Here is a 144,179-nt window from a genome sequence, read left to right as displayed (position 1 = left end):
AGGACAAAGTTATTTGAAGGCAAATCAATAATTGTGGTTTGTCAATTAAAGCTGCTTTTACATTAATCCTCCCCTCACTGTGGAAAGACTCCAGTATAAAGGGGATAAAAGTGAATCGCTTTAATGCCACCTAATGACGTTACCTCCAAAATAGCCCCATACTGCTGGGAACAAGCTAATCCATGCCTGCTCCTTTTCTAGTGGTGGTTTTCAAACTAGCCGCCTCTCCTCCCACTCCTAAACCTCTCCTGGAGAGCCAACACAAAAGACACCTGCAGGAGCCGCCGTCATCCCAGGTTCCCAAAACAAGTCCCTCATTACGAGCGGCAGGACCGGAGCTCGCTGTATTATCAGCAGTGATTAACGCAGCACTCACCATCGCTTCCTAGCCTTCTGGCGACTGCGTGACCTTTCATCTGGTCATCGCTTTCATTGCATGGGGTGTGATATGAAAACATGCCTGCCCTGAAAGACCAGTTAAAGGTGCACTTCATATATGTATTTTGAATCGGATGCATCAGCCTCATTTTAACATGCAAATAAATGAATGGTACTTTCTAAAACCATTTTAAAATAATTTACACTCACATGAGATCAACAATCTTGGCTTTGTGGCAAAATAAAAACTTACAGAAGATCATTGTTCTGATAGAAGACTTCAGCATTAATATAGAATACTATTAAAGTTTTTTTCATATTTTGAATAAATTTTTTTTTAATATTTGTATTTTACTTTTTTGCTAAATTTTTGTGCCTTTTTAGGTTTATTTTTTTTAATTATATATATATATATTTTTTCTATGTTTTTTAATTTTTATTTTTGTTTAAATTAAAATTAGAAATGTTGCCGTAAACTTGCTGAAATAAAATTTTTTATATACTATATTTTTATTTCAGATAAAGTTTATTTTATTTTAAGTAATAAAAGTGTTTTATGGTTTTAATTGTAGTTTCCAATTAAGGTAATTATATTAACTCTGCTCACCTCATGACAACCTTAATCGACTTAAAATATTAAAAATAAAATATAGATATTAGATGAAACAAAATGTTTCCTGGCCAAATAACTGAAATAAAGTAAACTGTAAAATGTTACTAAATTAGTATTTTTTAAAAACTAATAGAAAAGGCAAAAGCATGTTAAATTAAAATCACAAACTTCAAAATTCAAAAAATTGAAAATTCAAAATACTTTTAAAATAAAATCTAGTTCAAAATATTCATAAATACTATATAAACAACACTAAAACAACACTTTTAATGTTGAGATCATATGGCCAGACAAATACTACTCGCTTAATTCATCTTTCTGTTATGGACACTATTGCTCACTGAATAAATTAATCATGGCTGAATGCTAATAGCTCATTACTTTTTCTAATTTTAAAAATGTCTAATTACTCAAAGAAACGGGTCCGTTTTTGACCGTCCAATCCAGTCTCATTCATGCATCCTTTTGCCACAGGCCTCTTTAGCTCTCAACCATTCAGGACCTGAAAAGACGTCAGATTAAAGCTTTCCTTTAGCTGTCCCTACATAAGCCTGTCTTCCTCTGAAAGCCCCGGGGCTTTAGTGATTCACTTTTGTGACAGGTGGAACGGACATAAAGGATACAGGAAATTAAGATATTTAAGGATATTCTTAGATTTTTCTCTCTCTTTCTTTTTTTGTTGCATCAAAAGCTGAAACAGATTGGGAGATAATTGGTCACATGAATTTATGCCTGAGAAAATATTTACTACAAGTCATATGTTGGCAGTTCACTTTGTGTGAGATTTAGTGTGAGATCAATGCTTCTCCAAATACTTTCAGCGGATTCACACACACAGATCGTCCAATCACAGCCCATATCCCAGCACTTTGGGGAGTTGTCTGGAGAGAGTTATTTCAGAGTGTCGGCGGTGGAGGTAGAGCATCCCTGAGTGCCAAGAAAAGCCCTCGCAAGGGAAGAGCGGAGGACAGATGGCCCTTCCATGTGAAAACAGTGTTTAGTGTGCTGCAAGAGAGACTCTGGAGATAGTTTGGACTTTTCAGCAAGTTAAAAGTCACAGAAAGCAGATGCTTCTGCATATGGTTTCATTCAAATTATTAATTTCATTAGTGGGATTAATGGCTTAAAAGTTATCAGGATTTACTTATTTACTTGATTAGTTCTTCATGCCCTTCTCTCAGGGTGCCTATGTTTATTGACCATAGCAAGCTATTTTTGTTACTCTGTTTTTACCATTCTGTAGAGGTCCTTTTGTGTTTAAGATCAGATCACTATAGCTTTGCTCTGTTTTAATCCTTCTGTCAGGGCCATTATGTTTTTATCAGGAATAAGGAACAATTAATTAGTTAGCCAGATAGTTAGTTATTTAGTTCGAATTTTAATTTTTTGTGAGGTTATGAATGTGTTTACAGAACATAGACATCATCTCACTAATTAGTTCTTTAGTTTCCCTTAGATTTTTTTTTATTTAGTTAGTTTGTCTTTCCTGTTTCCAGCCTTCTGTCAGGGTCAATATGTTTGCCTGAACAGATTAACTAGTTAAGTTACTAGTAAGTTATTTTAGTAAACTGTGCTCTGTTTTGAACCTTCTACAGAGTCCATATTTTTTTAATTAAGAATAAGGATAAGCTTACTATGTATTTAATTACACTGAAATTAATTTGTGTAGAATTTACTTTGAAGAAATTTTCACTCAGAAATTACTCGTACACTTCACAAATAATTATAAAGAAACAGCAACACATTGAATTTTTAGTTAGTTAGTACCCAGCTAACAAAAATGAGTTGTCCGAACGTTTTTCTAACATTTCCCTTAAGTTATGAAAACGTTATTTCGGAATGTTTTGTACACGTTGAGAACGGCAAGTTTTTTTAATGTATTGAGAATTTTTTTTTTGGGATTCTGCGAACGTTACAGTTACATTCCATCCTACCATTTTAAAAACGTTACGAAAACGTCATTACTGAATGTTCTTTAAACGTTTAAAATTAGCATGTTTTTTATGTTTTAGGAAAGTTTTTTCTAGGTTTATGTGAACGTTATAGAAACATTCCATTCTATCATCTTGAAAACGTTATGAAAATGTTTTCCCGCAACTTTACGACAATGTATTTTAACTAAGAAAACATTATAAGACTGTTCCAGAAACATTATGTCAGGAAAGTTTTTTTCTAACATTTATATAACTTTTACATAATGTTAGTGAAAGTTATGGGAACGTTCCTTGTTAGCCGGGTATTTCCCCTGTTTCTACAAGGATCCTTGTGCATTTAGAGAGCATTAAGATCAAGGGGCCTGATTCACACAAATCTTCTTAAGAAATAAGTAAAAAGTTCATAAGATGTGCAATTATTGAATAAATTCTCAAATATGTTCTTAAGAATATCTTTTTTTTTCTTAAGAAGTTATCTGAGCGAATACATGACACATTGATAAACTCACACTTCTTTCTTCATAATAATCACGCATTATTTCGTCACGAGTTTGACTGGCACTCAGTTTCATGTTTTCATGTGCCGTGTTTTTGAACAGTTACTTTTTAAAAAGACTGTCTGAAGCTGTAGCAATATGTTTTTGTGCTCTCAACTGAGTGAACGTTTCCAGTGTGTGTCCGTACTTCTACACCAAACACGTCCTGCACATTCATAAGTCCTGAATACTCCCAAAGATTGTTGTAGTATTTATAAGATAATATAAAAAGTGTTCCATTAAAGCTCCCTATCTGACTCGTTTTAGAGTTGCTACTGAGTTTTGAAATCAGCAAAAAGTAGCGTCACACACAGGCTAATCATGACCGATCATGCTAACATTATCAGTCATTGCTGTCATTTCAGAAAACTCATGCACATCACTATTAATAGCCATATTATGTTTTATATGTAGCTAGTGTTGTTGAAATGATTAAATATGACAATTAATTTGAAATAACCAAATAATTAATTAAATAATTCTAACTGTTCAGACAAGACTGGGGCTGTCCTAAATTTAAGAAGTTATTTACAATGATTTTTAAGAAGATTCTTTTCAAGATTAGAATGAGAACAATTAGAATTTTTAGAACAATCTTAAGAAAAAAGATAAGAATATTCTTAAGATGATTTTTTTAGGAATACAAAATATTCGTTACTTTTTTTCTTAATTTAAAAAATAAGAAGAAAATGGCAGGTGAGAAGAAATTTCTTCTTAAGAATGTTTTGTGAATCCGGACCCCGGATCACTTTGATCTGGAGTGGCAGATTATAAAGAACACAACAAGTCAGAGACAAAGAGCACAATATCAGAGACAAGCAGGTAATGAATATGGCATTTACCGCAGAGGAAGTGGGCGTCCCTCATCAAGTGGGCAAACTCTCATTAGAGGCAAATCCTTGACAGATTTCACAAAGACCCCTTTTGAAGTCTTGGCTCACTCAGATGCTGCCATTCAGAAGCTTCAGCTCTAAAGCTCCTCGGAGAGAGCGAAAACCCCCACATGGAACCATTGCAGAGTAAATATAAATCTGTGACAAGAAAATTAAATGAGTTTAATATAGAGCCATCCTTACACACTCTTCAAAAGATCTTTTGTGTGTGCGCTTACAGTTTGTTAACACCGAGAGAGACCGAAAAAACATGCACATCTACAAAATACACAGTCATTAGGCAAAATATTATCATTCGGAGTTAACATGGCTGCTCTGGGCAAGGAGTGCGGAAAGTTGCATGCTGGGTAAAAATACCTTCCTCTCCCCGGCAGAGGTGCCAAGCCCCGAGGCGGAGGGGGGCGTGGAGTTTGGTGGAGCTCGCCGGCACCTCGGAAAGCCCAGAGCAAACAATCTGTCGTGAAAACAAGATGGTACCTTCATTATCGGCTTCACCGCCCCACACCTTCTCCTCATCAGCAGGGCAGGCTGACAGCTGAGGTGCCAAAGCTAAGCGGGCACTGCTGCACGGCACTCTGGGAAAGAGACCGTTCCTGGTGTGCCTGATGTCCCAGGTGCTGCAGATCACACTTGTGTACGCAAAAAAACTTGCATGCAAAGTTACTGCATGTACACACACACAAACAGACCAGCACAGCAGCTACAGAAACTGTTATTCCAAAAACAGCGATTAATCCCGTATAACCATCAAGCTCATTTGATACACACCAACGCATTCATTTGGATTGTAGACTAAACATCATACCCTTATTTTAAGTGCGGCTCCGTAATTTAATTTTTTGTTGATAATTGGCTGGAGATGACAGGTTTGGTTGGTGTTTAGGTGGAGCAGCGGAACTGCAGCGGCAGTGTTTTGTTACGATTCGGCCGGGTAATAACTCCACACTCTGTGATCACTTATATGTTCCTCACATCTAAGTGTGCCTTGTTTCCTCGAAGTTAAAGAGTGTCAGGGGTGTGGGGTCTGAGCCGCGCTCTTCCCCTGGGGCGCTGCAGGTGTGTAAGTCGGGCCGACAGCGCTAGCAGATTCCCCACATAAAGGATGAGGAAAATAAACAAAATACACGCTATGAAAGCTGAAGCTGTCAGGCCTCTTTGAGAAGCGACCGAAGGCCCTTTAAATCTGCATAGTGCTGATTTAGTGACTTCAGACGGAGTGAGAGATGCTTGGGGGAATATGTGTGAACCAGAAAGCATTCCCTAAAGCGTGGCATCTGGTGAGAGAGGACTGGGCCTCTTTGACTAATGTGCCCAGTTTCACACAGCCCATATAACACCTTCACCACCGACACCTGAACTGGCAGCTGAACCTGCGCGAGTGTGAACTCACTGTGTGAATATTAAAGGGGTCATATGATGCTGCTAAAAAGAACTTTATTTTGTGTATATGTTGTAAAGCTCATCGTTCTGCAAAAGCGAGGTGTGCTCTGATTGGCCAGCTGTCCAGTGTGCTGTGATTGGCCGAATACCTCAAGCGTGTGATGGAAATGTTACGCCCCTTAACATACAGTACTCTGCGTCTCCCAAGCCAGCAGCACAAGACTCAGTCAAGATGCTCTCCTCGTGCACATCCCGTCATCGATTCACTTTTAGCAGTTCAATCAATGTACTGTTAGTTGTAACTGAATAACTCGGGATATTGGTTTATTTCATGTCAGAGGGAGTGTAAAGCACATTTATAAACCAAATAACTTAAGTAGTTTGTGGATTAGTGCGTACTGGAGACATGGACCGTTTCAAATGATTCAGTTCGATTTGGTGAAATGGTTCAACCGGTTCACTAAGAAGATCCAAGAAGATCTTGTGTTGCGTATTGCGTTACTTAAACATAAAACCATGTCTGCATTTGTGATCGGAGAAACAACAAACAACAAGCCTACTCTACTGCTCAAAACTTGCATTTGATTCATCATTTACAAATTATTTAAATATAAAATATGCACTTACAGACTGTGAGTCAGAAGCGCCAGACTGCCTTTGCAAAGTTTGAACTGCCCAAATTTATAGAAACAACCTTTGTGCCACAGACACATTGGAGGCTACTGGTTCAGGAAACAGTCCACATCCTCTATAAAATGCGCAGCACACATCTGAATATTTGGGTTGGACTGTTCTGGAACAGTGTTGAAATTCAGCTCAACTGATTTCTAGTCTTGTCCTCTTTTGGAAGGCCAAATAAAGTAGTTTCACTTTCAAAAGGAAACACACAGTGAAGAATAAAAGGTAAGCCTTCCTTCTATTGCGTGAACATTTGGCCGGTGTTATGCCAATCTTCCCACATAGTGATGTGGAGATGTGGGGGCGTGTTAGAACGAGACGTTTTAGGGGCGTGTGGACGAGGCTTAACTTTTATAAAGAATATCTCTTTGGATTTGAGACTTCAGTCTTTGCAACTTTACAGGTCTTCTTCATGCACCAAGATCTTGTAACACTCCAAAGAGAAAGGAAAACTTGAAATCGCATCATATGACTCCTTTAAGATCGAAGTAAAAAAAAAAAAAAAAAATAGTTCTGATACAAACAGGAGTCTCCTGACAGTCCCAGTATTTGTTGTTCACGTATGTGCGAGTGTGCATGTGTGTGTTGTATCGTCACTGCCATAAAAACAGCTTGTGAAAGCAGCACGTGCATGAATGTTAATGCACGCTGTGATGCATAAACAGGGCACATCACATTGTGTTTGTCATCCAAGTCACATTCTCACACTGTAAGTTACCCATAAACCTCTGAGATATGTTGATAGGCCTGTCATCATCTTCGCACAATTTTCTTCGCAACTCCATGCAACCTAATTAGAGACCCAAATGTGCCACTGGAAAATGCAGAACGTCTCGCAATATTTGAGTACATGAACAATAAATTACCATAAACAATACACTAATAAAACACATTAAATTATGCCTTAATCTCAAGATAATTATTTACAGTCAAAACTAAATAATCACATCAGCCTTTATGAATTTGGAAAAAATACATAAATTACTTTTATTTGCACTAACAAGGCAGACATGCTACTTGCCGAACACTGGCTGTACAAGTATTTTTTGTTGTGAAAAAAGACATTCAAATGTTAGTGTTTTCAAACAAAAATGCCTTTAATGAGAAAATATTTATATTTTTGTACACATTCCTAGATTCTGGCAATACTTTTATGTGGGTTATAAAGCAAAATAAATAAACAAATAAATTAAACAAACCAAAAAAAATAATTGTATAAAAAATGTAAAACATATAATACATATTTGCCATACTTTTTTTTCTTTTCTTTTTTTTGTTTTTTTGGCCAGAAAAAAAAACACATTGTTTTGCAAAATGTGCTCTCTAAATGCATCTATAAAAATACAATCAATTATAGACTATTAAATTGTATTTAATTTTTTTGTAATATACTATTATTTTTATGCATAAGATATATAAAGATGTAAATACAATTTTTAGTCAGTAGAGGTTTACAAGGGTGTATTATCATTTTTCTAAATCAGACTGAAGAAAATTACTTAAGCATGACATTTTATTTATTTTTATTTTAATAAACTATAATTTCATGTTGGTCTGGAAAATTTTATAGATTAAACTTTCTGTTTTTATATAAAAAAAAAAGAATAATATTATTCAGATTAATAAGAAGTACAGTATTGAAGGTAATCCTCCTTTTAGCTCCTCGAAGTAAACTGTTTTGTAATTAGTGTATCAAAAGTATCACGAGCCGGAATCAAAGCTGCGTGTCTTGACATCCCTCATAGGAGAAGGACAATAAGTCTGAAGGAAAAGACTTGTCTTTGCATGCCATCTGTCCTCAGCTCTGACGCTTGCTCTAATTACTGCTTCTCCCTTGGCTAATGCTCCCTCATTAGGCATCGGGAGCATGTGCAATCCACACAAGCACTGAGAAATTTGCACTAAAAACGCTAGCTGGAGCCATAATGGGATCAGAAAATCTGTCTGGTGCGAAAGGCAATTCACACTCGCGGCTAAACGCTCATTTTGCTTTTCTGTCTCTTTTAAATTTGTGCATCATCCACTACAACAACGCTGTTCCAGTCTCAGATTTTTGCTCCAGCATTGAAGTTTCACTCATGTCCTCCTGGACAGCACATTGCTTCCGAATATATAAAAATTGCAATGAAAAAACAGTAAAGTGTTGGCTTTTCAGCAAGCAAATCCTGTTTCAAAAGCTATTTGTTTTGCTTATTCACCATGCAACAGTGTTAATTGATAACTGTTTAAAACATCTGAGAAGTTCTCAATGGTTTATAAGAGCAATTATAAGTTTTTATCTGGAAAGCAATCTGTTATTATCTCTAGTGGAGTAGGTTAGTTCTTGCACACCGCACAGCACTTTCTTGTCTTGTTTTTCTAATCACGTTAGATTTTTGTGGCTAATTTCTCTTGTTTTGGGTAACCAACAAAGAAGACATGAAAAAAAAAAACAATGTGTTGAAGTAATTAAAATCTGCTATCATTCAACATCTCAAATCATTCTGCAAAGCTCACATTTGTAATTGCTGCACAGCGTGAATCTCAGTACTGTTTGCTGTTATCTGTACAGCAATCAAAGCGATGGGAACCGTAATCGCACACAGCTTCAGAACAATGATATTAACTTTCATCATTAAATCACTGCAACATCATCGCTGTAACTTTGAGCATGGCTCAAGGGTTTTCACTGCATTCCTCACAAAATACTGTTGGCAACAGGTGACAGGAAAAACATGATTTATTTTCTATCCAAAAAGGCATACTAACCACAGATATGAAATATCTGTACATAGTATTTCTTTATTGTGATGGATGATGTATAGCATACAACACAGGTTGCATTAGTGAGGTTAAACATCTTTATCTTATTCACTTCCTAAAGTCATGAGGCCTCACTTGACCGAAACATTCAAACAGATGTTTTTTACCCGCATTTCATTATGCTAACACATATTAGCGTAGTGAAGCTCAATGTTTCAGCTATGTTTGCAAACTATTCTATCTACTTTGAACCTATAGATTTGAAGAATGAACTGAGTCATCAGAAGCCAGTTATGCTGAAGTCATGTGATCATTGTATAGGTGGGGATTATTTTAATTGACAGTTTTTAGCCCTTTATTTAAGTTAAACTATTTTATTTCAATATTATTGAATATACACGTTGAAGTCTTCCTATACAGCACCCATGCAAGTTTACTGATGCTCCTTGCTGAGAACTACTGCCAAATTTTACCATTTCTGACAATAAAATTCACATGAAATTTCAAACATATCGTGACAGGGCTGACTGAAGCATTTTTATTGTTAGTAAATTAAATATTTTTACTCTGCAAGGCTGTAACTACACATTTAGTGTTGGGAGTTGGTGGTAAATGATTTTACAACATTAACCCTGTTCTTTCCATTATGTGAAACAGATTTGATTTTATTGCATAAAAGTACAAATGTAAATAAATGCAACTTTATTGGAAACCCATTTTGGTTTACCACTAATGGTATATTGGAACAGCCTTGTCTTGTTAGGTTGGTCGCTCAATGTTTATGTTGGTTAGCGCTCTAGTACTTTGTATCTGAGGTGGGAAAATACGATTATCTGAAAGCTGAACGTAATCTTTGGTATGATTTGGGCCTGTTATTTTTCCAACACAGTGGTTTGCACGGAGAAATCTTGAGAGGTGATGGAGGAGGGAAGCTCGTCTCCAGTTCTGTCCTGTTCCCAGCTCTCCTCTCTCCCACACAGAGACCCAAACCCAGCCCCTGTCCATCTGCACCGGCAGGCACCTCAGCTGCGAGAGTCGCACGCACCAGCCTCCCTCTTCTGTTCAGGTCAGAGTCCTTCACACGCGATGACATCATCATTGTCTGTCAGTCACAGAAAGCTGTGGGCCTCCTGTCTCAACACAGACTTCAGCCGTGCCAAGAAAGTGCCTGCAGCACTTAAAGTCGAAGCAGTACAGATGAACGTGGATCCGCTGTAGTGACACCATGCATCGAGAGATCTGCTTTACGTGGGCTCCGTTTGTTTGCTGTGCTGTGATGTGCTGAGTAGCTGGCTGTCTTTAACGTGTGCAGACGGTGATGGAGAGATGTGAGCCAATCCAGCCATCTTGTACTGAGGATTCAGGGCTGGACAAGCGTTTGCCATCTGTAGCTGCGGCAAAGCGTGAGTCTGCAGCCAGCCCACATTGTGTCAGCAGCAGCCCTTTTTAAAACGGCGTTTGAGAAGTCTCACCCCTTTTCTGTTGTAAACTATCCCCCACTAATGGAGCATAAACTTTTAGGCGGTGACATCAATTACTTCAAAAGATTTAATGAGTGTAAATGATTTATCTTAAGTGCAAAAGAGGAACTGGGAAAGAGCTCATTATGTAGTCAGTGATTATCACCAGCATATTAAGTGTTGGTAATAGTTATGGAAATCCTTGTGTTACACTGCACCGGAAGTGTGATAAATGGAGATTTAAAATACTTAAATATTGAAGGCATTTAAAATAGGGATGCATCTATTCACTCAAGATGGGATGCAATTCATTATACTGATTTCACAATACAAAGATTTGTTTTTTGGACGAGATGAGATTTAAGACGCTTTCTAAATGAGAGTGTCCTTTTATTATTTCTCAGACAAAATGCTGGCCTTTTCTTTGTGAAATATATCAAATAGCAAAGCTAAATATGCAATGATAAACTAAATTCCAAATCAAATAAATAAATAAAACTAAATAAATCTCTTCGTATAAACAAGCTTTGCCAGTGCTCTTTCTATTTAAAATTAGAGGCAAGCACTGCATATTATTCACAATTTAAAGATTCTGCATATTTGCAGCATTAGCAGCTTTTGATTAAAATTAGATTGCATAATTGTGAAATCTCAAGCAAAAATAGAATGAGCTGACTTTAGCTTTGTAAAACTTTACTACATAAAACATCTGCACTAAAAAACAAAAACAAAGATTGGCTGAATGAGACACAGATTCACTATCTGACAGCAGGTGGCGCTTATTGAACGGCAGCGATACAGGGTTTCCTTTGTTACCGTGTGTAAACAAAGCAACGAAGTGCTTACAAACAGTACATTTATATGCATTGTACAGAGAAGAGTTGAAAATAAAATATCATATAAACTTCTCTGAAGACTGTCAGTTTCTCTCAGATATACATAAACCACCATTTCAAACTGTATCGCGATTCTTTTAAACGGGGGGGGGGGGGTGAAATGCTCGTTTTCACTCAATATCCTGTTAATCTTGAGTACCTATAGAGTAGTACTGCATCCTTCATAACTCCAAAAAGTCTTTAGTTTTATTATATTCATAAGAGAAAGATAGTCTGTACAGTTTTTTCCCGGAAAAACACAAGTGCCTGGAGGTGTGACGTGTGGGCGGAGCTAAAGAATCACGAGCGCGAGTAGGCTTTTGCGTTGAGAGCGTTTGGAAGTTGTGACATTACCATGAGGAAAAAAACATCCTAAACAAACCATGGCTAACAGTCAGATTCAGCCGTTTATTTATGATCCAGAATCAGATCCAGAGGCTGAAATTTAACAAGAGCAGCATCAGCAAAGACGTCTCTATGTGGTATGTACTGAAACTGTATATATTTGCTTAGCGGTTTTGGAAAATGACTAAGTTCCACTTTATGTCATCTTTTTTTTTTTTTTTTTTTTTTTTTTTTTAGCTGTACATGTGGAAAGTGCAGTTTGATGACAACATCGCATGTTGTTTACTTGATGTGCTTACGCGCCGATAGCTAAGTTAACCACACAGAGATATTTGAAGCAGTTTTACTCACTGCCTACGGTTCCAACACACGATCGTGACCCTTTTTCGTTGGGACTGCATTATCCTTAAGAAATAAACAATGTGCAAATCCAGCGTCAAACTGGGCCTTGTTTGTAAAACAAGCATCTTCGAAATGCAGGGAACAAACAAAAACACTTGCACAACTCCGTTGATGCTCTGTAAAAATAAACTCCATCCACTGGTCCCTTAATGCTGTTTCTCTTTTGGTAATCTGTTCAGGGTTGTCTTGCCCTGGCAACCAAAAACACACGTCTTTTGTGACATTTTGCGACGCTCTCGCTCTGATCAGTGAATGTCTGTTGTGCTCTCAGTGCTCTGCTATACGGGAGAGCGTGCTCTTCCGGCAGACGTGCCTTAGGACCCATATAAGGAAATTCCGCTCCATCTAACGTCACACAGAGCCATACTCGAAAAAAACTTTCAGAAACTTGTGACAAACCGGAAGAGGTATTTTTGGAACTAAAATACTCCTTCAAACGTACAACTTAATTTTGGAAACTTTGTCCATGTTTAGCATGGGAATCCAACTCTTTAACAGTGTAAAAAACTCAGTATGCATGAAATAGCATTTCACCCCCCCCCCCCTCCCTTTAACATCTCAATCGACTTGAATCGTCACATATATTTATTGATTTTCAATCATCACATCCCTAATTTACAAATAACATTGTAAAATTATATGTTTTAACATTGAAACTGAAGAGCACACTTTAGGACAAAATATGTAGAAATATTTAAGTATTAATATTAATACTAAGTCTACAAACCATTCATTTATTTTCCTAAGATGTGTAACACTTAATTTTAGCATTCTGTACAGCCTAACACAAAACTAGCTAATGGTGTAAATTAAGGGGCAGGGCTATCTGTTCATCCAACCAATGGCAGATAAGGGAATGTTTGGGAAAACATGTTTGAGAACAAGCATTAAAGCCCAAAGTATGATTCGGCTGTCCATGTTCCATGATGTTCCAAGCGACTTAATTTCCATGATTATGAGTGTCTGACTTCCATGCCTGTGCTGTTGTATGGACATTGTTTGCAAGGACAGAAAACTTGTGCTGCACACAGATGGAGCACATACAACAGCACAGGCGCAATTACTGTGCATGTGTCAAACTCGTTTATCCTCATTTAAGTCTTTGAAAGCTGCATGTGAGACGAAGCAGAACACAAATAAAGAAGTATATCCAAGACTTTAAGCTGCATCCAAAATTGCATACTTCCCTACTATACAGGAGGCGAAAAACATGTGAAAAGAGTAGTATGTCAAAAATTCACAGTATTCATAAAACAGTAGTCAAGAAAATATTATTTATTGCTTCTGTTGAGATACTGAAGCATGCATCTGATTAACACTTTACTATCCTATGGTGCCACTGGAGAGAACTTGTGAATGGTGATTAAGCCACACAACTGATGCTGTAAGTCACATGAAAATGACAGCATGATGGATGTAATATTGTCTGGATTAAATTCATACTACACACATTTATACTATATGAGTAGTACCCAGTAACTGCTCAGAGATAACATATGCGAAGTTCTTTCGTTATCTGACTCGGTTTGAGTAAATGAATTACTCCGGGATATTGGTTTGTCTGAACTCAGATGGAGTGTCAGCCACATTAAAAAAGTTAACAGTTTAAGTCATTTGTGGATTAATGCGTATTGGAGACGCGAACCGTTTCAAACGATTCAGTTCGATTTGGTGAACTGGTTGAAGAAGATTCGGTTACATCGAATGATTCGTTTGCGAACCGGATATCACTACATTTTTGTGTTTTGAACTCTCTCTCACACAGACACGGAAGAGAAGACAGTGCTGAATAAAGTCATAGTTTTTGCTACTTTTGGACCAAAATGTATTTTCGATGCTTCAAAATATTCTAACTGACCCTCTGATGTCACATGGACTACTTTGATCATGTTTTTCTTACCTTTCTGGACATGGACAGTGTACCGTACACACAGCTTCAATGGAGGGACTGAGAGCTCTCGGACTAAATCTAAAATATCTTAAACTGTATTCTGAAGATAAATGGAGATCTCATGTTTTTGGAACGACATGAGGTTATGAGGTAGATTTTTGGGTGAACTAACCCTTTAAGATTACATGGAAAGCATTTTTCTATTGTTATAAAAACACAGACTGAGCATGTACTTAATGGGTCCACCAAAATAATTCTGGTGATCAGGATCAAGTCCGCAGGTGTGACCACAGGAACCCAGACCTCCGTTCCTTTCCCCTCCATCACCCTCAGGGTCTTCCAGCTGACAGTAAGGTGCTTTAAATCACAGCTCAGGTGAGAGAGACACATGCTAAAGCTTCTGAGTCATTCAGAGCTTTTCATTTCTGTTCCTCACCTAACAGTTCTGTCATGTCACATCATATCTCAGCGACTTCTGCATGTTAAGCCTTATTTAAGATTGGAATGAAGTCTTCATATGATGACTAACTGCTCATTATATGAGTCATATGTTGTCTTTTGAGAAAATAGCTTTGGCATATAAAAACAGTGTAACTTTTAGAATTCAAAACTATATTTCACATCAGAAAAAGTGTATTTATTGAAAATAACAGCAAAAATGACTTACTCAATGATGTGCTCAGTGCTATTTTATTAGTACATTTTAGTAATATTTATTAGCAGTATTTCTAAACTAGTATAGTTTTTATTGATATTTTGAATTAGCTTTCATTTTTATATTTTGTTTTCATTTTATTTATTTTTTACTTTTTATTTTACTTTTGTCACTTTATTATTTTTTTATGGGTTGAATTTATTTTCATTTCATTTCAGTTTTAGTTTTTATTAATTCCCAATTAGTCATTTTAGTGCTTCACCTTAAACTTATTTCAGTTAGCTGCCAAGGACACTTTCCTAATTTTATTTTAATTTATGTTTCTCATCTAATATTTGTATTCAATTTTAATTCAGTTCTATTTCAATGATCATCAATGTTTTAAAAATTTTTGATTTTATTTATTTATTAACTTTCTTTAGTAACATCTTAACTGAACACAATGATCATGTTAATGTGATTATCTTCAACATTAAAGTAACCAAACCTATTAAACAAGACAGAGCTCATGCAACAGCTTTAAATAGACATAGCTTTATGTTTTTCATTATTATTATTTATTCATGGAGGCACGTTCTACATACTGATCCACATTAATTTGTTACGCTTATTATTTATACCTTCATTCACAATGTCCAAGCATTATAGAACTGTAAGCTCCAACAAAACAAATCTTTCCATGTACCAAATAATCCAATGAACCATTTCATGTACACTGATGGGACTTGAACATGACTCTTACTGAAAAACTGAAAACTACAAACAGATTGAAGAGGTTCATATCATGAATCTTAATTAGCTGAATCCTTACTCTGGTTATTAACAATAGTCAGACTATAATAAGATGTACATATAAATGTAGCCAGTCATCATTTCAGTCTGATATTAACAGCTTGTGCAGCACATTTCAGCCTGGATTGTTTTATGAATCTGTCACAAGAAGACACTCAGTGCTGCTGCTCTTTACACATGCAAAGGGCCAGCAAAAACATGAACAACAAAAAAGTTTAGTCTGTTTAATGACAGAGGATTGAAAAAAATTAATGAACTATTTATGTTGTTTTGCCTCAAAGATGCATCTCAGTAAATCAGCAAGGTCCCAGTAAAAAGTTCTGTTCTTTGTCTCATCTTTGTTTTGAACCCAGTTTGTGATTGTAGGACACCTTACCGAAACGGAATAAACACACAAGAAACAAGGCCACATCAACACACGCATTTGCACACAAAAGAAAGCAACTTCTTTCCCACACCCGAGGTGGTGAAGCTCTCACCTCCCGATCGCATACATGTGTGAAAGCAATGCAGTGGATCTTTATTCAGGTTGAAGTCTCATCAAGCCTGACGCAGGTGTGCAACAGACTTTCAGATCATCAGACACTTTAGAAGGTGGATATTAGATCTAATCACTCCATCAAACGGCATGAGAAGGAAGAACCAAATCATTCACTTCCAGAGCATCAACAAGGGTACAAATGTTTAACTGGCCTTTGAATTCTAGTCATTTCATTAGGGAAATAAGCGTAGTGTTTAACCCCTCTCGGCGTGATGGGAAGGCAACAACACCAGCCGCTATATATACAAGCCACACAACCCTCATTTTATGCAGTGCTGCATCATAAGGGAAAACGAGGACAGAGTGATGTTTACCTATTCACACTTCCGATGAGTGCAGGAGAATTGAATTCATGCTGAGAGAGGAATAATTGATTTGGACGGCAGCCGCGGTCATCTGGGGTCGCTCTTACTCCGGCACACCTCCTGATGGCATAATGAAAGAAGGATGAACTGCGAAGAGCGCTCATTTACACCAATATTTCCCTGTAAATGCATAAAAATGTTCCCTGATGAAACGAATTAGCCTTTCTTTACAGTTGTGGTGTGACTCTGATAATCTTCAAATGTATTATTAAGTCATCTTTAATTATCCGATTACGCCAAACATCAGAGTCAACATCACATTTGGTAGGGTTATCACTTGGATGGAAGTGAATGCATTGCAAAATATTTAAATGGGGCACACCAGTCCTAACTTGGGGCTCTTTTTCTTCTGGCATCTGGTTGACTGAGTAAATTGGCTGTACAGACACCCTTCCTCGCTCTGCTCGGTTCTGCGGCGCTCCCGTTTAAAAAGTGAGAAATTATAATTATCAGAATTATGCTTTTAATGATGCGTTAATTAGACTCCTACAGTGAGATTAGCAAGTGCTTATGAATTATTAACTGTGAAGTCTTTCCAGAATTTGAACAGGCAGTATGCACTAAATTTGCTTTTTGGTGATTAGCGTGCTGGAAAATAACACAACAGACTGTGGTGCATATGCTTATGATTACAACTTTAAGTGCATTTATTTAACTCTATCACACACCGGCAGTTTCGTGCCAAGTTTCTGTGCAACCAACTTCTCGGGCAGAGAGCCTCGCGGATTCCTACTTTCTCATTAACAGAAGCATATGATGAATCATTCTCTGCCAAAAGTCTTTTTAAGCACGCGGCTGATATATACGGCGCGTGCTCTTTCTGTTTGGTGTTTTCGCTTTGATGCTTTGACAAGGTCACTGTAATGATGTATGTGCTTTCTTTGCTAATGCAGTCATCAGATCTTCTGCTCCACTCTGTCAACATAGTGAAAACATTGAGGGTTGGTAGTACACCTTACTGAACCCCCTGCGAGCGAGCGCGGAAGACGTTAAATAAACAAGCCTGCCCACAGCCAATCCCGGCCGGTGTTACATGAGTCAAACCTAACAGAGCATGGTAAAACTATTTGGGTAATCCCTAGTTGTAATAACTAAGTCAACTGTTTTGAATTGTGAGAGCAGCCTCTGGCCCAACCGCAGTGGTCATGGCCGCCCTCTTTAGGTCCGTGTGTAACGCTTGGTCTGAGCTGTTCAAACTTTTGGATGAAAATAAGCCAGCTAATTTGCAGGATGCGGGTACCACACCCCACTTGGCATGCATGAGTGCAGCGTGCACCCAGGAGACATTGCACAAAAGACAATTTAAGTGGGAAGGAAGAAGCCTGCTCTTTGCCCACAATCCATTTTAAACAAATAACCAATAAATAACCCATGTCCAAATGGCCAATTTAGACAGCGCCAGTACCAATTGGTCTGAGGACTATTACAGTGAACAAAGGAGAGGCCTGATAGACGCCTCAATCTGTGAAGCCATTGGGAATGATTGAGTTTTTGGACAGAGATGGACAAGGGCTCTTACTCTTGTTAGTAATACATAGGAGATAATCAGTCGGCTAATTATTATGGCAAATAAATCCAATACGAAGCAAGTAAGAGGTCATGTATCATCCTGAAAGGGTTTTTTACACTTAACAAATAAACAGACATGAAATACTGATTTGAGTGGACAGTGAAGAAGATTGGTTGCCGGAGACAGTCAACAAAAATATTTGATCACAGAATACCACAAATGACTAATAAAAATTCAAACATTCGAGAGAGTTGTGTTATATTTTCAAATAAAATCAATGGATAAATCAATAATAAATCAGTAATAAATCAATGACTGGGCTTCCCATATATTTTAGCAACACAGACCAGCAGTAAATGCATTATGTCTGTTGTTTTCTTTTAATTTAATTTACTTTAAATTTTGCTGTGTTAAACATAAAATAATTAACAATAAAATATAATAATTAATATTATAATATAAAATGAATATATATTATATTCTAAAGTGTGAATATATATATATATATATATATATATATATATATATATGTGGTATGTATTTTTTTATATTTCATTGTAAAAATATACATTTTTACAACGTTTTCATTCTATGTGAGTGTGTAAAATAAAAACTAAAAAAATTATTTAGATATATTTGTTATATTTAATTGTTTAAATTAGGAGAAACTTATTGCCAACATGCCCATAGCAAAAAAAAAAAAAAAAAAAAAAAAAAATCCCTGAAAAGCATGAAAAACATTAAAGCTTATTTTATTTAAATATAAATATATAAAAATTGTTTTATATATCCAGTTGTGAAGCCTGTTCCTTTTTATGTAATGGTTTTACATAAAACATGTTTTTAGATGATCCCTATTACAGGATTGAGTTCTTCAGACTGCTGTGATACAGAGTCACCGGTTATATGCCTGTGGCAATCATGAATTAACAGCTTGTTGTGTGGTTATTAAGTACCTCCATACATGTGGAAGTGCTCAAAAAAAAAGAGTGAGTATCATATCAATTTCCTCTCTGACAATGTGTGACTTATGAAGCGTATTTTAATGAACCATTGTATCTTTGATATTTCCTGCTATAGGTTTTTCTCCACAGGGCATCAGTAAACGCGTTAGTGGGCCGGAGGGTAGAAAATAACACAATGCAATATATTTTATGAAGAGACCTCTGACAATCACACCGAGCGAATACTCATCGGCAGGTTTTGTTTTTTTGCACAGGTTATGCAAATCAGTCCTCGTTGACTCACCGACTCGTTATAACATTAATTAACACAGTGCTACCTTGCACAATATTTGGTAACAGAGCCACTGTCTGCGGATGTAAAAATTGACAGGATTCCAATTTTAATGAGGGAGCAGAGCACAGGTGTGCTATTGAAAGGATCGGCTCATTTGAATAAAAGCATCCTGTTTGGGGGAAAATTAATTAGCAACACTGGAGTAAACGCTGACACCTTTGAACAGAGATGGTGAAATTATACCATAATGCAAATTTGCCTTTGATGACAAAGGTACTCCTGCCTTATTATATGTATTTAGTAAAGTTTGTTAATCAGCATTAATCACTGTGTTATCAACTACATTAGAGAGGTTAGTTACTAACTGAATTGCACTAATAGTTACAAGGTCGAGCTCAAAAAGCAGCATTTAACAAACAGCTTTCCCTCTTCATGTTTAGTCTCCATTTGAGGCTAAATTTACGTGATGCTCGACTCAATTTCCCTTCATGGATTACCATGTTTAAACCTTATTTTCAGCAGACAACACAAGCTAACAGCAGCTTATTAAAAGATATGAGGTGGAATTTTACAGCGGTATTCAAGACGGAGCAGATAATCGGGAAATACCATGTCTTTTCATGAAGTGTAGAGGAACGTAGTCTTAACCCGAGGCCTGATATTAAAACGTTCTTCTGCGCTTAAAGCAGCAATTAAGGAGCGTTGTGAAACAAGTGTTAGATACTCAAAAGTCTCTCACACGATACCTCTGAGTTTAACACTTTTAATACCCACTTGAGGCTAATGCTTTTCATAGCTGCTGTTTTATCCGCTCTGTCTTAGAGGAACCACACATTATCCACATCTACTGAAAACTATGGCTATAAATCTAAAGCTTTACATACAGTGGGCCTTTAGCCTACAGCTAAATAGCAAGATATCATCCTGCACAACCTGAAATAATTCAGCAACTGGGCTTTTCCATGCTTCTTAGCATCAAAGGCTAACAGTCAGTCATCTGATTTTTCAGGATAAATTAAATTATATTAAATAAAAATATTGCTTTGTTAAACATAAAATAGTCAATAATATAATTACAGATAAATATTATATTTTTTTAAATGTAAATATTATGAAATGTTTATTATTTAATATCAGAAGTATTAAATTAATTATTTTTTACATATGATAAAAATAAAATAAGTGTAATTAAATTATTTTCATCATGAGCATGCACAGAATTTGTTTAACTTACTTCTGAACTACTGATGAAGTGCATTTTATTCTACATTTGCCATGTGCTATGATTGACCGCATTGATATTTCTCATACTAAAATAAACTGCAAAACAACTTTTTCTGTCAATTATAATTTAACCTACAAGGAGCAATGTTCTTGGCACTTATAGCACTTACACTTGAAATAAAAATGCATTTGGCTTACAGGCCTCAGTCTTTTTAGCTTTAGCTTTAGCTTTCAGATCCTGTGGCAATGGGATTGGACAAAGATTAGACCTATAGCATGAATATTTGGACATAAAAATATAAAAACAACGACAGATATGATATCCCACTTACTTGCTCAGATGATGTCTTTTTTTTTATTTATAAGCTGTGTTGGAACATTTCAAAGATCAAAATCATGTTACAAAATGTTTTCAATAATCAATGTTTTCAGGTTAGGATCATGCACTTTCAAGTCTATGTTCAAAAATATGAGTGACAGTTAAAAGGTTAAATTATAATATAAGCTTATTATATATTGTTATATGTATTATTATTACTACTGCTACTACTATTAGAGTCTAAGTGTCAAAAGTAGCTTCTGAACTTGTACTTTCAGGGACTCACTGATACACATAACTCATAAGGAACTTTTTTATTTCAACCCACTAAAATTTTCAGTATAATGACCCTTAGATAGAAGTGTAAGCTGCTGATGCGGTGAAAATTTCTCAGCTCGCTCGGTCTGATGTGACTGTAAGTGGTCAGTCTCAATACTGTCATCCATAAATATAGGGCTTGATAAATATAGTCACAGCAACCAGATGCCCGTGATGCTGATGCATCGCTTTTCATCATAATCCTGCATCCAGAACCAGACTGGGTCCCTTAAATAGTAATGTGCTAGAACACAAATAGGGGCTGCGTGATCACATTGGAGAAAACCTGCTGTCGGGTGTTGATTCGCGCTGTCTGGTGAGTGCCAATGGGGACGCGCGTCAGTTTTATAGCTGAGCTGGGAAGAGAGGCGTTGGCAGGAAAGAAATATGCGCTCATCGATGTTTATTAATCATCCTTGTGATATGATACAGTAGAATTGCTGTATTTTTACAGACGTTGAGTATGCACAACCGTCTTTGGCTTAATTAGTCACAGGTCTGTGTGAAAGCCATGCAAAACTGTTTCTGGTATAAGCGTGTCATTCTATCAGCTGTCAGTCAAGATCATCTGCTGGGCATGCTTTTCTGTTTTTAACACAAACCAAGCAATCAAGCGTCAAATTTTCTACATGAACCATTTGAAAGGAGCAACAGCTCTCAAATCAGAAAACCCACTGTGTATATATGAAAATCACAAAACATGCAAGACCAGAGTGATGAGGCCAGGAAAGAGATCAGCAATGGATGCTCTGCAGTGAATGGGTGCCGTCAGAATGAGAGTCCAAACAGCTGATAAAAACATCACAATAATCCACACCACTCCAGTCCATCAGTTAACATCTTGTGAAGTGAAAGCTGCATGTTTAACAAATCCATCAAGATCACTTCTGGTCAAAATATTACTGTTTTCACTCGTAAATAGTGCTTGATCAGTGCTAAGATGACTAGGAAATTTTTTACTATTTCTCCAAACCTGATCTGATGAAGAAACAAACTCATCTACATCTTGGATGGCCTACTTTTTCAGCACATCCATTCCTGTTAACAATGTCATGATTCCAAGTTTGATATTACTGTTATACAATATTTTATATACAAAAGTTGATATTATGATATACAATAGTTAATATTAGTTTAATAACACAAACAAGAGCTTTGAGTGACATACATATTTCATCATCTCTAATGTGTGAAAGACAAGATTTCCATCTGCTAAGAGATTTTGCACATGTTGTGATTTTTTTAACTCTGTTCTTTTCTTTGTCCATTCAACAGGCTATTAAATACTGTTTCTGTGTAATTACTCTGTGTGTTTTACAAACACGCAGACGCTCACAAACGAGGCTGGTATGTTTTCAAAGAAGCAAAGCGGCATGTCTGCAATCATTTAAATATTTGTAATCCAAACAGAAAACTCTCACTGACTGTTTTGGGTACACAGAAGAGCCTCGCCAATCAAAATATTGTTGCGAAAGCACAAAGTCAGAAGCAATTTACTTTCGAATGATCGATGTAACCGCTGACGAGCATGTTCGGTTTAGTTCGTGGATTGCAACAGTCACTGTGCATTAATTTGAGCTCCTAACACTGATTCACAAAAACCAATCAATTACCCTTCTAGACTTGACTGGAGGTAACCTATAATTGGGTGGCTGCTTTCCTTTTCTCAAGTGCCCCGCAGCCAATCGGTGCAGACCAAACAGGTGGCAGCAGAGGAAACAAGCTCTTCCAGTCTATAAAACTGGCTAACTAGCTCCTGAAAGTTGCCAGCCTGCAATTATCATATCATTTGTGTTGTAAATCACACTGCTTCTTGTCATGGTATCATCAGATGCAGCAGTTTCATGCAGCACATCTTCCCCCCCCCGAAAAAAGAGAGTAAACACATTCCAAGGCCATTTCTGTGGATATCAGAAAATCTGTTTGATTTTTTTACGTTTCATCACAAATATTCTGAAGTCCGACTGAGTTTGCTGTGGTTCATAAATCATGTGACATTGTCCCATAGGCAGAAGCGAAGGCCCTCCCTACTGTGCATTGCACAATAGACTCAAACGTACTTCCTCCTTCTGAAGTCCAAACATCCACATACCAAATTACTATCCTGTCATCTAGACGAAGGATGACGGACGTACAACATTTTTACAATGCCTTTTCTCCATCATATTCCACATAATTCTGCTTTGGAAAAGTAATAAACCTCCCATTGGGTTTTTCTTTTCCTTATAATCATGACAGCATATAGACTAATAGCAGCATGATGTTTAGTTCAGTCATTTGCACCGTTCTCAGATAATCTTATGAATACTTGTAATTAAAACACATAGAGCGATGAACAGTGACGCTGTTTATAGCCTCGCTGAGGTACTGTATGTTCTCACCCTCTAAACACATGCTAATTGCTCAGCTGCAGTTGATACAGCCACAAATGAAGCAAATGAGTCACTGTTAGACACATAAACAATTAGATCGTTTTTTGTTGTTGTTGTTGTTGTTGTTGTTTTTTAACCCAGTGATCGTCGTTTACATAAAACACCAACTTATCAAGAAACCATATTTACATCAATAGTTTTAACAGGAACACTATTCATTTTTAATAGCTATATATTCACATGTTCCACACTGAAAAGTAATTGGTTTAGAATAAATTTTCACTCAAAAAATTGCTAGTAAATATCACAAACAATTACAAAGAAAGAGCGAGCATCACACCGAATTAAACTGTTGTTGTTGTAAAATCTAAAAGAATCTGTTTTATTTAGAATGTTTTTTACACATTATCAATAATAAAATGTTTAAAAATTAATGGACGTGATGCAAATGCATAAAATATACCTGCTGTATATTTATTTCTCAGTTGTATTGTTTTAACAATTGCATTTACTAATGAACTAATACTTGTTTTCAAAATGAACTAAACGCAGATACTTACACTGTACTTGTACTTGAATATTTTTTTTTTTTTTTGGAAAGTATAAAAACAAACTCAAAAGATACTGAGATTGAGATCATGTTTTACAAGTAATCACTATTTGAGTCTTTCCACTTCAAAATGTCATGTTTAATTCAATGCATTATGTGTCTAATTATTTGCTAACCATTTCTGAGTGAGAGTTCTCTCTTGAAGACAAAGACAGATATTGTGTGAAAGAATGGAGTTAGTCCTCATGGACTTCTGCAGGTTAAACAAGCAGCAGCATAGTCTTGATTAACTCGATGAAGCCAAATCAGTGGCCCACTCCACACTTGGCATCGGTCCAGATCAAATTATTGCAAGTTAGATTAATTATTTCACTTAACATAGTTGGGAAACATCACAGACTGCTCTCTACACCTACATGCGTTCAACCATCTGTTCTTTTGTTTACACCTCTTCATATCCATGGCAACAACATGGGGGCAGGTAGCCAGTCGGAAATATTTGTAAGTAACATCGCCATCATAAGATTAACGAGCATTGTTTGAAGCAGTGTGCTTTGGCACAGATGAATATTCTGTGACTAATATTCGTTTAAACTGTTTTACACATACTTCATCTCTTGTTCACTGTATATTAGGCCATACGTTGCATCATATCTGTGTGGAAATCACTCCTGCTTTCTTCAAAGTTATGTCCAGCTACTATTAATCATCATGCGTTTAAAAGTGATAACTTCCTGTCTATGCCATCATTAGTCATTTTGCATACGCAATCATTGTGACATCGCAGGTAACATTAAACTAGCGAAAGATTGGCTATACCAACAGAAAATGTATTACACAGTACACAGAACTAAATACCTGGCTGTCTGAAACATGATGGAAACAGTCTTTTACTCTTGAATGTTCAATCCAAATTCTTTTTTTTTTTTTTCACGTAGTGGGAGTTTGGGTTTAAATGAAGCTTGTTATATCTGAAGTGTTGCGGCGTATGTTTTTTTATCCTGTGTGTTTCAGAAGTGTTGTGTCCTGGGGACTTTCCATTTAATTAAAGAGAATATGAATAGATTTTTCTTATATTATCTTTCACAGTTTATAGGCATTGCGACCGATAATGAGGCTTGTATAAACATCTGTGTGCAATAAGGTGATGCAAAGATGCAAATTAAATACATTTTTGTCACCTTAAGGATTAGCAGGTTTAGATTACAGTACATAATGGTGACATAGATGCATTTCCAGCTGACTGAAATATAAATATATGTGTATATATATGTACATGGTTTAAATGAACAAGCACGTGATCAGATGCACATAGGTGAACAGTTAAATGCTACAAAATGCAAATGAAATCAAATAACTTTGTAAACATATTCATAAGTGAAGGTGATGGTGTTTAATACGGGACTGTCTTGCCTCAGTTTCGGCGTAACGCTGACTGTTTGCACACAGAAATCCAAAGGTGGAGATGGTTGTGTTCACTTTCAAGCACTTATATGTTTTGAGAGTATGTAAGTACACTATTATTAAAATAATTTCTGACTAATGGCACCTCTCTGCTTTTTGTGGTTGCTCAGGAATGCATAAGCATCTTCTGGTTAATAAATAAATGAATCACTGCTTAATAAGGCAAATGCATTAATAATATCCATTCAATATAACATTTAAGTAATAATGAAAATGGAAGAAATCATTTCCAAACAGTTTTTACGTTAAAGTTTTATTATCTAATAGTCTGCAGAAGAAAAGAAAAGTTAAAGAAACACATAACACAAAGAAAATGGCTGAACAATGAAGACAAACAGATGGGATAACAGTGCTTTTAACCTTAAAGAAATCTGCTGTGAAGTGCTACAAACCATTCTGGGTCTCAGAGGTTAGACTGAGAATTTGTATTTGTATTTTTATTCTTTTTTAATTGAGCGAAGAAAGAAATTCAAGCATTTTTAAGCTTGTCTAGTTTACTGATATTTGACATCAGATCAAGAGTTATTGTGGTAACAAGCAATAAAAAAATAAAAAAAGTAATTCTCGCACAACACATTTAAAATCTTCCGTATAAGCTTTAACCCAGATGTAAAACGCAAAATGATAATTTTGGGTTTGGAGCTCAAATGCATAGAAAAGGAATAAATAGAACCATTTCAAATGTGAAACTGCACTAGTGGTTTTCTAGAAAGACTGATTGAATTTGCCTAGTTTGTAAAATAACAACGCTTTGCCAAATACAAACATCCAGTTGTAAAATATCACATGATCTATTAGTGATATTTCATTCTCACACTGGATCCACCTTTTGTTGTTAGACTGTGGCCGTTGAATTCCTAAAGCAATTTAACACTACAAAACATTTCTCAATCTATTCATTAAGGTGGTTTTATTACCTGTGTGCATCCAATATACTACTTTAAGATGGAAATGTTCTGACTGATAATTAAAGAGCAAGAGAGAAGTGAAACCTTAAAAAAAAAAATCTTCATTGCTCTGAGATGGAGTGGGATCCAAAATGAAGAGGTCCGTGTGTATTGCATACAGAAGTCTTCCAGTCTTTGTGAGTATTTCGGCTGCTGCCATCGTCCTCTATTCTGTTGTGCATGATCAGAAATCAGCAGCAGCCGGCTGTGACTCAGTTCCTCAGTTTACAAGCCAAGTTCAATTCATGACCAAGTCTGAAGAAATGTCTTGCTTTTTTGCGGAAGGGATCCATCAGCATGACTGAAGTTAACACAGACGTATGATATCAGTCTTCTGAAATGACGTCAATGTCCTCAGGGCTGCCCTGCTGAGTGGCCACCCTCCAGCGGCTCACGTGTTGAGTACCTTTCCTCTTCTGCTGCGAGTCCGGTGACTCTTCCTCCAGCTTCTGTCTCTTGTGTTTGGTCCTTCTGTTCTGGAACCAGACTTTCACCTTAACAAAAATGAGAACGAGAGGCCATTTTAATATAGCCGCTTAAAATTTGTCAATTGATGTTTTTATGCATTTTTTTTAAAGTGGGAAGCAAATCTTCCCTGTACTGTGTTTGCTATTAAAAAACTTTCACAACACACTATTATGCCACATTTAAAAACATGCTTATGCCTGCTACTTATTTGGAATATGACTGACGTAATCTCTCAAACTGGTGAGGAAATCATATTTCATTTTACAATCTCTACTGCAAGATATGTGTAAACATATATACTTATGTGAGCTCGATACAGATACAATAGTATGTTAAAAAGTATTCAAAATAAAGACAGAAATGTAAACACAGAATTATTAATTTAAAAGATCCATAGCATTATAGTCTTAAAGCAATAGTGAAATGCTAAATTGTTCAATTTTAGAATTAAAAACAATTGATTATAAATTGTATTATCAGCTTAAAATAAAGGCGAATATCAGCACAAACAGTTTAATTAAGAATTTACATTTTTAATTTCAAAACACTTCAGAATACAGATTAAACACTGTGCTAAAGAACATCCAAAACAAAAGTGCATAAACAAAATGACGTCAAAGATTCACAGCAGGTGCCTAAAAGTCTGAAACCACTAGTGAAAAAGCTTTTCATTTTTATAATTGAATAAAAATAATTACAGATTATGAGCATGAAAATTTGAATGAAAAATTGTATTTATAAATGAACATTTTTAATAAAAAAAGAAATTATCAGAATACGGATAAAACAGTACATCCAAAAGTAGCTACAAATATAAAATAACTAATTTAAACTATTAAAAGTTTAGTGTAGATGTTTTTAAATTTTTAAACTAAAAATATTAAAATTTAATTAGCATGAAATTTAACATTTAATTTAATATTTACATTTTAAAATCATTTCAGAAAATAGAAAAAACTATATGTATCCAAAATAAATTTTCTATTTTCTATTCGATGTTTGTTGTTGTAAGATTTCTTTAAAGAAAGTTGTAGATTCTTTATTTATTCAAAATCCCACAATAAAATTGTGCACTTACTAATTAACAAAAACTCTCTCTCTCTCTAAGAAAATGATAAATTGTAATTAATTTATTTAATTGTTAATACAGTCTGATTTAAAAGTTTCACAGCAGGTATCTAAAACCACTAGTGCATAACATTTATTTAATTACTTTTTATAACTTTTTTTGTTTGTTTATTTTTCATTTGTTTCCATGCTAAGATTTTAAATCCCAGGTTCTCAAAGGTGCCTCAGAATTTGCGACCTCTCCGTATGTCACAACATGTATTGCTCAAGCCTATCAATTCTATACAAATACACAAATATGCATGTGAATGTATGTACAGGCTATTGGGAAAATAACCAATTATTGCATGTTGTATACATGCTCTGGAATTTATATGGCCTATCCCAAGGCAATAAATGATGAATCACTTGCATCCTGTGAGGAAAACGTTCATGTTGTGTGTGTGTGTGTGTGTGTGTGTGTGGAATGCAGCCGTGTGCACCGGAGGGATCGACTCTGACACCTCCGTCTGTCTTACCTGCGTCTCTGTCAAGCACAGCCCATTGGCTAACTGTTTCCGCTCGGCTCCCACCACGTAATGGTTCTTCTCAAAGGCACGTTCCAGCCGGAGCAGCTGCGAGGGGGAGAAGGCCGTGCGGATGCGCTTGGGCTTGCGAGAGAAAGGTCCGTGTAGCAGCAGGTTTTCCGGGCTACTATCATCACCTGGAAGCAAGAAGCAATGAAATAAAGAGTAGATATTAGATAGGAAGCTGACAGTTTTAAAGTTGTATTTTAAATAAATAAATAATAATAAAAAAATTCTATAATTTAGAATTTAGCAAGAGAATAGTAATAGTAAGAATTAAAGAGCACGTTAATTGCGAAGTGGGTCATTAGTGTGATTTTAAACAAAAAAAATTTAACTGTCTTAAAAAAAAAAAAAAAAACTAAAAATACAGAAATGAAGAATACATGTTAATTAAGAACCAGACAATTTTATGGTGGTATTTTAAATTAATTAATAAAACAATTTTTTAAAAAAAATGTGTTAATTAGGAAGTGGGCAATTTTATTTTATTTTAATTTATTATGTTTTTTTTTTACATTTAGAAACTATAGAGATGCTAAGTTGTGACTTAAATGTCTAAATACATTTTCATTAAAATTTCATTGTTACATCGTCATTTGCCTTTATTTGAAATCATTGCATTGCTTTTGAAATGTAACAGATATTTATTTAATTCCATATGTTCATGCCATTTCATGTGCATTCACAAAATTATTTTAGAGTTATAAATATGCATCCTATGGTAACCATTACATTGACATTTCTTCATTTAGCAGACGCATTATCTAAAGACTCTTTATGCTTTTATACAAAATAAGTGCTTTACATAGGCACAGCAATGCAGACATTAAGCGCAGGATTGCATGTCTTAATTGAGCCACATGAGTCAATTTGAATAATTCCAGGTCAGTTCCAGACACGGCTGATGTAAAGTGTGTTCACGCTGCATTAACCGAACATCTCTGCACTCTCTATGCATACAGAGACGAGTCTTTAACCTTCGGCCCTCATCATATGGCATTATCCTGATTTTCATACAAATGCAAGGCTTTGAAATATTGCTGCTAAAATATAAGTAGACATCCATGGTTGATAAGATCTTAATTGTCAGTTAAACAAATCTAAATCCCTTACATTTGGTCTGATTTTATTCAACATGAGGGAATAGTAAAATTTAGTCTCCATCAGTTCCAGGGCAAACATGATCTTTTTATTGCAAACACACAATGAGTGAAAAACATTTTTCATAAACAAATGGATGTGTAATTTACATGACCACTTTAGTGTTTGGAGAGTTGTGTTTGAAAGAATCTTCTGAAAGATGATGAGTGCAATCACGTATAAACAAAATAGTCTTTGTTGTGAAGGGCGCATAAGTGACAGACCATGATCTTTTGTCAATGAAAATACAACCAAAATGTTTCAGTGTTTCAACCCATTCAATGTTAACACTCGTCATCAAAGAAAGCACAATGACGTACCAGTTCTGAGCACAAAAGCTCACTAATGGCATCACCAGAAGAAGAAAAGCGGATTAACATGAGGCTGTTCAGACTTTAAGTCTCTTTAAAAACCCCAAAACCAAAGCTTTATCTGCACACAATAGCTTTGAACTGACTCTTTTCAGAGGAGAAGCAACTTCAACTCTCAGCCTTAAACACAGCGACTTGTGTTGCCTGCTTAAAAATACGTCATCTACACACACACACACACTTTTTTGGCCAGTTGCAACATTTACGGTGTCTGTTTTCATGCACAAAATGACTAGTTTGTATTGGTCTATGATGCAAGCCTTCATTAACAAAGACTTCCGAAAGGACCTAATAATGTACGACCTTTACTTCTATTTTACTAAAAGGTGCATATTTTCTGTCACTGCACTGTCATTGACGACTGCTTTCAGCTGGCGTGCTGAAAACGCTTTGAACACCACAGGCAAAAACAATAGAGACACCTCCGTGCAAGAATGAAGGGAGTCGGGTGCAAGAATGTAAATAATGAGTTCTCCGCGGTTTGAAGGTGTTGAAAAGCCCTCCTTAAACCTTCCTCAAGGTGCGCTGAGCACCAACCAACCCGAAACCAACCTCAATGTAAAGTGGCAACTTTTTGAAACTTTCAAATCAAAGTGTTTGGTGTTTTCCTGTGCGCTCAGTGCTGTCGGTCTGGCATCGTCAGCATGTGTCGCATCACCTCCGTGTCTGGCCAGAACACTGACTGAGACTCCAGCCTCCTGAAGAGATGCATGGGAGACCCTCCGGGGCTTTGGACTCAAACACACACTGGCCTATCCACAGCAAGAAAGCCCCCAACATGAGGAAAAGGGAACCAGATGGCACCCAGATCAGCTTTACTATCATTCCCTTGGCACAAACAAGTTTGGTCTTGTCAGTGCTGTTCTCATTAGAGGCAGGGAGAGGGGCGGCCTATAGACCGAAAGAAAGAGACTGGACCCTTTGGTCTCACCTACAGAATGTGTGTTCCCTGTGACGATGCCTCCATCTACTATTTTAATCTTGATGAAATAAAACACACACACAAATCATATGCATATATTTATATTTATAAAACAGGAGTAACATAATGTAACATAATATAGAGACTGAATAAACGTTATTTCATATGTGTGTGTGTGTGTGTGTGTGTGTATGACTTAACTGATATTATCTGTTGTTATTGTTTATTACTATACACATTATTACATTTTTAGTACATTGTTACATTTATTACATTATGCAAACTTATTTTAACAAACTTGTCTCAAAATAATTATGTTTTTCTTTCATAATGTCCAAGAAAATTATGTAAAATTGTATTATAATATGTATAACACATTAATCAAATTTACCTACTGCTGATGACATTGTTTATACGTTTATATATGTCTACACACACGTGTCGTTTGATTACACTTTTCGATGGATTTTTAATTAGAATAAAAATGCTTTCAAGAAATTTGAAAAACAAAGTAACCATTATTATTATTGTTATATAATTACATATAGTGCATATATCTTAACTGCTATTGTATTAGTGCATTATTATGAAATTGTTACATTATTTCACTACGCTACGCTTTGGAATGAAGCCTCTAAAAATGAAAGAGTCTGCTGATGACGGTGTTTATTCTTCTGGAGGATTTGTACTGTAACCTGATCGCACACAAATCTCAGAAAAGTGCATCAGTGTGGCACGGTCACAGTCTGTGAAACGCACCCATAACACAAACCCCTGTTCATGTACAACAGCAGGCCGCTCTGGGATCCTGTTTATCTTGTCCCGCATGACGGATCCGAGGACATGGACACATCTCTTCCCCATTCAGGAAGTATTAGAGTTAAAACCATGGACACATTAGGGCTGAGAGTCTCCTCGATCCTTTCCCAGCCAATCCCCACGGCTGCATTTAGTCTTGTCTAAACAGTAGTTTTCTAGGTTATTGGACACCATCAGTGAGTAGATCGTGTCTGGGTGTAAACAAAGAGGCTCTATCTGAACCCGGATCTGAGTAATAGTGACAACAACCTCTGACTTGCACCAATTACCTGAGCAATGCCCTCGAGGACTGTGGAGCAGCTCAGGACCCTCTCAACAAATGTAGCTGGGCTTCCCATCACACCCCTCCAAGACCGGCCAGAGATACTGATAGCTGCTTTAACAAATTGCCTGGTAAACAGGACCTCCCAGTATCAGTTACACTGTTTAAAGGACTCTGCGAACAGGGCTATCAAATCTATCATATTATACCAATACAATTTCATTTTTAACAATAATAATACATTTTTAAAGAAGTTTGAAGAAAAAATAAAAATTTCAAACAATAATCTCACTGAGATGGTGCTGCATTTACAAAATGTAAATCAAATTAAAATAAAGCTCTTAAATGAACAAACATTTAAAGGCAGATTAAAAAAATAAATTAGTAATTATAGTTACCTAATAAACCAATGAAGTCCTTTTCCAAATAATTGCTTAAAATATATAAAATATACCCATAACAGTATTAAAAATGCTTGCATTTTATTATAGTAATCTTAAGAGATGTAAATGTTTATGAGCCTTATAATAACGAGACACAATAATAGCTGCATGTATAAATTGACCTCATACGAATTTCCACATTAACTAATTCATTTTTATCTCCGGAAATAATTTAATTATTATTCGTTTATTTATATGTTTTAAAAAATACGATGTAAAACTAAAGTGCATCTTTAGGAAGATAGATAAACAAATATTTACAAAATGTTTCAAGAAACAGTAAGATAATGTGGGTGCTTCATTAGATTTTACATATAAAAATTAGATTAGATATTTAAATTATTAGATTAGATGTTAAAAATCACAACAAGATTTTAACAACAATAATCCTAAATGGCTGATCCAAGTTTAAGTAAAAAACTAATTAACAAGAGGCAGCAGAATTATCTGTATTATCAGTTTATAGCCTACTTAAAAATTATACAACTGCGGTGTTTTAATAGCCTAATTAATTATTTAGACTAGCATGCTATAATAATAGTGTACATTGATGACTGCGAATATTCCAAACAAACGGAACAAAAACGAATTGTATCGAATGTTCCCTTCTTTTTTTAATATGTGATCAAAACAAAGAGTGGTCTTTCGAAATATAACAAATATTATTTTGCAATGCGTGTTTATTGGATAGGCGACTGAGGTAAAAATTGCGCTTCAAATAAAATATTGCACGGCATAATTTTGAGTTTTTTTTTTTTCTCGATAAAATCAATACATTATAGTAATAAGAAGAACAATCAAGACAGTGTTAGGAAAAAAGAAAAATGTTAGGTATGACCTGACCCGTGCGCATCACTAAGAAGGCCTATAATATTTTAATAAACCATTTAAATCAATATAGGCTAGGCCTTTGAACAACTGAATACATCCTCATACTTTCACTTCAATGTTTCGATATTTTCTCTGCATCCTCAGTCTCCTCCTTACCTTGGAATCGATGTCCCAGATATCTGTTCCTCAGCACCCACGGGTAGAAGTTGAAGGTTTCTCTCTGATGGGGACTGAAGAAGGGCTGTGTGGGGATCTGGAGGTGCCGCAGAGACAGGCCGGGGTTGCTGGAGTGAGTGGCCGGGTCTGTGAACATCATCTCTGGGCTGCTGCTGTACAATGTCCTGCCTGAGTTCTGGAAGCAGCTCCCAAAGGGAGAAGGATGGATGGATTCAGTAAACCTCAGAGCAGTGGGTCTGATGGGCTCCTCCGAGGCAGAACCTGAGGAACTGGAGTCTTTACCTACGAGAGATTCAATGGTGAAGCACTTCTTATTGTGCTGGAACATTGTGATGGGCTATTAAAAAAAATACTCAATATCGAATCAACAAGTAGGTCACTGAAACCGATGCAACCCAGGTTTAAAAAAATAAAAATAAAAAGATAGCATTTATATAGTCCCTCTACAATCCATAACTTCATACGGTTCCTGTAGTTCCTTAAATTTATTGGGTTGCAGTACACGTCCAATAGCTGCAAGTAGGCTGAGTTCTGTCACCAGTTCTGTTCAAATGAATTCAGATCTCATCTGATGCATGTCCTTGTCAGAGAAGAGCTCGCGCACCGTCAGCTGTCTCACATGAAGCAGGCATCAGCTCCTCGGATGCAGGTCGCTGCGAGCTCTTATGATCGATGATCCGTCAGACTGTGGCTTGTCATGAGCCAACTTCAATACCTGCGCGCGGAGCTCCGACGGAGAAGAGTGGTGCGCATGCGCAGATCGGCGTGCACCGCACTCACTCGCTGTCAATTACAGCCATTTTGTGTTGTGTAAAGAAATTCTGGATTTGAAAACAAAACCAAATCTATGAGTTGAGTTGGTTATGCGGTGCTAATCTATTTTGTGAAATAGGAGTGAGCGTGCACGTGAAAGGATTTCATATAATTTGTTCTGATGACATTTTTCTTTTTTTTTGTAAATTAATGCTCGCATAATTCGTCACAATATTCATTTATTTACTGTTATCTTATTGTCAAATGAAACGTAGCCTACCCGTTTTAATAGAAATATGCCAATTTAAGCTATTTACGTTGATAATTAACTCACGTTTTATCTAAAAAATAAAATAATAGCCTAATAATAATAATAACGAAATATAGCCTATACATATATAAAAAAATATTCTGATAGTTTTTATTTGATTATGTACATATTAATGTTTTTTTATTTATTTTGAAGTGTAGCCAATTACAATAAAAGCGCTAACATCGTAAAGTGATAATTAAAGGCTACAAATGGCAAAAATTCGTTGTAGTAAGAAGAAAATAATAATAATAATAGCTTAACAATAAAAAATAGGCAAATAATAATTGATATCATTAAAATCACTGCCAAATGTCATTATTAGCCTATTGTCATCATTCTATAATTGTCCTTGTTGTTTTATCAATTTATTATTATATTACAAAAATGCTGGGTTGTTTCCAACCAAATTTTGGGTTAAAAATTTAATAAAAATTTTCTATAAAAACTATATTTTACCCAAAGTTCGGTTGAAACAACCCAGTGTATTGAGGAAGATCCTTTTATATTACAGTGAAGATCATATTTTTATTATTTACTTTTATTATGAGGTTTGGATGAACACAAGGAACATTCACTTGTCAGCTAGAGGCCTGCTTGACACATCAATCACTCATTTCTATTCTATGGACAGAAATCATCAGGAGAACTCAGGAATCTGAGCTCATTTAGGGACTTTATGAGGGTGTCTTAATGAAGCAGACACAGATCAAGGGAAGCGGGCACTGATCTCACGGCTTGACATGTCTCGAGTGCCTCTCCTTGTCTCATTTGTCAGTTACAAACGCAATAAGTTGTCGAGAGAGGATGGAGGCTAATGGGGTGGATCAGAGTCTCGGAAACCCTGGACAGATGTCACCCTTTTGAGAAGGAACAATCGTGGCCCGGGAGCCACACAAAAGCCCCCCTGCTCAGGCCTTTCTCAACCCACCCGGCGGAAACCCATGTGAACCACGCAGGGCACAGACCCCATTGAGCCAGTCCCTCAGTCCCTCTGCATATAATTAATAGCTTTCTCTGGCCAATTTTGTCCCCTTTGCCTCAAATACAAATGGCCATTAACATCTATTAATTTCGCCTCTGGCAATTGATTGCAGATTGTGCAGAGCTGAAAGGCTAAAACAGTTGGAGTTTTTGTAAGCACTCTGGGTGTGAAGGCGAGTTAAAATGTGATTATTGTTCCCCTGTCTGGAACTAACTGGTGTTAAACCCTCTTTGAACACGGAGAAGCCAAGATTGGTTATTTTAGTACTCATTAGCTGACTCAGAGAGCCTTCATTAAATGGACGACCATCAATAGCTATTGACTTGAGGAACGTGATGGAAAAATAGCATGTCCACGAATTCAGCTATTCACAATAAAAAATAAAAAATAAATTACCGGACAAAGATACATTACAAAAAGGCTGAATGTGGCTGTCTAATTGAAAATATTCTTAAATTATGTATAGAACTCAAATTAGGAATGTTAATAGACAGCCACAGTAAACTCTTTTGTTATTGCTGAATAAACAATTTGCAGAAATGTTCAAAGGAGTGTTTTTTTTTTTTTTTTGAAACAGAAGATTAAACGTTTTAGATATAATATGGAATAATGTCATTAATTTTGATGCAGGGTTTGGTTTTAAAAAAAGAAAAGAAAAAGTGATATAAAATATGTGATAACAAAGAGTGCCTTAGTAGACATACCACAATTTGTAAAACAGGACTCACTGTAAAACATGCTTGAGGTTTAATATAATCGTATTAAAAATGTTATGACCAAAATAAATAAATAACACATTCTGCAATGTTTGCATGATGTAGCTAGGCTATTGTTTAATATTGAAGAGGCTACAGTAGTTACGTATGCAATGGTTTAAGCACACAGTTATTGTTTATTGTGGCACTAGTAATCGCGCATGCAGTCCGTTTATTCAGTAAATTAATTGCAGGTCTCAAAGACCTGGTACAGGCTTTTGTTAGTTACAGTATTGAGTGTGAACCAAGCTAAAAGGGCACAGGCAGATGTGTGGTGAGCCTCATACTGTACACATAGCGCCCTCTAGTGTACCAGCCTGCAAAAGACAAAGAGCACGTTCAATTAGCCTACATATATGGACTCTTTAGACATGATAAAACTCGATGGATTGAAAGACATTAAAAAAAAAAAAACAGATGACTAACTTTTTTAAGTCTACAGTCAAAGCAGTTTATGCAGCCCGCCCACGGTCTGCACTATAAAGTAAGATATAATGACTCAAAAATTAAATCAAATTAACATGGCGTGCTATCCACATAATGAGTTCAGGTCTAGAGTCTTTATGTCGATTATTAGCCTATAACCTGTTCCAGAGCTTTACTGGGATGAAGTGCTGAGGCAATGAGTTTAATTAGCCTATCTCAGTTCATCTGCTTCTCCCACTTGCCCCGTTTACATTGCCTATCACTCTACAGACTAATACAATCATCTACAACGATAATTTCTCAAATATTTATTACAATACATACTGATAAATAGTGTAATATTCACTTTCATGGTATGAGATGATGGGATGCTTTCAACTGATTTCCTACTGAGCTGTCATCAGCTGAACTGCAGTGCTCATAAAATACAGCGAGTTAAGAGTAGTTCACTTCCAGAACAAAAGTTTACAGAAAATGCACTCACCCCCTTGTCATCCAAGATGTCCTTTTTTCTTCAGTTGTAAAGAAATTATGTTTTTTGAGGAAAACGTTTCAGGAATTATCTCCATATAATGGACTTCTATGGTGCTCGCAAATTTGAACTTCCAAATTTTAGTTTCAATGGCCATTTATTTGCATAAATTTTAATTAAGTAACATCTCGTTAAAACCCAGCATCGTAAACTTCGTTAACATCACAGCATTGTGGAGCTCATTTATGTACTAATTGCATATACACACATATAACTCGAAATGATTTTTTTTTTCATGTGAAATACTCCCCAAATGAATGGGAACAATCAGCTGTGTAGACTGCACGCATAACAGCGTGATTGACATTGCTCTGCTGGTGAATGTGAAGTAATAACATGTATTTTAATAAAGACACAGTGATTACAATGGAGTCAAATTCTCTTTATTATGTGTCAAACATGTTTTGTGCATTAACACAGCAGTTTGTTGCCACAGGCACAAGAACAACTTAGTTTGGACAGATTACTGATGCCCAGTTTAATTTCAGGCATTGCCAATAAAAAAAGTATGTTGAGTCCGAATTTTATTAACATTTGACTGGAAGATGTTTGCATATAGCTTCATGCCTCCAGGTCATAAGATCTATGTATAATCCTGTGAGCAGAACTTGTAACAGCACTCCATGCATCTGAAACATGGGACAAAATACAACGACTGAAATGAGGAAACCTTTGTTTTCATATAAATACTGAATAATGTGCAAATACAATCTAAGTTCTCCCTAAATAAATTTAATATACATAATATTGTCCTTTTCAAGACATGACTTTAAATTCAAGCAAAAAAAAAAAAAAAAATCTGTCAAGACACGGCTGAGCAAATACTCACAATTGCAGTAAGAGAAACACGCCACCTTTTAAGATTATAAAACTCATCATTAAATCGGACATTTGGATGCTCGTACTCGAAATGTTGATGATGCAAACTCAGTGCAGTACCTGACATTTGGCCATAGTTTAGTTAAAAAATGAGGCAGTGTTCTTCATCATGGATGAAGCCAACAACACTGTCCTATAAAAATAAAACTTAGAGAACAGTTCTCTCCCCACAGTCACATCTTCAAGTTCTTTTGGTCAGCCGATCAGGGTGATTTTTTAAAGTGCACCAGTCACAGAAGGACAATGCATCTCATTCTGGCTTCATGGGTCCTGCTTCAATACATTAGCTGGACTGGCACCATGGGGTCAGGCTGACGTCACACTCTAGAAAGGTGTTGATGACCGTACACGGAGCTCCACTGATGGTCACTTCCTGTCTGGACTCCACCTTGTAGCGGACGTTAGTCAGGCCACCCTCTGGGTCCACCTTAAACTGCTCCTAAAACACATGCAGATATTAATCTAGACATTAGGACAGGGGTCTGCATGACAACGATGTGTCATGATGAGATAGAGATCCACAGATCGAAATAAGAAAACATCTGGCTTTGTTTTGTAAACTGAAATTTACTAATATTTTGGAGTGGACAGATCTACCTTGTATTAGTACTGTTTTCCAAAATTCTACAATAATAGCAAAAGGTTGTAAAAACCAAAAAATAAACCTAACTGAAATATGGGAGTTACGTAGTGACCAAAAATGCTCAAAACTGTATAGACTACCGTTCAAAGTTTTGTGGTCGATGAGGTTTTTAACATGTTTTCTGAAAGAAGTCTCTGACGACAAACGGAAATATTGTGAAAAATCACAATTTAAAATAACTTTTTATTTGAATATATTTTAAAACCTCATTTATTTCTGTGAATTCTCAGCATCATTTCTCCAGTCTTTAGTGTCACACTTCCTTCAGATATCATTCTAACACGCTCACACTGCTAGTCATGTATTATATTGTTTTTATTTTAGATTAACTTATTATTAATATTACTGATAATCAATAACAATATACATAATTTAGCTTGTAAAAAAAAACGATAAATATGCAACCACAGTTTATGTTCGTTTGCTAAATGGCTTCAAAAGTTTTCAGATAACCAAAATTGAAATCTTTTTTTGAGGAAGGGACATTTATCACACAATTAATGCATAACTATAATCTGTTAACACTGTTGATTTTTACATGAGGTATATATTTTTTTTTTTTTAAAGTACAGTTTTTCTACCTGCTTCTGTGCAGCGATCCGCTTCTGATCTCTCTTCCTCCAGGCTGGATCATGGATGTGTCGAAATGTTTTAGTTCCTGTAGTAATACCCGTTGGCCTAAAAAGCTGCAGATATTTGAATGGTAACAACTAAATGATGTATCGAATGAGAAATATAGTATAAGATTATTTTCAAACATTTCTGTGTACCTTAAGATCAGCAGCTTTCAGTCTCCTGAAAAACTCATCATCTTCTCTTCCCCATCCCCAGAAGCGGTTTGACATCCCATTGCACTCCAGACAAGAAATTACAAGAGAGTTCAACTTACACACAAATTCTCTTCAGAAACAGTGATCAGTACTCAGAAGTACTGGGGTTTCTTACCAGCTGATAATGTTTCTTGGTGAGCAGCAGGATCCCTCCCACATATGTCTTATAATGATATAAGGGATGAAGCTCCGGCGAGGCCACATGGAAGGGTCCCTCGTTTGGGAAACCATAGTCCAGATCCTCATTTTGAGGCAACAAGTCCACATCATGCATTGCAACGTAGTCCGTGTCATTACCGCTTTCCATAAACCCAACGTTAATAAGAGAGGCCCGATTGAAGCTGAAAAGCACGGGTACAAATTATGATACCGCTTTCAGTAAAAAGTATTATATTACACCTTTTATGAAATTCAAAGGGTTAGTTCACCCAAAAATGAAAATCTGCTGTTAATTTACTCTTTCACATTCATTTTAAGTGATTCATAAAATGCATGTCATATTTGAGAATGAAAAAGCATATCAAGGAATACAAAATGAGTCTACTGATGTCTTATGAAGTGAAACGATCAGTATGTGCAAGAAACTGAAAATTATTTACGACAATCCAAAAGCCTCTGGTTACTCACCGAAAGTGATCCAGTTGGTTTATAATTAGTATTTTATGCCGTATTTTCTTTTTGTTGAGGAAAGTGTGAATGTAAGGGACAAATATAAGCAGTTCTTCAAAGCGCTCTCTGAATGGTACAATGAGGGCCATTTTGTGAGGGCCCCAGGATGGGTCATCAGCAGATGAAGACTGTCTCTCGACGGGACAGGGCTGGTGAGGGAGGTGACTGTACCCAACCGTCTGGCTCACGTCTCCTGAACAAGTCAGCTGCACCAAAAGAAGAGACCCCAAGACAAACAGCATGCAGAGCCCGAAGAGCTTCCAGACGGTGCATTTCCTCGACAGAAAACTGAAAGCATAAATACATTTGTGTAAACTTGACATAACTTCTTTCAAGCACTGAATAAATGGACAACAATAGACTCCCTACAACGAAAAAAAAACAGTGGTCAAGCTTATTGTTAAGTTTAAACACTTTTTAAAGACCCCGTTAAATTGCCAGATGTGCACAACTGATGCATTTCCCTTTAAAACATGAGTTAGTGCCAGGATAAATCAGAATTGAAGTGTGTTCACAAATTTCTCCAACACTGTGACCTAATGGGACTGTACCTTTAAGCAGTATTAGTGGGAGGTACATTCATATTCTAGAGAGCATCTGACTGGATAAAACGAATGGGTGCAGGATGAGTCATCAATAATTTCAAGTTAGTTTTCCCAGAAGATAAATACTGTCTGCTAAATGTCATTATAGCTATGATTTCACAGGGCTTTGAAGTACATTATGAGAAACATTATTTAGCCACATAGGTTTACAAACATCCATTGCTGGTCTTCAAGGACTTCGTGCATCTGTAAACAACTGGTCTTGCTCAATCAGACTTAACCCTATAAAGCCTACAGTATCATATTTGATACATAAAGCCTATTTTTAAGCATCTCTAAAGTACCAACATGATTAAAGTGTTCCTTAAAAACCTGCTGTAAACAAATTGAACTATAATCTTTCTGTCAAACGACTGATAGTCTAAACATTTTTAGCAAGTAAAAGGCCTTTGGGTGTAATTGTTACAATGTTCCCCTTCAAGTCATGGTGCACGTCTTTATGCTGAGAAATCTTTACTGATTGTTTTATGAGACAAACACATAGGCTTATTGTTATTAATATTTCAAGATGCACATACATTTCTGATTTCTACTGGACTGATGCCACTGAGGTTTATTTGATTATCCATACCACATGTTTTAGGAAAATAAAATAAAAACACAATATAGAGCTTTGATAAAATAAATAAATGAAGGATTTAAATATAATTTTGCTCAGACATTAGATCTAGAGGGACAACAGATGTTTATATGCAAGTAGTCTGATTTATTGTTATATTGATCTAAATGTTTCACATTACAAGCTATAAGAATTTCATCCAACCTTCTTTTTTGTTGTTCATATAAATAACAACTGCACAAAGCTGAATATTTTTGCAAATTTTTGGTTTCTGAATGTCACTTCTGTGTTTTTTGCACCTCATGTTTGAGTTCCACATTCACATTAAATCATACTGCATGAGCCATAAAGCCTGTGATGCATCAAAGATATGCAAACATGTATATGTTTTCTAAAAGTTGCACGTCACGTCGCAATCAACATGTTAACTGTCCGTTCCGCTTTTTGAGCACAGACCTAAAAATTACATTTTGCTACTTAAATTGTTATAAATTCTGAAAGCTTTGGAGCACAGACTTAAGGTTGATCTATTTTTAAAGAAGACACTTGGCAGATTTTGTAGAGTGAAAATGTTTTTGTTTTTTTTTAGTTCTGTAAGTTTAAGTTTACAAAAATATAAAATGTCACAATTTTAATATTCATGTTTTATATAATATATAAATATATTACAAAACATGTTAAACTCTAAAACTGCCAGAAAATCAAAACCAAAAATCTGAACAAGTTGTGTTCCAAATTTGAGGATGATATCTCAAAAAAATAGCTTTCAGTAAGAGTCTGTTTGGGCGCAGTACCAAACTTTTCCACTAGATGACTATGAAACTCCTTTAGTAACTACACAATGGCATCAACATTTCCATATATGGTCTGAGTGATCAGAATTTTTTTTTCCATTCTTTTCACAATATTAATGAAGCAGACATCACATTCAAACGGGTTATGGGCAGTATGTCAGTATCTGATCTGAATTCAACCTCCAACAAACACATAAAAACATGCAGCAAGAATCCTGTGAGAAAGTGAGTTATAGTTCAAGCTGCAGCAAAAATTTAAAATCTATTGTTTTTCTTTATATTCAAAACATTTTTAGACTTTAAGCTTCCAGATGATATATAGTTTGTCAAGACTGCTTTAGGTTTAAACTAAGATATTACAGTTACAGACATGTAATAACAAGTGGACCAGTGACAGTTAACAGGTTAAATAAATAAGATTATTTCTTATGTCAGGCTTTTCAGGGTTAAAACTCTTCACACTTTTTATCATCACATGCCATCATATACTCACTGAACCTCTCCATGTCTCTGTAACCTTTGACTTTCACCTCTTATGAAACACATGAAAAAAAGAACCACTGGAAAGTGAAGATTATTCCTCATTCACACACAAGCTTTTACAAGCCACTTTCAAATGTTTACAACAATGCATCTATCGGAATAAGATCATATTGAGATAAAACGCACATCTTAGTGGTCACGGGTTCATATGCATGTTATGATGAAAGCGTTTACCTTCTATCATCTTTGAAATACAGCACAGGTTTTCTCCGTGAAGAGTACATCATCTTGCCTTTCTGTGCAACACTGTCACACTTCACTGATGCAAACTTGAGTTTGAAACGATGTCAGCTACATATTAAAATCTAATTTCCAATTTGCAACAATGTCTATTGGCTCTTTCCATCACAAATTACTTCCAACTTTAAATCCCATTCTTCCTAGCGGTCGGCTTGAATGATCTCTTTCATAGTAAGTAACCCTATTTCGGGCTTGTTTTGTATGGTTACGTCACTCGTAGCGATACGTAATGATTTTAAAGCAACACATCCGTCTCAATTGTTACTTACAAGCCGCAAATATGTATACTTTTGTAGTTTCCGCTTGTTTTATACTGTAACAAAAGAGAGAAAAATCACACGCTGGCTGCAATCGTCCGTCTTTGAAATACTCCTCTGGAAACAACGTATGGAATAAAGTTCCTATGATTTTCTGACCTGGCCGGTACAATTCATTAAAAGACACGCTCAGAAATATATTAATACAGTTATATGGATGAAGCAAAAGTAACCTAAGGGTAGTGGTAAATGTGCAATGAAACAATGCATTTAGAAATATGACTGCGCTAACGAGAAAATGTGATAGGAAGTTCGACTCTTTTCTACGAATCGGTTCTTTCGAACAGTTTATTTTAGTGAACCGTTTAAAATGATTCAATGACTATTTTACGCTTTCGCAGTCACCGACTTTCCAAATTCCCATAGAACATTACACGTATCATAACAGCTTCATAGTAGGCACAAAGCACATATTGCGCAAATAAAGGGTTAAATTTAGTTCCACGTGTTTTAAGTTTGTAAATGACATCTTAAATATGTTTTTAGAAAATAAATAAACTTTGTATTTAAACAATATAATTACCTTCATTAGCGGAATAAAGCAAGTTTTTGCACGTGTAAATAAAATTCGTAGACCAGCTAGGTGATACGATTCAACCGATTCACTGAAAAGATTCGAAAAAAAAGAGTTGATCACTAATCGGACGATGCTGATGTAATTCACATAGACAGTAAAATAAATAAAATTCAGTAATTCAGCTATAACAACACAATAGCTCTTTGCATTGATAGCCTAGTTAGTAAAATAATTATCTTACCTCAAATTAATTTTTTGTTTGAAGTTTAAAATCTTTATGTCTAACGATATCCTCCTGAGAACCATATTTTTTTTGCATTTTATTATTATTATTTATTACATATAGGTTTGAGCATATTAAACAAATGGAGAGAGAGAAAGCATTTTCTAAAATACAGTATTTTATTTTATTTATACAGTATTATCTATTTTTTATTTCCTTTGTAGAGGACGCCAAGACTAGGTTACTTGAAAAATAAATAGAAATGACATTTTTTATTTCATCAATCAGTTTTTATAAGTTTCAGGCTATTTTTAACATGATCATATTTCCCTAAGAGAGCTAATTTGTTAATAATGTCAATATCAGTCATATTTAAAGACCAAGGAGAGATAACGTTTATGATTAAACCTCCAGATTTTTGATAACCCTAAAAAGCCACAATTTTGCTCTGTACAGAACACCTGGCTTCAAAATGTAGTCTAAAAATTCACTAAAACATAATAGCATTAATCAATATGGCCATGGTGTGTCACTTTAATTCCTCAAATTTCTTATGTTACCCAAACAATTATGTAGACAATGTTGGGGAGAGTGGGAACCTTTATTTCTGAGTGCAATTATTGGGTATATTTCTCACCAACAAATCTTTCCCTCCCTTGTCCCTACATAAAAACTAAACCCATTTCCCTGTAGCTGCTTATAAACTAAAATGACAAAGAAAAAAAGGGATAAACCATACAAAAGTGATGGCAAAGCAATGCAGTAAACAATAACCAAACAAAACAACATGCAGTCTTCTTTTTTTTTTTTAAATACAACATTATGACACAGCTCTGGTAACAAAAGGCATGGTACCTTTTTAGATTTACAGTGTAATCTGGGCAGATCAATTTAAGAGTGAATAAATCATTGAAATCAAACATGAGTTCACAACAGGAAAAAATATGTGATAAATATGATCATATTTATGTGCAAGATGTCAACAGTTTTAAAGGAAACTAAGAAAAACAGTAGATAACAGGGATTTAAGCATTCATGGAAAATACAAAACCTTTTGATATTATTTATTTCAATGTGCCAAATACTCATAATTAAACATTTTACCTTTTGATAACTACATTTTGCCATTTATGTATATATAAACGTTTTAAACGTACATATTTATACACAATCACTGAGGTCAACATCAAATTGTAGCTATCAAAAGGGAAGAAGGCCTAATACTAACATGATCTGAGTGTTCTCGACCGCAGTGATGCTCAACCAAAAATAAAACACGGGTACAGAAGAGAAAACATTAACCAATCGTATAAAGAATACAAATTTAAACACCAAGCAACATTCACTCGGAGCAAAACTTTAAATATCATACTAATTACTGCATAACCAAACAACAGAATACATTTACACCTGCCACCAGGATAAACGTTGTTTTCTAACTGTTTAAGCAAATAATCCAAAATCTCATTTATGAAAAAAAAAAGAAATCATGCTTGCAGCCCAGTTTAATAATGTCTTCATCAGCCTTCTGAAACACGTCAAATATTCTTTTAGCAAGTTATGGGGTTATAAAAAAATGGTAAGGCAACCACTATGCATTAATATGCATCAAGTAAACTACTTTTGCTGAGTGTCTATCCCCTCCAAACAGTAACAAACTGTAATGCGTTTCAGAACAGAAACTAGGTTCACATTACATGGGGAGTGGCGCTGAAACGAGCAGCTTAAAACAAATGTCAATGCAGGATAAAAACGGGGCATTTAGGGAGGGAACTGAACTGAGAGCATGTTGACTTTTCAGCAGTCTTGACCACACATGAAGCAGGCCATCTTCAAAATGTTGTGTGTACTGTATCAACTGACAAGCACAACTTTAAAAAAACAACAAAAAAAATTCAAATACAGTTCTATACTAATTTCTTGGCCTCAAAGAAGCTCTTCAGATGTCTCATTTGCCAAAACCCGATGGCCACCAGGATCAGCGTCTGGACGATAGACCACCACAGCACTCTCTGATTGGTGCTCTCGCTGGTTTGTCTGAAGCGCTCCTCACGATACTAAAAGAAGAAAGAGATTCAGATTGGGATCACTCTAGTGCACAGACGACAGAAAACCCCATGTTCAGTCACTGGTGTCGACTCTCATACCCTCTGATAGTTCTGCTCTTTCTGGATCTGATCCACCTGCTCCATCAGCTGTCGCACTCTCAGCTGCAGCTCCGTCAGCTTGTCTTTGGCAGCGATTTCTGCGTAGTTGTTTGCATGCTCGCCAACTTGGATGTCCAAGTGAACACGCTATATTGAAAAGCGAAAGCTTTCTTAATAGGTAGCCAGTCAATATTAGATTGTGCATTACACCATAAATTATATATCTCTAATTATGTTTGAATAAAGATTTACATTTTTCATTCATTAGAATGTGCTGTGTTTAATACTTTTTCTAAGCAAAAACAAGGACCATCATACCTTTTTACCATGATTTACAGCAGTGACCCACTAAAATGTCATTCCGTGTAACAATAGCTCATATTTCAAAAACTGTCAGGCATGTTTAGCGAAAGAATCGTTAGATTAGATCACAATGCAGCCTAAATGCAGCAAACTAATTCATTCTTATTGTAAAAATGTTACCAATCTTCGCCACTATCCTTCAAACCACTAAGCTTTACCCATTTATCAGCAAGCTTTTAATACATTAAAGTGTAATAAAATGTAGTATGATCACCTCTCCTTCTTTATATTTTAATAAATATAGGTCAGAAGTATGTTGCTTTATTTTTACATAGACATGTGTAGAACCATACTTTGTTTTCACAAAAACTATTTGAAAAACTAAAGTAGACACTTTCCTTGAATTAGATACGTTTTCTATGTGTGTTTTTTATAATAATAATTCATATATATATATATATATATAATTTAATTATTCAAAATGTAAAAAGATTAACATATTCAGTTCCATGCAATATTTTTTTGTAAGTTTGTGTCAAATAAATTTGCAGTGTATTCTCCAATATTTTACTTGTCTCAAAGCATATTTACAAATAAAGTTGAAGTAGACTAGAAGAAGCGATGCACAAAATGAACTCACAAGCATGCCTCCAGCAAACAGAGCAAATTTGGAGGAATTTGAGTGCAAGCAGATCTGATGCTCTCCAGGTGTGTGTGAGGTGAAGATAAACCTGCCCTCAGATCCATACTGGCGGGACAGGATCACCTGAAACACACGCGCACACACACACAAAAGATAAGCAAATGAGAACATACTGCACATTTATTACAAAACCTTTATTACAAACAGACCTTCTCATCAGGATCTTTCACTTCCACAAACATCCCCAGTCCTTGAGTTGCAGGCAAATACTCTTCTTTCTGCTTGTCATAGAGCTGGGTTCGGTAGTTACCTGGTCAAGACAGATTTACAACGTTGGAAGGAAAGAAACAGAAGTCATTTCATAATAATCCAGTGACACAAACACACTTAGCATAGTAAGTTATTATAGAGTAAGGAGTCAAATGCTCTTGGTGTTGCACTACATAAGGTCTCTTGGATATTCAGTATATTTAAACATCAGATTGTTGTCTCATAATTCACAGTTTCATCTAATTTAGCTAGTCCAGCATGATGGATCACTGTGGTATTGCCTTAAGAACGTTATTCAATGTTTAAGAAAGGCTTATGAGTTAATATATCTGCTTTCTCAGTCTCGCCTGGTAATGCCTATTAAAATGTTAATTTGTCTAAGTTATGGTAAAGCCAAGAAAAAGCTCTTTTTAACTTTATTTTTGTCTAGTTGAAGTCAAGCTGTTTATTAACGAGTGAACTCTAAGTTACTTGACAAACCTGCTAGTTAGCATTAGGCTAAGCATTAACGTGCACTACAGGATTGGCTTCTTGTTTCTCCTACTCACCTATGATCATGGTTTCGTCCGGTATTTCTTCTATGAAGCATTTCTTTTCAGTCTCGCCGATATGAAAATACAACGCAGACACGAAACTGTTGTAAATGTTTAACAACAACACCAAATAAACTGTAAACTGCATTCTGATTGCCACCATCTTGACACTGCAGGTGAAACGCTCACTGCGCATGCGCAGCGCCAGTGCCACGTAACCCATCGTCGGCCACCGTCCAATCAGAAAGCGGAAAGTGTGTTCCCGCGGTTGCTCGTGGTCAGTGTAGTTTTTAACTGAGTGAATCGAATCTTTTGAAATTTTTAATATGATTTTAGTTCATCATGGACCCGTCTAAATCGTTACCCAAGCAAGTGGCGACATAAATGAGCATTAACTTTGAGCTCACATTCTTCATAAAACGTTTAGAATGTGTTTTTTAACGGTGAACTCTGTTACGGTTTAAGTTGGGATTAGCCCCAAATAGGCCTATGAGTCTGCAAGACGTGTTTTTTAGAGTGTTTGCCACTGTGGTGTTTGCTCATTTGTGATACCTCCATATGACGTTTCCTATCACACGTCAAATTAGAATGTAGCCTATGTAAAACTGACGATGCTTTCCAGATCTTTAGCAGACATCTTGCAGACGTATGTGTGACATGAGCGCCACAAAGAGTTTAAGAATTAATTTGATTTATTTAATTTTCCTATTTTACTGTGAGTTGCATTTTTCGACTGTCAGTCAGGAAGTAAAACTGTAAAAGCTAAGTATTTTCATTAGGCTGGATGAAGAAAGTGATAAAAATCTATATTTTCAAAAAGTTGTTAAACATTTTGTTGACTGAAAAAAAGACTATTATATAAAATTAAGCTAAATTGAAAATTAATTCACATTTTCAGGCAGGAAATCCTTGACGTGTGAGCACACTGATAATTACTTCACACAAATTGTATTTTGAAATGTCTGTAATTTTGCAGGAAATATCTCAGACATGTATATATCAGTGACTAGACATCTGAATATAAATATTACAATACAAACTGGCACTATATTTACTGTATTAAAACTTAAAATTCACCATGCATCATCTTGCAAATGCTTGGAAATAAGTTCACAAGCAGTCAGTTTATTTCTCTGAATCATTTGTGATTTTAATTTTCTTATGTTCTTTTATTTGCCAACTTCCACTTGAATTCTTGCATAACATGACACTACATGTTGAACCAGATGTTGATTTAACCAGTAATTTAAGTTGTTAAAACCATCAAAACAGTCAGTTTATATACAATATTCCAGCCATTCTGACCCCTCAGCTCTGTTAAAGTGTGCAGAGAGGGTCTCATGGCTATGGTTTTGTGACTTTTGAACACCACCACGATGCAGGAAATACCTTAGCGGCTCTGAATGTGTCAGAGCTCATGGACAAACCGATGTTAATCATGTCGGGCCAACACCAAAACATGATTATTAAGGTCCTGTTAAGGCAAAATGAAAGCAGGTCTCTTGACAGGCGAGTAGTAGACCGGACTGAATCCATTGAGCAATCATGGGGGGGAAAGGGTTGGCAAATACTGTGAAACTTATTTTAAGACAGTCATGACTCATGAGCAGCTCAGGTAGCTTGCTTGGCATCAGTCTGTTGACTCTAGCATGCACAGAGAGCTTTATTAAGAGCCTAGAGGACAACAATATGGCTCTAACATGGAACTTTCTGTCATGAAAAAAGACAGGATGGAGCACATCAATGACGAGCCCTGCGAAGTCCAAAACTGCGAATCTAATCACCACTAATATAGGACAGAAAGAAGAAAGGTGTGATTCTTCAGTTTACCTACATGGTGATTACTCAACACTGTACATATACCTATCCCTTGTGCAAAAAAGATAGAGAGATAAATAAATAGTGGACATTTTATTTGTTTTGTCCGATGTCAAAAAAAATGTGTTCATTAATGTGAATGTTGCATGTTAGACATGCAGCTGCCCTTTGATGTTTTTAATAATAAAGACTAATAATGTTGACAAAAAGTGAAAAATTATTCACTGCCCGACACACTTAGCCTGTTGCGGTAACTCTTTTATTATTATATGCTTGTATGTTTTCAAGCTATATTTAGTTCAATTCAAACATTAACGACATGCAACAAATGTATTTGTTATTCATGAGTAATTCCTTAAGTACTTAAAATGAAATTAATAATTAAATACAAATTTGTATTAATGTGTTATTTGAATAGTGACGGTTTAAGGTGTGAGAAGATGCTCATTTAATATTCCATATACAGTCAACATAGTCCATGTTTTTTTTTTACAGTTTAAGATTTTTTTTTAGCAAGATGTTTATATAGTTTCACATTTCTACTCACATAAGTATATTTTGGGATGAAACTGAAGTTTCTTGAGACAAACATACATCTTAATACTGCTTCACAATGTGTATTCGAAAACTATTCGAATTTGTAACTCTTCCTAATATCGACATGTTGTCCAAAAACCTTGTTGGTGACACTTTTTTTATTACACCAAAATATTTTGCAGGATAAATAATTATTTTGGTCCATGAATTTATTTATTTATTTTTTTTGGACACTAGTAGTTTAATATGAGTAAATTGGGTCATAAGTGCAAAATAATTTACAAATAAAAAAAAGGTACTACAAAAAATGAAAACAATGAAAACTTATATTTAACAAGTCGACTGTTATAACTGCTTTATTTTCTCACCAAAAACACTTTTAGAGTCTCTGCCCATTTAAACGTGAACGTCTTTCAGAAACAGCTGTTAATTAGTGCAATGCGATAATTTCAAACAGACGCGCAAAACATTAACAAAGATTAAAAAAAAAAAAAAAAGATGAAAAAAAGGCTGAACTCGTTACACTGCAGTTATAAAATAACCAATGGTTCAATATTTTCAAAACGCCCATGGTTTAAAAAACAAGGCACAAACATTATCCTGTAGAGAGAAGGGCAATAACTTCAAATATTAACATTGATTTGATCAATTTCAGAGGATACCTTTCATCAGTCCATTAAAAATCCTCTTAAGTAAATCATACAGTTTCATCAGCACTCCAGAGCAGAAACAATGCGTGGATGGAAAAGAAACACAGATAAAGCGTTAAAACAATAAAAAAATAAAACCACCATGGATTTAGAGAATGAAGCTAAATCAAGTGTATAAAGTGTATACACAAAACTGAAAATGAACTACTGTAGTAGTATGCGTACTTCAAATCAGAAAGATCAACTTAAAAAAAAAAACGTTTAATTGAAGCCACAAATCCCATTCTTTAGAATCAAAGCAGCATTCCTTCCAGTCGAGCAGTTCAGTAACATCCACATGTACACAGCCGTTCAAAATTCACATTAATGCTTTTTTCTTTCGCCTACAATCTCCAGAGTTCTTTGAAATCCTAGTTTTTTAGTAGAACCTCTTGTTCCTCTCTTGACGCTTCTGAAATACCACGGCGCCAACAACGCCACAAACCACGATTCCCAGCAGAGCGCACAGCAGAAGCAGAAACACCTTCCAGCCAGTGAGGGGCGTGCTCCGGAAATTTCCTGTCGGGTCATCGATATTATCTGTTTTGTGGGAGAAGATGTGAACATGAAAAGCATGTGAATAAAAAATCCTCCTGCTAACAGTTTGAATAGGTCAGTGTTGTTACCTTTCGGTGACTTGAGGAGACTGACACTCGGCTCGATCTTCGTCCAGTCCTGGCTGTCCTCCTCAGGAGAGTGCTCTACCATCAGCTGGTACATCTTCATAGAGATGATGTCGTGGTTATCTGCGCAGAGCAAACCGTATGAGTGAGGTCTGGCAAGAGGACTATTGTGGACATCTAGGGGAGATTTATTAGTAGCTCTTACCGGAAAGATCTCCTGTGGCTGCAGATGCACCAAAATAGTATCCTGTCGGGAGACGGACGCCTCCAAAATCAATGCACTCTTTCCAATCGTTCCTGTCATCCACATCTATCATAATCTGTGGAAACACAACATAGCTGTTGCACACTTCTATACAAAAGGACTCGTATCATTAGCATCCACAAAAATGGTCATCACTGCTTCAGCGCCAAAATGAAACGGTCAGTAATCACTAGTATAAAACAATATACAGTTCAAGTATAAATTAAATTGATCAAAAATGATAGTAAAGATATCTATGTTACAAAAGATTTCGATTGCAAATAATCTTTCCATGAATGTTCTTCATCAAATAGGATTAATAAATGCTTTTAAAAATATATTTGTTAGGTCATGAGAACTATTGTGGAGCCTAATTGAAAAGTTTTTATTCATTCAGTCTTTAATTTTTTTTAACACCATGTCAGGAGAAAGGCCATCTTTAGGGATGCACCGATCATGATTTTTCATGGCAGATTCCAATACAGATTTTTTTACAAGCAAACTTGCAAATTCCGATATGGATTTCAGATTGTTTTTTCTTTAAGCAACAAACAAGAAAGAAGGAAAGTGTGCATAAACAAGATGTTTATTTGGTATTTAATAGGCCAAACTGGCTTTTGGCTATTGAAAACAATAACCATAACCATCTGAAATTAACGGCAGTAACTGCACAGTAAGTAGCCTACATTCAATACAAACATAAATGTTTCAGACGTCAGCATTTAGTTTTTAAAATGTGTTGAAACTACATTGAACTGGCCTTAAATAAAAGATTAACTGTAACCATGTGAAATTAAAGGCATTAACATAGTTCTACAATCCAAACAACACAATCAACACACATTAAATAAAATGTTTCTTAATCAGCATTTGTTTTAGTTTTTAAATTTGGTTTTAAATAAAAAAAGGTATTTACCAGTGAGACTTAATAAAAGTATGCTATATAAATACATTATTCCAAAATGTTAAAACCAAATAATGTTGGTGCGAATAAAACAAAGATGCAAAGTATTTCATTTGTCCAATTAAATTTAAAAAAAATTAGGGTAATGATTCACATCTATATTTGTTTACTTGAGCCAATGAAAAATAAATAACTATTGGCTCAAGTTAAAAAAAATATAGATGTGAATCATTACCCTAAAATGTTTTAACTGGATGAATGAAACACTTTTTTCAGTGTGCTACAGCAGGTGATTTTTAAATCAAATTAAGTCTATTTCATTTTAAGGTAAAATAAAAAATAATCATCCTATACAGAACTGACACTTACTTCTGTTTTTCAAATGTTTATGCAAGTTCTACTTTACAAAAAAATTAAAAATAAATAAAAAGCATTTCAGTTTTGTCACAGTTTAGTCCGTTTCGTTTCTCATCCAACACGTGAGAAGTTGAGCTGAACATCCCTTCATTAGCTATCTTCATTGCAAAAATAGTCATACAATAAATACAAAAACAACAACAACAACTAAGACATTTAAGGTTAATACTAAACAAAAATAATCTAAATTATTTTCTAAAATACATTTTGGTGATATAAAGTCTATTTACGTTAAAAACTGTACAGTCCAACTTAATGTAACGTGTTACCGATATGTTTTTTGAGCACCAAATCATATTACAATAATAATGTGACATTGAAGACTGGAGTAATGGTCGCTAAAAATTCAGCTTTTCCATCACAGAAATAAATTACCTTAAAAAATATATTAAAATGGAAAACCTGTGGAAAGTCTATGTTTTTTAGACTTTCAAAAACTCATTGTATTTGCATTTACAGAGTATCTTACCGTGAGTCTGCCTTTGGAGTATCTAATGGCCAGGTATGTGTCATGATCTTTGTTCCTGATTTCCACAGAGCAGCCTCCCAATTCAGTGGAGCGACCGTCTTTCCCATGATCGTACGGCAAGGAGCCATTATTCACCATCGCAGAAATATAGGGAAACGAGCGCTAGAGGAATAAAGAATATGAATCAAGTTCATCACATTGACTTCTGCCTATATGTGTGACAGACAAAATTGATGTAAATTACTAAAGGATGGTATTTTGTACCCTTATCCAACTGTTCCTGAATCAGCTTGTGTGAAACAGAATGATCTTAATTCATAAAAAGGTCACTGCACTCTACTAAACTCAAAACAATAAGCACTGTATGTACTTTTTATGAAATGCTTCAACGACAAATAATGAATGATGAGGGCAGGGAAATGACTGAACCATATAACGCAGGCAAAACAAAGAAAGCATTGCTTGTAATGTTTGGAAATAAAAAATAAATAAGGGAAGGGATAGTTCAAATAAAAAGACATTCTTCTCTACACCTAGGGCATATTTCTCAGTTTGACATCAAATGCATATAATCATATTCAAACTATCCCTTTTAAAGCAGTTTCCACGCAAGGATAAGGGCGATGACCGGAAGCTGCACAAACAAGCCAAAAATCCAGAATTCCCATAAATACTAGCTTTTCTGGAAATGGATATCTTCATATCTCAGGTTTATCTGACAACGACAAAGCAAAGCTTTCATTCAGATGAAGGTGCAAACACACAAACATTTCACATCTCTCAACTCACATCCGGAGCCTCATCGTTAGGGTATGTGTCTATAAAAATGGCCAACCCTTGGAAGTTGGCACTACTGCCAAACACGGTGCCTGCAGAGAAAGAAGGACCCGTGAGTACGGCGCACTTACATCCATTCCTTGCAGATCATTACGGAAGGTATCCACAAAAATAGCCAGGCCTACAAAATGGTCTTGGTTTCCAAATACTGGGCCTAAATGAAAGCATGACACAATCAACTGCAGGGAAGACAGACAGACTTGCAGATGGATCACACTGGACTACACACACATACAGCAGACAGCATTATAACTCATTACATCACAATTCATGAAATGGTCGAGAAAGTGCTTCGAACGGGATCTAAACCTTCAGTTTTCCTTCACAGATTTACCAGTATGTAGCCTGTCTTTCGTGTACCAAATGGCAAAACCATCTCCATGGAGGAGATTCTTTCCTGATCCATGAATTTTAAATTGCACATGCATCTCCCAATCCTTTAGATGGCAGGGCTGCAGAGAGGGGGAAATGAACATTACTCAACTTTAGTTTTGGATTGTTTGGCTTAAGATTTTCAGTTCGGCTTTACTCACCACTGTATTCCAGATGGAGCCCTGTTTGCTCCTCTCATCCGGAGTCAGACGCACATACTGGCTGGTTACTAAAGTGCTTCCCCAAAAGTCCCACTGACTCGATGGACTCGTTCCAACACCTGATGCAAGACACAATGATTAGTCATTTCTGCAAAAAAATGTTTTATAGTGTATTGACACGTTGAGAGCGATGTGAAGCTTATACACACACAATTAATATTTAATGCGTTATTTATTGTCATGTGTCTATATCGTTTCAGTTTTAATATACAGGCATCCTGCAATACTGGAAACACTTTCAGCATTTTTACAGTAAGCTCAGTTTTTAAAGTAAACAAAATTAGATTTTTTATTTTTTTATTACAGTGCATCTGGAAAAACATTCAAAGTATTAGTATTGAATAAATTCTTTATGATATAAAACGAATACAAAATATTTTGTATCTGTGAAACTGCTGCTGTGTGACTTTTTGTCATAAGATACTCTTTAGGTCTTCCTCACATAATGCTGGAGAACGAGATCATCAGGTTTAGCACAAACTGTGGAGTAATCGTGTGCTTGATAATGAAATAATGTACATTTTCAGCTTTTGTTCAGATATTTGTACCCCAATTAACTTTAAAAGAAAAAAAAAGATTTGTCAAAGTCTTAACTAGCCAATATTTTATTTTTAATTAAATACTATACTGATAGTTTGCATGCTCTCCCTGGGAAGCCGGATTTCTTTTCAACCTGCCCTATAAAAGCAAACTGTCCTCACCTGTTCAAATAAAGGCTAACTAGTTTTGTTTACACTGAGTTGTCACTGTAAAGACTCGACTGTAGTCTATTATATCCCGTGTTACACGTTCCCAATAAAAGACATGAAGCCTTACATTACAAAGTAACATCCTAATGTAACTCGTGCTCGTGTCTGAGCAGGGCTGAAGGAGATACTCACCCTGATAGGGCTTGATGAGCGAGTGCTCCCGCTTTAAGTGCTCCGCGTTCCCGTCCGTTATGTCGGAGGAGACGGAGGAAAAGTGGAGTAGCCATAAAAGCAGCAGTATTCTGTGGCACACCGGTATTTTATGGGTTACACTTGTTTGAGGGTGAAGCCATAGAGCTGGGCTTCTTTCTCGTGCCATTTTTAACGTCTTCCTTCCTTCACTTCCTGCGAGGAGACGCGGGCTGTGTTTCAAAACCTAGTGCGCTGCCTGCCTAGACAGCATATCTGAGACTTATTAGCGCCATATTTGTGAGTTATGAACCTTTTACGAAAATTAACCACGACTGTATTATTACTACTACTACTACATCCTACTACTACAAAAAAAAAATAAAAAAAAATAAAACCTTTATTTGTAGTATTTGTAGTTTGTTAACCGTAGTTTTGCCACACAAACCAAATACAAATCAGTCGGCCAAAAAATAAAAAATAAATAAAATTTTATAAAACAATGGTTAATTTAAGTAAGGAGCTCACTTTGTTTTAAGACAACGTTTTCTTTTTTTTCATGTTAATTAATTATTTGCTGATTAATAAAATACTGTTTATTATACACATATTTGAAAGGAATTGTGTTGGAGTCCAACATTAACTTCTTAAATTATCAATAACACTGAACAAGTATCAGCTTTCAAATTGTGTAAGTTTTAATACTAAATAATAATAATAATAATAATAATAATAATAATAATAATAATAATAATAATAATAATAATAATAAATACCGTTTGGCGCACATAATTTGGCGTAAATCGTAAAATGTACAAGTAGTGCTTCAGTTAAAGCCAGTCATATATAGATCAGTGGTTGCGACCAGCTTTGATCTCACATGTAAACAAACCAGCGCACAATACAGTTGAATGGGTTTAAGCAGGATAGACAACAGCTTCATTATTCATGCATTTAAAGCATTTTTTGGGGGTAAACATTACAGCATATTATGCAAACATTATTACGTTGATGACATTTATTCCGGTTTTCTTAACCCTCAGGTAGGCCTATTGCTTAATTTGACCATAGAGCTTAACTATTTTTAAGCTAAATAATTGTTGTATATTTTATTTTATATTTTAGTTATATTATATACACATACATATATACACACACACACATATAAATATATAAATACACACACACACACACAGAGTATAAAGTACCTTTGAAAAATCTAAATGAAATATGAATAACATCAGAGCACGAGCATTTTCTTACTGAAAAGGCAGTTTAATTTGAAGACAAACTTTACTGTCATTACAGCCAAGGCACCTATTACAACAATATTTCATTTACATGCATGTTTAACCAGTTCAACATAAAAAAATCAGTGCTTGCTCAAGGATCTTGTCCTTATTCTGGCAAATGTCACATAATGCAAATATACAATAAATGCACTTAAAAAAAAAAAAGAATTTATATATGCCGCATTTATAACAAACATTAAAAATGCACAGCATCCTTCTGGCAAATACATAGATCATAAATAAGTTATCAGTAGGCAGGAATGCCACATGGATGGGTTTTTTGGTTTCTGATGTTTTTATTTTGTTGAAACATAGTGCATAGCAACCAATAAAGAGCGTGGTTTATTATGTAAGCTTTTTTCCGCTGCAGTGCTCCGCGTGAACATCAGTGAGGGTTTGAGCGTATTCTGAATGCCAATCCCTCTGGAAAACCTCCTGCATCTGGCTCTGAATGGTTTGCTGGCCCTGCCCTACTGCAGAACCTGTCTGATTCACGACAAGCCCAACCCCGGCCGTCTGGGTGAAGTAATTCTCAGACCAGTTGGAAGTTCCTATAAAACACAATATAACAATCAATCATCATAGTTGGATTATAAAACTGATATTCACTTGATTCCAAAACTCATATTCACAGCGATTCATTTGTACATGTAAACATTGGCTGTTTCTGTTGGCAGGGTTTTTATGATGCATCACCAAACCTGCCGTCAGTCAGGTTGCTGGACTATGAAAAAGCATGCAAGTAAGATCATGCTGTGAAATGGCGAGAGGAAACGGCGAACACACCAATGTAAACAACTCGGTCAGTCACCATGTACTTGGCATGGTTGACACGTGCAAACGGGATCCTCTGCTGCTCTCGGGTCGACGGCACCTCAAAAACTTTCTGTGAAATAAATAAAACATTTTAGACAGCTGGATAAAAAAAAAAGTCATTCAGAAGATGTACAGAGCACACAGAAACGTACAGCATGAATGTTGCAGCTCAGAGGGGGCTTGTTGAGGACCGATAAAGACTGGAGGAAAACAAACATGGCACCAGGAGAATGACTCCAACAACTGACCAGCAGCTTCACCTCGACACCTCTCGTACAAGCTGCCTCCCGCAGGGCCGAGTCGATGACAGGCCAAAACCTACACGACATAAGACACTGAAAATCATGGAAAACATCACAATAATCTTTCACATGCTTTATAAACTATGTGCATTCAAATGTATTCAATTTTCAAAATTACATCCAGTGTTTTTTTTATTTTTTAAATGTCTTAATAATTTGTATTCCTTTTTAGTTTTAGTTATCTTTCACATGCTATGTAAACTAGGTAAGCTATTAAACAACATGTACATGCAAATATTACCCCACTGTGTTATTTTAGTACAATTGAGATACTATTTCACTTTTTAAAATATATTTTGAATTATTTTTTATTTTTGTTTTCCATTCTTATTTTAAATTCTGTCAATTTTTCTGTCACTTTGTTGTGTGTTTTTTTAAAATGTATGTCATTTTTTTTTATACATTTTTGATTCAAATGTAATTTTATTTATTTTAGTACATCAAGAAAAAAAAAATTCTGCTTTTGAAACGAACTAAAACAAAATAATATAAATTTTAATTAACTATAATAATCCTACAATAACTGTAATAAACTACAATAAACAATAATTATCAATTGGTAAAGATTACCGAATGGGCTCGGTGAACTGAGACATGGGAAGGTAATCCATCACAGACACATAGATGAAGCGCTCAGCATCAGCGATTACTGACAGGATGCTTGAGAGATCGTCAGAACGGCCATGTGATGATAAAGGAGGAGGGGAACTCTACAAGAACAAGTCAAAAACCCTCATGTGATATTAAGAACACATTTCTGCACACGATAAAATGCAGATGCCAAATGACGAACATAAACTGACCATGCAATGTATTCATTAAAAAGCACAATTGTTCTTAGGGATGAATATGACAAAAAGACAACATTTCTACACAATATGTTAAATTGACAATCAGTGAGCAAACAAGGCCAGAGAATGAGTGGAAATGTGAAAAGATTGAATAAAATGATTATATAATTAAACAAAAACCAGACCATGCAATTGAAGTCAACTCGTGAGAGAAACACAACTCACAGACAAATAGACACGTGCAGGGACACCGTTGAATTTAACAGCTAATGGGTACTTAGAACTGGAGAGGGCGGAGAAACGGCCCGGCCAGAAAGGAGGTAGAGAGCCATTCTTCTGAGCTCCAATGTCCCAGTACATGTCAAATATCCGTGAGGCGTCCTGTGCCAGACAGCTGCAGTCTTCCACAGACACGCCAACCTCTTTCACCTATTAGAAACATTGATTATACTTCTATACTTTATGCATATATATTTTTAAGGACTGATTATTAATACCCATTGCAATATTACAAACGAATAAATTGCACTGGATAATACATAAAATTACTTAAAATTAAATAAATGAAATAATAAAATCAAGACCTGCATGCATATTTGCATGTCACACCAGAAACCTTTCGTCCAGTCAGATAATGCTGCACAGTGTCACTAGAGTTGGATTTTGGTTGTACCTGGGAAAGTGAACGCCAATCCATGTTTGCGCTGCCTAAATACATGTGTTTCTTATCCACAACCCATAGTTTGGTGTGCAAAATGCCTCCAGTGATGCTTTGCAGGTCAACTCCCCTGACCTCAGCCCCTGAGAGAAAGCACAAAGCAAGAAAACTAAAGTATAAAACATCCATTCCAAACTGTTCACTATTCTCAGTGTATTCGTTTTCACATGCTGCATGCAAATGTGCAATAGGCACGCTGTTGTACCTGTTGCCACCAGTTCGTCTGCGTCTGCAATGTATGACTGAGGGGCGTTTACAGCAATCTTCAACTTCACTCCATTTGGTTCCAGTTGCTTTAGTCGTTCGAACACTTTTTTGCCCTATAGAAAGGATATCTATGAACTGCCTTCTCATATAATCAGAATCAGTATTTTCCAATCAGATCATATGCAATGTTTAACAAAGGTTTTAAAGACTTCAGAGAACATTATTCAACACAGTAAAATGTCCACAACAGAACATACCAGAACTGACGAGGGCTCCGTAAGGCCTAGGTCTGAATCACGGAGAGTGAAATAGAAAGCACCGATGTGGACAGAGCGGTTTGCTTTGTTTAACAGATGAATCCAAGTGTCTGAAATGCTCGGCAGGTGTGGCGAGCCGGAAGGGAAGCTGAGGCCCTCAGGGACACTCTCAACAAGAGTAAGCCTGATTAGGGAGCGTTAAGTAACACATTAACATCTCAAACTCACCATTTAAAGACTTCAAAATATGAAAGGGACCTGTTTCCTCACCTACAGTCAGATATGCATGTCTCTTGAGGCATCCAGAAACTTTCCAACCAGTGCAGCTCCAGTTGTGACATCAGGTGTGACACAGATTTAGGGACTCCATACTGCCAGACGTGCGATGCAAATCCACCCAAAAGGAGGAGAATGGTGGGCAGGAGACAGAAAAGGGAAAAGCTCCTTCCTTTTGTCTGCTAAAACAATAGAAAACTGGTGATATTCAATTAAAACAAACAGACTTACTGTTTACTTATGCAAACATCTTTCAAACAATATACATGTGATGAAATGACTTGTGAGTGTTTAATGTCACATATCCTCTGCTGAAATTCTGTCGTGTTTTCATGGTGAAACAAATGCTTGTCAAGGCAACTAGTCTCAGAAATTTGTTTACGTATGCAAATAAAAAAAATCTGAGAATCAAATCAGAGAAAGACATTCTGGTCTGTATACATGGGTTGTACTGCAATATTTTATTTTCTTCCTTATTATTTTTGCCTTGTGAAAACATCTTAACATTTACTTGAGGAGCAAAATGACTCGTGATATTAACTCTTAACTTCAGTAAAATTTATTAAATTATGGAAGTTTATGCATAATCCAAGATAAATACCTGGGGTGTGACGGGGAAAGAAAAATGAACGTAACTATCGTATTTCATTTTGTTTCTCAGTTAAATGCATCTTAGATATTTGTACTGGAAAACAAAATTAAGAAACTAATTTTTTTTTTTTTGCAGTTTGATTCCTTTTTTCAATGTAAACCACTGTATTATACAACAGGAGAAAATTGCATGTCTGTTGACTTAGAAATGTAATAACACGACTCTCCTCAACAAGCATGTGCTGGATGAAGTTTAATAATTAGGATTAGAGGTTTGTTGAAATCTGTATAAACAATAGTGTTCTTCTTTAGCAAACACCATTCATTTTGTACATCACATGTTAGGAAATATGATCCACCTCACCTTGGAGGCTGTACACGGTTTGGTCTTGTTTTTTTTTTTGAGTGAAGTATCTGCAGTTTGGCTTCCCTGTTGTGCTTCTTTAAAGCCTTTTTTACTTTCTGAAGGTTCCTGGATCTTAGTAGTTTCATCTTGACCACTAAGTATGGATCCATCATCCTCATCTGGAACACGTTCCACACATTTCACATCATTCGCTGTTATGCTATTTTCTCCTGTCCAGTGTGACTGGGATACACCTCCTTTTTCAAAGTCCTCTCGCAAAGTATCTTCTTCACAAGCTTGATCAGATGCTTCATGCTGATCAACAGAAGAGCATGAGCTCAGATCCTCTACGACGGCATCCTGCGCCGACATCTGCTCATCTTCTGAGATGATTTCTCCGCTCGCGGTTTCAAATTCAGAAACAGGCTCTAAGACAAGATCAGAGGTCTCATAGACATTCCTGAGTGGGGGTCGTTTCAGTGACATATCAACCTGATCAGAGTGATCAGAGTCTTCTGTAATCTCAGGTGTTTGATCAAGACCTTGATTCACCTTCGGAGCTAAAACAGAGGAGGCGCGACCCAAGATATCACCTTGAGGGAGAACATCAGCGAGGCTTGTGTGTAAACGAACCGATGGGACGGGCAGGCCTTTTTCTCTCCCTCCAGATCCTAACATTTTCACTCTTCCAGCCTCCGTAGAGCCAGCTCCCTCTTTCTGGCCCGGCCGGATAGATCCATCCGTCTTCGGTGATGACTCTGCAGTCTGGACGGTGACTCGCTTGCGGCCCACGGAGCTTTGAAAGGTAGGGATGCGGGACAGCGGTGCTCTCCCTGATTTACGGTGCTCCTCCCCATCCTCCTTCCTCTCGAATGCTGCTTTCTCGTTCTCTTCTTCACCTATCAAATGTTCTGCTGACCTGAAATGTACATCCTCTGGTTCCTATAGCATAGGAATAATATAATGCAATATAATGCAAAACATTATATAATACACATGTAATGTATATGTAACTCATACACGATCTTCATATGCATGTTATTAGCTATTATTAAATGTAAAGAGTATATTTAAGCTGCAGATAGATAGATAGACTGTATAATAATCTCTATTTCCCTTTATCTCTGGTAAAGAGAGTTACTTAAATAGCAATTACTGAAACAAACAAATTGACTTTCAGATGATAAAGGAATCGCTAAAGGAAACTTTTTAAACATTTATCTAGCAAGTTTGAGACTTAAGTTAGCAAGCAAGCTACTCACCATGACCACAGACGAGACTGTACTCTTTCTACTCTCAACTTATCCGTGAAAAGTAACTATTTTTAAAATAAAAATGTGCGAGCACAATGTCTGACGAAACTGTACGGGGAGATAAACTTGTTTTTAAGTTCAGTTGGACGGCTGCAGTTGAAGAGAAGGAGGTTTGTAAGGGCGATGCTGTTGTCTCTGTCTGCGACGTGGCTGCAGAACTACAGAACACAGTGCGGTACAGTGAAGAAAAGAGAGAGAGAGAGAGAGAGAGAGAGAGAGAGAGAGAGAGAGAGAGAGAGGAAGAAGAACCTCGCCTACTGAAGCTATGATATCATACGATACAAACCACCTCTGACTCACAGCCTGTGAATCTGTATCTAACGTTACTGCTGCGAAACATAACAAATAACAAATACATTTTGTAAAGTGTTACCAATAAAGTTATGAAATGATATGCTCATCAATTAGCTTACAGAGGGGTAGCCTACATGTGTAACCAATAATTTTGATATTTAAACCAGAATGCTGATTTGCGCGTCAGAAGGTTTATGTAATGAAACACAGGTATAAAAGATGATGAGAGGCAGATAAATTGAACTAAGCGCCGTTTCCTGTTTTCAGTGCAGCGCGGTTAAACAATGGGCGTTTTTTCATGATTTGTCTGCTTCCTGCACTGCAAACCACGCCCACTGTTTTGTAAACCACGCCTACTGTGTACTACCCTCAGCCTACAAAACCACGCCCACAAAGTCAGCCCACTAATGCTGCTATCAGTTTTCGAGATAGCGGAACTCTCTCCGTTCCTCTTTCCTCTCACGTTAAAACATTTTAATCTTTAAAACCCTTCAGTACTTCTAAAATTTAAGTGAGGAGGAAGTCCGATAAGTGGGCGTTCCCTGTGGTGGGTGTGGTTTCGCAGGAGCAGGAAGACTCCTTTGTTTACGTTTTTCACATAGCATGTGACGTTACAGCTAGACGTCGCCAACAGCGATGAGTCGGTTTGATAACGCAGTGCATAAACAAGTGATGAGGAAAAGGATTTATCGGCTTTGTTAAGTCGATTACATGGTTTTAGTCTACTGTAAGGTAATGTTGAATATAATTGAGTAACTTAATAATTGATATAGCTTTTATTTATGTCAAAACCGGTCCGATCTGTGAACTAGCACATCGATTTTAAAATCAATCTAGCAACGTTAGCCACTCAGCTAACGTTAGCCACTTTAGATCACTCCAATGTCAGATTAAGACAAATGTTTGACTGTAAGAATTAGTTAAACAGTTTAAAACAATTATTATTACTATTATGTGCGGTACAGTCTATCCGGTTGATGAACAACAGCTATAGCGAATAAATAAATATGTCATCGCGATTGTCAAAAATCATAGTCACATTTTAATAATACACAATAAATGAATGGTTTCAGACAACATATGCGTTTGTTTTCGTTCCGGGAGACGGCGTTCTTGATATCAGCGTGAACGTTTTTTTGTTGTTATGTAAAACCTGGTTGTGTTGACCTCAGCTCCATTTAATACTTTCCTTTTTATTTTGCAGGACTCATTGATTGATTGATTCGGGGAATTCTGAGAAAAGACACTGCAGACGTTTCATCGTGTAGTTTGATCTTGGCTTCATCATATGTGACAGAATATCACATAGTAACTGATGGTGCACCGGAATCTCGTTTTTCCTTTTTCTTGATATGATTTATCTGATTTTATTTCAGTTTTGCTTTATTTTATTTGAAAGCTTTGGTCTATTTTGATCATTTTAACCTTTTTTTTTTTCCTTTTTTTTCTTACATCTATCATCATAATGCACATTCCGGTTCCACCTTCGCCCATAAAACCCGCCGTGGCCCCATCAGTACAGCTGGGGGTCACGGTTCTTTACACTTGTCTTTATGGGGGTTTGTTTTTAGTCGTATACGTTCAGCTTTGGTTGCTGTTACTCTACCGGCATAAGCGATGGAGCTACCAGAGTATTTTTCTGTTTCTTTGCCTGTTCTGGGCAGCGCTTCGCACAGCACTCTTCTCGTTTTATTTTCATAATGCCCTTGCGGCCAACCTCCTGCCCACTCCAGTCTACTGGCTCCTTTACTGCTTCCCAGTGTGCTTACAGTTCTTTACCCTGAGCCTCTTCAACCTTTACTTCACTCAGGTGAGACAAGTTATAAAGAAAGATGTTTGATGAGAAAATAGTCCACTCCTTAATACCATTGTTTCACTTTGACAGGAGCTGCTCAAAGTTAGAAGCGTATTCAGTGTTGAGCCCAGGAAAGGACTGTGAGTTGATTTCCATAATAGCATGTTAATGGAAATCATCTGATTATTTGTTTAATGAGAATATTGTATGTGTGTGTGTGTAAACTTTGACTTCTAGATGGGTGGCACGGTGTGTGTATGCCAGCATGAGCGTCATCTTCCTGTGTGTCAATATAGTTTGCGCAAGCCTCGGACAGCATGGCTCTTCCGATGGAGCTGGAGACAATACTTGGAGGCTGGTTCTGGTTCGGGTGCTGGTTAATGACCTGCTATTCATTCTAGAAGCTGTGTGTCTGGCCACGTCTCTGCTCCTCTTAACTCGGTCCTCGCACCCTACCACTCCTTATACACGCAGTAAGGTACTTAAAGAAATAGCACCCAATCCTCTGATGCTCTGCAGTGAATGGGTGCCGTCAGAATGAGAGTCCAAAACCGCTGATAAGTCACAATAGTCCACAAGTAATTTACACCACTCCAGTCCATCGGTTAACATCTGGTGAGGTAATAAGATGAGTGATTGTAAGAAAAAATCCATCATTAAAACTTTAAACCATGGCTTCTGGATGAAATACGAGTTTGTAATCCATAATAATGTGTCCACCAGTGAAAAAGTCCTTCACCTGTTGTTCTCTCACATCAAAATCCACTTTTTTTTCTTTCTCTATTGTAAATTATACTTGATCTGTGCATATTTCTCTCCTGATTCAGATGAAAAGACTTCTTCACTGGAGAAAGCAATGTTATGGAGGACTCATATTTTATCAGAAAGCAATTTTACCAAGCTTAAATTTAAAATGCCTTAATGGTGCTGTATTTAGGATTGACACTGAGTGGTTGAACTAGGTATTACAGTTCAAATTCAAAATATTGGAGAGTTTTTTTCACCCGGTCCCTCCTCCTCAGATTTGAGGCACATGCATGTTGCCAGATTGACGACACAAACAGTAACATGTGCACTTGACAATTAATAAAATGAAATACGCTGTGTTATCCGCCAATTTGCAACCCGGGATGCCGAAATACAGTTGGGTAAACTAGCAGTGGGTGGGTTTCACAAACCAAAACAGAGACAGACATTCTGGGTTGGAACGCACATTTTTAAAGGAGAATAACTGACTATAGCATTGTTTTAAAGATAAACAAGTATTTTAATTTAGCATGTTGCTTAAATATTGATATGCAAACATATTATGGTATTTTTATGCTTTAGTAGAGTCAAAAACTTATATACAGTACCTTTAATAATTAATTTGTTTCTATAAACTTGCAGCTTTCCGCTTTAATAGACATTAATTGATGGACTGGAGTGCTGTGGATTACTTGTGATGATTTTATCCGCTGTTTCAGCAAATTTTCATTTTTGTGTGAAATATTCCTTTCACCTCAAAGGGTAGTTGCAATCCACTTTTACTTCTGTAATATGAAATATTATGATATAGTTTAAAATTACTTGGATAACAGCTTCTGCTAAATAAATGATTAAATGTAAATAGAGTCAGTTTTGATTCGATTTGATGTTGACTGTAACATTTACATCCTTTATGATCTGCTGTATCATTTTGAATTTTATTTGCCACTCATGACAAACTTTGGGACCAAAACAGGTTATTTGCAGCTATTTATTTCGTCTTCTGCTTGCAGGGGCTTTGTCGGACTGTGGTGCTGGGGGCAGGTGTCATCTTGCTCTTCTCTAGCAGGGCATGCTACAATCTTGCTGTGCTGGTTTTGTCTCAGAATCATAAAGTCGAGGCGTTTGACTATGACTGGTACAACATCTCTGATCAGGTGGGCAGTTGCTCTTCATTGGTTGCTGATGGAAAGGTGTTCCTGTCACCGGTCAGTTTGTGATGTTCGGTGTTGTTTTCAAAGGCTGACCTTCAGAGTGAGCTCGGAGACAGAGGCTACATTATCTTCGGAGCTGTTCTCTTTATTTGGGAGCTGCTTCCTACCAGCCTGCTCATTCTCATCTTCAGAGTTCGCCAGCCTCCTCAAGAAAAGGTCTGCTGATTATGCATTTTTCATTGTCTATTCCATTGGTTTGTTAATACACTTCCGTTCAAACGTTATAGGTCAGTTTTCTTTGAGAAATAAATATTTTATTTGATCAAGAATGCATTAAATTGGTTAGAAGTGACAGTAAATATATTTAAATAGCTACAAAAAATATATTTTTTTTAAAAAATTGCTATTCTTTTGAACTTTGCTTTCATAAAATAAACCCGAAATAAGTATTAAAGTATATCAAAATGATTTTTAGTGTAGAAATGCAATCCACATATGAAATGCATCACAAAAATGAGTGTCACGTCATTTATTTCAGAACTGCAGCCCAGCGATGTGCAACACACGAGGCTCGCGCTCATATTTCTTTGACGATCCTCGTGGAATGGATGACACAGGTGCTCTCTGGAGTCACAGCATCAATCCTCACAGCAGGTAATCAGGCTTTACAGCAGCTCAGATAAGAGCAGCATGTGGAATCATTAATGATAAAGTTATTAAAACTGAGACTCTGGACCAACAGCTGGTTTGGATCCAGTGAGACGACTCCACTCCTCTTCAACCGGACTCCGCAGAGCAACCAGCACCACTCTCTCTACTCCACTCCTCAGACCTGAACGCTACGCAAAGCTGCAGAGATCTTCTCTGACCTTCTCAGGCGATAGTACAGCATTACCTCTTCCTGTGGAGTAGCTCATTGGGTTTGTTTGCACTAATATTCATCAGAAGCATCTGTACTTCTGAAGTTGCACCTTGACTTTTGACTAGTTGCTTGTGATTAAAGGGACCAGTTGGCAATTTTCTTTAAGGAGTAAAGGAAGAGTTATAACATTTACCTTTTCATCATTTATAAGCGTAACCTTAATATGTATTAACATTATTTTTGTGCAAAAAGATGATATTCTATTTTAAATGGTGCATACAGAAGCAATACTTTTGGTACTAACCTTGTGCTCTGATATTTGTCAATTTATCTGAATAAAAAAAATTATTTAAACAGTTGCGCTTGTTAATTTTCTGTTTACAAATGTATGGTGCACTCAGAATTTGTATTTTCAGAAAATACAGAAAAAAAAATCTGATTTTAGAAATTTTATATTTGTGAAAATAGATTTTGCTGTAAAAAAAGAAAAAAAGAAAAGTGATTTGGTCCTAAAAGTCTAAAAAAAATGATTAGTTAATTAATTTTTTTGTACTGTACAGTTTGACCAAAAAATTTTTTTTTTTTAAATAAGTCATGCTCACCAAGGCTGCATTTATTAAAATAATTTACTCCAGTCTTTAGTGTCACGTGATCCTTCAGAAATCATTCTAATATGCTGATTTGCTGCACAAGAGACATTACTAATTAGTAAAAAAAAAAAAAAAAAACATTGTGCCGTTTAATATTTTTGTGGACACTGATACATTTTTGTTCAATATTCAAAAGAACACCATTTATTTAAAATAGAATTCTTTTGTAATATTATTCATGTCTTTAAATGTCACTTTTAATTAACCAAGTAATAAACTCTAAACATGCGTCTGTTTCGAAAAATTTATTATGCAGTATGTACAGATCCTCCTATTAAAACATTTTATACATTATGTACAGCAAGTTAATTTAGATATTTGGTTAATCTAAGAAAAAATCTATTATGTAGCGCTTGAAATAATGAAAATACACAAGGAAGGGGGAAACATCAAGTTTTAAGGGCACACAAGAAATCAACAGACCTTGTTCCTCTAAGACAGAAATCACTTTCAGAGAGGAAAGTCTCAGCATTTCTCGAGTCAGACGTCACAGCGGACTTTAAAGGTGCAAGGCTTTTTTTTTTTTTTTTATCCTAAATATCTTTATGCGTGGTTACCCAGAAACCAGTTCTCTGCCTGAGTAGCTTCCGTACACGCTACAATGACAAATCCTCCACACAGCGGGAAGTGCTTGATGTGCCTCACTTAAATGAACAGATAAAGAACACATGAACTCTCCTCAGATTATCTGACATCTCAACATGCCAAGAGTCCGTAAGAAGCATTTCTACTGTCAGAAGTCAATTCACAATTGCACGTTTAAACGGATCCCGTCATCAGTGGTCAGGAGTATTAGTGGTCTCCAGTTTACGCAGACGACGTCGTCTCAACTCGGCGGCATTTGGCTCGCTGTCATCCTCGTCTTCATCTCCCTCCTTCCTGTCTTTGTCCACACCTGTGGTTGAGTCTGGTGGAGAAAAGCCTGTCGCTCCATTTACAGATCCATCTATGAACAAGAGAATACAACGAACCTGGAGTCAACATACAATTTTATGCTTTCAGATCGAATAGAAATCTTATACATTATTACTTGATCTAAATCGGTGATTGTGCATTAACAGCTGTTGGTATGCAAATGAGCTGTCTGAGCTTATTTACCCAATGCAATTTTTATGTTGATCATCCTTCAAAAGCATAAATCAATATGCTGATTTGGCACCTATTTTAATTATTAATAATAGTTTCTCGTTAATATATTTATGGAACCGGATCTTTTTTTTCCAGCATTCTTTGAAGAATAGAAAGTTCACGGAGCATCATTTATTTGAAATAGATTTTTAAATGTAATTTTATACATGTCTTTACTATCACTTTTGAGCGGTTTAATGCATCCTTGCTGAATAAATGAAATCATTTTTCAAATAGAAGTGTATTATGATTTCTACAAAAACAAGCAGCAGCACAACTATTTTAAACATTCAAAATAATTAAAAACATTTATCTTGAACATTAAATATGCATATTAGAATGATTTCTGAATGATCATGAGACACTAAAAACACATAATTCCTGTCAACACTCCCCTTTTCCCCAGGATTCTCCCATATTTTACTATTCGATCCTGCTATCATCCCATTAAAATATTTTCCCGTATTTTTATTATTTTTGTAGAAAGATTATGGGTGTATTTTGTGTTCCGGGAAAACTCTCATAATTTGTATGGCCCAAACCCCATTATATGAATAATAACATCAACAAATTCCAACATTGCCCTGTTGCCAGATCTTGTATGAAATGCATCCTTCTCGCACAATTGACACATACAAAATCCAACCCAATTGTCCCCTCAACCTGGCAACCAACAGCAGTGATAAGTACTGCAGGAAGAAACCGACCACTGGTAGAAATGGGACATATTTTGGGACCCAAATGTTGACGGGTATGCGCACACTCACACACAAATTAACTTAGACATTCAAGAAGTTGTGGCACCATTCCACTCACCGCTCTGAGCCTCGTTCTCCTGACTGGGAGTTTCGGTGTTGCCCGTGGAGGAAGAGGACTCCACATTCGCTGATGTACTCGTCTCACCAGCGTTGGTTTCTGATCTTGGAGGACTAAACGGAGTAAAAAAGAAAGAAAATACAGGGTTTTTAGAGGTAGGAACTGGTCGTGTCACTTTTTAAATCGAATCTCAAGCCATGTTTGCACACCTTAATGTGGCCACCGTGCTGAGGTAGTGATGAATGTTGAGCATGGCGGCATCCAGTAATGTGTGGATGTTGTGAAGGCACTGCAACCTGGCTTCCAAACCTCGCCTGCCCTCCTGCTCCAGCTCCCTGAGCTCGGCCTCGGACATGGTGGACAGAGTCGACGGAGGCGGTGGCATGGATGACACTAGTAAACACAGGGGTCACAGATTACTTAAAAATGCATGATATTATAAAGCTGCATTTGGAGCATTCGGACTTACTGAAGGGTGGAGGTGGAGGCATCGGGAGCCACGGAGCTGATGGGAAAGGTGGAGGCATGGAGAAGGGGAATCCAGGCATTGCTCCGGGGGCAGCAGAGGCGCTGTCTGCATTCGGCTGGGTCGAGCTGCTGGCTCCTGATTCTGTACAACACAACGTGAAAATTATTAAATGTGAGAATCTTGGGTATCCCAGCTTTACACAGTGAGATGAGATGAATAAGAGCTGCTGACCTGCTCCCTGTGCCGGTGTTGCAGCGGCGCTGGTCTGTGGTGCATCAGTAGCTGCCTGTGCTCCCGGAGCAGCAGGAGGAGGAGGCGCGCCTGGTAAGGGACCCCAAAATGGAAACAGACCCGGAGGAAACTGAGGCATCATTCCTGGAGCAACTGCACAGAAGAGTAACCATGCTTTACAGAGCACAAACAGCCACGTCAGCAGATTCATTGGCCGGGTTTTGATGTTTTTACCATTGACAGGTGGAGGCACGGGGGCATTAGCAGGAGCAGCAGGGACAGGTGCTTGTGCGGGAGCTGGGGCAGGAGTCTGGTTCGGCTGGGACGCTCGGAGGACATCCATACGACACGTCGGACACGTCTGCTGTCTCTGGAACCAGGAGCGAAGGCAACTACAATGAGAGGAACAAACCATTCAGAATGTGCCTGCGGAGGTCAACACCGAAGAAACGGGAGATTTGAGAAACCTGACAAGCAGAGGAACTGAACCTTGAGTGAAAGATGTGGTTGCACGGCAGTTTCTTGGCTCCGGTCACCATCTCTTCTCTGCAAATGATGCACACATTATCAGTGGCTTGCAAGTCTTCAGGGGTGGCATCTGGATAGCTGTGACAAAAATACTTAACATATTAAACATGGTCTGCACAACATAAAAACAACCCTAAATATACAATAAAAATAGATAAAAAAAAAAAAAAAAAAAAAGCTGAAACAAAAAAACAACAACTAAAAAGTCATTATGACATTAAATGATATTAAACAGCCCAATATTAAGGAAAACATAAAACATTTTTTTTCCTAAATAGAAAAATACAGATGAATGAATACTACAAATATTAAGCATGGCCCGATAACTAAAGAATACAAAATAAAAATAAAAGATTTGGAATAAATAAATCAATGAAGAAATTAATACTAAAAATGTTACTCTGCACTGTTAATACAAATGTAAAAGATTTAAAAGTAATTTAAGCACTAACACTTGCACATAAGACATTACAGGGATAATCAAAGTAAAAACAATTTTAATAATTAAACTAAAAACAAAATTAATACATTCCACAAATGTTAAACATGACAATACTAAGTACAGCATTAAATACACAACAAATAAATACTAATTGAAAAAATAAATAAATTACTAAAATTTTACACTGCATTATAATAATAAAAAACAACTCGAAAACTTGTACAGTAATACAAACTATAACTAAAAGATATGTGAAATCATTCCAGAGAGATACTCACAGAGTATTCATATTACGAATGGCTCGTCGAGACATGATGGCGTCTGTTACTGCCTTCTTGAATTGCCTGGAAAGACAAACGATTAAGAACTGTTCTAACGGTTGAGAAATCACCTGATGGTTTATCACTCACCTCATTGCCAGATACATGGGTCGGATGGCAAACAGAGGGAAGGTGTGCACCTTTATCATTATGGTCATGAACGCCATATACAAAATCACCTTGATGAAACCTGAAGAATGAATGCATCATCAGTCAATCTGTGAATGAACTATCTGGAAACATAAACATCCAAGCTCTGGCTCTCTGGGATGTACCTGTGAAGAGCTCGGTGTAGAGCATGTAGACGGCCTTGTTGTCCCACGGATTCTCACTCTGCAGATCAACTGTGTGCAAGGTGTACTTGATGAAGGTGGTGAGGACCATAGTCATCAGAATCGCATACTGAAAGACAAGCAGAAAGCATTTACTGTACATCCACAGCATTAAGCCGTTATTATTTTAAATCTCTAGTGGTATAAAATATGTTCAGCTGCTAAGATGACAAGCAACATAATTAATCGACACCATGTGAGAAGGTTTAGAGTCAGTGGGCTTTTCATTAGCACTCATGAAATTTAGTTCTGCAGGATCTCCTAAAAACTTAAACTAGAATTAAACTGACACTCACCTCAAATCCAAAAACCAGCTGCACTGACGCTCCTCTGGTTATGATGCTGTGACACGCATGATTGACAAACAGAAAGTCCAACACTCCCAGCAGCACCATCAGGGCTACAGCAGAGAGACCCCAACATTAGTGACACGCTCATGAAATTATGCAATACCTCAACAGAGAGTCCAAATAAGGCGGTCTAAAGTCAAATGCCTTCAAATTCAAGATACAGGTGCAGATCCATAATTTGCATGTCCGAAAAAATGAGTTAGCAAAGTAGTTTCATATATAAAAGGGAAGTAAGAGATATATTTGTTGCTACAGAAAAATCCAGTCATGAATTACTTACAGAGAACTCTGAAGTGGAAGACCCATGAGATATTGGGACTCCTTTCCATCTAAAAAAATGATAAACAATGAAAGGCTTTTGTTTAAAAGCAAAGAAAAAAATTAAATAAATAAATAAAAATTTTTCAAATGCAACCTCTTAATGCTCATATCTAAAAATAAAATATGAAAACATATTAATATGCATATTTTTAAATTAGACGTAACATCTTAAATGTTCAAATTTAACAGCAAAATATAATAACACTGTTCAAATGATAATTTTATTTAATAATAAAATTAAATATAAAATGTGATGAATAAATATTTTCATAATTAAGGTGGAACCTCCCAATGTTCATATATAACAATAAAATGACAATATATAAAATGTGTCAATAAAATACAAATATAAACTGTAATAAAAAAAAAATTATGATCACATTTTAAATTAAAATATGAAAACATTACATTTCAAAACAATAAATTAGATATTTATAATAAAATAAATATAAAAACAATACCGATTTTGTTTCGTTTTACAAACTGTTCAGAATCAGAGCTGTATTCACTCACAAAGTCCACCCTGTCTTCAGCCAGCCAGTGGAAACACTTGAGGAAAAGCAACAGAGTGAAGAGGGCCACAAAGCGAGGAGAGAAATCATCCCTGAAGACTGTAAAAGCCAAACAGGTCTCGGTCACGGCGTACCAGGAGCGTTCAATCAGGTGCTGAAAACACAAACAATGCACAAATAAAAATGACAAAAAGAATAGCTTTCTTTAGCCTTTGCACACTTTGCAAATTTAGACACGAACCTCCATCTCAGCAGCTCTCAGTTGCCCGAAAAACACCTTCCGCATTAATTTCCCCAAAAGGAAAACCAAAACGAAAGCCTGAATGTATATAACCTGCCGAAGAAATAACAGTCAAATCACAGAGTTTACATTCCCTTTCCATAATGATGAGACACTTAATAAACCGACAGCGACTTACTGCCATGCTAGGACTGCTCTTAGTGAGGTACACCACAGTGGGGTAGAACTGGACCTTGAGGAAGTACGCATGAGCCACCACTGCACCAGTCAGCACCAAACTGGTGGCTGTCACCAGAGCGGCTCGCACCATCCTGCACTACACAAGAGAGAGAACAAACACATCAGGTATAACACCACCATTCAGACGCTGAACACAATGAATGCTAGTATTAGCATGTCTCAGGAATAACTTTCCAGTAAACTGAAGTGAAAGTAATGGCTTGAATAACACTAGGTATATGGATTAAACACCAAGGACTATTATACATATTCCTAACAGCACAAATTAGTTAAACTAAGCCTTATTTATCAACTTGCATAGGATTCTGTTTGTATATTAAATGCTTGGCAACAGATTCTGTTTGGAAGCAGCACTAACTAGCTCAACATTATATGAAGGCTACCCTATGACAGTTATAATTAATCTACGATAACTTGAAAATAATACACACTAACTAAATCCGGAGGAGGGTGTTTAATTAAGCCGAACATATGTTGATATGCATTAAGTCTGGCCGATTCACATTAGCTAAACATTAGTCTCACCTTCAGTCGCAGGAACCCGCTATTTCTGCTTTGGAGGGATGGGTTACTGTTGAGTTCTGCTTATAATAACTGCGTCTTGTGTCTATCCGTCCATCTAAACCAATCGTGTCACTTCCAGTCTCTTGAAGTCGCGGCCGCCCGAGGGTTACGTGTTTATTTTTCGCTTGCTCCGAGAAAGGCCACCTCACTTCCGGCGAGCGTTCGATCCCGCCAGTGGAGTGAAGACAGCGCACCGATCACAGTTTCGGTTTCAAAATAAAAGCTTATGAAACTTTCAAAAATCCAGCGTGACAATTTTATTTGTTCCCACAAATAGGTTATTTCGTTACAGAGAAGCTTTTTTTAAAAATTGGATTTCAATACGCACAGCCAGGTAAAAAAAAATAACTGTGTAAAAAATAAAATGAAGTATTAACACAATTGACATATTTTAAAACTTTCTTATTTTTAAACATTTTTTATATAACTATATATAACTATATATATATATATAACTATATATATATATATATATATATATATATATATATATATAGTTATATATATATATATGAATAAGATATTGAATTTTCACCTTTAAAACAAGGCAAAAAAATAATAATACTTGAATGTATCTAGTGTTGTCAATATGCTGTGTGTGTATATATATATATATATATATATATATATATATATATATATATATATATATATATATATATATATATATCATAATCATTTTAACAAAATAAGACAGATCATAATAAATGCATGTTATTTTTTATTTAGTACTGTCCTGAGTAAGATATTTTACATACAAGATGTTTGCATAAAGTCCACAAGACGAAAAATTTTTTGAAATTATTAAAACCACCCCACTCAAAAGTTTGTGGACCCTTGGCTCTTAGTACTGTGTTCTGTTACCTGATGATCCTCAACTGTCTTTCTGTTTTGTGATGGTTGTGCATGAGTCCCTTGTTTGTTCTGAACAGTTTAACTGAGAACTGATCTTCAAAAACATCTTTAAGGTCCTGCAGATTCTTCAGTTTTCCAGCATCTTTGCATATTTGAACCCTTTCCAGCAGTGACTTTATGATTTTGAGATACATCTTTTCAGACTGAGGACAATTGAGGGACTCAAAACACATCTATTAAAAAAGGTTCAAACATTCACTGATGCTCCAGAAGGAAACAAGATGCATTAAGAGCTGGGGTGAAAACTTTAGGAATTTGAAGATCAAGGTAAAGTTTACTAAATTTTTGTTCAGGGAAACATACAAGTATCTTCTGCTGCTCCATAGCTCATGAAGGGCAGAACTAAATGGAAAAAAATATAAGTTTCACCAAAATAAGAAAAAATTGGACATCTTCATCAGGTTATTTTAATAATTTCAGCAAATGTTTGTATTGTGGACTAAATGTAAACTTTTATGTATTTTATGTACAATATCTTACACCGGACAGTACTAAATAAACAATTACATGCATTAAGTATGATCTCTCGTATTTTTGAAAATTATTCACATTTTCACAGATTCTGCAAGGGTTTCCCAAACTTTTGAATGCCATTGTATATACATATATATATACACACACACACACACACACATTATATACATATATATATATATATATATATATATATATATATATATATATATATATATATATATACACACACACACACACACACATATATATATATACACATATCAGGGTATATACAGCAATCCTTAAGTTAAATTTACTACTTTTTAATACCTTTTTTACTACCTTCAGAATATTTTTTAAAACCATCACGACACTGAATTGCAAGTGTTAATCAGCGACCATTCTATTATTTACACAGATTTTGACATATATAACATACAAAAAATAATAGATTTAGAGACTGATGTTGACAGCATATTGCACATTTATTTCACTTAGTAAATAAAAATAAAACAAATACCATAAAATGTGCAATGGAGAAAATGGATAGTTCCAGCACACTGGCTGGTATTCATTGCAAGTTGATGCATTACAAACAGGCATCTTCTATGAACTGTTGCGGATTCTAAGAACTGTTGCGGATTCACAAACTGCGCCACAAATTTGTGTCGGTGGTGGTGGAGGTGCAGCCGCGCAGACAGCTGAGATTGGTAGAATTAACTGCTCTCTCCGAGCATGCATTCCATTTTTATGTTTAGTGGATTGCATATGCGACCGAAGTGCGTTAGCTCCCATCCAGTTGACATTGATGTTTTTTTTACACACCGAACAATAAGCCTGCCTGTTAGTGTTGTCACGGTACCAAAATTTCAGTATTCGGTACCGATACCAGTGAAAATCCACGGTTCTCTGTACCAATTTCGGTACCAAAGCAAAACACAAAAATTTGCTAATAAAAAAAAAAAAAAAAAAACTTTTTAGCACTAAAAATAAAACCAATGCCATTCTATATACTTATTTAGAATTGTGTTTAAAGTTTTTCTACAAGTTATATAATTATGAAAAACAGTAAACAAGTTTCACCCAAATTTAATTTGTCTTTTAATTTATCAAATTTAAACACATTTTATGTTTGGTAAATAAAGGGGATTTGCTATTAAAATTAAAACATGGAAGAAATATTGAGATTTGTTTTTTTTTTTAATAAAGTTTTTTATTTTTTTCAACAGTGGTAGCAGTATCACATACGTTTTACTAAATAATAGTAATATTTCTAGCACAATGCCCTTACGTAAAAATGTTCTTTTAGGCCTAATGAATGCATATTTGTCATTTTGAAATTGCTATTTGCGCATTAGCTCCGCCCACTACCTGAGAAACCGGTATGTCTTCTGCTTTTTCGAAAATGAATATGAATAATTCTAAATGAACTCCATTATTTTGACAGGAGAAGACAACAGATGCTGAAATTAATGCAAGCGTCATGCGCTTCAGTCTATGTAGTAAACAAACCCGCAGGTCTCTGCCATTCATTAATTCACACAGAGACGCGCAGAACACGGATTCATATTTCAAACAACTTTTGCGGCTTAACATTTACAGATACTGGTCCATATGGAGATTTGATTTGATTAATTTATGCTTTCACAAATTCCATGACTGTCCATATTAAAATGTAAGTTTCATTTACATGACTGGATTTTGAGATTCTATGTGCAAACTGTAATGAAGCAGAGATCAGTTAGTTCCTCACTTTCCGCGCTGACGCCGAGATCGTTTGCTTGCTTCAGTTAAAGTATAACGTGCCTAATGTTTTCGACTCGTACATTACACGTCACGCGCTGATGTCACGTGTCATTACGGGATCTTCAAGCGTTGTGTGTGAAAGCACGCACATATACCGGGTCATCAATGGCAGTGTGAAAGTGCCAAATCTAGCGACCAGGGAACAATTGCAGGAACACTTTACCCCTGTATTTGCCGGAATGGGAGTGTGAAAGGGGCTTCAGTGGCATAGCCACGGGTGTGCCAGGGTGTGCTTGTGCCACCCACAGGAATATACTTAGAATACACACTTAGAATATATATATATATATATATATATATATATATACTTTTTTTATTTATTTTTGTTCGAGACTTGGTTGATTGAGATCGGCACTTCGGAGCCTGTTCGCGACTCGGTTGATTCAGATCGGCACTTCGGAGCCTGTTCGCGACTCGGTTGATTCAGATCGGCACTTCGGAGCCTGTTCGCGACTCGGTTGATTCAGATCGGCACTTCGGAGCCTGTTCGCGACTCGGTTGATTCAGATCGGCACTTCGGAGCCTGTTCGCGACTCGGTTGATTCAGATCGGCACTTCGGAGCCTGTTCGCGACTCGGTTGATTCAGATCGGCACTTCGGAGCCTGTTCGCGACTCGGTTGATTCAGATCGGCACTTCGGAGCCTGTTCGCGACTCGGTTGATTCAGATCGGTACTTCGGAGCCTGTTCGCGACTCGGTTGATTCAGACCGGGACTTCGGAGCATGTTCGCGACTCGGTTGATTCAGATCGGGACTCCGGAGCATGTTCGCGACTCGCTTGATTCAGATCGGCACTTCGATCGGAGCCTGTTCGCGACTCGGTTGATTCAGATCGGCACTTCGGAGCATGTTCGCGACTCGGTTGTAGTGATGGGAAGTTCGATTCTTTTCCGCGAACCGGTTCTTTCGGACGGTTCGATTCAATAAACCGGTTGAAAAAAACGGTTCATCGGTTCTTTCACGCTCGACGTAATGACGTCATTGACGATGACGTAATGGCGTCACATCTATCAAACATTCAAATATATAAAGTCAGTAATCATAACTTTAGTCAGTTAAAACCTCATAATCATGAAAAGTTTACATTTGAGTTTTGCAACAACACCTAAATACAGTAACAGCAATAATGTGCATATGAGGATTTAAGTCTTGAAGATATAAAGTAAATAAATTAGGTGTCATCAGCGCACAAACCACGATCCACTTAATAAACATAATCCATTGCGATGTATTTGTTATTAAATGAACTTACGTTTCGCCAGATTGCCCTTCATCCAAGCCCTCGAAATACCCGCGCTCATAACATTACTAGTACAGAATCAGAATCAATCACCAAAAGAATCCCTTCGGTTCAGACATGCTGTCAGTCAGTTGGCTTCACGCTGAATCGCGCATGCGCAGTATCATCAGTTCATCGGTTCTCAATTCGGACGCGTCCGACAGAAACGATTCTCGGTTGAGTGTACTGATGATCCGAAAACCGATGCAACCGGTTCTTGACTCGAGAACGAGAATCGCTCTAACCGGCACGTGCTGCAGTTCAGTGTCATCAGCTGCTCTACTCGTGTTCATGTTCTGTTTACTACAAACTCAATTTGTGAATGTCATCAACTATAAATACAGTACAGATATCTCATAAATCATCCCTTATTCCTATTAAACATAAGAGTCTTTAGAGTCTTAATTATTGTCCAACTTCCCTGAAAACCCATTTGGCCTATACATTATATACAATATACAGATTGGAAACATGAATCTAAAAAAAAATAATAAAAAAAAATCAAAATAAAATATAGTTATTTTATCACACTTTCCGATGTTTAACAAAATACTTACAAAATTACACGCATGCGCAATATCATCAGTTCATCGGTTCTCAATTCGGACGCGTCCGACAGAAACAATTCTCGGTTGAGTGTACTGGTGATCCGAAAACCGAAGCAACCGGTTCTTGACTCGAGAACGAGAATCAGCTCATCGGTTCTCAAATCGGACGCGTCCGACAGAAACGATTCTCGGTTGAGTGTACTGGTGATCCGAAAACCGAAGCAACCGGTTCTTGACTCGAGAACAAGAACTGCTCCAGCAGTGGGCGTGTTTGTTCATTATCTGGCTCGGCTCGGTGTTCATCTTCAGTTCGGTCTTCACAGCATTTCATTCAGTGTACTGTTTGAGTAAATGGATTACCCCGGGATATTGGTTTATTATGACTCAGAGGGAGTGTCAGTCACGTTAAAAAAGTTAACAGCAAGTAATTTGTGGATTTATGCTTATTGGAGACGTGAACCGTTTCAAACGATTCAGTTCGATTCGGTTCTCAATTCGGACGCGTCCGACAGAAACGATTCTCGGTTGAGTGTACTGATGATCCGAAAACCGATGCAACCGGTTCTTGACTCGAGAACGAGAATCGCTCTAACCGGCACGTGCTGCAGTTCAGTGTCATCAGCTGCTCTACTCGTGTTCATGTTCTGTTTACTACACTCTTAAAAGAAATGGTTCTATTTAGAACCAAAAATGGTTCCATCACCCGCTTCATATATGGAACTCCAAAATGGTTCTATATAGAACCACTTTAATGGGTTCCATAAAAAGAACCCCAAATGGTTCTTTGAATCCAAGTTAGATGGTTCTATATAGAACCATTTAAGGGTTCTTTATTATTAAACAAGTTAAAATTATTATTGAATAAGAAAATATAAACAATCCAGAAAATTTAAAATGTTTCAATTTATTCAACTGTTTATACAAAAAATGTAGTGTCATTTAAAATTACACCTCTGTATACTCTGTGTTAGACAGCAAATTTCACATTTAAGATGTTTAATTACATTTAACCATTTAGTTTGAATTATTTCATTTAAGCATTTTCACTTTGCAATAAACATACATAAGCTTGTTTACGTACATATACAGTACTTCACTTTTACATATATCTCTGAAATGAGGAAAAACAAATCATTTTTTATATTTAACAGTGCAGATAAAAATCAATACATGAACAGTTAAAACAACTATTAAATAGCTCTACAATTTACACAAGTTGACTATACATTTTCAGTACAGGTATTGGTGTTCTTTTGCCGTGCTGTTGTCTAAGGTTAAGCATATATTTTTAAATAAAAGTCATTGTGTGCTTAATGTCAACCGGGTACTGCACATTGAAGAGAAAATAGACTGCAAATAGGCATTCCACAGCCTGTGTCATGTCAATGTCTGCCTCTCTTATGATGTTCACATTGTCCATTATAATGCTGACACTTTCAGCCTTGAGGGGATCAGGAGAGCCGTTAAACACTATGGTTGGTGTAGCACCTTTGGGTTCCTGTAAAACAAACATTTCACCTTTTGAGTGCTTTTCACCAATTAACAGAAGTCATCAAATAGACTTAAAAATTACCCCATAATTTACTTACCAAAAAAACAACCAATGTATATGACTGTTTCTCCAGTTTAACACAATCTGAGATATATTTAATAATAAAAAGCTTTGTAATGTGTTTGAATGTCAACATTACCACGTCAGTTCCACTTTGATTACTTTGAATCTCATCGGTTCTTTCGTTCTTTTAAATGAATAGTTCATGACACAACACAGATATGACAGCTAAAAACGTGACACGCAAGAACCAACAAGACTCATAATTATCGATGTAAAGCTGATGTGCCACCCCATTGGATGTTATTCCCTTATCTATACATAGTCTAATTATAGCAACCTATCTTGGCAAATGTAATCTCACTAACGTACCATTTGTACATACCATTTTGCTTTAGAAGACAAGTATTAAACCCTGGAGTTGTACAGATTTCTTTTATGATTTAAATTGGGGTGCCATTCAATGACATTGCAAAGCAGTGCAAACAGTACAAAGTTTATGACTAAGGAAGAGAGTGAGTAAATTATAGGGTAAATGTAATTTTTTTTTTAATTGTTACAAATTTGGCATAAGGGTGAGTAAACTGACTAATATTTCTATATTTGCATGAACAGTTCCTTTAATTCAAGTCAAGTGCATCAAATATTAATGAAACTACAGAAGACTATACTTACACTATCTACACAGTAGAGGAAGCTGGCGTTTTCTTTAAATAGTGCTGGCAATAAAATGAGTGCAGCATTCCTAACGAGACCTACAAACAGATACAAATTATTGTATATTAGGTACAGAAATCAATTAAAGGGATAGTTTACCCAAAAATGAACATTCTGTCATCATTCACTCACTCTTGTCATTTTAAACCTATATAGCTTTCTTTCTTCAGCATGACACAAAACAATTATTTTGAAGAATGTTGGTGACCGAACAATGCTGGTACTCATTCACTTCTATTATATAGACACCAAACCAATGGGCACCGTCGTTGTTTGGTTACCATCCTTCTTCAAAATATCTTCTACTGTGTTCTGAAGAAGAAAGCCATAAAGATTTGAAATGACAAGAGGTGAGTAAAGGATGACGATTTTTATTTGGGGGTTAACTGTTCCTTTAATATTTGCATTATTTTAATACATGTTTTCACTTATACAATTTATAGGAGATACAACCTTTACATTGACAATGCAAACAATGCAACTTTACACTGGGCATGGAACAGATAGGTTAGATGGGGAAAGATATATGGTGTAGTTACCTTCTGTGGTTTCCTCTGCTAGTCCAATGAGATTGGCGTAATTTTTTTTTTTTTTTTTGACTTCCTTCTTTTACACTCCTGATGATGTTTGGGGCCATTTCATTCAGAGATGTTTCCATGTTCTTCGCCAAGTCGGTTCAAACCTCATTGTCATTTCATGCAGAATCTTAAATACAAAACAACAGTACATGCTGTCTCAGTCCCAATAACACAGTTTTTAAATCAATTCCAAGCAAAGAATTTTAGTTGTTCTCTAGCAGATCATCTTCAGGAACCTCCTCCTCACTTTCATTGTTCTCTTCAAATAAAGTAGCCTTTTCAAATAGGGGATGATGCAAAACTTGTCTGTGCTTTCGATAGATATGGTTTCTGTAACTTGCAACAGTTTTATATCTTCTAAAACATCCCTCAATGTCACAGGTAAATCTAAAATCTGCTTGGTGGTTATGTTGCACTTGCAGGTGAGTTAGAAACTTTGTGAGTTGAAACTTCACAACATCACAAAATGAACATTTATACATTTTCATCTGTAACGTTACCTCTGAAACTTTCTTTTGCATCAATGAGGTTTATAGTTTCAAGCCAGTGGCACGTGTCATCTACTGACCATTTATCAACCATGGTTATCTGGGGATTAAAAAAAAACAAAGCATAAATAACACTTCGTAAACCAACTATGCATTAAACACACCTAACGTTAAACACACACGTAACATTTTTGGCTTTAGAATATTTGATTACTAAAATGTAACCTTGTGCTATCATCACTTTAATCCAGCGCATGCGTCACAGTAAACATAAAAAAAAACGCTGCACTGCAACTGTGTCTTTAAACAGTTTTAATAGCGACAGACCGGCCGGAAGTTTTGAACTGTAGCAGTGTCCACTTTTCTGCTGAGTTTAGCTCCAACGCTGATAAAACACACCTGAACAAGCTAATCAAGATCCTCGTTTGGTCTGGGTTGGAGTTAAAAAACGGCACGAAAGTATCTTGCCGGTGTTCTGTCGATTTGTCCTACGCTGTCAGATTTTCCTACCTCCCACCAAAACCGTGGGTAGTACAATTCCACAACGAAAATTCTACTGTAAAGTTATGGTTTATTAACGTCTACACCTACCACAACCCTATCATACCCTTACAGTACTGCAAATACAGTAATTATGTGTTATATTCGCGGTTGTAGCTAAAAGGGATACAGTTACAGGAAACCAACAATAAATAATATTTTCTACCAATTAGATTGCGTTTTTGTTAAAGTCTACACCTACCCCAGCCCTAAACCTACCCTTACAGTAATGCAGATACATTAAATATCGTTGTTTAGCATGAGACAAAGGACGCGATATTGATGTGCGCGTGCGCAGTAAACCCGCGTAGGAAAATCTGACAGGGTAGGATAAAATGTCAGGACACCGGCCAAAGTTAAGAACTTCTAACGTTACACCTGTTAACATAGGCCTGGGGAAAATACTCACCGCAAAATGAGTAGGCCTATATGTGAAACTGCGACACACTTTCACATAATCATTCACCTCCGTCTTCCACCCGGCTGACTTTTATTTGAATCGGAGCCGTTTATTTGAACAACGAGCGCTCGCTTCATTGAAATGAACGTTAAAATTCACGCTTCTGACTCGAAGCTCGTCTCATTATAACACAGCTATCTTACTGTAGTTAACAATTCCATTAACATTAACAAGGAAATAAAGGAAGACTGTATCTTAATTAAATTAAAAACCGGAGCAAAATTAATTTAACAGGGCTAGAACCGATGGCTGACGAAGCCCTTCAGTGCTTCACGCCAGTGTTTTTGAGGTCAAATTTGCTTCTAGTATCAGTGTTTAACACAAGGGCTATTCTAACAAATATAAATATTAACTGTAATACAAAATATTTCGGTAAAATCATTTCAAAAATGTAAAAACTTAACTTACCTTAGGGTATGAACGAGCAGAAATGGCGGAGTCCTCAGTTTGAAAAATTAACTGTCACTTGCCTCGACTCCTCTCGCGATTCATCTTCGCCCATCCACCAATAGGAATTCAAGGATGACGCAACGCATATATGCCACCGGGGAGGGGGTCTTTTTATGATTATTTGTTTTTTAATGTTCCCTTAGGTAGATTAAAACAATCACAATATGGTAAACAAAATAAAGAAAACTCCTGGTTAGTTTCTTCACAAATTGATTCGTCAAAAAGGTAAACTATGATGTAAAGTAATATAATTTTCATGCTAATGTACAGCTCAAATCATACATTGAGTAGATATTAATCTTTTTGACTACAGCAGTCATTCTCATGGGTCTTGACTCAAAATGCTTTGTGAATGTGTTGAGTAAGGATAATTATAGTGTAATCTTTAGTTTACACTTCAGTCATAAAACATGAATAATAGAACCATTTTAATAAAAAAAAGGGTTCTTTGCATGCAAGGGTTCTAAATAGAACCATTTTTTTGGTAAAAGGTTCTATTGGCCAAGTACGGAACCCAAGGGTTCAATATAGAACCTTGAGGAACCCTTTTTTTTAAGAGTGTACAAACTCAATTTGTGAATGTCATCAACTATAAATACAGTACAGATATCTCATAAATCATCCCTTATTCCTATTAAACATAAGAGTCTTTAGAGTCTTAATTATTGTCCAACTTCCCTGAAAACCCATTTGGCCTATACATTATATACAATATACAGATTGGAAACATGAATCTAAAAAAAAATAATAAAAAAAAATCAAAATAAAATATAGTTATTTTATCACACTTTCCGATGTTTAACAAAATACTTACAAAATTACACGCATGCGCAATATCATCAGTTCATCGGTTCTCAATTCGGACGCGTCCGACAGAAACAATTCTCGGTTGAGTGTACTGGTGATCCGAAAACCGAAGCAACCGGTTCTTGACTCGAGAACGAGAATCAGCTCATCGGTTCTCAAATCGGACGCGTCCGACAGAAACGATTCTCGGTTGAGTGTACTGGTGATCCGAAAACCGAAGCAACCGGTTCTTGACTCGAGAACAAGAACTGCTCCAGCAGTGGGCGTGTTTGTTCATTATCTGGCTCGGCTCGGTGTTCATCTTCAGTTCGGTCTTCACAGCATTTCATTCAGTGTACTGTTTGAGTAAATGGATTACCCCGGGATATTGGTTTATTATGACTCAGAGGAAGTGTCAGTCACGTTAAAAAAGTTAACAGCAAGTAATTTGTGGATTTATGCTTATTGGAGACGTGAACCGTTTCAAACGATTCAGTTCGATTTGGTGAACTGGTTCAACCGGTTCACTAAGAAGAACCGGTTAAATTGAACGATTCGTTCACGAATCGGCCACCACTACTCGGTTGATTCAGATCGGGACTTAGCAGGAAGTGTTTGTCAAACAGTTAATTGGTGATAAATGAATATTTGGACTTGAGGCTTTTTTTACCTGTCGATTCAGCACGTACATGGACCCACACACAAAGGTGGACACACTCTAAACGGGTGGGCCAGGTGACCACCCGTCCCGCATAGCGCGTGCGCGCACAGCGTTTGAATTGAGACTGTCACGCATAATCAATGCTTGCTCAAAAAAAGTTGGTTGCTCTGGAGTCACCAACCCGTCGATCGCGGTCGACAAGTCGATCTTGGAAGCATTTTAAGTCGACCGCGAAGATTTTTCAAAATCTGAGAAAAAAAAGGTGTGTGAGCTTCCGGTGCGAATTGGGAGGTGCGAGCCTCCGCTGACTGCGCGCGCACCTCCTGAAACAGATGAGACATTTATACTTGACACAACTGTTTTAGACTGAAAACCAGACCATACAACTGATTTAGACGCGGGTGCCGGTGTTATGAGATGTACTAATATCCGTCTGCTCGGGCATGATTGTTTTAGGCCTGTAATTGATTGATTATTGAGGTAATAGGGATGGCACGGTTCGCTGAAAATAAAAACCGTTCGGTTCACCACACACGGTTCGGCACGCGCTTCAACTTAAATCTGACAAAGCATCTGTAATATCATCTGTAATATGGCTAGCTTGCTATAAATAAAAAACAGGGTTCAGCTAAAAATGTCTGTTGATGCATGATGCGCATTCTGGCTTCCCAGACATTACAAAAACATGAGAAAAAAAAAAACCTGGATAAATCATTCACTCTTGTTCAACGCGAATGCTGTATATGAGCAGTAATTTATTCCGTCAGCACCTGGATGCTGATATCTGTGTTTAAACTAAACTCATTTAAGCTTTGTCACTTTAAACATTTAAGAGCCAGAGGCAGCGAGTTCGCGCGCGCAGTGAGAAGATTTGTACATGCGCTCATCCGAAGCGCGCAAACCTGCGCCTCGGCACGCGCGCAAATATAAGATCTATATTGAGCAACTAAAATTCATTTAAATCCTATAATTATATATTATAATTTATTTAAAGTGAATAAATTGTAATGAAAAATAAACAAAATGAAATAGCTAAAGTTCAAAATTATCGTATTTGGAAGAAAATTATTACATTTAACAATTAACTAGCTACATTTTCACACGACCTGCAAATTAACACTAGGAGTATGGTTGGACGGAAGCAGTGTGACAAAAATACTATCCCATAATTTTGCACAGTAATCTGACAATAAATGTGGCACACCCAGATTTTCATATGCACACCCAGAGTCTCTTTTCTGGCTACACTACTGGTCAGTATAGTCAGTAGGTTAGTTGTGTATAGGTTTATACTGTTTTACTTCATTGTTGTATGTCTGCATTTATGTAGGACCGTGGTCCTGTGAGGTACGATATTTCGTTCGACTGTATGTCCACACATATAGAGGAATGACAACAAAGTGCAACTTGAACTTGAAAATGTAAAATTTAGCAAGGACAAAACAAATTACTTTTAATTTAATTTTTTTTTTTTATTTCTTATATTTATCTGTTACATTCAAATAATCATACATCATACATATCAAACAATATTTAAATCAAATGGTGATTTGGCTAATAAAAGGAGCAAAAAATGACTCTGACTGTTATTTCAGCTATGTTGAGCATGCTGTTTGTGTGGGGTGATTAAGGGTCAGTTAGGGGGCATGACAGGCCATTAGGTATTATATTCTGCTTCCATTGTGCCAAAAAGATGTCCGCTGTCTTGCCAATTTCAGCCTCTTGAGAGTCTCCAGGAAAATAGCTGTGTGCTATTTTCAACCCCTGACCCCTTTTGTGATCATATTCACATGACCTTCGATCCCTGGCTTTTCCTCATGGCATCATCCTGCATCACCGTCCGGCACTCTGAGAGGGAGTTTGGAGATCTGGGGGTGGTGCTGCTCAACAGGCTGCTTTTATTCAGGTCTTTAAGGTTTCCATGGTGACCCCACATTCCAAAGATCAGCTGGTTTCAAGAGGCCACATGCAGCAAAACACTGAGCTAGATAGAGGGGGAAAACACTTCTATTATACAGGATCATTCCATGCACACACACACACACACACACACACAAATTGTTTGTTAGACTAAAACAAATAGGATTTAATAATTCACTATAAAATGTTTTTAGTGCAATGAAATTCCAACTTTTTAATTCCAAAATTAAAAATTAAGTACCAGTTTTTAAGTTAAAGGAAAATAAGAAAAATAAAATAATCTTTTTTTATTATTTAAGCTAATTGCCAAGGCAACATTTCTCATTTTCACTAAAACATTATATTTAAAATAAACACATTAAAATAATTTCAATAAAAAACATTAAAAATAGAACATAAAAAAGTAAAATGAATGCAAAATATTAAAAACTATAATAGTATCTCAAATGATACAAACAATAACACTAAATACAAAATGAAATGCATCAAAAGCTTACCAGCATAAGATGTCTCTGATATGATATCTAGTAAACAGTGCCATCTAGAAAAGAAAATGTGTCAATGAGCTAACGTGCAATTTTGATTTATCACTTTTTAATACTTTTTAAAACCCCGCGGATATATATATATATATTAGTACAGACCAAAAGTTTGGACAATTCTACAATTTTCATAGTCATGAAAATAAAGAAAACTCTTTGAATGAGAAGGTGTGTCCAAACTTTTGGTCTGTACTGTATATATATATATATATATATATATATATATATATATATATATATATATATATATATATATATACACATACATATATATATATATATATATATATATATATATATGAATAAACTAATATTATCAGTAATCTTTAATAAATGAATACAATTCTGTCCAAAAACAACCCGAATAGGGTATACTAAAAACATCTTGTCCAGTAGAGGGAGCCAAATAACAGACATCACGGTCCAGTTTAGTCTCCACAGCACTGAGTCCAGAAATCTGCATAAAACAAGTACAATCATGCCACAGCATATGATCACATGTACTCTAAAAGAGCACCGGCTTTCATTTATCATCACAAAAACATATCAAATAGGCACAAATTTATCAGAAAAAAGAATTTTATTTAAAAGCAGTAACTTTGACTTGCCTTAAGGCAACAGATGCTAGAAAAAGGGAACATTTGTAATGAGCTTTGATTCGAACAGTAAACAAAGGAAAATATGCCCTGCGAATAACAGGGATTAGAAAACATAGCAATTAAAAAGATTCTCATAGAACTAGGAAATTGCAATGTGAATGCAAGTGAAGTAGAGATACATGAAAGTATGTCAGTTTCATCTAATAGATTACCTACAGTTAAGAGAAAATCAGTCATAGAAGCATCATTTTACAACAATTTTATGCAAAAAACAAACAAACAAACAGGAAGGCAATTGCTAAAGCAGTAGTTAGTTCATTTTGTGTCACTGCCTTGAATTTTCCTCGGCTAGATGTGCTTGTAGCCCCAGTTCATTCTTCTGGTTCTGACTGCAACAGGATCCAGTCACCCTTCTGCAGGTAATGTAAACAGTTCAGCCCTTAAGATCTCATTTTCTTTCAAAAGTAAAGAAACAAAAAAAGAAAAACAACCAAAATAAAAAAGAAAAACTTAAAAAAGATCCTCCCAATCCAGCAGGGCCCATCATTATGAGACTGAAGAGATAGGGTTTAGCGGAGAACCCATTTGTGTTAGGACTTTATCCAGCCATTGGAGCGGACCGTGAAGATGCACTTCTATCCAGCAAGGGGTGCTCGTCACATCCTGTCTGTGATACTCAGCACCCCAGCCCTAAAAGAAATGAATAAAAAATTAAGGTATAAAGTTACACAGGAATAGATCGTCTAAGTTTTTACTCCCTGAGCTGTTAAAGGTGAATAACCATCGGAAACGTTTCACTGGTCGTGATACTCGTACCTTTACAAAGCTCATGCGGATGGTGCACATCTTGGTGAGCTCGTAGACGGCCTCGAATCCGTGGTTGACCGACTGAGCGAGCAGCTGAGCGAATTCTTGGTTGTTGAAGATCTTGAGGCTGCAGCCGCTGGGGATTTTACAGACGGTTGTGGGGTGGAAGCCATGATGGTAGTTACAGTTTCGACTCTGGACAAAAATGCTGGTGTCACTCAGACACTCTGCATACACTTCTCCTCCAACGTAATACAGGTGGACACCTGAGGGACAGGAGATCATCGTAAATGGACTTAAATGGAGAGTATACAGTGCAACAGTGATTCACCATTGTAGCTGAATGCATTTGCTTTGAGATGATTTATTTAATTAATTATCATCACTGTAATATTAACACAATTGTCTTCATTGTTATGTATGAAAAAAAAAATCTTGCTTGTAAAGGGTCATGCACACCAAGGACAGTAACTATGATGATAATTGGATGCGACAATGTAATCATTTTCTTGAGGATTAGGGAAGTCCACACCACAGCTATAAGAATAGAAACAATTTAATTTAAATCACTTTCAAAACTATTTTTATCCAGCTGAAAGCTAAAAACACTCCCAATCAGATCTACCCCAATTTAAATGAGCTGACAACAAAACTACAGCAACATGCTTATAATACACCATTAGACCATTACGGTCAGTTAGTGATAACGCTGTATAGTTATCTCTACTGTTCTCTTATTTGGTGTGAACGGGCCTTAAACAGGTAAAGGCTGTCATTTCAGGTCATGCTGACAAACCTTTGGTACGGTGTTATTTTAAGTATTGTTATGCTATTATAGTTTTAATCCATATTCCAAACTAGCTTTTATTTTTAGGTTTTTAGTTTTCGCTTAAATTTTAGTTGAACTTTTTTTGTAATTTTATGTGCTTTGGTCATTTATTATTATTCTAAACAGTTTTATTTATTTCAATTAGTCATTCTAGTACTTTTTAAACGTCAGGTAGTTGACCAGGCAACATTACTAATGTTTTATGAAGTTTCCCACCTAATATTTATCTTCTTTTTTTTTTTTTCAATCAAGAAAATGTTTTGAATAGTTTTAATTACGGATTACAAGTTTTTCTGAAGGTTAAAGTCACCTCCCACTGGGTTTCCAGGGCTGAGTGAAATAAAGCACAGTCACAATTTACAAGATCTTTGTGGATAACAACTGCATGCATACCTTTGCCAATATGGCGGCGAGTGTTTTCAATAGTGGAGTTGCGATTGACGTTAGAGAGCAGGCCCAGGCAGAAGCGGTTCTTGTTGTTGGATGGGTCAGTGAATCCATCAACTAGTACACTAGTGGAGGAAGCGTGGTAAGCCTCTCCCACACGATTATTCAGCTCATAGTACACAATAGAGCACCAGTGACTGGGCTCCTCATACTCCACTGGCTGCACATCTGAAAGAGGAAAATAAAACAAGACCTTGAGCCCAAGCCATCTATTGTTTCAACTTGCTCAGATACTTCACCACATCAGCTAGATAAACCTTCTGGAGAGATTAGACGGGGATACCGGGCCAAAAGGATTTAAAGATTACAACAGGTAAACGGTGTTAGAAATTCAGGCTCAGTCATGATGACAATGTTTTTAACTACAGAGGTTGTTAGTGTGATTGCTTTATTTAAAAAAAAAAAAAAAAAAGATTTCTCAATGTTGTCTAATCGGACTGTCTGGCTTTACACAATTGCCATGCACAGGTTTCATTTTGGTTTGCCACAAAACAAAGTTGTGTTTCCAAAGTACCAGGTTGCTTAGTCATTTGATTTGCTAAACGCTCCCAAATGTAATGTACAAAGAGTGAACTGTTGTTGGCCATTTTACTACAGTAATTTCTAAGCCTGGGTTAAAATATTGATTTCTTGAATTTAATTGACTCATTTTGATGAACCAATATCGATTCTTTAATCTCAAGACTGATGTTTTAGTTAGTGCTGTTTTCTGCTGATATATGAATAACACTTCACTAAGAATCATTTGTAGCATGCCTGCCATCCACTAGTTGCAATGTCACAGAACATTCTCACACGGTGCAAACTTACAGAATTCAAACAATAAATGTGGTTTAGACACTTCAATATGCCTTGAAAAACCACCAGATAGATGTTAAAACAGTTTGTAAACAACATAATGCAATGTAAATTAACCCGAAAGATGATTTTGCTAAATATAGGCATATTACATATTCAGTTTATTTTTGTCTTAATGTACATGTTTGAATAAATCCACGACGGAAACATGTTATGACGCGTTAAACACCGCTTAAATGTTTAAAACCAATTGCAGTAGAATAAATTTTATCTTAAATAGTCATAATTTTTAATTGTCTTTAAAATACCAATTTAAATTTATGTTAAATTTAACCTCATATGTATTTATAGTTTAAATGAGTGGGGCTCTTGGCAAGAATGGCCAAAATGTTTTCACTTTTATGCATGTAGTCAAAAGTCAAATATTTTCTCTATAAAACAAGCCATAGACAGACAGACAGACATACATCTGTAATGATGATGCTCAGATTTGAGGGAGTTTTTTTTATATATGTTCTGTGACATCACACCTGGACCACTTGGATGTTAATAGTTTCTTACCCCCTCTGGGCATGTTCTGAGGAACCATGCTGCTGCCAGTCTCCATGGACTGAGACCCGTCCTGTCCTATCTGTTCATCTGGAGGCATGTAGGCAGGAGGAGGGGTATCAGCTGGTAAAGAAACACCACAGAGAGATAGCAGTCAGACATTGAGGCCTACTGCAAACAAATGGGCTTCCACTGCAATCCCCTGGAGTCTGAATTCTGATGATTCTTTACAGGAAGCCGCTTCGCATCTCATAAATCCTTTTAGAGTCAGATTTCACAATATTCTTATACCAAACACCCACCTCTGTACAATAACAGAGAGATTCACGATGTGGAAACAACAGCTATTTAAAGAAGACTTTTTGTTGACAGTATCATCAAGGCAAGTTTAAGTATGTGGCATGGCTGTTTATTATTTGGACACTAATTGCTTTAGAAGTATCTGTTTTACCACTAAAGGGCAAAAACAGAACAGCAAAATATATTCAAACGCAATATCTTCCAGAAATGGTTTATGACTAATAAAAGAAAGCAACTCCGGCTCTAAAACAAAAAATCCTTGGAAGATGTTATCTAATGCAAGAAGAATTTTAAAAAGGCTTAATGTTATTACTTTTGAGATAAATTTAGTGAAGCTAAAGAAAAAGAGCGCTGTCAGATTGCTAGTCTGGTGGATCAGCCCTATAAATTTAAATTAATAAATACATTTATGCATTTAGCAGATGCATTTATCTAATACGACTTACAGTGCATTCAGGCTAACATTTTTTACCTAACGTGTTCCCTGGGAATCGAACCCACATCCTTTAGCGCTGCTAACACAATGCTCTACCACTGAGCCACGGGAACATATCAGATTAGTTTCTTATTTTATTTTTTATTATATGAACATACAAGAAACAAATTTTTGTTGCATTTCCTTTGGACTTCACTGTAGAAAAACAAAACATCTGAATGAATTATTTTGAAAGAAGTCTCTCGAACAAATTGTAATTTATTTCTGTGATGGTAATGCTATTTTTTTCTCAGCAACACTTGCTGAAATGATCAAGAAGCATTTCTTATTATTATTTAATAATTACCATCAAACTTTTGTGCTGCTTTATATTTTTCTGGAACAGAAAATTTAAAAAAGGAAATACTTTTATTAATTTAATGCATCCTCAGTAACACAAGTAACACAAACTTTTACAACGTAGTATTTAAATGTTAAGTTACTGATACTATTGATTATCTGACACAAAGGAGCTCATATTGTAAAACATATTGCTCGTTTACAATGTACATGCCACATTCGTTAATGCTTCCATCATTTAAATCATTGAGGCAGATCTGATCCTGCGATCAAGCAATTTCTATGAATAAAACCAGCTTTAGTTCTAACCCACAGTGCTATAAAACATTTGCTGTCCTTCTGCCTGAGTGCACAGAGCCTACGGATGTGGGCATCAGCAAATCACTCGATACAGAATAGAGGAAGTGTGGGCCGGTGCCAAGTGATGGGCACCCAGCAGCAGGGCTTTGGTGGGCTGCTTAGCTGGCATTTCCATTGTTTACTACAGCGATTGCCAGTGCACAACTCACCGTCATATCACAGGTTTATCATTCAGCGTCACATATCCATTTGCCATCGCAGCAGCAAAGAAAAATCAACACATCAGTTTGCCACTGGCAAAAACATCCCAAACGATAGATCAATTTCATGAGTGGTGTTGTGTGTACCTGGCAGCTGGAAGGGGCTGGATGGCCCAGAGCTCGCAGGAGAGTTGGGGTAGGTGCCGCTGCTGGCGGGAGACGGAGGGTAAGGCGAGTTTGGAGAGATGGGGAAGGAGCTTCCTCCGCTGTGCTGCTGGAAGGACTCTGGGAAAGTGGCGTTGAGAGGCATGTGAGGCTCATTGTGACTCAGGTTGCGGAACTGAACCAGCAGACTGTGCTGAGGATTGAACTCGCTGTGTCGTGGCACCAATACTGGAGGAAGCACTGGGAAAAGATAACAGCATTTTAGACATCCTAACAGATCATTCCGATTTAAATATTCATGGCAGGAAAAAGATTCCTGCATCCTTGACATCTGTGTGCCGATTGGCCGGCTTGGGCTCCAAGGCACAACAGATCAGTTTTCCGGCTTCAACAGAAATGCGTTTTCTCTCCTGAGTGACATGTGATATCTGCCCTTGAAAAGCTCAATACAGTGTACATCTCAATCTAAGCAGAAGGCAACAGAGGCTACAGAGATTAGAAGGCCTCCGGGGGCAAAGGATATCTGATAGTCAACACGGTCTTTACCGCTCGATATGCAGAGGAAATAATAGGCCACAGGGGACATATATGTTGACCAATTCACTGTTATTTTGTCTGTTTTTTGTTTGCTTTAGGGCTGTGCGATATGAAAAAAAAAACCCAACTATCGCGATCTCTTTGATCAATTTTGCGATTTCAATTGTGATAAACACAGACATGCTTTACAGTCATAAATGCATTCAGTATGAACTGGAAACATATTTCCAAAAGAAAACCAATTAGAGCTTTATCAAAAAGTTGAAAAAAAATGTCTAGACATATAGCAATAAATAAATAAATTCCGTGTCCATGGATTTGTTTTTCTTTTTTGCCATGCATTGGTCATCAAGCTCATTGTAGCAGTGCCTCAGGTGTTGAAATATATTTGTTATACATTATACAGGTTCACACGTACTCTGTCTGCAGTGCGTATACAATATGTTTATGCAGTGCAGAAGCAGGTGCGAGAGTACGTTATTGTAACAGGCGAAAGCACATTGAAATAATGCGCGAACGTGAATCTCTTCGGCTCGCACGCAGATCTCCTTTGCTAAGTCACAAAACCAGACGCGTGTGCTCAGATAAATGCTGCTCTCGCCCGGAGAGAGTGCGCACACTTAAAATGTATCTGTCATCTAGCTCAAATTGTGTTCTGTGCACTCTCTCTATGCTCATGTGCTAGATATGAATTATTTTAGCACCCTTCTATTTCTAACCTGTTCTGTTCACATCTTTCGCATATTTTAAGACGTGAAGTGTGAACACTCTGATCCGTTAACATGGGCTCAGAAAAAATACCCATCACAGATGGAGTGTGTGAACTTAAGAGTTACGTAGACATATGCCCAGTCTGTTCTGTTCTCATGCTCCATTTAGGCACGCTGCATCGAGCTATAAAGCGATTTAGAAATCGCAAATGCTCAAATCGTGATTTTATGATGATTTTGATTAATCACACAGCCCTAGCTTGCCATCAAAAATAGCTTCTCAGGAAAACACATTGATGACAAGACCGATGAAATCATTTCACAAGGATTTAATGTGTGATTGGACCCCCCAAAAAATATATATGTATGTATGTGTGCGTGTGTATGTGTGACGAGAGGGGCGGGGTCTCAATCACCATTAACAAAGTAGTAAAACAAAAAAAATTGTTTTTTTAAATTTGGTCATTGTTTTTTTTTTTTCTGAATCAGACATTAGCTAACTCGGATGCAATGTGGGCTAATCCCAGCTGTTACGACAATGCAAAAAAGATGTGTCAACATGGAAACACCCTCACTGGATAGGATTTTAGTTTTCTCGTTAAATAAAATACATTTCAAGGTTTTAACTTTTATTTATATAAAATATTTTATCATTTTATTTTATCATTTGTTTTATTTCAAGCAAAAAAAATTTCATGGTTTTAGTTTTAGCTAATAAGAATAACCCTGTAGTGTACTTTTATTACTTTTCCATAAAAAAAAATTTTATATGATTTTTTTATATGTGTTTTTTAAAACTACCATAAACACATCAGTCATGTCTCACCTGGACTTTCAACTCGTTTGTAGTGATACGGGTTGATACACACTTCTTTCTGTTTGGAACCGAACGGATACTCGCACACCTCCAGGGGTTTGAGCTCGTGATGGGACTGCAGGTCAGGCCAGCGCCACACGCGGCAGTAGATGACATGAGGCAGGCCCTTCCTGTGGGACACCTGCAGCCGCCCGTCCAGCGACCGTGGGATGGTCACACATTTACTGGGCTGTCCAGGGCTGCTCAGGGCCTTCTCCAAATCCTCCATGGCACCCTTTTTCTTCTTTAGCTTCTTCACCAGGGCATCCACAGCCTTTTCTGCCCATTTTTCCTCCTCGTCGCCCTGCTTCCAGCCCAGCAACCTCTTCACCGCCGGGCTGGTGAAGGAGAACAGACTGGACATGGAGGTCATAGTGCTGGGCTGCACCAGGAAGCGGGATCTGAAGCGCGCTCAGCCTGCAGTGTGCCAGGAAGATGATTATGTGTGTGTTTGTGTATGTGGGGAGGTAGGGGAGTGGACGAGCTTAGTCTTGTATGTCCAAGGACAGGAAGTCAAGGCAGGACGCAGCTGCTGGTGCTCAGGGCTCAGGAAGGCCTCCAGTGAAGCAGGAAGAGGGGTGGAACTGGGTCACAACCACTCCGAGAATCAGTGTAAAGGGTAACGGAGGAATTAAGACTGAAAACAACGATGAGACGGCTATTAGATACAAGAGATTTACACTTCGAGAAGGGGCACCTGCAAAAAAAAAAAAAAAAAAAAAAAACATCAGTAAAAAATAATAATAATGTGTAGAGGATACAAAATGATGAGCGGCCTTGAAATGTTTTATCTCCTAGACAATATATCTAAAACTAGATTAAAAACATTTTGCTAATTACTTTATAATTTGTATGCATGTAACATGTTCAAGACCTTAGTTTATATGACAAGATACATAGAAAATTAGTATATATAAAAAATTAAAGGGGAAAAAGGTGATTAAAATTGGTTAAAATAACACGGGGTGGGGGGGTATGAAGATTAAATATCAATATATAATTTTGGCAACAGCTTACAAATTGTTATATATATTGGAATATATGCATTTATGTGACAAAGACAAAGCTAGCAAGCAAATTATAGGCTGTAGTAACTAACAGTAAGGACAGTAACTCACGATTGAGTGGGACTGATGCTGATGCATTACTAGGTGTGTTCGATTTGAAGCAGTGCTGCACAGACTGAACGGTATGACATCAACGAGAGCGATCCGAAAGCATAAGGAGCTATCTGCTCTCTGTAACTTTCACAGTACTGTGATGTCCTACAACGATCGGCCTGACATGGACTTTAATACTGAATCTTTGGATAATACAACTAGACTAATAACAAGTGAGCAACCATTTAAAACACTACATCAGTGCAATTTTACAATGTAGACAATTTTAGACACCTTAAAAAACTATACATAAATAAAAAACAGTGTCCAAAGGAAGTGTGCAAAAACATTCCCGCCTATTCAGTTATAAAAACACACTTACGCACACATCTGAGGTCTTGCAGATAACTGTTAGGATGTACCCATCTGCCATGTGTTATGGTGAACTACAACAGACTCATTGTGTTGGATCTGTAAGCAGCAGCCTCCCGCTGCCACACCCAGGGAGCTCCCAGAGCGAGACCAGCGGAGCACAGCTGCTGAACAAGTTGCAAGTGTAACCAGGACAGAAAGGATATAAGACCTCTGAGAGGCACTTCCTGTAGCCACATCCCTTCCCCTTGACCTCTACAGCTGCCAAACATCAGCCCATTGGCTCTTCAGGACAAAATGTTACTATTCAAAGCACTTCCCACTCCCAGACCACTACAGTGTTTGTCCTGTCAAAACCACCCCATGCTTTTTGTAAAATGAGAATGATGGATCGGTAATCATTATTAGTCAAAAGCACAGTTAAGATCATCAGCCAAACAGTAAGTAGGTTGTCTCTTCTCACTTCTCCGTTGATGTCAGTACAACAGAGCTTCCCAGATATTGTTCAGACACTGTTTGTGTACAGGCACATATATACAACGGAAGCAGGAGCAAATCAAACCAGCCCTGACATTAATAGCACAAGCTGTAATTGACATGTCATTGTCTTCCACCAGGAGTACAGATCTAATTTTGTAGTTCATCAGATAAATGAAATGTAATGTTAGGATTTCAACATACACTACCATTCAAAAGTTGTTTTTTTATTATTATAGTAACATTAGTAATGTCTGTGTGTCACTTTTGATTAGGGATGGTTGAAAAATATAATATCTTTTTTTTCAGGAAAATCAAGATTTTAAATCACAATTGTTGGTCAAGTTGTTTTTACTATTTTGCAAGTAGTCTGATCAGAGCCAGGCTTAATTCTCTATTTTAAAACGAAGCCTTACAAGGTAGCAAAATATTAAATAAAAAAAGAATAGCAGACAATTAGGCCAAAGTGGGTGAAGATAAAAATCTTTGTTATTTTGTATTTGTTATTAAAAACAAGAACAATAGACATGCATTACAAATACACGTAATATACAAATAAAACAAACAGCACTTTAATTTTAAGGTACAGTATGTGTATTTAGCAGTAGCTTTCAAGAAACTGAATGAACAAATAAAAGTGGACACATCACTGTAAATATAATAAATTATGTAAATAAAATTATACACTGATTCTTTTTAAAGCAACTATATTAAAGTTCTTCAGGTCAACAGCAGTCAGCGATTTTCCTCTCTGTGTTTTGTTGCATTTACAACCCTGATACTTACATAACAAAAGCAGTCTAATAGTGGTATAAGCTGAAGTCAGTATGTATATTAATTACAATATGGGATAAATATAATGTAATTTAGTGGCAGCAGGTGCTGTCCGCTGCCAGTACATTCAGTTAGACAAAACATTTTGCACAGTTATCAAAGGCGCAAGTACGCGTAGTTGTGGAAAACGATGTGTTCATCAGTAAAAGATGCGACACATCTGATGAGTGTGCGTCACTGGAAACAACATGCAAACTAATTAAAGAGGCAGGGCAGCTCACAGCGCTTAGTCATGTGTTGGACCGTTTTTGGAACTGAAACTTAGAAATTGCTCACGGTTCCAGTTCTTAAAAAAAAACCTGAATAATAAGAACCGGTTTTCGGTTCCCAAACCTAGTAATCATATGGTTTTAATGAACAAAATGGTTAATATAATATAACATAATAATAATGCACAACATAAATAATGTACATTATACATTGGGATTGCGCTATAAAATCGCATGCCATTAGCATGCTCCTTTCATCAGTAGGTTCATAAATCAGGTTCTGTGATTAGTAGTAAATTTCTATCACATGCTTTCAGATGGAGCGCCATTTAATACACAGAGCCGTAGATCACTGACAAGCTACGCAATATACCTTATAAATAATGTTCTTTTTAGCAATGTCATATGACCCCTTAAAAACTGCACAGCATATATTAATTTAAATGAATTGTAGCATTTGTGAATTCCGGTATTTTGCTGGTTACTCAACATAATTATTATTGTTTTTAGAATAAAGTACTTTAACTGAATCAAGAAATTGTGACGGCGCTACAGCACATGAATAAAAGGCAAACTGGCAAAGCACAAAAACACATGCAAGTAAAGTACTTTTGTGATAGCGAATAGGCGCAGTGTCCCATGATCACTGAGTTAACATTTGACGTGAATATATGCCATGTTGTACAGTATTTTGAGAAGGAGGCGCCAGAACTGCAACTGACAGATTGTGTGCTGTTGCGTGATACAACAATATTTCTTCAAAAGCAGATCATGGACACATTTTATTTGTCTACAATCAAAAATAGTCATACTGCACACACCTACTTTGATCAATTTAATGCATCTTTGCTGAATAAAACCAATAATTTCTTTAAAAAAAAAAAAAAAAAAATTGGAAATTGAAATTTTTGATTGGTAGTGTGAATTTGGCTCTGTTGACAGCGTCTGTTGGAAAAATCTGCTAGGCCTTAAATAATAGCAGTAAAACCAACCACATACTAAAGTATGTGGAGTTATACACTAAAATGGTTTAAAATGCAAAAAGCATTCAAATGCATTTCTTTTTTGTCTTAATTTATATTTTATGTGCTATGAAATGTGCACTTTAAAAGAAAAAAAAAAACAGTAAGTGTCAAGTGTCTTTTTGACTGAAGAAGTCACCCCTGATTTCACTGCAAAAGCAAAAAAATATTTACTGTGGAAAAAGTACCTGCATTTCACTGGGGGTGGGTGTCAACTTCATACAGTTTGTCACTTACGTAATTCCTGTTTTTGTTTTTTCTCTATGTATAAAGTCCTGTTCTTGGATCCACACACTTATGCCAAAGTTGCATGGCTATGATAGAAGCTGTAATATTGACAAGCAAGCAAGCATAGAACCAGCATGTTCTGTATGTTTTAAAAGGCTGAGTGACAGGTATTTTATGTGGCAATCAACACGATGCCACCAATATTGTCAATAGAGCATAACTTTTACTGAAACTCATTTCTTTAATCTGCTCTATTCTGATCAATGACGAACACTGTGAATGGTAAAAAGTCAGAGGCTGAATTCCTAAAATCTTCCTACGATTATGTTCAATGAGATGGCAAACACCAAAACACCTTGCATATCAGCAAAAACAACTAATCAGCTTGTAACCAGCACACTCTGCCATAACTGCTGAGGGATTGATGATAGCGAACTTTAACAATAGGAAGTACAGGACTCAGATCAGCAATATTGAAGCTTAATACACAAACACACACTTCCCTGCTCCATATCTCCATCCTGCTTCTACACTCCATTTGCAAAATGAGAAGCACAGAAAGCATTACCCATATTGATTTTTCTAGCGATCACAAAAGCCTCCCACTTAAAGCTTTTACTCTTTCTATGCTCTTATTTCAAGGGGAGTGAGACATTTTGCTTTTAAGTACGGCGTGAGGCTTATATGCCGCAACATGGAAATAGACAGTCATCTGTTTCATCCCAAATAATGAAAATAATGTTAAGACGCTGACCACAACATTATTATCTGAAAATCTTGATGGTGCTTTATAATTAAGATATATATTCAAGAACAGTGCCATTTGCAAAATTACTCATGGAACCAAGTTTCTAAATCATAAGGGAGTCACATTTGACACTAATAGAGCTCCAGACCCAGAAAGAGGTGCTTTTATGCCTTACTGGATCAATTGATTTATTACAAGGACTGTCAGGCAGTCACAATGCCTCTAGTGGGCTTCAACTCATGAATTATTCTTAAAATCTAATTACACACACAATTAGGTTTAATAGCCAGATTGAAAGAGCCATCTAACATTTCAGTGACATTTAAGAGCATGGCAGATGCAAGACAGAAGCATGGCCATACAATTTTATCAGAAAAATATGGCTTTTTTTTTTTAATAAGCCTCGAACAAGATATCTTTTTTTTTTTTTTTTTTTTGCTTGACACCATCCAGTTTCTCCATCCCTGGGCCTTACATCATCGAAACAAATATGGATAGACCCTCTTTATGCTGCACATAAACAACCCCCCCCCCCCCATTGTTCTCCATGCATGAAACGCTACAAAGAAAAAACAAGCTATAAAAAAAAGGTATACATCTGTAACATAACTTTTAATCATTATTATTCAGGATCAGATGATAGATCAAGATTCACAACAGATGTGAACGCTCACATGAACATCTATGTGACAGATGTTAGATGTTGGCAGATATTCAAAGGCTCTCGATGGAAACAAAGCCTGATATTGAAACTTCAAAAACAACCAGTGCACAAGCAAAATATGACTTATTGCCATATTTCAACCAAATAAGAAAAGAATACAGCTCCTACAATTGAAAAAAATATATTTTAACATCTCATCAAGACTTGAAACATCAAAATGTCAGAACAAACTGGTTACAATGTGTGTACAATCAAAACTTTTTTAAATTACAATGATAAATCCACTATGTGAAACATAAGATTCTTCACCATATTAATCAGCTACTGAAACAGTAACATTGTGATGCTGCTCTTTGAGGGCACTTCATCTATGACAACATGTTACAAGCTGACCATATCTAAACCTCTCCTCAGTCAAGGTCAAAAACAAGCCAAATGTCTTTATAATGCATTTCAACAATGGACTGATATTTGTTACAATGTTGTTGTTTTTTATTTGGAATGAAAATGTCATTTAAAGTGCAGCATTTGTCTCTATGCACCAAGGCCAGGGAAAACCTAAGATTGTAAAGCTCGTTATCCATAAAATTAAACAAGTAGGCAAATAAAAACAAGTCACAGGCCACATGAACAATAGTTAACAAGCCCCAAACTCTCTTTACATCCTCACAACATCTTTGTCCAACTGTTTCAAGGATGATCGCAGCTCTGAAATCCTTGTGACTATGGATATTTCCAAACACTGTGGACAGAGCTGACTGTCAACAGCTCATCACATCAACTCAAATTTAAGATGATTACTATCAAACATATAAACCTTAACCCTCAAGTAGACAACACAGTAGTCGCACCATAAGCAACCATCTGTGAATGTGTTTTCAGGGCATTTAAATGAGTGTTACTGAAGACAGATTCACTGAATGTCCGAAACCTAGCGAGCTGCCCATCTATTCAGCATTTTGACCATCACATGCACGTTCAGCAAGTCCTAGGCAAGACAGGACACTTGTTTTTAGCCTTTGTAGAGACTTTAATGACCTCAAATGCTGTTTGAGTGGGCAGCACACTTGGTTCTCCTAGAAAATAATGTGAACAGCCTCTTTCTGCAACTAAACACCAATTATTATTAAAGCACACGGTTGCTTATTTCATCCCCGTGGGATTTTTATTACGTAAACGAGCGGTTGGTGTGAAATCATAAATATTAACTCAATAAACGAGGGGTGAAGCTAAGCTAAGTTAGCCGCAACTTTGTGAGATTGAGTTCAAAACATCGGCATTTTTCTTTTAAAACTCAAAACCACTTTTTACTATTAAACTACCAGTTTTCATAAATCTCGGAAATCACAACGACATATTTCTGGATACATTCTTGTCACATTTTTTTCTTTATTGTGTGAAAACTTACTGCTAGCCGAGTTGTTACAGAGCCAGTTAGCCATTTAGATTTGTAGTTTGCGGTTTAATTAAAAATAACTGTCTGGAATGTGTTTTAAATATTTTCAATACTGCTCAAATCAAATGTAATTATATCTCGTTCACGTGTTTTCCTCACCTCATTCGCACAAAAAGGAAAGAAAAAACAGCAAGGAAACTTTTCAATCACTTCTCAACACCCCCCTGCGGAAAACCACCATCCCTGTCGGAATAAAGTTGATAAGTGACCGTTGAACCGTCTTTATCGGCTAGATGTATTATCATTAGATTACATACCTTTTATGAAGTGGTGTAGCGTCTGTCGACCTTTGCTCTGTTTTACAGACACCGACATGAAGGAGTTTTTTTTTATTTTTTCCCTGCCTCTCTTTCCCTCGTCTCTCACAGTCCTGGCGTCAAACAGACTGGAGGCGAATCACATTAGTGCATATCCATCCGCCCTGTTGACAGCCTACTCTTTTTCTTCCTCTAGCAGCATATAGTGCCTGCAGATGCAATTGAGATCATCAAAAGATCTCCGTGATAAATAGAGTATAGTATTATATTATGTTAGTATTATGGATTCTCTATAGTGGTTGTCAGATGGACAACATTAAAAGGCATTTACTAATAGTCAAATACTTTCACTTCCACTTTAATAAGATCAGAGGGCCCTATATGAAGGTTAATGCAACTGTAAGTGAATCAATTACCTCTATATATATTATTATATTAAAATTTTACTATTTTTCTATTTAGTTATTTACATTTATGGATGTTTTGCCACTCTCAAATCATTATTACATCTAAAAAACAAATAACAACAACAACAATAATAATAATAATAATAATAATAATCATCCAAAATGCCCAACTTTGCAATGCGTATGCAGCAGAATGAAAATAGACAATGCAGTTGATTCAATCTGCTGTAACGATGTATTAAATGTATCCCTCGTTTTAATGGCAATTTGTAAAACCAATACTACTATTTGTATGAATACAATTTAGCCAACGGTTAATTAAAACGGACTTTTAAAAACGTTTTACATAACATTAGGCGGTATGCTTTTTTTATATACTGTAGGCCTATCTATTTATGTCAATATTATCTTGGAATCAAACTGTCTGATTTGTGTACTTGACACAACGAGCGACTATCTAACATACTTAGAACTAGTCTAGATATAAAGGCGGAAGGATACAGTTGGTTGTCTTGTTATACACGCGCTGTCCTGAAGTTGTGCTACGGTCATGTGACGTCACGAAAGTTGGCTCCACTCTGTCTGGCTTTTAAAACTTCAGCAGTGCAACAGCCAATAGAGAGTGAGTTACGCGGTGCTTGCTTACTCGCCCATAAACAAGAGGTCTTATTCAAATTAATTAGTTCGCTCATCTGTATTATTGTGCGAATAGAGACTATCTATCTATCTATCTATCTATCTATCTATCTATCTATCTATCTATCTATCTATCTATCTATCTATCTATCTATCTGTCTATCTGTCTGTCTGTCTGTCTGTCTGTCTGTCTATCTATCTTCTAGTGGATGCATGGGTTTATACAATCAATATATAATCATTGCATACATTTAATTTTCATTATGTTTAATCGTTGTTATTGTAACACTTGGAGAAAGTAAATAATATGGAGATTTTTAACAATAAGTTTCAGACTATATCATGCTTATTTAGTTGCATGACTGTGCAGATTTGAAAACATCTTCATTCAGAGTTTTTATCTTAAGGTTTCTCTCAGGTTTTTCAAGAAGTGAATGAGGCAGAATCTTATGATATTGTCATAAATGAACCAAGGGGGTAAGTGTGTAAACACATATGGGAGGCAGACTCTCAGACTAACCATTACACTTTATCCTTATAGCCCCTCCAGCAGATTATGCTTTTATCTTTTATAATAAATTAACATTCATTCATTCATTCTTTTATTTATTTATGACAATAACTGATAATATAAATGTGATAAATATTTATGTAACACGTTTATATATTTATGTAAGTTAAAAAATATATAAAAACATTTTAAACATTTTTTTGCACATTTTTTTGGTAAATGAAACATCCAGACATGCTTACTTCATCCTGAAGTAATCACCAGGGGTCAGTCTTTCTCTTTAAAAAAATCCCTTTACCTTTTAAGGTCTTTAAAAATATTTTACCTTCGTTTTACAACTCTTTAAACAATTCTGGAAATTAGTTTTTTAAACTACAAATTACAAAAATGCATATACAAGACACAATACTATTTTTCACATTTACTTTGGAGAATATATATTTTTTTTAACTGCTGAAGACACCTGAAGTAACAAACAATGCCAGTACGTGTATTAAGTAGTATTAAATGAACCATTAGTCTTCCTGAATGGAGGTGTTTTTTTGTGCAGTTTAAGGTGATTAAGTTTAAATTCTGTTCCAGTTTTACTTTGTGTCTCCAGCTTGATTTTCAAGAGATCTTCACAGGTTTTGTTCATACAAGGGTTAGTCTTTCACAAGCTGTGAGTTTTATGGATACTGGAAACCTGGTTCTACAATCTGTTCACACTGGGTGTCCTGCATGTGATATAAGAGAGCTATTGTGTGTTAACCCCACACTCTTAGAAAAAAGGGTTCATTGGGGTTCTATATAGGGTTCTTTACTCAACTCCAAATAACCTTGCTAAAAAAGTTCTATAATGACTAGAAAGAACCCTTTTGGCACAAAGGTTCTTATAGGCTATTATTATTGTTTGTAGTAACTTAACATCACATTTTTTTTTTCTTTCATTCTTTAATCATTCTGACTTTTGAAAAAAAACTGAAATGACACTCTTATATCATACATAAAATGATATAAATATATACATTTTCTAACCCCCATATCTTGTAATTTGTGATCATTCACATGCATTCATAAATGCATTTGAATACACCGAATAATGCAGTGAAAGAACGCACTTGAAATGCGCGCCACGCTCACTATGATAATTTTGTATTTGTAATTAAATTATGTTTGTAGTAACTTAATATCACATTTTAATCATGCTGACTTTTGGAGAAAAACTGAAATGGCACTCTTCAGTGAAAGAACGCACTTAAAATGCACACGTGCCACGCTCACTATGACTTCATCATGTAACTTTAGCCTATGAGTGCACTTTTTAGGCACGATTTTTGTAGTTTTTAAATATAGGCTACTTGATATGTTAAAAGGCACATCATTAAAACAAAAAAAATACGAGTTCACATATCACACCTAAATACGCGTGGAAAACGTAATTAGAACTACTAAATTATTTAAAAATGCCTATACATATACAGCTAAGATTCACGAACTCCCGAAATGACTGAAATGATTTGCGATCCCGCTCCGAACTCCCGAAATGACTCAAATGATTCGCGATCTCGCTACTGCCGAACTGACTGAAATGATTCGCGATCCCGCTCCGAACTCCCGAAATGACTCAAATGATTCGCGATCCCGCTACTGCCGAACTGACTGAAATGATTCGCGATCCCGCTCCGCTCCGGACTCCCGAAATGACTGAAATGATTCGCGTTCCCCAAACTGACTGAAATGATTCGTGAACTCGCTCCGAACTCCCGAAATGACTCAAATGATTCGCGATCCCGCTCCTGCCGAACTGACTCAAATGATTCGATCCCGCTCCGAACTCCCGAAATGACTGAAATGATTCGCGTTCCCCAAACTGACTGAAATGATTCGCGAACCCGCTCCGAACTCCCGAAATGACTCAAATGATTTGCCATCCCGCTCCGATCTCCAGAAATGACTCAAATGATTCGCGATCCCCAAATTGACTCAAATGATTCGCGAACCCGCTCCGAACTCCCGAAATGACTCAAATGATTCGCGAACCCGCTCCGAGATAGCAAGCCGACGTTGATTCAACGTCGATTTTTGGTTGTTAAGGTCAGTATCAGTTTCCTTTTCTTTTATGAAGGAAACAAGCGGTGAGAAAACAAATAGAGAGTGCAAGTGTTAGAGGGTCAAGTAAACTATTAGATAGGCCTCATAGTATACACACACAAGCAGATTTTGTAATGGAGTAATGGGGGGTAAGGGTTTCTGTAAATTCTGCGTGTTTTAATGTGCGCGTGCAGAACACTGGAGTAACGTTCATTCAGATTCAAACACTGGAGCGGAGGGAGTTGCCATGGAAACGGGGCGATAGACAACACTAGCCAACTGCACGCTCCGTGTTTCACTGCTGTTTTCACTGATTTCGGTAAGTTTAGTAAATTAAAATTGCATAAATATCATATGCCACTGTTCATGACATCTCTCTTGCTTGTATTTGACCCGCATCTGTTGAATTTACTTCATAGAAATGGTTTAGGGTTTTCGAACAAGTCCGTTAGCATCTTGACCGTTATCCGAGGAGGTAAGGTATGCTAACTCCATAGACTGAGCTTTTCATGAAGAGTTTGGGATTTTAATAACACATTTATGTGTAGCTGAGAGGCATTGACAGTGAAAGCTTTGCTGGTCATTTTTCAATGGATGATTGAAAATAGGCTTTTTTTAGGGATGCACGATATTGGATTTTGGCCGATATTCGATATGCCGATATTTTCAAAATAATTTTGGCCGATGCCGATACCGATATCGATATATATACAAATATATACTGATATATTTAAACTTTAATTTTACTGAAGAGAAATCCATGTATCTCTTCTGTACTGATTCTACCATAAATTTATTATTTTACAAATGTAGACAGACATTCACATCTGAAAAACAGGTCAATTATTTCACTTGGAGAATATCGGTTTGGCTCATCGGCAGAAATATTCATATCGGCCGATACCGATAATGGTCATTTTAAGCTTTTATCGGCCGATACCGATATTGTGCCGATATTATCGTGCATCCCTAGCTTTTTTATTTAATCTAAATATAAACTAACGTTACCGTTAATCAGTGACGTCATTACATCAGCGTCACAATTCAAACACATTTTGATCTCGTCTAATGATAAACAAATGTGGATATAAACTGTTCAGGATATCCATTAAATACATATTCTTTCTCTTTTCTACATTTCTAGTAGCTTGGTTCCTTGTGATAACACATTGTATTCTGAATATTGTTGGCTCTGACAGATTGCTTGTTATATTTCTATATTCTTCTAGTGCTTGATGGCCTTCTGCATCCCAGAGTCTGTGCAAGCCTTCTTTCCAACAACATCTCCAGGCACACTGAACCATATGACTAGCAGGTTAACCCCAAACATACATTAATTCTATCCATACCAAATTCTGAAATAATATTACAATTTAAAATAGCAGTTTTCTGTGAAATGTAATTTATTCCTGTGATGTGCAGCTGTATTTTCAGCATCATGAGTCTTCAGTGTCACATGATCTTCAGAAATCATTCTAATATGATGATTTAGTGCTCAGAAACATTTCTGATTGTCATCAATGTTGAAAACAGTTGTGCTGCTCAATATATGAATGTGTTAGAATACTTTGATAAATAGAAATTTCTTCTTGACATTCACTTTTTATAAATTGAATGCATCCTTGCTGAATAAAAAGATGAATTTCTTTTTAAAAATGTAGTGTACATTACCATTTAGTGGTTTGGGGTCTAAATAACAATGAAGCTTTAAAATAAATAAATAAACTCTATGCTGTTATAAACCGTTTACACAAAAATATAAAACAGAGTTGTTTTTTTAACATTCATATTTATCAGAAGTGTTTCTTTGGCAAAAAGTAGCATATTATAATGATTTCTGGAGGATCATATGACACTAAAGACTGAAGTAATGATGCTGAAAAATTAGCTTTGATCATAGCAATCAACTGACCCTTCCCAAAACAACCCGCCCTCCTTAAATTCAGTTGCTATGTCTGACAAGCCATGCTGCTCTCACAGTACACACCTTGTCCCTCACACAGCGAACAATACATCGTGGACCAAAGAGGAAACTGACAACACAGAGACCGAAGAAGACAGAGAAGGTCACTTCTGGTATGAAACAAGTTTTCAGGTTTCAAATTTGAACCCTTTTTTTTTAATTTATTTTTTAGAAATTTAAATAATAAGTACTGTTTTATGCTGTTTTAATGTGTTACAGATCGCTGTAGTGCCTCAGTCCAGTCCAGAGTGATTGGGAGTCCCATGGAGGAGATCGGAAGGATATAAAAGAGGAGTGATGACAGTGAAGGACGAGAGAGGACCAGGCCTGGGCTTTATTTTGTGTTTTAGTTTTGTTAGTGCGCGAGGGGCTGGCGCGATGCTTTGTCTTTATTTTATTATTATAGCTTTGTTTGTCCGCCGGTTCCCGCCGCCTCTTTCCCGAGATTGTGAAATTTGTCTGCTGTTACAGTAATATTGTGACTTTATTAAACGATCCTCTACGAAAATACAGTTTCACTGTGTTAACGATGTACTTTCAGGGAGGAACTTGTCAGCAAATCTACTTCACAACACATCAGTGAAAGCAGTTGACAGTTACAGACGGGTGTGTTGGATCAGGGTCAGATCTGAATTCTGATGGTAGGTAGATCTCCAGGAACAGGATTGTACAGCCCTGTTATATTGGTAATGTATGATGGATTTTGTTTTTATTGAAGGTTTTCTGGGATGACCATTGAAGAGATCAGCACATCAGATGTTGGCCTGGACAGCTGTACCTACAGTACACCACACTGACTTCTTTGCATGGATAGCTGACTATAATATTTTTGGACTATAAGTCGCACCTGAGTATAACTCGCATCAGTCCAAAAATACGTCATTACGAGGAAAAAAACATATATAAGTCGCACCGGACTATAAGTCGTATTTATTTAGACCCAAGAACCAAGAGAAAACATTACCGTCTAAAGCTGCGAGATGGCTCTCTATGCTGCTCAGTGTTTGAGACTACAGGAGCACTGAGCAGCATAGAGCGCCCTCTCACGGCTGGAGACGGTGATGTTTTCTGTTAGTTCATTTCTCTTGGTTCATGTCAAATTAATTTTGATAAATAAGTCGCACCTGACTATAAGCCGCAGGAACAGCCAAACTACGAAAAAAGTGCGACTTATAGTCCGTAAAATACGGTACTACTATTATGTTCTGTGAAGGTATTATTATAGCAAACCTGAGCACCTGTGACTGTGCAAATGTTGTAATGAATAGTCACACATGCATATTTGTTAATTTAAAGTCACAGATAAATTTTTTTAGTCCTAACAATATGTTTTTTTTTTTTTACTAATTCTCTCCAGCAAACACAACACAACAGTTACACCATATCATATTCTGAGGTGCACAAATCCTATTCTACAAATAAGAGAACAACAGTATACCAGTGCTCAGTTTAGCCCCTTTCACACTGAGATTCTAGATAATACACAGGTAATGTGTCCTGGCAATTGTTCCCGGATCGTTAGATTTTGGTTCATTTTACGTTCACACGCAACCCATAAAGATCCCGTAAAGACACATGACATTACCATGTGATGTGTTTTGTTTCACTTAAGCTGGTGAACGATGTCAGCTTCAGAACGGATATTGAGGAACTAACTGATCTCTGCTTCATTACAGTTTGCACATATTTTTTCGTCACAAACATTGATCTGCCTTTCAAACACCCGGCAATTTTTGGGACCACCGTGCATTGTGAAAGGGGCTTTAGTCTAGCACAATACACATAAGTTATTTATTTACTATTATTATTATTTATTTATTTTTACAAATTAGAGCAAATTGAATAGAAATGAACTGAATAGAAAAGGTAATTGCTTTTTGCAAATGGCTGAAGACTCAGCTGCTCAAATTAATAAAGGCAGGTCATTCTACCATGATCTTGTAATACTACTATTCTCATAAAGTCTTTAAATATGTCCAGTTCTAATAAACACATTTCAGGAAAAAATATTCAATAATATGAGCAAAAATGAAAGGCAGCCCTGCATAAATCTGGTATAACTGAGGCTGTGAATTTGTTAATTTGTAGAATAGGATTCATGCACCTGTAGTGAAGATTTTGAGAAGGTTTTTTTGTGTTTGTGAGAGAGAAAGAAACTAAAATACAAGCTTGCAACTCCAAAAACATTTTCTTGATGATTTATCGAAATATTCTCTACAAATACAAATTCCAATGTCACAAGTGCTCAATTTTGTTATAATAATGCACAAAGTGTCTCGAATGTACAGTAAATGTACTGTTTGCAAATATAACAAAGGGACATTAACAACTGAATATTCAGGGCATGCAAACGTTTCACCTTGAGGTAAAAATTGACATTTTGAATCCAAAAAAACATTTGCATGTTTTGTGTTGATCCAAAGAGTTTTAAAAAGTGAATTAGTTAAATAGCAAATGCTAAATAAATAACACAAGGCATTTTTGTTTACATTTTACATACGTAATATAAAGAAAAGAAATACATGTTTTACATCAAATGTTGCCATTTTATAAGAAAATATACAAAAGATAATATTTTTAAGGCACATGATTAAAGAAATTACCCCCAAACTTTAGATAAATGTAATCATGGAGTCATAGGACATGGAGTCATAGGACATATATATATATTCAGTTTTTTAAGGTAATTTGTGTTTAAAATAATTTTTTTTTGCTAGACTTAGAAGGTTTGTGCTCTACACATGTATTTGTAACTGTGTATAAACTGTATTGTAAAAATAATAAATAATAGAAATTATAACTGAATGTGATGTGTTTAATAAAGTTTTACTTATACAGGCTAATTTATTTAGTAGTATGAAAGATTTTTAAAACGAGCAGAAAATGTTAATAATAAAGTAGTTTTACCCAAATTAAATCAACGTCATTTCAACACTAGGTAAACAAACCAATTAGATTGCTTTTATGTGGAAAAGGTATTGATTCTCTGACGTCGTTTCAACTATATGAAAATCAAAGTCGACTCAAGGTTAGGTAATGCAACCAATTGCATCGATTTTCCGTTTGTTTTGACTCCCGAACTGACTCAAATGATTTGCGATCCCGCTCCGAACTTCCGAAATGACTCAAATGCTTCGCGATCTCCAAACTGAAATTATTCGCGAAACCGCTCCGAACTCCCGAAATGAGTCAAATGATTCGCGATCCCGCTCCTGCCAAACTGACTCAAATGATTCGCGATCCCGCTACGAACTTCCGAACTGACTCGATTCGCGATCCCGCTCCGAGCTCCCGCACAAACTCAAATGATTCGCGATCCCCAAACTGACTCAAATGATTCGCGAATCCAATCCGAACTCCCGAAATGACTCAAATGATTCGCGATCCCGCTCCTAACTCCCAAACTGCTACGAGATCCCGAAATGACTCAAGTGATTCGCGGTCCCGCTCCTTACCCCGAAATGACTCAAATGATTCGCGAACTCGCTCTGAACTCCCGAAATTACTCAAATGATTCGCGATCCCGCTCCAAGCTCCCGAACAAACTCAAATGATTCGCGATCCCCAAACTGACTCAAATGATTCACGAACCCGCTCCGAACTCCCGAAATGACTCAAATGATTCGCGATCCTGCTCCGAACTCCCAAACTAACTCAAATGATTTGCATTTCGTGAATGCATCATAAATCCTCTCCTGCGTTCTCATGGAGTAGTAAAGTGTCCATTATAAGCATACTTCAGAATTCAGAATCTCAGCAGAAGGAGCCTACTTTTTGGATGCTGTTCTGTTCACATAGTAATTAATGATTAATGTTTGAAAGTGAAGTGTAAAATGAATTATATAAATATTTTATTTGACTAAGTAATTACAGTTGTATTTCAGTCTTTATATATTAATAATTGTATTTAAAAATAAGCAAAATAATAATGTTATTATTTTAGATGTTGTTATTTGTTCAAATTTACAGGGTTTCCAAAAAAACTGTGAATGTAAACCGAGACAACCATCACAGCTAAAATATAATGTGTACCAATAACCTGTTTATAAACAGATATTGCAGATCTGGTGAAAAATGCAGCACTGCTAATCTTACAATCTTTATTCAGAGAAAACATCAAGTTTATCTTCTGTCTGGACAATGTAAGTTTTGATATGTCATTTTTTGTCTTGGTGGGGGTGGGGCGTGAGGGGGTTATTTTAAATAATTGACAGCCACTATCACTTAATTAGCTCTGTGAATGTGATAACAAAATTAAATAAAAATGTCTTGCTCTTGTAGAATAATGTTCTAATGAAGAATGTTTTACTCTTATTGACAGTTGTTTTGTAATATCAGGAGAAATACAAAGATGTTAAAATTGAGATTTACACAAAAACATTTACACAATTTAAATGAAAGATGTGGAGGCAAAAAAAACAGCCTATAGATCTAGCACTCTGCATGCTTTAAATCAGAAACAGAAATGATGTAGCTTGAACGAATAGCATTTTTATTTAAATTAACAACAGAGAGAAAGTGAGAAACTGCATGTGTGAATAATGTTTGTGTAGTGTCTCTTCAATAATCAAGCTGCAAGTTTAGTTAAATCAAAAACAGATACATTGTTGCTTTTTAGTTTTTCTGTATGCTATCCAAGCTATTTTATTAATGAATATCGCATTGATCATGAAGTTTCTGTGGTCATGATTGTTTGTGAGTTGTGTGTGCAACCTAGCCAGTGAATTGGCCCTTTTCCACTGTGGTAAAAAATGATCAGTCACATACCTAATTGTTTGGAAGAAAGTATGCAAGATTTTAAGTTATTTCACAAATAATTAATATGTTTTTCCAACTTGCAGGAATCAGTAAGGTCAACTCCGACTATAGTTTTTTTTCCCCTAAAGGGTTCCTTTGATTGAACCCTTAAAAAGGCTGTGTTTTGTTACTGTAAGCCTTTCTTTCCATCAATGAAAACTCGCTCTGTCACTCTGGCTAAAAGAGAACAGCTGCATGCAATACACAGATTTAATATGACTAGCATGAAACGACTGCCCATAAACTCCATTTATGTTTGAATGTAGGTATGACATCATTGTGCATTTCCCAAGCAAGGTTCAAGCTGCCAGACATTTATATTTTTGCATTCTCACACTGTGAAGTGGGTGTTATATTAAAGAGTTATTTATCCTTGATACAGCCCTTAAAGAAACAGTTCAGCAAAAAATGAAAATTCATCGGAACAAATTTGGAGACATTTTGTATTACAGCGCCTGCTCATAATTGGCTAATTTGCAGTGAATGGGTGCCATCAGAATGAGATTCCAAACAGCTGATAAAAACATCACAATAATCCACAAGTAATCCACATCAATCTATCAATTAATGTCTTGAAAAGCAAAAAGCTGTTCGTAGCAAACAAATCCATTATTAGGGTGTTTTAAATTTAAACTATCGCTTCTGGCCTGAACATATGAGTCCATAATCCATAATTGTCCTTTCAGTGAAAAAGTCCATCCTCTGTTGTCCTCTCACATCATGTATACACTGACATATTTGTTAAGAACTTTTTTGGACTGATTTTGCTTGTAAACAGTGCTTGATATGTGCATATTTCTTATCAGATTCAGACAAGATGACTTTTTACTGGAAAAAGAAATATTATGGATAGAAGAACCAACAGTTAGGAGTGAACAACGTCTTGATGAATTTGTTTCTTGCAAACATGCAGCTTTTCACTTCACAAGACATTAACTGATGGACTGGAGTGGTGTAGTTACTTGTGGATTATTGTGATGTTTTCATCAGCTGTTTGGACTCTCATTCTGACGGCACCCATTCACTACAGAGGATCTATTGGTGAGCAAGTGATGTAATGTTTCATTTCTCAAAATCTGTTCAGATGAAGAAAAATCTACATCATGAGGATCAGCAAATTTGAGTTTTGGGGTGTACTATTCCTTTAAAAATGGTGTAACCTAATAAAGTCAGGTTCAGTCAGACAAAGTAAATATTTTGACTCTAATAGAAACAGCAAATGTAGATGTGTACAGAGAGTGAAAAAACATTATATTGAGCCATTATTGGAGACACATGTTTCCTATTAGAAAGGTTCTTCCCAGACAAAGATATCCTGCAATAACCATGTGTAGGTGTACTGGAGACAGTTCGTTTTCAATAAAATGTACAAGATTTATGCATATCAAATAAGAACATCACTGATATTGCCAAATATAACAACAATAACCAAATCTGATAATCTGTTAAATTTAGTAGGTCAAAATAGTGGACAATAAATAAAGTCTGACAACTCTTGATTGATACTAAACAGAAACAGACATCAAGTTTTTTTTTTTTAAGGTCTCAGGCATCCTACAGTGTAACCCTGAATTTAATACAGATGTAGACTTATTAGACTTGACATTTGTTTCCGTGCAGTGGTGTAATTAGAGGAGATGAGAGTATCTTCAATATTTTAGAATTTTGGATGCTATATGCATACTGCAATAATAACTTAACAAGCAGGTTCCAGTAGCACTTAACTCCACTGCCCTATCCGACACAAAACAGGCTGCCAGTGTCTCTCTCTGGGAGCAAAATGCTGTTGGAATGCTTCGTTCAGGCTGCCAGCTGAGAACGACTGTGCACATATGTTATTGGGCAGCTTTGAGACAACCCATCCTAGGACTGCTGCTGGGTACAGAAGCTTTTTACCATCCTCAAATGTTTCCAGAGTGTATGCGGTGATATAACAAGCATATTAAAGCAAAATGGCATTTTTAAACAACAGGCATCTTTCCATGTAAAGTTATTAATGAAGCTCCAACTGTCTCATTTTGATTCCATGGTTGGTTGGGATCCAAAAAATTACAGGTCTGTTCTTATAGGCTCATGTATGGGGGGTAAACAATGCCTAATGTAAATGATAAAATGCAATGAACCATATAATTTTAAAGAGTTTAGGATAGCAAATTAATTAGGTTTTATAACTTTTAAAGACCCCATGAAATAATAAAAAAAGTTTTATTGCTTTTAGTACATGTGTGTTAGCTTTAAGGTAATTTAAACAACAACTTCTGACTAAATTCACCTTAAGCAGATATACACAATCAAAAAACAATAAAACACTGACTCATACTGCACTACACAGATTTCTGTCCAATCAGATGCTCTCTAACAATGAAGTTGCCCCTCCCACTAAAAACCACCTACATTTGGCAACAATTATGAACGTTTTCAAGTAATATTACCATAAATAAAATGTTTTGTTATTTTCGAAAAACAATTTTGGTACTGTGTTGGATCTTTCTTTGATGTCAGACTCATGAATTAAAACAAACTGCCCTATTTAGTACATGTCTGTGCTTTTACACTCATATTTGTTTTTTAAAGACTTCCTGTGGTGAAAATAGGGTTTTTTAAAAATTGTTGTTTAAATGTTTATCTGGTGTTTTTTAAATAGGTTAAGACAACCCATTCAACACAAAACAATATTACTGAGAATGTAAACAATCCCGTATATAATATTAAGAGAATATAGCCTTTTTTTTTTAGTCTAGTGCATCACTGCAACAACACACAGCGGTGTTCCCTTACTGAAAGAATTGGCATTTTGAACAAATCAGGTGAGTTAATGATTTACTGATCCGTTCTAAAAACAGTTTCTTACTTCTTTCCTGAATGAATCAGTCATTTGAAAAGAACTGATTCAATAAATGACTCAGCAACTCACTTATAAAGACAGTGTTTCATATTTAAAAGTGTCATTCTATTTTTTCTCTAATTTCATATTTCTATATTCCATTTTTTATATGTAAAACAATAATCTCCTAACATCGTTTGTCAAATTTTTACGTTTAGTGTAAATACATAAAGGTGCTATAAAAATAAAATAAAGAAAGAAAAAAAGAGTATGGAACCCTGCATTTTTTTTGCTCTTTTTAAATGCAATTCTAACGCATGAATAAATTATTATCAAGGGGAATCAAAGATAAAATTAGTGAGTGCATGGAGACTTCAAGCAAGCAACAGGGAATGTGGAGAAATTATTTAGTCACAAATAATGAGAACAAGCAGACTTTTACATTATCATCTGAGTGAGACTTTTAATTGCCACACATTAATCACCACATTATGACAATCCACCACACTGTGAATTCAGCTCAGTGAACTGACAAACTGGCTTGTAACAGACAGAGCAAACTACATTCAAGGGCACTGGCTAGTTTTATGTAAACTGTAACTCTTTGGCTACAAAATGGTCATTTTATTTTAAAATCTGCAGATAGTGATCTTTGGTTCATCACAAAACATCTTTGGTGTAATTTTATGTGCCCAAATAGCATTTGTTCCAGCGTAAACCATGCAAATATGCTACAGTAATATAAAAAACCCAACCAAATCATTATAAAAACAATAAAAAGAAATACAAAAATGTGTTGAACCAACATTTGATTCAAATAATTCAGGCTGAAATTCCACAACAGAAGTCGAATGAATATCCAAAACATATGAAGTGCCGTAACTTTGCGGTCATCAATTTGTGATATTTAGAAATCACCATGGGCCTTTGGCACATGAAAAAAAGTCACAATCTTGCAATGCTGAACTGTTTCCCATTTTCAGCATTGTGTATTTTGTTGCCTGGATTTTCTTAGCCTTTAATTATCTCTCCACTGCGCAATACAAGATATTGAACTGTGTGTTTCCATCCTTTTGAAGTGGTGGAGGATAAAATGAACTACACTTTTACTTTCTAGACTAGAGCAATGTTTACTGGACACGAGACATTGTTCTGCTGCTCTGGCTTCTCAGGACCTTCTGGAAGAGATCTTCTGTAATGTAGCAAAGAAATGTATTACGATTTTCGGTTTCCATTATTTCAGTACAACCACATGCAAATTATGAAATGCATCTGAGACTCCTTTTGCAATTGCAGTAATGCATACGTACCATTTTTTATTACCTGAGACCCAGCCTGAGATAAAAAAAAAAAAAAATATTTTTAAATTATCAGAAGATATATTTAATTTATTATTGGCATTTTGAGGACAAAACAAAATATGCATACCAATCTTGCAAGCAATTAAATATAAGCACTGACCTTCTGTTAAATAATAATTTATGATGTACTAACCCACACAGCAGAGGTGCGTCTGATTGTTGAGCCTTCAGCCTGATCACTCAGAATTTTAGGAGCTAAAACAAAGAGGCACATCGCACTGTAATGAAGCTCTGAAATGAGATATTGCTTTCTTCATAACATTTAAGGACGACTGGTTTATGGCTTACGCAGTGGTTTTACGATTACACCAACAGCATGAACAACTCCATTGGTAGCCATCAGATCAGCCTCGACAACTGGCACCCTGTTCACGTATATAGTGGAGTTACGCTGAGAGGGATACAAATCAGAATTATCAGACGAAATCAGATTAAGGAAAGATTTCACCTATAAATGAATATTCTGACATGATTTCTTCAAACGTCACACAAGAGACACAAAAGATGAGTCTTTAAATACACCTTTTCCACAGAACCACAGTTAAGAGTGACAAATCTATAGAAGTTTCTATATAATTGTTTTTTTGCAGAATGACAGCACATACAGTATATTTTTAATTACACGAGAGTGAGTAACTAATGACAGAAATGTAATTTTCGGGTTTATAAATATACTTTTGAACGTCAGTGTATCAATATGTTGGTCTAGATTCAGCTTCTATTAAAAGATACAGAATCCAGAAGCATTTCTTGACTCAATAAGATCAAATTGCCAGTGAATACATACAGTGCCTAGCTCCAGTTTATCTCCTGTCAGGGGCGTCACTCTGGTATGTGAGGTCACAGCGCCGCTGACCAGGAAATCTTCACCAATGTGGTATTTGAGAAGGTTTGCCAGCTCCTTGGGGTCTCCTATGAACAAAATAGCAAGGAAACAACAGATGTAGGTATATTCTGCACATCTACATACACTCAGACTGATTGCAGAATTTTCATAGCAACAAATCTGATCAGTTAGTGTGTAATCATGCACTGAACATCTGCTTTTCTAACACACATATATGGTGACACAGGAGACATTACTCATGAGTCTGTTGAGGTCGGCGGGGGGCATTGCACTGAAGGCAGCATTGGTGGGGGCGAAGAAGGTGTAGCTCCCTTTTTTGTTCAGGAGCTCGGTCAGGCCTGCTCTCTGAATGTTGCCAACCAAAGTGCTGTACAGATGAGAGTTAAGCAATTCACATTATTAGGAGCATATCTTTAGGCAAGAGAACACAGACAGCTCAAATTTCACCCAGGTCATCAGAAATCTGAAGAAATTACAGCCTCAGGTTTAAACATGCAGGTAGATGATCATTACGAAACTGACACTGAGAAACAGCAGCTGCAAAAACAATTACGCCCTTTATGGTGGAAAGATTTTTCTTCAAGGTTTTTATAGGGCATTTTGAGATTAAATCAACACCGATGTATGCTTAAATCTTTTGTACTCTCAAATACCTCTAGATTGGCTTAAACATTCACAAGCACCTCATTTAAAGTAAATTAAAATCCTGTCAACGTTTACTCAACCTCATATCATTCCAAACCAGTTTTTACTGACTAAAACCATAAAAAATTATATAAAATAAGCATTAACTGAAATAATATATATATCGAACTGATATTAATTTTTTATTATATTTAGTTAAACTTGTACAGAAAATTACTACAATTTAAAAATTATAAAAAATAGAACATAAAAAAATACAAAAATGGCAAAAATACACAACAAAATTGTTAAAAATATAACTAAAAATAAAATAAAAAAACTGAATATATATATAACTGATTTTAAATATTAACAAAAACTATAATAGAATCTCCGTGAAATTAGAATAACACTGTTCCAAACCGATATGAATTTATGTCTTGTGTAGAATACAAAAGTGCTTTTTTCTCGTTTCCATATAAGGAAAAGCAAATGGCACTTGAGCTGTGAAGCTCCAAAAAGCACTGTAAAAACATCATAAAGGTAGACTATACCACTCAATAGCTTTGGTGTGCCGGTGCCTTTTGACCCCAAAAGCCATTTGTTCTCATTTGTCTTCTGACCAAATGCCTTTCACAACAGTGGGGCCATATTTGATTCAAATTCAAGATATTCTTCTGTCCTATTGAATATACCATATAAACTTATCTGGAATGTCATTAGGTAGAAAAAATGATGCCAGAATTGATTTAACTATCCCTTTAAGACCTCACTGTGAGGATTATCGTCGCTGTGCTTACCTGAAGCGATCATCAGCCTTCAGGACGTCCATGACGGTTCCCATGGGGGGTGTCAAGAGCTTGTCAATGATGAACATATTTGCAAAGCGGCCATTTTTGTCGTGTGCAGCAATGCAGGCATTCTCAATGCACAGGTTCTGCAATGTAAAACGGTTAAGGTTATTGGTTATACAGAGTAGCACATTTGTTTCAAATCTCAAATCAAAAGACAGATGATGCATGAAGTGGGCTGTGGAAAGTGTTAAGGTGATCCAAAGGAGAGGTTTCCAGTGGTCTGTGAATTCCATTACAAAGCAGAAATGTGAGAGCGCAAACTGAAATAACTAGAAATAAAAAAAAATATTGATGGATTGGGATGGGAAATGGATATGTCATAATGCATGATCTAGTCAAGAAGGATATTTTTCCTTCACCATTGTCATGAAAATGAAAAGTATCGATCTGCTGTTATAAGGTTTTGTTCTGTATAGAGATATCAATGTTTCGTTTAGAAATAGCTGCTGGGATTTGGGTTTGTGTTAAATAATTCCCATAGGTATAATTCAAGACTTACATTTCTGAACACAAACACTCGAAGTTTTACTCCACCAAGGGTCTCCAGCTCTTGTCCATGGTAAAGGCTCTTGGAGGAAAACTTCTCCTTGAGAATGTGGTTTCTCAGCAGTTTCTTCATGTCGGGTGTCATGGCCAAACTCTTGTCTGCACGCAATTGACACAATTGCAGTTATTTCAGAGTTTCTTAAGTCTCAGTTGCTGCAGTAGGTTAAAGAAAATGGAGTGATCCAACCTTTAAAAGCATCGTTCAGCGGAGCTAATAAAGTCACAGCCTCGGAGCCAATGAGATGATCAGTAAGACCAGCATCTTTAAAAAGCTTGGAGGCTGTCGTAACAACTGATCCCTCTGCAAGCTCCAGGAGGGTCTTGGCTAAAAAGCAAAACACAGTGAAGTATTAAATACTGTATATATATAAAGAATATGGGTCATCAAATTACTGTATGTATGAATTGTATTTTTTATGTATTTGTCCTTTTTGTATACATTTACAGATAAAAAAACCCCTTGTATCTTGACATTGACGTTTACGCCAGATTTACTAACAGATTGCACCAGCACAAACCCTCTTTTGGCATTACAAAAATCTACTGTCAGGACTTACTAAAGGCATGCAGTGAAATATTAGTGCTGAAAAGACATGGACACAGTTATTTTTTGGCTGACCTTATAACATATGCATTTAAAGACGCTACATTTCTGAAAGGAAAGTATATCTAAATAAATCATGCAACATGATTTCCTAAGGTTGCACTAGTCAGTTTACTGCTATTTGTGCCATAATTAAAAGCTGGTCTTAAACCAGATGCTAATTTGCACTGGTCTTAGTAGACTGCATTGGTCATTATAAAAATGATCTTGCTGATGCGTGCATCCACTCCCATTGGCGCTTTTATGAGATTGCACTCTTATAATATTTTGCCCTGTTTAGTAAATCTGGCTCAAAGATCTCTTAAAAATCAAACCTGAGTCAGGTATGAGGAGTTCATTGACATAGTGAATGACTCCATTGGTCCCAAGCTTATCTCTCTGCGCGACGATGGCTTTGCCGTTGATGGTCATCTCTTCGCCGTCGCAGCCGACTTCGAGCACTGTTCCCTGCAGGGTCTCCAGAGGTGTTCCAGCCACAATGGACTCAGAGCAGTGCAAGTTCTTAACAATGTGGTAATTCAGCAGATCTAAAGTGGATCGAGACCAAAATATGATGACCCGGTGACAACAAAAATGAAAACTGTTGTTGCAGCATCTGAGATGTTTATGGGTTACACTTACATGAACTCAAACCCAACATGAAATCAAAAGTTTCCTGCATGTTTTTGCTCTTTTGGCACATTATTCCAAACAAAATGTGTGTTTTCCTTATTAAGCAAAAACGAATAGCTTTCTTGGATTCTGAAATGATTTTCCTGCTTGGCTGACATTATGAGCATATCCCTCTTACTTTTCAACGGCTTCCTCCAACCACCTGGCTTCATTCAACACCTACTTTTCACAATCCAATCAATTCCCAATAGACAAAATGAAGTCCCACGCACATTTTTTTTTTTCTCAGTGGATATCCAGTTTAATACAGAAATGCATTGCATTGTGGAAGTAAAAGGAAAAGTGCTTCATGCTGAAGAAGAGCAAAAATACCTTTGAGAGCAAGCGGGTCTCCCAAAATTCTGGTCAGTGTTTCTGGAGGAATCTTCTCAAAGGCTTCATTGGTTGGAGCAAAGATAGTGTAGGAACCCTCATTCTCCAAAAGATTGGTGAGACCAGCTGCAGCAACTGCCGTCTAAATGAAAAGGAAAGGATGGCGTTCAATGGACTTATACATACTCCTGAACCAGCAAATTCCCTCAATAACGATAGAAGATCTACCCGCAGAGTGTCCAGGTCATCATCGGTGTCAATCAAAGAGTTGACATTATTGGTAATGGCTGTTATGACTCTGTCAACAACATGCACAATTCCATTGGTGGCATGCTGGTCTGTCTTCACAAGCCTTGCACAGTTCACCGTCACAATCTGCAACAAGACATATGATTGGTAATGTACACAAAACCTCACAGCAAATCATGTAGAATATACACCAGTTGACACAATTCTTAACAGCATTAACTAACCAGAGAGAAAGTAAACAACATGTTTCCAGTGAGAAAAAATCTAAACAAGGCTTCCTTCTCTTGTTGTTTAAAGCAGCACTGATGGTTTCAACCAAAGTTGACTTACTCCATTAGAATAATGGTGGATGTGAACATCCAAGTCCTGGTACATGGAGGGGAACGACGTGCCATGCTTAAGATCGTCAGACGTCAAGCGTTTGTTGATCATGTGATAGTGCAGAGCGTTGAGGAGTTCAATGTTGACGTTGCTCACCAGGGCATCAAGAATTTCCTACAAAACATTCTTGAAATTACATTTAGCCTATCTTGATATTTGTGCTGTTTTTACAGCTAGGATTTTTGGGAAGTCTAAATTGCCTATTGACAGGAAACTCTTTATTTCTTCTACATGATCTATGGTGATGCACTTGTGGGAACTCACCATGGGAAGTGCAGCCCAAGCCTCATTGCTTGGAGCAAAGAATGTGAAGCTGCCGGGACCTTCGATCTCCTCCTGCAAATTGGCTCTTTCAGAGTACATCTTGGTAGTACTGGCTCCAACCACACCCAGGGTTTTATAGATGTTCACCAGAGGTAAAGCTTTGGAAAATAAATCCATTTTGCAGTGTTACATCATAATAAACCTCTTTTCATGCACACAATTTATAATTACGTACCTGCTGGACAGCCTTTTTCTCCAATCACCTTCTCATAACCAGGACAGCACTCATAGCTGACCACCCTACAAAGAAATTATAAAAGAAGATTCTGTACAAATGGGAGATTTTCAGGAACTTCTGCAGGAAATCAGGTCTATATTTCTTTCTTTATTAGTACGAGGGCTGAAGGGCTGCGACAACCAACACACTCCTTGATGTGTTTTAAAGTGCAAGGCTTATGCTATACTGTACTTCTTTTTTATTTCGTGCCAGATATTTCCATAATAAATAAGGTCTGTGCTCGAGTTGGTCTTAGAGGGTCGTAAAATCTAATTTCCTTTGGTAGCAGAAGAATCAAGAGGTACGTTATGAGCCAGGGAAACTCCTGAGAGGGAATTCTAACCAGCACCAGCAGTCCTGCCAATAAAAACAATGGGAAATTCCTTGGAGCCACCATGCAAAGGTGCAATTACTGGGATACTGAAGACTTTCCAAAAATTTTTTTTAATGATCTCTTACTAATATTTACATGCATAATCCTTTTTCTTTTTACCAATTCACTACCACTAACTCGTAACTAAAAAGGTTTGATTCTCCAAGAAATAAACCTTGCATTTTTTCATGAGGTTTTTACAGTGATACAGTGCTTGTATGGGACTAAATAATGACTACTAAATCCATTTTGAAGCCATTACTAGTCCATAGATTTGAATGCAAAATATATTTGTGCTTATTTTAACTATATACTTATGCAGCATAAGAATTTGCTATTGCATAATTCTTTTTCTTCCCAGATCACGACTGTTTGACTTAAGATATTTTAGCGAAGAACACTTGAAGATACTTTGGTGATGCATTCCATGATATGACATTAGATTTTTTAAAGGGGGTTGACATACCAATCTCAACAAACTGTTAGCATACTAGCTTGAGTAACCCACAGCATCTTAGACTGTGATAGAGTGGAAAACTAGAAGGCAAATCTAAACAAAGGCAACAATCCCGACATCCAGGCATGGGACAGACTAGTAAAACACACGGAAGATGAAAGCAGATTGAACTGATTATCAAAACAGATGGTAACTCAACTTCTGTTTGTCCTCTGCTGACATTAGCAAAGATGGTAGCCATGGATTTCTGACAAAATAAACAGCTAGGCCACATAAGTCACATATTGTGCACTTTCAAGTGGTGAGACAAGAGGTATTGTGAAAGTTGTATTATGTTGAAATAAATATATTTAGCATATGGGTGGTCAGCTGATTCATCATTTTGCTTCTTCTAAAATGTCTCACTTCCTAATATTAGAAGTAACAATATAATTTTCCAGACCAAAAAAGCAAAAGGCAAGGCATTAATGGTTATAATATTTTAAAGTTTTGCTGAAATCATCCAAATATATTATCAGCATTATATAGCAATATAACCATTGCAGTCACTGATATTCAGCAAAAAATGTTTCTGTGAAAATAAAGTGCCTGAACCAGGTGGCTAGCAAAAAGAGAGCAATAGGGAGTAATTTGTAAAAAACAAAAAAACAAAACCCCGGTTACTGGTCTCTCCTCAACTGACCCGAAAACATCCTGTTCCACAGGAGATCTTTATGAATCAACTGCACAAAGAGTGCAATTGTTCCCACAAAATTCCTTCAACCCCAAACTTCAAAACCCTAAAGAAACTCTGTAAATCAAGTGAACTGCAGTGTCACTGAACCCAACCTTAGGCTTTCCTGAGTAAGGTACATCCTTTCACCGCAAGACTCAACATTTGTTTTCTCACAGAAATGGAAAACTCCTTGAGAGCTGTTCTCAATGATTTGTGTGTGTATGGGGGATATAAGACTTTCAGGAGTCCCAGCTGAAGTCATTTCCTGAAAGCATCCAAGCACCCACAGCTACTCGGACTTCCTTCTTGCTTTCAGTAATGAAAGAAACTCTGTTTAAAAATTGGAAGATGAATAAAACAAGTCCTTCTCTGTTATAAGATTTTAAATCTTGCTCTTGATCAGAGTTGCCAAAAATTTGAATTAATAAAACAAAAATGGATGACTAATAACTGGTGAAATCAAGTAATAAAAAGATAAAATAGGGAAAGAAATGGTATCGCTCTCCCACAACATTATTTTATCTTTTTATGTACACCTACCATTTAAAAGTTTGGGGTCAGTAAGACTTTTTTTGGAAGAAACGTATGCTTTTATTCAGTACCTATGCATTAATTGATTAAAGTGAGTGTACAGACAATTTTACCAAATAAAAAAAGAAATGTACACCATTTCCACAAAACTACAATGCATGCATTTATAATAATAAGAAATGTTTCTTGATCAGCAAATCAGCATATCAGAAATATATCTGAAGGGTCATATGACACTGAAGACTGGAGTAATGATGCAGAAAATACAGGATAAATCACAGGATAAATACATTTTACAATACATTCAAATAGAAAATTGTTATTTTAAATTGTAAGAATATTTCATAATTTTACTGTTTATAGTGTATTTTGAATCTTTTGAATGGCAGTGTAAATATGCATCATGTACCATCTCTAACCAGAATACACTGGGATATTCAAAAACTTCTTCACAAAACTTGTTTTACCTTATGTAAGCAAAATTAAACTGTTACATAATGCTTCCAAATCTAGACGCAAAGAAACATTCCAAACTCTATTCCAGATTCCAACATGGTTAATAAGCATCCGCCATGTACTGTGCCGAAACAACACCCTCCCATTAAATCAGTGAGTTTATTCATCTTTTATTTCAAGTTTAATTCCTGCATTGTAGACACTGAATATGCTGTTCCTCCTGAACTCTAATATATTTGTCTGTTAAATGTTCATGTAACCAATAACACCTTTTCCCCCTGTGGGGACGTCAATCAAACAATTCTGCTACAAGTTGTAATTTTGATCCAGGTCTTAGTACACTGAAGTTCTTTTAGGCAGAAAGGCACTCAGATTTGTCAGCTTTGCATTAATGCATTGTTCAGGATGTTAGGCAATTTAACCCCATGAAGACTGAAACCAATTATCAAGAGACATATGGTAACCATTACGGCACAAAGTTCTTCTATATCTAGTCAACTTGAACTCAAATACCCTGTTCACTGTTCCATTATAAAGCAGCTAGATACAAAAGAGAATTGTGTCCATTATGTAAAATTATAACCTTACGAGTTACACAGCTGATGGATAATACTGACTGAAAGATGTCAAAGAGTTCTTCAACAGACAACATACAAAAACAATATAAAGTCATTATCACTTACACTAACAAGACATTTCCTCTTCAGTTCTACAAAGGCTTATTCTTTTAGAAATTGTCTTACTCTATGAATAAATGTGAAGTATCCCCCCCACAGAGTAATAATCATCGTTTATAACAACCTGTCCTGCTTTTCAAACCTTAGATGATGCATTGTTAATTCTTTAGAGTTAAGGTGATATCAATCTTTTAAGTTTATTTACCTATATATCATAGCACATTCAGGCAGTTTAGATGAAAAAATCTGTAATAAACTTAAATTTAGTTGTGTAAATGTGGGAAGAAGACTCTGGCATGACAACTGGTGAAATATTTTCCAATGAGTTATGTCCTGAGAGTTTTTCCTCTGCTACTTGAAAAGACAATGGTATTTCATCTAAGAAGAAATATTCATTAAACCTGATACACTGGTTCAGACTTTGGTACAGTACAGAATTGGATTAGACAGACAGATTTCAGTTTTAATATGAAGCTATCTGTGGTAACTCACGTTGGTTTGCCACATATTTTGCGGTGATACCATTGCTTGCAGTTGGTGAAGTACTTCTTATCCGATCCTTGAATATTCTGCATAGCACAAACATTGGGGCTGCAACACATAAAAATAAAATAAAATCAGCCATTAAATGCTCCAAACATTCACCAAATGCTCATTGCATGCTGCAAGACTAAAGAAGAGAAAGTCGAACTTTTCACTGATTTTTGGAAAATGATTGCATATAAACCAGAGGGCTTTTAATTGTATTCATGGTTTTAAATCACATTTTGTGCACACACTAGCTATCTGTCTAATAAAGAATGAAAGACTCAAGTGTATGATCACTGCAGAACAGTTCTTACCCATGAGGTCTTCCTCGTATCCTGCTGTGCTGAAGAACCGCTTGATACGGGGTCTTCACGGCGAAACCTGTCGCGATTAGGGTGACAGCCAGAGCAAACCAACAAGTTAAGCGCTTCATCTCGCGTCCCTGCACGCGCACTCCAGAGCGACGCCGCGCCGCGTGCGGCTTAAATACCGAGACCCCGGTGCTCAGGGAGGGGCTTGAGACGACCAGAAACACGAAACTCTCACTCACAGAGTCACAATGAACATTATACCAGATAAGACTCTGATGCATGTTTTTGGATTATAAACAATAGAGCAGCTCACTGTTAAAGTTTTTATTTGTAATTCTGTAAACATTCCGTAAACATGTTATGCTAGGCTACTACAGTGTAAGTGTCTGTAACTTTGCATAAACGTAGACCTAACTGCATATATATATATATATATAAATATATATATATATATATATATATATATATATATATATATGAATTAAATGAATACGTCCAGTAGCCTATTGTGTAAGAACAGTCATAAATGTCATAAAATATTGAAAAATATGTCTAATTACCTACTGATAGTCGCCAACCCATTTAAATGTTTTTGTTTGCTTTAATATATTTTTAATTTTAACGATTTTATTGAATTTGTCATGTCTTATAAATGGTAAAACGCAATCAAATAAAACACAAAAGACATTTGAATCCCTGAAAAGACTTTTTCGCCCACAAAAGCATGACACTCATTACAGCATGACTTACTGCAACACTTTTCTTTCAAATGTGTTTTCCTGTAAGCATTTAAATGTACAATAAAGATGTCAAGTTTCCAGTTCAGTTTAAGAAATGGGACTATAAATACTTGATATTTCTCTTAGACATTTTAAAACAACAATTCATTCCATTCCATTTTTTAAAGCTTTTCAAATCTAGTTTGGGAGTTATGTGGCTACTTATATAATCAAATACACTACTGCAAACTAATAATTAAAAAACTCATAATGTAGACAGAGCAGATTTTGCTATGGTTTTGAGATGGTACAGGCTATTCTTTCTTATTTTCTTTTACAGTAGGACTAGCACCTGGTTTATTTTGGGGTTACCCTATAAATCGAGCAACAGTGGTTTATGAGCTCTCCTCGTCTCCTCTAGACTGGCCAATGCTCCATTAGCTGTGTGGTATTTAGAGAGGTGATTCCTCCTGATTTTCCCTGTTGTGCTGCACATGCATTATACTTTTATATTTTCAAATTAGTTTTTGAAGTTTATTGAATAACAGGAACATCTACTGAGTTCTACCTCCTTAACCAGAACATTAGCAAAAGTTCTGAGTATGTTCCCTGTTAGATGCAAATAGCTTACCTGCTATAATGTTGAGAGACTCGTTTTGATTTGATACTGATTTTGATCACATTGACATCCTCTGGAGAACCATTTGAAACCTTTAACATCAAATCTGCCAATCTGTTTTTTCGATACATTTTTAAATCTTTCTTGTTTCCACAGGTTTTGATATTTCACACAATAAAAACCCCAACTGATGTTAATAGCATTTACAGAAATTACAATGTTTAACACGTTCTCCACAAACAAGAAAATCTCCAATAATAAAGAATATCTTTAGTAAAAATGACTCATCATTGATTGACAATCTAATTTAATCACTATTTCTTATTTGTTGTTCTGTGTCAGAAATGAAATATGGCATATTACCTTGCTGAGGTCTGTTTCTTCTATTACTTTTTATGGCCATGTCCAGGAGTTGCCCTGGGGCCCAGTGTTTAATGATCAGCTCAGCTTCATCCAGGGACGAGCACATTCCTTCACACTAAAACCTCAAGAGGGAGAAGGAATACCCATTTGCCCTTTGAATTTTGATACCTCAATGCTTCAGATGCCCAGTACACAAAAATAAATGGAAGTGGAATTTTTACATTCCATTTGATATCAATCCCATTGTGTGCTAATTTAGTGTGAAGCTCAATGTATTTCTCAGTACCCTATTCACACTTTGTCTTTTCTTTTTGAATTATTAGTTCTTTTCTTTGTTGATTCAACATTTAGGTGTCAAAAGAATACTTTTTAATGGATTGAAAAATGCTCATGCAGCATCCTGTATCACTGGAGTTTTCCATATAATTCCACGGGAATGGGGAATGGGTTACCTTAAGGGGAAACAATTAAATGTGTTTTTCCACTCTCCTTGGGGTACCAGTGGTCTCCTTACTGTCTGGCATTACTTCCTGCTTCCAAGATCAGGTTAACTGAAGCCAGAACACAATTTAGTAAGAATACAATGTTGACCCTAGAACAATATTGACAAGGAAAACGTCCATGAATATGAAAACACTGGGTATCTGAAAGGACAGATGTAATAGGTGGCTTTGTATATAACAGTGTGTTCTCATGGTAACTCCATGAGTTGCATGGGATCCCTGTTATAAACAGTCTGAGAGCATCTTTCCAGTCCAGCTGATGAATCAGCACCGATGAGATCAGATGTGTGGAAATCTGCTGAAATAATTCAAAATGTACTTTGTTTAGTGTCCCATTATTCTTCATCAAGAGTTATTTTATTTTTGGACCATCCTGGACTGCATCCTCCCACGTTGTCTATGTTTATGCCAATGTCCGAGAAAAACTGGTCTTTAATCTCATTTATTATCGTCCTTCATACTTCAAGTGACATAAAATTTCCAGAGTAATGGACGTGCCATTATTATTGCTCAATTTTTTTTAAAGTGGCCGTCTCACACTGAAAAAAGTTAAAACCACGTGTTATTTATTTAAAGTGCACTCTAATATCTTTTGATATATTTTGGTCCAATCCAAAATCAAAAAAGAAATCACAATAAACATTCAGGTCTTCTGAAGGTGCATTTATTTTAATTAAACCAAATGAAGCATCAACTTAAAGCAATAGCTTTTTCAACCAAAAAAAAAACTAAACATTTTAGCAAATCAAAAAGGTCTTGATGGATTTGTTTATTATAAAAATGCAGCCTTTTCACTTCACAAGACATTAACTGATGAAGTGGAGTGGTGTGAATTACTTGTGGATTACTGTAATGTTTTTATCAGCTGTTTGGACTCTCATTCTGACGGCACCCATTCACTGCAGAGGAGCCATCGATGAGCAAGTAATGTAATGCTAAATATCTCCAAATCAGTTCAAATTAAATTATGGATGGCATTTTTTTGGTATACTATTCCCGTAAAGTAAAGTAAAATTAAATGTAAATTTATATATATATATATATATATATATATATATATATATATATATATATATATATATATACACACACATAGTAAAACCATGATTGTGACAAATTGTAATTGGCCCAAAGTAGTTGGACTAAATTAAATTTATTTAATTATATATTTAATTATTATATTGATCTGAATGTAGACATTTTGGCCTATGTTTAAAGAAAGTAAACCATGGATGTGACAAATTGTAATTGGCCCAAAGTAGTTGGACCAAAGTATAATTTTTTCATAATCTTTACAAATGAATACTGTTGACAATGCAGCAACAAAAATATAAATATCAGCCATAATAATGCTTTTTAAAGGAGGGAAATTACTGAGAATATGATATGTTTTAATGAAATAAGTAACACAGGGTCAGGTTACTGAGGCTAATGCCTCAAGGGAAAAGGTCCACATAGCATGCTCTTGTGGACCTTCGCCTCAGGATTCACTTTAATGTGTATTTGCGCCAGTATGGGAAAGTTTAATCAGTGATAGTACTTCCACTAGAGAAAAAGTCCAGCTGAACCTCTCGGTGCTTAATGCACTCCATAACCACTTAAACTTAATCTGTAATATATGTCAGTGGCAGTGGAGTTCAGACATGCGAGACGTATCATACTGAATGCCCTCATTTGACCCTGGAATGAATCAGTCTACAGTGAACCCTTGTTAGGCCACATTACAGGACAGGGAAAAATGAGAGTCTGTGTGATCTCATGACCCTGCCACATGGAGGAGGCTGAGAACATCTCCAAACATTCCAGCAACAGACAGTTACAGGGGTAATTGGAAAATATGGTTACGGAGATAGTCAGCCCTAAAGATATAATTTAATGTGCCTGGATCTTAAAGTAAACAGAGCGATGAAGGGCACATGACCAGTGATTTTGCATAGCATTATTGGTATCCTAATGCATTTACTCTTAACCTTTTTGGCTCCAAGTCCTCTGAATGTTTTCAACTAGTATATTTTCTCTGGTCTTTCCTTTAATGTGTTGTTTTGCATTATGTGTGTGTGTGTGTGTGTTAATTTTCAAACAATAGGAGTGTTCATACATTAAAATAAGTAACTAAAATAATGATAGATATATAATTATAATATATATTTTAATTATAAAAATATATTATCTTGGCATCACTAGAAAAACATGTGAATAAAAATGTCCATGGATTATTCTATTTTACTCATTTACATGAATTTTCCACACCTAGAAACAACACTTTTAAAATCAGGTTATTTCAACACAATGGGAACACTATTTAAGAAAGAAAAAAAAAGGTTTTGAGGGGGTCACTTAAGACAAGAAACATATTGATTTTCAGTTGTTTTGCTTATTTTAATGCTTGTTTTATCTTATTTTAAGCCATCTTTGCCCCCTGGTCTGTGCCCCACTGTCCTAAAGGGTTCATTAGTGCCATCTTATGGTAATACACACTCCTTGTGGGACAAATATTGGCAAAAACATAAAATATTATTACAGTGCTTTAAGTGGGCCGGTACGTGCTGGTACTCAGTACCACTTCCAAATATAGCTCTTGAGGTACCGCTATTTCTCAGTGCGCCCAGAACGTGCTTTTAGCGTACCTGTACGTTCATTTGGAAATCTGTTTTAATAGAGGTTTTAATCCTTTGCCTGTGCTGCCACTTTTCAGAGCACCCTTCACAATGCTTCCTAATTCTTCCTAGTTCGGAGTATAGAGCGTGAATCATTTGAACCAGTTTGGGAGTTCGGAGCGGGTTCGCGGATCATTTGAGTCAGGTCGGGAGTTCGGAGCGGGTTCGCGAATCATTTGAGTCAGTTTGGTGATCACGAATCATTTGAATCATTTCGGAAGTTCGGAGCGGCTTCGCGGATCATTTGAATCAATTCGAGAGTTCGTAGCGGGATCGCGGATCATTTGAATCAGTTCGGGAGTTCGTAGCGGGTTTGTGAATCATTTGAGTCAGTTTGGTGATCACGAATCATTTGAATCAGTTCGGGAGTTCGGAGTTGCTTCGCGGATCATTTGAATCAATTCAAGAGTTCGTAGCGGGTTCGCGGATCATTTGAATCAGTTTGGGAGTTCGTAGCGGGTTCGCGAATCATTTGGATCAGTTCGGGAGTTCGTAGCGGGTTTGCGAATCATTTGAGTCAGTTCGGGAGTTCAAAGCGGGTTCGCGAATCATTTGAGTCAGTTTGGTGATCACGAATCATTTGAATCAATTCGGTAGTTCGTAACGGGTTCGCGAATCATTTGAGTCAGTTTGGGAGTTCAAAGCGGGTTCGCGAATCATTTGAATAAGTTCGGGAGTTCAAAGCGGATTCGCGAATCATTGGAGACAGTTTGGATGTTTGAATGCAGTAATGCAGTAGCTCTTTCTAAGGGTATTTTTTCAAAATCTTTTGCACATTTTATTTATGTTCAGTAGTTCTTTCTAGCTCAAGCAAATCCACGAACGAATAAAAGGATTTATTATTAAGGTCGCCTGTTGACTGCTGTATAAAAGCCCTTCAATATAGTTGTTGTTACCTCAGGGGATGAGAGGAGTCCTCAAAAAAAAAAAAAAAAAAGAAAATATATATATATTTTTAGCTATAATAGAGTACCTGCACCTCTTTTGGGCCACTTAAAGCACTGATATTATAGGATATTAGCAAAATAATTTTTATAAAGTAATTGAAAAAAATTAATTGCACAAAATAATTTCATTCATTTTTTCCACAAAACAGTAAAAGTCAACAAATTCCATTACATATTTAGTGAAATATAACAATTTTCTTTAAGGGGGGAAATATAACAATTTTCTTTAAGGGGGCTTTTAGCACCAGTTTATCCTGCATTATACTGAGAAATAATTAGTAAAACTACAAAAAATACACATAATATAAAAAATGTCTGAAACTAGATATCAAATTCTTCAATTATAAGTAATGAAAAACAGAAATATTTTAACAAATATAAATGTGTTTTGCTGTAAGTGTTTTTAAATTAATAAGGGAGGGGCCTATATTATTTGACTCCTTAAGAGACACTAGCATCGGCTTAATTGAGAACAGGGAACACTTCATATGGTATTCATATATAAAAGTGAAGATAAACCAACCAATACATAAATTCAGTACACTTTATTAGTATTATTATTATGCGCTCCAGAATTTATGAAGGCAAATCCCAGTCTGAATTCCTAATATATCATAATTTTATTAAATCCAAACAACACAACATTAGTTTTATGTCAAAAGGACATTTCAGATGGACGTTTACAGTTCATCTGATATTTAATAGCTTATATTTCCTATTAAGAATAATATATATATATATATATATATATATATATATATATATATATATATATATATATATTTTTTTTTTTTTTTTTTTTTTTTTTTTTTTTTTTTAGGTTGCTGGTAACCTGAATGTTCTGACAAAGCATTTTACTGGCTTTGGAAGAAATCACCTTTCCAAAGAACACCAAAATAGTGCTTCTAGACCTCATGTTTCCTAATCTGTACAATGCAGACTTTTACGTTTCCCCTTCACAATATGATATTAAGGAGTGAGGCTGAAGGAAGGTGGTAGAGTAGGAAACTGTAGATGCTGGATTCAGGCTACACACCTGCACAGGTTAAACAAAACAGTCACGGAAAAGAAATTCTTTGAATTGACAAACATGACACCTGATCCGTGGTTCATCAGTCAGTCTGACTAAAGGAGCCCTTGACTGCTCCACCTGAAAAACGACATGGCAGTAACGTGATGCCTTACTTATATAATGCCTTTCTCCAGTATGGGACTGATACAGGTCTGAAGAGGATGCTCAAATACACCTGCTCCAACGTACATTAGCTACAACAAACACACAGCAGAGGTGCAACAGTTAGATTCAACTTCAAAAACCGCGTTTTAGATCCGTCAGTTTTCCAAAACTAACTGGAAATAAGTGGAGCAGACGACACAAACGAGAGGATCATTTATGAGAGGAGCTTTCAGCCCTGCAGACCTGACTGATTCACAGCACCGGGAGGCAAGATGCCAGTGCAGATACCGGACGACACCGATTTCTTATCTTTCCGAGATCAATGTGAAAGTCAGGATGGCTGGGTCGCCCGTTATAATAAAGGAGTAGTGACGGTTTGGTGTCGAGACGAGGAGTGCAAAACTGTGCAGAAACTCAAGGCAAGTGCACTGCAATGCGGATCAATAGACGCACTCACTCACTCTCACACACTAGTTTGTCTACAATCTTTGCTTTCATTCCTCTTAAATAAGACCAGCTCTAGTATATTTTTTGATATTACAGATCATCAGTGTCTTTGTATGGTAATTGTCTATGAAAAACAGATTCTGTGTGATCCAAAGCCTTAGTTTACTGGAAAACGCTGAATAATATGGCAAGCTGTTTTAACATTAAAACCATTTTTTTCGCGTTACTTTTCCTTATTTAATGATTAGTTATCCAATAGTGACTAGTAGCCTATCGATTCAGTTAGTCACTAATATGACTAATTAATTATTTACTACCAGTACTTTGGTTACTAGTCATGTTTGTCATTTAATTCAAGGGGATCTGTGTTGCAGATTTCCATTTTAACTAGTTTTCCTGTTGATGCTGGTACCAGTGTCACTTGTAAATATTCAGATATTTAGTAGCCTACTTATTATTTAAACTAATTCATCATACAGTATGTAATAAATAAAATAAAGATTGTGATTGTAACTGATGAAATGTAACCAGTGGTGGTGTTTCACAAATGTATATATTGCATTAAGTGTGTAGTGGCGAGGTGGGAGCCAATAAAAAAAAAAACACGGTAATTGATGCAATAAACTGTGACTGCACACACTCATACATTTATATGATTTAATAAAATCTCCCATTTTGATTTCTATGTTGTTAAAATAATAATAATAATAATAATAACATTTTAATGACCAAAACACATGTAAAAACTACTCTAACCACAATCCTGAAGCGGGATTTTGCATAACATCAGCGCTCATTGTTACAGACCCGCTACCATGAATTGTCACTATTGGGAACCTCAAACTATGTTTAGGTCTGTTCTCCTAAAAATATTATATTTGGAATATCTTTAACGAGCATCATCATGATGTTTTTTCTGAACTCTGAATGCTAGGGTATGACAGCTGCCATATTGAACTTTGCCATTCGCAAATGTGACAAGTAACAATTTGGATAGATGTAGTGTCTCCCAACTGAGTGCTAGTATATAATAAATAGGTACCTGTACATTTAGAATATATACAAGTAACTGTGAGAACAGTGAGTGTTAGCTAAAAAATATGCATTAATATTTAATGAATAGTTACTTGTCTAACTGGAATAGAGCAGCAACAATGACCAGCTAGAAACCGTTTGCTATGGTAAAAAACACCTAAGATGGATTTCCAATATGGTTTTCAGATTAACAATACTGAGTTGATGTTCTTTTGACCTATACATTTTAGGACGTAATTGATCTTAGCCAAATTACCTTTTTTGTGTTTACAAACCATTTATTGACTTATAGTTTTTTTTACAGCTCATGCACCTGTATTATTATTATTGACTGTAAAGACATGTACAATGTTACAAAAGGTTTATATTTCGAATGCTATCCTTTTGAGCATTTCCACAGAATCCTTAGAAAAATTTAGCATAGGTTCCACAAAACTATTAAACAGTGCAACAGTTTTCAGAATAATAATAATACATGTTTATTGTGCAACAAATTATCACATTTTTTATATTTTCTGAATGATCATGTGACACCGAAGACTGGAATATTGATTCTGAAAATTCAACTTTGATTACAGGAATAAATTACATTTTAAAATATATTCAAATAGTTTCAGCAGGTTAAAACATTTAAAAATATTACAGTTTTTACTCTATTTTTGTTAAATTAAATAAATGCAGCTTTGGTGAGCATAAGAGACTTCATTCAAAACATAAAACATATTATTTAGTAGTTGTTATTTATTATTACAGTAGTAGTACAGTTTTTATATTTAGTAGTCTACAGAATTTAGCATGTGAACCAAAGACTTGAATATAAATTGCCTTTGGAACAGCAGTATATCAGTGTGCGCTGTACAAAAAACAGTAGTACAGTATATCTTCTAAGCTCCTGAACAGTAGCTTTCCTCACAGACTCCAGACGCTTTCAGAGAAAATCCTAAAGAAACAAACAGAGATATGGTTATGGGCCATTTGCCCGGGGGAAACTCAGCATACAGTGGGGCAGGCCAGGCCTGACTGCTTCATGATCCACGGTCTCTGAGATGAAAGACCGGTCTCTCAGGGACGGACTGCACTCATGAGATGTGCTGAAAAATTAAGAGCGGAAAACCGTGGTAACAGCAGGCTCACATGATGAAACCTGACTCCCTCCTGCTGGCTTGCCACAGTTGGGCCTTTTTCTGTGTGTTTTTTGTGTGTGTGTAAAAGCACTTCTGTCCCAATGCAAGAACCTATGCATGAGGGCTGTTTCAGCAACGTTACAGGCAGGTGTGAGGAAATTATTTAGACCTGTAACAGCTGAAAAAATGAAAGGAGATGACAGACCTTCGTCAATAATTCACACAGCTCTCCAGGCCACCGATGCATTCTTTTCATGAATAATTGAGCTTTGTAGGCTTTGACGACATTCCATTCATAGAGACTAAATAAAACTTGTTTCAAGGAACCTAATGGAAATGAGCAGCGACCGATCAAGCTGGGGTTGTGGGGGGTTGGGGATAAATTATTAAATGATGCCAGGGTAGAGTTGATTGGGTTACACGGTTTCTTTCGTCGTAGAGCCATACAATATCTGATCACATTGCATTTGATATATTCATGCTCACCTGACCCTCCTACCAACCCAGGATAAGGTAACTACAGTACACATGAAAAAAAATGGGTTTGGCTCAACACAAGAGCTTGAAATACAAATGCAAGCCAACTTGAATCTAAAGCTTCACTGTATCTCCCACTCCACTGAGGATCCCTTTATACTCACTGTTTGCTGTGTCAACTTTTGCTCTTTGTGACCCGACATGGCTGAATCACACAGAAAGCAGGGCTTTCAAAGATAAGGAAATGAATAGATCTATGTATAAATGGTAGCAGGCCTTTGTCAGCACAGTGGAAAGCATTCATTTTTCATCTGCCTAGCAACAGAGTGCATTCAACATCTGACAGCGCTTCATCACGGCTGCACCAGAGGGAAAACTACAGGAGATTTTTTCACTACTTTATGAACTTTGTATTCAGCTGTAATGGAAAGGTTCTTAAGATTTGAATGACTCAGTGAGATGATGTCTGTTTTTTCTCTTAGATGCGAATCGTGTGCAAGGACGTGACAGCAGAGACCCTCTACGACGTCTTGCACGACACGAGCTACCGGAAAAAATGGGACACCAACATGATCGACACTTTCGATATTGGACGGCTGACAGTTAATGCAGATGTGGGATATTATTCCTGTGAGTCACTCCTTTGTTTCTTTCGAAACTGAGCTGTTATTTCCACCCTGTTCTTGGAGAAGCACCCCAATACACTTTTTTTTTAAAGTCTAGTTTTTCTTACCATGAAGATTGTAACATACAATGTAAGAGTTGTGGGTGGCTGCAGTACATTTTATGATGGAGTGCACTTTCTACAGTTAAACTGCAAATATGGAAATCATTGGGTTGTTTATGTGTTGCTCTCAGGTATATGCATGGATTTTAGTAATTAATTATAAAGAGATATTGATGATAGTGATTTAAAGTGACAATTCAAGAAAAGTCTCTTGCAAAATATAACAAAAAAGTGATGAGAGTACACAGAATTATTTTTTTTAAAGGCACTTATAATGTACTGCATAGGAGCAAGTTTACCTCATTGACTTTTCATACTTACCAGGACTTTAAAGCATGCCATTCTTTATTTACAGGGAAATGTCCAAGTCCATTGAAGAACAGAGACTTTGTCACCATGCGGTCATGGCTTCCTCTTGGCAATGACTATCTGATAATCAACTACTCGGTCAAACACCCGGTATGTCTGTGTTTGGTCTGGATCGTTAGGTCTGTAGAAGCTCGGATTTTATGAGACATTTTGGCAGAGGTAACAATATAGTCCAGCACAGTATGTCAGTTGGTATGTAGGTCAGTCTTCCAGGTCTTGAGCCGCTTGAAACAGAAGAGGCCTGACCAGTGGCAATAGTCTGACAGAGGTATCAAGTATGGCGTCGGGTGATCAAATCCCCATGTTGTAATGAATAATTACATGTCTAGCATCAACAGGCTTATGTCTTTCATTGTTTTCTCCATGGAAAATCTGACACAAGATGTTGATGTCATGAAACAAATTATACGGCTCTTTGAAATGCCTCATTCTGATTGGCCAGTCACGGTCAGATGTTTACTAATGTTTTCCATGACAATATCTCTTAATCAGGGTAAAAGAAACCCTGTATTTCATACAAATATAATAATACAATAATACAATAATATATATATATATATATATATTTGTGTGTGTGTGTGTGTGTGTGTGTAAAATGTTTATCTATTTATTTATCTGTTAATCTGGTGTGTAGCTGTGTATAAGCTTCACTATCTATATTTTGAGAAAGTTTTTCCAAACCTGTAAGAATTTCTTTCTTCTGCTGAAGACACAAAATAAGATATTTTAAAGAATGTGGGTAACCAAACTTTTGCTGGTTTCCATTGTCCTCCATAGTAGTTTTCCCCTCATACTATGGGAATCAATGGGTACCAACAACCATTTGCTTCAAAATATCTTCAATTTTCAGCAGAAGAAAGAAACTCATACAGGTTTGGAACAACTTGAGGGTGAGTAAATGATACCAGAATTTTCATTCTTGGGTGAACTGTACCTTTAATATCTTCGTTTAGGTCAAATAATGGTCAGACTGTTTGTATATCCTAAACATTCTTACATCTTTCAACATTGACACATTCCAATGAAACTAAACTCTTACTGCTGCTATTTTTCAGGGATACCCACCAAAGAAGGATTATGTCAGAGCTGTGTCTTTACTCACTGGGTACTTGATCCAATCCAACGGAGCGAACTGCTGCACTCTTTATTACTTGACGCAAGTGGATCCACGAGGTGAACGTCTTCTAGGTTTCCATTATCATTATCATTTATGGTAAAATACCTTTGAATATTAAGAATGCTGGGGTCACAGTATCAGATCAGGCCTTCTTTTGGTGGACCATGAACATGCATGTTTCCTCAACTCTTACGCTGTTTACATTGGTTAGACTGAAGCTGTATTTTGTGGTGTAATTTTATTTAATGTCTTGAAGGCCTAGTCATATCCATGTTTCCATCCATGCTCATTTGCTGTAAAGAGCGGGGAGCCAGGAAGCCTTTGAAACTCCTGCTTTACACATATTTTATGAATTTGCTGATGTCATCTTTTCCGTGCTGCTCCGAGGATGGCTTTGATTATTAATGTTTGCCGTTGCTGTGATGCACCAGCTGTTTGTGACCTGTGGGATAGACACTCAGATTCAGTGTATTGCATCTGTACAGCAGACTCAGGGACAAAAAAAAGGAAAATTGCAGTGTGTACAATGTCCATAAGAGAGTTTATGATTAAAAAACAAAAAAAAAAAAAAAATTGTTACTGTTTTAGTAGCGTTGCAGCTTCATTCAAAGCTGAACCGTTTTTGTTTTACCTTAATGGTGATATTTGTTCTCTGAGCATATTTTTACAGCAATATATATAAATCTATGTATTGGTTTAAAACTTTATCTTGATTTCTTTTCAGGGTCTTTACCCAAGTGGGTAGTAAACAGGGCCTCACAGTTTGTGGCACCAAAGGTAAGTGGAAAATTTTCTTTTTACATTATTTTTTTTTAAATAATTGAAATATATAATACGTGTATTTAAAATAACTTAATTATTCTAAGATTCTAAAAATGGTGTTTGAGAATGATACAAACAATACCATTCAAAAGTTTGGGGTCGGTAAGATTTTTTAATGTTCTCCCATGCATGCGGAAATGAAATATACTGTATGATATTGCCATATATATGACCTATTAGGCAATATATCATTTTCATATATGTACATTCTTTGAGTAGATAATATAATATAATATTGTGACAAATTTTAGATGTAGCAACCATATATGTCAACAGTATATATTTTATTCATACATGCATTTTTATATGCATGTCATATTGCATATTGCATGTTCATTTTAATTATATATTTTTTTTACTTAATATGACAATATATTTTTATTATATGGGCATTTAATATATTTACATACATTTCCACATGGACTTAAAAGAAGTCCCTTATGCTCAAAAACAATATTATAGTGTAATATGATTGAAATTGTATTTCATTTAAATTAATTTTATCAATAATAATTTTATTAAAAATGTAAATTACTCATCAGATGACCCAAGTCACTGAAAAACTCAACACCCGAGATCATCTTGTCAATCCCAAATTTCAGTTTTCTTCTGCTGCCATCTAGTGGTTATAATTGTGCAAGTCATACACAATGTTCTATTTTGGCCACATATTCTCTGTTTTAGAAAAGGGGTGTCAAACTCAGTTCCTGGAGGGCCGCAGCCTTGCTCCAACACACTTACCATGTAGTTTTCAAATAAGCCTGAAGGACTTGATTATCTGTATCAGGTGCATTCAAGTAGGGTTGAAGCGAAACTCTGCAGGGCTGTGGCCATCCAGGAACTGAGTTTGACACTCCTGTTTTAGAATAAAAGCATATATAAAATGCATGGTCCAGGACTTTCAACCTTTTTCTCCACAGGCTATGAAAAAGATTTATAAAGCCTGCCTAAAGTACCCGGAGTGGAAGCGGAAGCACGAGCCCAATCTGAAGCCGTGGAGGTACCCGGAGCAGAACACACTACCCAGCATCAGTGTAGCCGACCTGACAGTGCAGAGAGCAGATTCCCTGGAGAACATCGACGAGAGCAGTGCGAGCGAGGAGAAAGCCCAGCACCACAGCGATGATGACGAGACCTAAGATAACACACACTGACTCTCCTGTGGTCTGTGTGTATGTGGAAGCGACTGTGTGTCATTCTCAGACATGGATGGTTCCCTTATCATCCTGTAGATCATACATTCCCTTTTTTTGGACTGAACAAAATAACCTTATATTGTTTTGCAGAGACCTTCATTCTATGTCCATATACTTAGGAAGGGTCTGGTTGTATTAGATGTGTTTAACGGATACGTTGTATGGTCAAATCAATCGTGTAAAATTATATAAACAGTATCAGGAAGTTCTTTGGACATGTAATAACTTTATTGCTCAATGTTTCCAGCGCACAATACAGATGTGTTGTATTATTGTGACCCATGTGACTTAATTAAATGACTTAAATGGCGCACAACTCATTCTGTCATTCTGTCAAACAGTTATATAACTGATCAAACACCATATTTTCTGAGGCGAAGAATGCCTGGTTGAGATTGCAAGGACTTCCGCCCTTTTTTCCTTAAAGTGACAAAGATCTGTGTATTTCACTGCCTTCAAAAGACCTCAGGAGCTGTAAAAAATCAATTCTGTGTAGTACATTTGGATCTGTCTGTGTGCTTTTGACTTGGTGGCATTTTTGGCAGTGTCTTAAGAATAAAAAGTTTGGTCTTGTATTTCTAAAACTAGCTTTTTGGAAGTTTTTATTTGTATATCCCTTACGAAACCAATATAAGAATGCAATATAATGCAATGTATTAAATAATAAAATCCATATATAGGAAACTAGTGCTTATATTGTTTAATATATTGCAATATACACATGGAACAATTATGGTTATATATTGAAACATTAACATTACATTAGATGTAATAGCTTTATCAAAACACATCAATTAATATTCATAAACTTTTATTTAACTTTATTGTTTGCATAGACACACATTTCATATAAAATATACAGTATGTGTTGTTTATAAGAAAAAAGTGTTTACCAAAAACAGATCTTAAAATTTTTATGTCTCGTTAAAGTCATGACAAAATGGTTATGACTAATATATATTACAATACTGTATATATTTTCATGTATGTTCATGCTTTTGTAATATCGGTCATGTATGTGCAATATCGTGTATATATATATTTCACTATAAATGTGAACATATACATATTTTCAAATATATTTATAGGCACACAGTACTATATTTTATCACATGCACATTTATATATTATTTAATGTTTTTTTGAATTTAAAATGATATACATTACAATAAAATATAAATATATTGTCTCATATTTTCCAATATAGTACTAAAAGAGGCAATTCCTTACTATTCAATATATTGTTATACATTATTCTGTATATACATTACATCATTAAATATTTAGATTTTTAATTTATAAGTACATATATGTTCTTAATGTAAGGGTAACCAATTAGAAGAATAATGATAAAAATAAAAGTATTTATATTTACGATGACCATTTAGAAACTTTTGTAAATCTCCGCCAAGGATTTGTTGTTTGATTATAAATGCTTTCCTCTTTCTTTTGGCAGTGAGGAAAGTTTATTCACAACGGTATCCTTTTTCTTCATCCACAAACGTACAGCTGGGGACCACTCCTCAAAACCTCTATTGTCTCAGGCACTTCCTGCTTCCCATCTGAAACAGTTCCTGCCTATATCAATCAGATTGGGCTGTTTGGGGAGAAAAGGAAACTCCATAAGTGAACCCTCCGGCTTTCTCTCACAACAAAGTCCTAATGCTTTTGCAGCACAGAACAAGCCATTCTTCACATCATCTTCATTTTGAAACTAAAACCCGACACTTATGAACACACCCTACTGTGAACTTATCAGAAAACTCATGACTTCACAGTGTAAGATTTCATCTTGAAATCATTGACTGTA

At 36.2% G+C, this 144,179-nt stretch overlaps 10 protein-coding genes and 1 long non-coding RNA gene across 20 annotated transcripts; 2 read left to right on the top strand and 9 right to left on the bottom strand.

The window, feature by feature from the left end:
* Positions 1-25,758: 25,758 nt before the first annotated feature.
* Positions 25,759-34,208, bottom strand: LOC128027331 (homeobox protein EMX1-like). Its single transcript, XM_052614870.1, has 3 exons — positions 33,473-34,208; positions 28,478-28,662; positions 25,759-26,917 (listed from the first exon to the last, which is right to left on the bottom strand). The coding sequence occupies exons 1-3, from the start codon at positions 33,819-33,821 to the stop codon at positions 26,750-26,752; spliced, it is 702 nt and encodes a 233-aa protein (XP_052470830.1). The 5' UTR covers positions 33,822-34,208; the 3' UTR covers positions 25,759-26,749.
* Positions 34,209-37,615: 3,407 nt separating this feature from the next.
* LOC128027327 (beta-1,4-galactosyltransferase 7-like) lies at positions 37,616-43,426 on the bottom strand. Its single transcript, XM_052614866.1, has 6 exons — positions 42,951-43,426; positions 40,234-40,563; positions 39,722-39,947; positions 39,547-39,630; positions 39,358-39,462; positions 37,616-38,572 (listed from the first exon to the last, which is right to left on the bottom strand). The coding sequence occupies exons 1-6, from the start codon at positions 43,001-43,003 to the stop codon at positions 38,417-38,419; spliced, it is 954 nt and encodes a 317-aa protein (XP_052470826.1). The 5' UTR covers positions 43,004-43,426; the 3' UTR covers positions 37,616-38,416.
* A 1,229-nt stretch (positions 43,427-44,655) lies between these two features.
* LOC128027330 (transmembrane emp24 domain-containing protein 9-like) lies at positions 44,656-48,207 on the bottom strand. Its single transcript, XM_052614869.1, has 5 exons — positions 47,985-48,207; positions 47,376-47,476; positions 47,164-47,289; positions 46,221-46,367; positions 44,656-46,130 (listed from the first exon to the last, which is right to left on the bottom strand). The coding sequence occupies exons 1-5, from the start codon at positions 48,190-48,192 to the stop codon at positions 45,981-45,983; spliced, it is 732 nt and encodes a 243-aa protein (XP_052470829.1). The 5' UTR covers positions 48,193-48,207; the 3' UTR covers positions 44,656-45,980.
* A 2,457-nt stretch (positions 48,208-50,664) lies between these two features.
* On the bottom strand, positions 50,665-56,205 carry lman2 (lectin, mannose-binding 2). Of its 2 annotated transcripts, none has more exons than XM_052614863.1 (8): positions 55,982-56,205; positions 55,041-55,159; positions 54,842-54,959; positions 54,579-54,661; positions 53,671-53,832; positions 51,842-51,956; positions 51,640-51,759; positions 50,665-51,553 (listed from the first exon to the last, which is right to left on the bottom strand). In XM_052614863.1, exons 1-8 carry the CDS (start codon positions 56,166-56,168, stop codon positions 51,393-51,395), a joined length of 1,065 nt encoding a protein of 354 aa, XP_052470823.1. In that variant the 5' UTR covers positions 56,169-56,205; the 3' UTR covers positions 50,665-51,392. The 2 variants fall into 2 exon arrangements, with proteins under 2 accessions (XP_052470823.1, XP_052470824.1); XM_052614864.1 differs by lacking the exon at positions 54,579-54,661 and adding an exon at positions 54,460-54,539.
* A 1,027-nt stretch (positions 56,206-57,232) lies between these two features.
* Positions 57,233-63,457, bottom strand: LOC128027321 (5'-3' exonuclease PLD3). Of its 2 annotated transcripts, none has more exons than XM_052614852.1 (11): positions 62,837-63,457; positions 61,593-62,516; positions 60,632-60,819; positions 60,362-60,545; positions 60,103-60,217; positions 59,853-59,980; positions 59,405-59,608; positions 58,959-59,098; positions 58,239-58,404; positions 58,057-58,156; positions 57,233-57,821 (listed from the first exon to the last, which is right to left on the bottom strand). In XM_052614852.1, exons 1-11 carry the CDS (start codon positions 62,837-62,839, stop codon positions 57,616-57,618), a joined length of 2,358 nt encoding a protein of 785 aa, XP_052470812.1. In that variant the 5' UTR covers positions 62,840-63,457; the 3' UTR covers positions 57,233-57,615. The 2 variants fall into 2 exon arrangements, with proteins under 2 accessions (XP_052470812.1, XP_052470813.1); XM_052614853.1 differs by having other exon boundaries at positions 60,632-60,816; positions 62,837-63,456.
* Positions 63,458-63,604: 147 nt separating this feature from the next.
* LOC128027324 (integral membrane protein GPR137) lies at positions 63,605-68,095 on the top strand. Its single transcript, XM_052614862.1, has 8 exons — positions 63,605-63,913; positions 64,386-64,991; positions 65,067-65,116; positions 65,214-65,454; positions 66,737-66,880; positions 66,965-67,093; positions 67,416-67,531; positions 67,620-68,095. The coding sequence occupies exons 2-8, from the start codon at positions 64,647-64,649 to the stop codon at positions 67,711-67,713; spliced, it is 1,119 nt and encodes a 372-aa protein (XP_052470822.1). The 5' UTR covers positions 63,605-63,913; positions 64,386-64,646; the 3' UTR covers positions 67,714-68,095.
* Positions 68,096-68,619: 524 nt separating this feature from the next.
* On the bottom strand, positions 68,620-75,059 carry LOC128027322 (E3 ubiquitin-protein ligase synoviolin). Of its 2 annotated transcripts, none has more exons than XM_052614854.1 (16): positions 74,845-75,059; positions 74,258-74,395; positions 74,080-74,172; positions 73,840-73,992; positions 73,286-73,334; positions 72,952-73,055; positions 72,599-72,725; positions 72,414-72,513; positions 72,282-72,347; positions 71,523-71,639; positions 71,268-71,425; positions 71,034-71,186; positions 70,803-70,943; positions 70,543-70,726; positions 70,334-70,446; positions 68,620-69,335 (listed from the first exon to the last, which is right to left on the bottom strand). In XM_052614854.1, the coding sequence occupies exons 2-16, from the start codon at positions 74,387-74,389 to the stop codon at positions 69,166-69,168; spliced, it is 1,860 nt and encodes a 619-aa protein (XP_052470814.1). In that variant the 5' UTR covers positions 74,390-74,395; positions 74,845-75,059; the 3' UTR covers positions 68,620-69,165. The 2 variants fall into 2 exon arrangements, with proteins under 2 accessions (XP_052470814.1, XP_052470815.1); XM_052614855.1 differs by having other exon boundaries at positions 74,258-74,390; positions 74,845-75,054.
* A 5,744-nt stretch (positions 75,060-80,803) lies between these two features.
* On the bottom strand, positions 80,804-83,530 carry LOC128027332 (uncharacterized). The gene is made up of 4 exons (XR_008186670.1): positions 83,235-83,530; positions 82,696-82,861; positions 82,115-82,194; positions 80,804-81,385 (listed from the first exon to the last, which is right to left on the bottom strand). It is a non-coding gene; the product is annotated as an uncharacterized LOC128027332 (long non-coding RNA).
* Positions 83,531-89,142: 5,612 nt separating this feature from the next.
* Positions 89,143-103,983, bottom strand: LOC128027323 (mothers against decapentaplegic homolog 5). Of its 4 annotated transcripts, none has more exons than XM_052614856.1 (8): positions 103,821-103,975; positions 103,663-103,746; positions 96,424-97,150; positions 94,333-94,590; positions 92,623-92,733; positions 91,210-91,431; positions 89,997-90,253; positions 89,143-89,870 (listed from the first exon to the last, which is right to left on the bottom strand). In XM_052614856.1, exons 3-8 carry the CDS (start codon positions 96,824-96,826, stop codon positions 89,727-89,729), a joined length of 1,395 nt encoding a protein of 464 aa, XP_052470816.1. In that variant the 5' UTR covers positions 96,827-97,150; positions 103,663-103,746; positions 103,821-103,975; the 3' UTR covers positions 89,143-89,726. The 4 variants fall into 4 exon arrangements, with proteins under 4 accessions (XP_052470816.1, XP_052470820.1, XP_052470817.1 ...); XM_052614860.1 differs by having other exon boundaries at positions 96,424-97,090; XM_052614857.1 differs by lacking the exon at positions 103,663-103,746 and having other exon boundaries at positions 103,821-103,983.
* Positions 103,984-117,467: 13,484 nt separating this feature from the next.
* On the bottom strand, positions 117,468-128,244 carry LOC128027319 (transforming growth factor-beta-induced protein ig-h3-like). 4 transcript variants are annotated; one of them, XM_052614846.1, is made up of 17 exons: positions 128,074-128,244; positions 127,724-127,822; positions 123,981-124,045; positions 123,746-123,903; positions 123,431-123,595; positions 123,080-123,226; positions 122,852-122,993; positions 122,182-122,394; positions 121,451-121,588; positions 121,217-121,362; positions 120,664-120,800; positions 119,476-119,606; positions 119,180-119,304; positions 118,681-118,783; positions 118,526-118,587; positions 118,342-118,366; positions 117,468-118,223 (listed from the first exon to the last, which is right to left on the bottom strand). In XM_052614846.1, exons 1-17 carry the CDS (start codon positions 128,190-128,192, stop codon positions 118,162-118,164), a joined length of 2,037 nt encoding a protein of 678 aa, XP_052470806.1. In that variant the 5' UTR covers positions 128,193-128,244; the 3' UTR covers positions 117,468-118,161. The 4 variants fall into 4 exon arrangements, with proteins under 4 accessions (XP_052470806.1, XP_052470808.1, XP_052470810.1 ...); XM_052614848.1 differs by having other exon boundaries at positions 118,493-118,587; positions 128,074-128,239; XM_052614850.1 differs by having other exon boundaries at positions 117,468-118,220; positions 118,493-118,587; positions 128,074-128,239.
* Positions 128,245-135,085: 6,841 nt separating this feature from the next.
* LOC128027114 (START domain-containing protein 10) lies at positions 135,086-142,953 on the top strand. Its single transcript, XM_052614418.1, has 6 exons — positions 135,086-135,474; positions 138,621-138,768; positions 139,221-139,324; positions 140,290-140,407; positions 141,076-141,128; positions 142,094-142,953. Exons 1-6 carry the CDS (start codon positions 135,328-135,330, stop codon positions 142,310-142,312), a joined length of 789 nt encoding a protein of 262 aa, XP_052470378.1. The 5' UTR covers positions 135,086-135,327; the 3' UTR covers positions 142,313-142,953.
* Positions 142,954-144,179: the final 1,226 nt, after the last annotated feature.

Source organism: Carassius gibelio, chromosome A14 (assembly GCF_023724105.1).
Source record: "Carassius gibelio isolate Cgi1373 ecotype wild population from Czech Republic chromosome A14, carGib1.2-hapl.c, whole genome shotgun sequence".
Taxonomy (NCBI): domain Eukaryota; kingdom Metazoa; phylum Chordata; class Actinopteri; order Cypriniformes; family Cyprinidae; genus Carassius; species Carassius gibelio.
Note: the sequence above shows the minus strand (reverse complement) of the source record. Positions and strands in the feature narration are given on the sequence as shown.

Bases quoted from the DNA above. Each gene is read 5' to 3' on its own strand.
- LOC128027319 (XM_052614846.1), bottom strand. From the start codon at position 128,192: ATGAAGCGCTTAACTTGTTGGTTTGCTCTGGCTGTCACCCTAATCGCG. The intron at 123,596-123,745 runs GTGAGTTCCCAC...AATGTTTTGTAG, and splicing joins CTTGGGCTGCACTTCCCATG to GAAATTCTTGATGCCCTGGT. The intron at 121,363-121,450 runs GTTGGATCACTC...AATTGCGTGCAG, and splicing joins GCTGAACGATGCTTTTAAAG to ACAAGAGTTTGGCCATGACA.
- LOC128027114 (XM_052614418.1), top strand. From the start codon at position 135,328: ATGCCAGTGCAGATACCGGACGACACCGATTTCTTATCTTTCCGAGAT. The intron at 135,475-138,620 runs GCAAGTGCACTG...TTTTTCTCTTAG, and splicing joins AAACTGTGCAGAAACTCAAG to ATGCGAATCGTGTGCAAGGA. The intron at 141,129-142,093 runs GTAAGTGGAAAA...TTTTCTCCACAG, and splicing joins CACAGTTTGTGGCACCAAAG to GCTATGAAAAAGATTTATAA.
- LOC128027330 (XM_052614869.1), bottom strand. From the start codon at position 48,192: ATGGGTTACGTGGCACTGGCGCTGCGCATGCGCAGTGAGCGTTTCACC. The intron at 46,368-47,163 runs GTGAGTTCATTT...TTTTCAATATAG, and splicing joins TGTTTGCTGGAGGCATGCTT to CGTGTTCACTTGGACATCCA. The intron at 46,131-46,220 runs GTATGAGAGTCG...TTCTTCTTTTAG, and splicing joins AAGAGCAGAACTATCAGAGG to TATCGTGAGGAGCGCTTCAG.
- LOC128027331 (XM_052614870.1), bottom strand. From the start codon at position 33,821: ATGTTCCAGCACAATAAGAAGTGCTTCACCATTGAATCTCTCGTAGGT. The intron at 28,663-33,472 runs GTAAGGAGGAGA...TCTTGCTTCCAG, and splicing joins TCTGGGACATCGATTCCAAG to GTGATGATAGTAGCCCGGAA. The intron at 26,918-28,477 runs GTAAGACAGACG...ATTTTTGTTAAG, and splicing joins TGTGCTTGACAGAGACGCAG to GTGAAAGTCTGGTTCCAGAA.
- LOC128027324 (XM_052614862.1), top strand. From the start codon at position 64,647: ATGCACATTCCGGTTCCACCTTCGCCCATAAAACCCGCCGTGGCCCCA. The intron at 64,992-65,066 runs GTGAGACAAGTT...TCACTTTGACAG, and splicing joins TCAACCTTTACTTCACTCAG to GAGCTGCTCAAAGTTAGAAG. The intron at 67,094-67,415 runs GTCTGCTGATTA...CATTTATTTCAG, and splicing joins GCCAGCCTCCTCAAGAAAAG to AACTGCAGCCCAGCGATGTG.
- lman2 (XM_052614863.1), bottom strand. From the start codon at position 56,168: ATGGCACGAGAAAGAAGCCCAGCTCTATGGCTTCACCCTCAAACAAGT. The intron at 55,160-55,981 runs GTGAGTATCTCC...GTCTTGCATCAG, and splicing joins GCTCATCAAGCCCTATCAGG to GTGTTGGAACGAGTCCATCG. The intron at 54,662-54,841 runs GTAAATCTGTGA...GCTTTCATTTAG, and splicing joins GAAAGACAGGCTACATACTG to GCCCAGTATTTGGAAACCAA.
- LOC128027323 (XM_052614857.1), bottom strand. From the start codon at position 96,826: ATGACCTCCATGTCCAGTCTGTTCTCCTTCACCAGCCCGGCGGTGAAG. The intron at 94,591-96,423 runs GTGAGACATGAC...ATCTTTTCCCAG, and splicing joins CAAACGAGTTGAAAGTCCAG to TGCTTCCTCCAGTATTGGTG. The intron at 89,871-89,996 runs GTACGAGTATCA...CATTTCTTTTAG, and splicing joins TCCGCATGAGCTTTGTAAAG to GGCTGGGGTGCTGAGTATCA.
- LOC128027327 (XM_052614866.1), bottom strand. From the start codon at position 43,003: ATGATGTACTCTTCACGGAGAAAACCTGTGCTGTATTTCAAAGATGAT. The intron at 40,564-42,950 runs GTAAACGCTTTC...TTATGCTTTCAG, and splicing joins TATTTCAAAGATGATAGAAG to TTTTCTGTCGAGGAAATGCA. The intron at 39,463-39,546 runs GTACACAGAAAT...AAATATCTGCAG, and splicing joins TGAAAGCTGCTGATCTTAAG to CTTTTTAGGCCAACGGGTAT.
- LOC128027321 (XM_052614852.1), bottom strand. The intron at 58,405-58,958 runs GTAATCTTTACC...TATGTCGTGTAG, and splicing joins CAGTTCACCGAGCCCATTCG to GTTTTGGCCTGTCATCGACT. The intron at 58,157-58,238 runs GTACGTTTCTGT...TTTATTTCACAG, and splicing joins TGAGCTGCAACATTCATGCT to AAAGTTTTTGAGGTGCCGTC.
- LOC128027322 (XM_052614854.1), bottom strand. From the start codon at position 74,389: ATGGTGCGAGCCGCTCTGGTGACAGCCACCAGTTTGGTGCTGACTGGT. The intron at 73,993-74,079 runs GTTCGTGTCTAA...TTGTGTTTTCAG, and splicing joins TGAGAGCTGCTGAGATGGAG to CACCTGATTGAACGCTCCTG. The intron at 70,944-71,033 runs GTCAGCAGCTCT...TGTGTTGTACAG, and splicing joins AACACCGGCACAGGGAGCAG to AATCAGGAGCCAGCAGCTCG.